The following is a 121,226-nucleotide window of genomic DNA, read 5'->3' on the forward strand; positions in this document are numbered from 1 at the left end:
ACTGTCAATAAAATTGTATAGGGTACAACGATATTTCGTAAACTATACATGGGCAAGTGTGAATGGGACCATCTGGAAATTTCAGACGCACCAATAACCGTGGTACACCAAAGCATCGGTGTCCGAATCCAAATTTTATACCGACACTTTTAACTGAACTAAAATTTCGGCCTTTCAACTTGTTCCTCCCCATTTGGTGGTTTTAAAAAACTTTCAACTTCTGAGGGTAGAAGTCTTGTGTATTTTCCGTTGATTTTTGCCCGAGTCCAAACTGGGGAAATATTGTTATAAGAATCGATCAGGCGAACGGCTTTTTTAATGTTTTTTCGACGTTTTATGACCCCTAGAATATGATAAAATAGGTCTTCCGTTTCTGTCTGTCTGTCGCCTGTCTCGATTTTATTAGACATATAATCTCCAAAACTACTGGACTGATTGTTATGAAATTTTGTATGCATAGATAGGTATATAGTGTGAATGATGGTAAAACGCTTACCAAAATTTTTCTGTTCAACTGCACCAGCGACTTGATGACATCATCTCAAAAGTTTACACAATAAATAATTAAATACAATTAAAATTTTATAAAATAACATACTTCTATACCTACTTGCGGTTTATGAATCCGTACTTGATTTTTTTACCTTAGGCGCTTCTTTTGGAGTTACTAAAGCAATTTGTTAATTAATTTCTTACTCACCTGTATAAGTAACCCTAAAAAACAAAAATATATCGTTAAAATACACATACCTCATATGGGCTCTAAAGCATACCTACTTAGATTTTATAACAAATACCCAGTGACTATTATCTGTTCAAAAATTAAAAGACCTCTCAACCGGCAACATAGTACGAAAACTCAACCGACAACATTATCTAGGGAATTTTGAATAAACAGTATTAATGATTGGAGCAAATTTTTAGGATGGCAATTCTGATTTATTGGTAGCCATGCTAGTACGTCAGTTTACAATTGTCAATTTTGACATGAGTACGCCTAACAAACGTGTTGATTAGTTGAAACAATAGCAGCTAATGCCTCGGTGTCAGAAATGTCACTTTGACAATCAGGTACGTGTCATCACAAAATTTTAAATATGTTGCCAACGTGACAAAAAAAATCACAAACATTGATGATCACTTGAAATTTATTGAATAAATGTTTTGATTTATCGTCCTTGTCGAAGTTTGTATAAATGAATAAGACCAGCGAACAGTAAGATAAATGTATATTGCTAGTAACAAGTGTTAGATAAATAAGAATGATAAGAATAGAATAGTATATGACCGTGCGGTCGAGAGAGATGACTGTTAGTTACGAATTGAGAATTGAGAATTGAATGTGTATGAATGAGTTAAGAATTAAGAATGAATCCTACCCTGTGTTCCAAGGTGGGGGTGGCGCTGGCTCCCACCCTTACGGGTGGGGAGGGGTGAAACAGGTCCCCGCCAGAGGCTCTAACAGTCCTTTTTGTTGTAGTATTTTATATTTGTTTTACAAACAGCTGGGCATAAAATTAAAAATCTCCAAAGACACAGACGCATATTATTTTGTATATTTTAAATAAGATTTATTGTGATGACGCCATCAACTCTCTGGAAAGGATGAACGAAAAATTTATTATATTAATTTATATATCTAGTCTAGTAAAATCGACAACAAACGATAGATAGATGGAAACGGAAGACCTGCTTTTTCATATTCGAAAAAGTATGAGACATTTAGATGGCCCCTATTACAATACTTACTTAGCTTAATGCGCGAAAAGCAAAAATCAAGCCCTCAAATACGAGAACATAATAAAATTCATGCAGAACTTTAGGTTTCACAAGAAATGACTACAACATTTATTTTTAGACAAATAGGTGTACCTACTTTTTTATTATTATTTGTGTTATATAATAAAACTAATTACCATCTATTTGAATATTAATATTAATCTTAAAAAATAAGAAATTACAGGCCTTGACTTTATTCAATCTTTTATTTTAAAAGACTGCTTTTACGCTTCCACTGAGGCGTTGTTACATACCTTTAAGTTAATTTCTAGTATATGTGAATTTTCTAATTAAAAAATAAATAAATTTGTCTAATTAGTCTCCAATAAGAAAATCTTTATGGTCCATACAGTGTCCATTACAGTTTTAATTTTTCTGAAATAGTATGTAACTTTGCAAGTCTATTTAAACATTGAAATCAATTGTAACAAAATGATTTAAGTTGGCTTTAAAACTATTTATTGTCTTCTAGGTTCCAGATTTAAATTTAATAATTCATTTTCTAAAAGAACTGCAACAATCGTTCAATTTCCATTTAAACATTAACAAAAAATCAATTGTTGTATAATAATTTTTACCACAATTTTTGTACTAGATTTAATGAGTGAAGATTAATTAGTTTATGCCTCAAACCTCCCGCCCTTAGGGCTCTACACATATCGGCGTAAAAAAATATTCCCATCTTTATAACCGCAAATTTTCATTTTTTTTTTGTTTGTTTATCGCTGCATTAAATACATAGAACGGTTTATTTACTGCTTTAAAATTTCAAAAAACAACAGTAAAATTTACATTTTTGCTGCTTAGATGTTTCATTCAGTCAACCCCACCCCGATTTTTTTTCGAAAAACCTACACATTGCGTAAAGTTAAACAAGGCCGGATTATTAACTCACAGTAAACAAGCAAAGTCTACTGCATATTTTGGTTGAGATATTTACGTCACAAAATTTTAAAATGGCGCCATCAATATTTTAGAGGGTATGAATGGTTTAAATATGATAATAATCGTTTAAAATTTTAAAGTGGTGAGCTGTGAAAATTAAAAATTGTCTAAATTAAATTGTCGGTTAAATTAATTTTTTTCCAATGCATTAAAATATTGTAATAATTATACTTTCAACTTCCAGAAGTAAATCTAATTGTGTAGAAAATAACATACTTTCTTGCATATTTTCCAACCTTATCTCCATATTTTAGTGCTATTATTATGTACATACCACAGTTCGCTAATTAGTTAAAATAAAGCAAAAATTTTTCCATTACCCTGCTTCGTATGCGAACACATGCAAATTAGCGGCCACTCTCATATACATAGATAAACGCCTGCCATCAACAAAATAATTTGGTCCGCATTGGAGTTTACACCGCTTTGTATCCGAGTTGGGGTTAGACTTGATAAATATTCCGATAAAGGGGTAATGTAGGGTTTAGATAAGTGCCTCCGGCAATATTCCTGCTTTATAATGTTGATGTAAACCCTCAGATACTACTCGGAAGAATTTCGGATCTTAAGAGACCCCGAACATAGGAAATTATCTGCTCTAATCCATCCTTTAAGCCTCCGTCACCTTCATCTGTATACAGGGCGATCGCATTCTTCCACTTCTAACCCGGAACTTGCACAAAGCCGCCAACGAAATGAAAGTTAGGGAGAACTCCGGATTGTTATTGGGGCCGGAGGCTTGTTTGCAAACTGAACTGCAGCCGCCGATTCGCATCACATGCGCTTCTGATTGATTTCCCTTGTTCGGAATTTCTTAGTGCTCATTACAAAGGCCCCTAGTCAATCGATAACACTGTAGAATGCAGGACTAAACTAATACAGAATGAGTGGAACTCAAGACAGTAACAGATTCACTTTCGTGTGGTTCGGTCTTGTTGTCATGGCTTGGTTTGGCTTCTTGTTCTTGTCGTTTATGCTTGTTTAGGCTAAACTTAAAGAAGTTTTGTTTAGAAAATTTTGTACATGCGTTATCGATAGCTTCAAAGATTATCTTTCAAGGGCGAAGGAGTTTTTTGGCGACTTGTTTAAGACAGGTAGAATATGAATATTTTGCCAGGTTAAGTTGAGGATGCTGTCATCACAATGATGGGGCATGAATAATTCTCTGCAAAATGTCCAAATTTGCATAATATGAACGAAACATTAAAAACGAGACGAATCTTTTTTGGAGTTTTTCTAACCCTAGACGACCGGTTAGCTATTACAAAAATTATACGACGTTATCTTCAAATTTATCTCTCGTGTTTTGTATTGGTTCTAAAGTTTGTTATTATCTTATTAATTCTGCTATCGGAATTAGTGACGATTGTAGAATGACTTTCGGTAAAAATATGGAAACATCTGGGAAAATTAGAATTATTATTAACATTTTTATTACATTGCACAATCCACATGCACCATCTGCCAGACAAGACAATACAACACGAGCACTAACGTGCTTTTTTTGCTTGTTGTTTCTCTTTAGCTTTGGCTTCCTGCTCTCGGATTTTCTCATTGTACTTATTCAGTCTAGCTCGCTCTTTCACCAAAGGTGTATTTTTGTAGAATTTCAAAAACTTCTTGTATTCTTTGTCGGTTATTGGATCTATCTTAAGTAGCGCTTCATATAGCTCTGATTGTTTTAAAGGATTATAGCTTAGCTGGATTAATCTCGCAGGGCAGAGAACTTTTTTAACGACTTCTTGTAATACCGGAAGAGGATAATATACGGTGAGTTTTGTTAAACAACTTAAGTCGATATTGCGATCGACACCATGGTAAGGCATGAGTAAGTCCCTCCAAAATAAGAGCACACTTCCGTAGTCCGGACGAGGCATCAGAATAATCTAAAAGTAACTAGACGGTAACTAGAATCACCAAAACTGGCATCTAACCCTTTCGAAAACTTTTTTCATTTTTCCTGGTTTTCCTAACCACGGAGCGCCAGTTATTCCAAAAACTAACACCCTATCTTCAGGCTTTATAGTCTTGATAATTCCCTTCTGGAGTTTTTTGCCAATTCGTTTTGGATCTAACTGCTTTTCAGCTTTTGGCACTTTTTTATAAAAAACTTTTTCCGCTCCATCCAGAAAAATAACAGATGGCTGCAGGACACGGGACATTTTATTGATTAAATGGATCAACATTTTCATGCCCTGAAAAAAAAACAAAGAAGTATTAATAATATTGCACCTAAAGATAAGAACTAACTTTCTTTCCAGGGTATTTTCCAGCTAAAATTTCCGGTGATAAATCGAACAACACACTCTGACTTTCAGTGAAGACGGCGTTAGCAAGGAGATGCTTTCCACTTTGTCTTGGCCCAGCTAACAGTACTGACCTGGGTTTCTTCATAGCTTCGGTACTCAAAGGTGCTATGCAATTTAGCTTCACAGCTTGTCGAACATCACCTAAAGTAGCCGGAGGGTCAAAACCCTGGTTACGCTTCTCACAATTATTATAGCTAAAATCTCCTTTGAATTCCGTTAGGTAGTGTTTTTCGTATGGGTGAATTATTCCGTTATTAACTAATTCTTGAAACAAATCTTCAGTGGTCCTGTTGGCAGTCATGTCTTTGTTTTTTTTCTTCTTACTTTTCGGTTTCTTCTTTTTTTTCTTCTTCTTCTTTTTGTACTTTTTCCCTTTTACCTTAGCTCGATCCTTTAATAGAGCCTCTTCTAACTGTTCTAACTCAAGTCTGAAAATGAAAGTAACTAGAATAACAAATCTAAACAATATAGTGTCTAAAGAACATGCCTCATCATATCATCGACTATCTTTCTTAGCTCCAACTGCATTTCGTAGCACTTTTCTTCATGAATTATGTCCATGTAAGTTTTTTCTTCGGGGTTATCTGCATCTTTTCTTTCGTCAAAAAATTCGTGATACTCTTCAAAGGCTTTTAGAAACGGATCTCTAGCTATAGTGGGTTCATACTCCAATTCAAAGTCCCAAGGCTTAAGCTTTTTATTCTTCTTCCTCAACATCTCTTTCTTCTTCTTTTCCTTTTCCTTCTTTTTTTGGTCCGCTTTCAATTTTTTCTGTTTCTCCTTTTCAGCTTTAAGTTTCTCTTTATCTCTACCCTTGTTTTTCCGCTTTTCTTTCCTTTTCCTTTCCACGTCGTCTATCCATTCCTTAGGAGTCATCGTCTCCCCACGAACCACCAAAACCGTACCACCTTTTTCTTCAGGTGGATAGTTGTCAAAATTTTTTACCTGGGTGTACCACTGCCAAAACCATTCTCTAATTTCGTCACCAATGTCCTCCATTAACCCCGGGCCAACCACTCTAAACACTCGAGCTCTCTCGTTCAAATTAGCTTCAATATACTCTTTTATTCTTTGATCTCGTATATCCCGACGTTTATGCAAATTCCGTTCTAAAGTTTCGAATTCTTCTTTGGATCTCCAACTGGGTTCGTACATTCCGATTAAAAACCGTCTTTCTTTTTCCTTTCTCTTGACAAGTTGGCGTGCGCAGTGTCCTCGCCACAACTTTTGAACTTGAAGGGCCGATTTTTCCTGATTTTCCGCATCGACTTCCTGAGGTTTTAAACCAAGACGGAGTTTCTTTTTATGTTCGTTTTCGTTATATTTTTCGTTAAAGTACAACCTAGCTTGTCTGCCACGTTCAGCAACTTGAATTAAATTCACAATTGAGGATATTTTCTCTTTCTTCTTTAGTGCTTCCATCTCTTCCACTGTTAAGACTTTAACTTCGGGAACGTATTTCTTTGGTCTTTTTCTGGAAGAAAATAGGAGGTTATGTGCGTTAAGCGTGCAATACGTACTTGGCTTCCACTTTAACTTCTTTTGGTTGTTCTGGAGTTGGTTCAGCAGCAGCTTCTTCTTTATTTGGTTTTTCTTCACCTTCTTTTACTTTTTCTTCACCTTCTTTTACTTCTTGTTCTTCTTCTGCAGGTGGCGATGGTGGAGGTGGTGGTTCGTAAATTCTTTCACCGTTCTGCAAAAAGTAGTTGGAAAAGTGTATAAAATATCAGTACCTACCTTAATTTTAGTCCACAGTTCTTCTACCGTGTAGTGTCGAAGATAATAGAGAATCGGATCTAAAATTTCTACATCTTGGGGTACTAATTTTAATTCGACCAACGCTCCGTCTATGTAGTGGTACTCTGATATATCAATGTTTCGTAATTCTTCGTTAAGTTCGTGTAGGCGTATAGTAGCGGCATCCATGATTTTTCTAACAACAATACGTTTTTGAGGCTGAAATTGATCATGCTCTAGACTAGAAAAAAAAAAAACAGAATTAGGATTAACCTGTGCCAATTGATCCAATATTGTGCCTAAGTCTTGCACCAACATGCAATACTTCGCGTATAATCCACCTACTTGGTGGCTTGCTATATTTCTATTTTTTAATTTCTGGTCGGTAGCAGCCACAAAAGCAGCATCTCGAGCTACTAAATCCTCGAGAACTTCCCGGGTGCCAGCCCACCATTTAGAATAATATTCGAACGACATTTTCGCTTTTACTAACAATTTACGTGACCATTTTACTTAATAAATTTCTCGAGTCAATCAACTAAATTTTTGACACTGACAAAATAGTCATTTTCGGTATCATGGCATCGTACTAAATTAGTACCTAAACACTTGGGTGAGCGAACTTTAAGGTAACCCACCGAATAAATAACATTTAAATCTCGCTGCTGCCTGCAGCACCTAGTGCCCAAAAAAAGGTCACAATTTTTCTTCCGCTGGCCACATTAAAAGAGTGTATGATGGTATTTTAATTCTTATTTTTTTTACGTGCTCCTTCATCCTACACTGTTGTACAGACATGTTGATCATGGAATTCCTCTGCGGGCCGTTCGAAACAATGGGTAGTCGGCCATGTTGACTACTCAAGAAGCCATATTTTGTCCTCCGGCAAGCCAAGTTGGACGCCCACGACATGTACCTGATCACAGAGATCAAGCCGCGCATTCCGGTATATTCACCGCGATCACTTGACCTATACAGGGCCGGACCCAAACAGTTTCTTGTGAGGCGGTTCGTACCAACATTCCGTATGGAAATAGTATGGGATGCTTAAAATTAAGCGACAACGTAGTTTTTGTTTCTCGGGAGTAATTTTTATTAGTCCTGGTGTTATTTTCTACTTCAAACTTGAAACCCAATCTCATTTGAAGTTGCACAGAATATTTTTTTAGTTTAACTATGACAAAATAAGCCCGTAATTTAGCGAAATTAAACAAATTAAAGCAAAACAGTATAATTAAAATTTATCCCAATAAAGGCGGTTTGACACGATGGTCATAACACTATCTTCTTCCTGAACTACTAGATATGGTAATTTTGAGAACCGCATAAAATAAAAGGCATCAGAAAAAATACTATATGGTTTTCGTAGTATAATAATACAGAAATTATGCAATTTTTAGCAATTTTAGACACTCCCACAAATTATTATATTTACGTTATGTGGCATCATTATAGTAAAATTAGTAGCAGCGGAAAATAGCCCTTCTTGCGTCTTGCCTTCGGCAGAAGATTTTGTAATAAATCAGGACCTTAAACTGTATTAACATCTTGACACCCCCGTGGCAGGTGCAGCTGCAATTTTTACAACTGTGGGTTTTACCTATAATAGATTCAGAGATTTTACGGAAGTCAATTTTTTTATTTTCACGTTTGTACCTTGGTATTTCACGTTTCTTGAAGATTTTAAAATTTAAAATCAATTAAAACAAAAAAGCCTGTTATTTTAGAACAATAAATTGGAGAATATAACGTTATTACAGTTTTATTTAATATCTTGAAAACCGTACAAAATGTCTTAGTTTTCATCAAGAACAAAATAATTCAAACTTTAAAAATATGCACTAATTTAAGACTTTAGGATTGTTAAATGAAGCCGATATATTACGTGTATTAGGTTTAAAATCTTAAAAACGACCAACGTCGACTTTTAACTACTACATCCGTTTTTTGAAGTTTTCAGATAGTTCTTTACCATTTATTCGTTTGTTGATTTAAATTAATAATAATGTTAAAGAGTAGAAAACCACACAATACATTTTAAATTATTGCTATGTCATTATGAAATTATAAATTTTATTGCATTTTATTTAACCCACGTTGAAATAATTATTTCATTAACAAATATAGTACTTACGTCATAAGAACAGAAAGCTGCGGCTGTCATACTCACAACAAAGACGAATTGATATAACCCGTATTTACTCCCGAGCTCTAACTAGAGAATGTAAATATATACCTCTAATCTCTAATTTCGTGTTTCCTTGACGTTTCACATCTCGTAAAACACTAAAATGCAGGTTTTTCTTTCCCTATAATTTTATCATAGATACACGTAATCCCCAAAATTTTTGAAGTCCCGTTACTTTGAAATTATAGGTGTTTTAAAATTATTGTGAAGGTCGAAAAATATCATGAAAATTTGTTTATTCATTTCCTCAAAAAAAAAATGTATGGTGATTTGAAAATATAAGTAAATTCACTTCAAAGTTATTCATATTTTACCTCTGTGTAATCCATGTTTCTTGATGTAAATTCGCTTGGACATTCTTGTAAAAAACAATTGTTTATCTGTACAAAACAACTAAGGTCACTAGACATGTATCATTTTTCAAGGTGTGGCCAATTCCCCATATGCAGGAATTACCGAGAGGAACCTAACTAATGTATAAGAAAAAGTAAGCATGTCAGCAGTAACTTTTGCATTCTTAGTGCGGCACTAATGACAATAATGACCCATACAAGGTAGGCAAGGAAGAATAATAGCGACATAAAACGCATCCTGTCAAAAAATTACCAAAATATATGTAAGAAAATAAAAGACAGGGATATATATCTATTTCATAAATTATTCTACCGTTCATTTACAACAATAAGATTCTGTAGCTTGCAACACACTACAAAAAAAACAACAGTGTTTGCAATATAATTCCAGAGTAGACAGGTTCTGTAAAATCGTAAAATCACATTTTTTACAGTGTATTCCCTTTATGTATAATTTTAGATTGTAAACTAATACCTAACGTGACATTTTTTGCAAGCTTAAGTAATCTATACTTATATAATAAAGCTGAAGCTTTTGTTTATTTGAACACGTTAATCTCAGAAACTACTGGTTCAAATTCAAAAAATCTTTTTGTGTTGGATAGTCCATGTATCATATCTACATATAGGCTATACAACATCACGCTACGATCATTAGGAGCGAAGTAGCAATGAAAAATTCGGAAAAACGGGAAAATTATTCCTCCTTTGACAGCTTCCGTTGCTTACGCTGCTTAAACGGTTAAAGTTACGTAAAAATCATGTATGACGAAATTGTTCCCCTCTAAAAGTTCTAAAGAAAAGTCCGCGACAGCATATGTCTATCTTTTAAGGTCGAGTCAGTATCACCTTTTTTACGGTAATGAAATTTGTTCTAAAATAATAATGCATTATGTATAAAATTCTCGTGTCACACTGTTTGTAACCGAACTTCTCCGAAATGGGTTGACCGATTTGTATGAAATTTCTTGTGTATATTCGGTAGGTCTCAGAATAGGTTGTAAAGTATTTTTTTAACCCCTAAGTGATAAGGGTGGCCCACCCTAAAAAAATTTTGTCTATTTTTTGGACAAAATTTTTTATTTTTATTTTTTTAAGAATTGGCATCAAAAAATACACATAACCCTAAATTTTCACCTTTTTACCACCAACCCTATTGTCTATATAATAAAAATCAATTGCTGTTCCTGTTAGTCTCGCTAAGACTCAAAAACGGCTTGACTGATTTGAAGAATTTTTTATATTACCGGGATGGTTTATAAATTAAAAAAATAAGGAAAACTTAAAAGAACAGTTAAAAAATAAAAAAATTCTAAAAATTTTGTATGGGAATCGCCCCTTCGAATTAAATTCAATAGTTGGCGTTTCTGACGGACCTGTCGTCTAACTGACGTGCCATACAAAACTAATTCTTCCGTGCAATTGTGAAAAGTATATTGCATTTCAAATCGTTCTTTGTTTTTTCGTAAAAAAAACGTCGTTTATTTTAAGAAAAGTCTTGATTAAAGTGAATTTAATTACACATTGCGAAAGTTTCTTATTAATTTTGATCTGCCATTCTATTTACCTATATTCACTTTGTTGGTTTCGACAAAACCTCAAACTTTACCGTTATTCGAGGATTTAATTTGAAGTTTTCAATATTTTAAAATTCTCAAGACAAAATTTACAGATTTGATTGACTGTGAAAATAATTCTGTGTCGTTTTATGAAATTCATTAAAATGCCGAGAAGACGACAAGCTCACATAGGTCCACGAAGTCAATCAAATGTGTGACGAACTACCTCAGGTGCAAACCGCAATGATTTATTTCATGGGTAATTCGGATATGGAAGTTGATCAGCGTTGTGCTCATAATCAACATAATCAAACATTGAAGCGAGACATTGGGTGGTATGAATAAAACTGAGTAGATACTCATATTCGAAGTACGAAATACCTACTTCATTATTACTCTTATATACCTGAGCATCTACTCTATGTACTGAGTACCTACTTGGAAACATTGTATCTCCTCGGACACAAATTGAACATCTACGCGTTTTGTGAGCATTTAATCTAAAAATGAGGATTGGCGTGGCAAATAACTGAGCTGTCTGTAAAGCAGCTTAGAAAACGAGTAGGATCGTGGTAAGAGTGAATTTTAACTAAACATGGCGACTTTCATGAACGTCGTCAAAAGGTGCATTCAGTTTGAAAAACACATTAGGAGCAGGAATATCGAAAACTTTTCAGGTAATTAACTTTTATTTATGCATAAATTGTGCAGTGCGTTTTTTATAACACTGGCCATAGAGACTCCCATCTCAAGGTGTCTACCCCATACTAACTTATATTTTGGTGACTCGACTTTTGCTTTGATGGTTGAACACTGTCACTGTTGTCCTTTTTTGTTGTATCAAAATGCTACTTGAGCATCAACTGTTACCTACTGAAGTATTAATATCATCTAGAAAATCTAGAAATATTTTGATTTGATATTCGAGTAGATACTTCGTATTTCGAGTATGAGCATCTACTGAGTTTTATTTATATCAACCATTGTCAAAAAATTGATCGAACGTTGTTTCGACAGAACTTCCTTCGCACCAAAAGTATAATGAAACATATTCAGCATTTTCGAGTTGAGTCTTTTCTTCACACAATTTTGTGATGACCTAATCAACATTTATGATCAACACGTATACCACCTTGGATTGGTGCAGTGTAATACTAAAAATAACTGTATTGTATTCCCAAAATTATCTGCGAAAATCGAGTGAACCATTCCATCAATTTTTTGGGGGCATTAAAGATTTATTGTTAACAATTTACCATGCTTACAATAACTTTAAAACGTCTGCAAGATCTCAAAGTATTCATTTTTGCAACTCTTGAGTTATTCACTAAAATAAATTGACTGATCCATATATTTTTTTGATCACTGTAAAAGCAAATCTAAAAAATATGAATGCAGTGATAAATTACGAAAATATACTGATGATATTTTCCACTTTTTAGATAGGATTTATTGGGCAAAATCTTGAGATGACGTCTTCAAGTTTTTGGGCTTGATAAATAGATATATTTTGATTGAAAACCTACCATGTCAAACAGTAACTTCAAAACCTCTGCAATATTTCAAAATTCAGTTTTGCAATTCTTGATTCAATCAATAAAATAAATTGACTCAGTGATTCATTTTTTTGAGACACCCCCTATAAGCAAAACCAAAAAATATTAATGGAATGCTAAATCACAAGTATAGTCTCATCCTATTTTAGACATTTTAGATAGAATTCATTTGGTAAAATTTTGGGCTGACGTCATCAATTTTTTGGAGGGGATAAGTAAATATATTTTGAATAAAAATTTATTATGCTTATCATATGTTTAAAACATCTGCAAGATTTCAAAGCATTCGATTTTGCAGATTCAAAATTAAATTGTAGGTGAAATGAAGTTTACGGGGTCAGCTAGTTGAATTATAAAATTTGAAAAAGGTGAGTTAAGAACATTGAGAGTAGTTTCATTTTAATATAAAAATAACGACAAAACAAACTTTCAGCAGCACAGTCGAGTGAGGCAATCTAACGGAATGGAACCTGTTCCCCAATAAAAATCATAAAGAAGTAGGTATAGATATATTTTATTTTTTTAGAAATCTCATATAATTAACTACATCTTACTTATGTTTTAGAAAAACGTATTTGCTCGTATGTAATTCATGATACAACCTCATAATTTATTCTGACTAGGAATTATTATTTCAGAAACAACTCATCTAATTTTCCTGTATTTCTGTAAACATAGAAATGTTATGTAAAATTATTATAATGATTCCAGAAAATTATTAGACGAGTCTTTTCTTTCAATTCGAGATAACATAAATTGGATCAGTTCTAATTAAAGAAATAAACCAAAAAACCAGGGGCGGCTGGTGTCAAGGGGCACAAGGGCACGTGCCCCCCCAAAATCATAACGTCTACAAACACACTAGACATAGGAAAATAGTAATTTTCAATATTTAAAAAATTATCCGGAAATTTGTGTCACAATTATCAAAACTATTATTTTTATCTTGCTCCATTTGTATAAAATGTAGGTATCAAAACTTACATCTAAATGGATATATGATATGTTATTGCTGATGAAGTGCTGATAAAAGCGGAAATGGAGACTCATTTAGACGTTTTATTTACACCGTTGCCATGGAAACCGAGCGTCTAGTCGCTGTATGTGGCTGGAATCGGGTCCTGTGACCACTAGCAGTAACTCAGTTGCGGAATTTCATTTTCATTCTGCGCGAGTGAAATTGTTTGATTTTAAATGAAAATAATGAATTCATTTAATAAAAGACGACGGTAAAATTGTAGTAAAAAATTTAGGGAGAACCACCCCCGATTTATTAATAAAAAAAGTGTTCATTGCAAAAGGAGATACTTTCATTGATATTTTTATAGACATAACGAGTATGGTAAATGTTTATGGATTTGTGGTTTTGAAAAAAATAATAAATTGTTTTGTTTTGTGTCTCCTCAGTAATAATTTCAAACCAAAGATATGTGGACAAGTACTTTTTTTACTTTAATTCAATGTATTTTTGTATTTATTTCCGTCACACAATTTCGTCTATTAATTGCTAATAACAGCCTATTTTATATCTGCATATTTAACTCATCAATCAAATTGTGTCCCTCCAATTCAAAAGGTCACAAGCCGCCACTGCAAAAAAGAGTTTCTAACTTAAATAAAATCACTAAAATATATTTTATATTTATATTTATACGGTTTAAAAAAACATACTTAATTTTGCAATGAAAATTTAATCTACGACATCGTAAGAAAAAAACTTTATTTATCTATAGGCAAGAAAATCCTAAAGCGACAAATTTACAGAAGCAGGATTAAGGCCCACATTTTTCAACACATTTTTTTTTTAATCTTGAGATTATAGACATTTCGACAAACGTCTAATCCTGTTCACTCAACGTTTCACAGATTGTAAAATACAGAATTGTCGGTTTCCCGTTACCGTCTGTCTGTCATCTGCCTACTTATTGGCAAATTTTAGATAGATATTCTTGGAAAATCCGCACTCGGCTGCACTGAAATTTTAGATAAACTTTAAGAAAGTTGAAATCATTTTTATTTAAGTATTACAACAGGAGAAGGTCTTGGCCAGGCAAACGGATTTATTGTTCCTATTGCGACGAACACTATATACTACAATAATGTTTATATTCTAAAATTTATACTAGATACCTACTCTTTTTCCTGCAATTTACTATCTCAAAACCTTTTCTGTTGTAAACAACTTAACTTCGACACAATAGGATAATTTTATGCGGGCCATATAATCTTATAGCTTCTGGACTACTATACTAGCATTACTGCCAATAATTCAGAATTGCCAAGACAAAAATTTGTTTCCATCACCCAGTATTTACGAATAGCCGTCTAATCCCCAAAAAGATCATATAGAACCCTTGGTGACCTAGCTAATAAAAACACTTCGACATTACAGTTTCATGAGTTTCATAGTCTAGCAGTACAGAGATAAGAAGATCTACTTTTGTAAAAGGTGTTTCCTATAGATCTATGAAAAAATAAAATAATTTCTCAACAAAGTGTTTTATTTTTTACAAGACTGCCGACATTAAAGTTAATTCACTCAATTTTTGTATTTGGTGCTTTATTAACAAAATGTTCGAAATTATGGTGTTTAAACAGATCCGGACATCATCCACAATTCGGATAATTATCCGCCAAATGGCTACTCTGACTATACGACAGGCAACAACTGTGTGTGGTGTTAACCCTTAAACTATATGCAAATCTTTCTGACCGCTGCGCGCAACTGTCCCTTACCTCCCAGGTAGTTTGTGCGCAATTGTCCGATGGGATTTATTTATTTATTTATAAAACTGTAGTCAAAACTTACAATTAACTTATTCAATGGCGTTCTTTAGATTAGGTAGTTATAGAATATTAAATTATTAATTATTTATCTCCTCCGATACAACTGATGACGTCATATTAAAGTTTTATTAATAAAATGTCACTTCAAATTCGCATGTTTAAAAAATTGAAAATTGTACTAATCATCTTAGTATTAGAAACTGCAGTAAACTGCTTTGAAATGATGGATAACTGCCTGGATGGTATGAATAAATTTAGTAATTACGTTTACCTTAACTGGAAAAAAAATTGTAGACATATAACAGAAAAATTCTGAAACCGGTCAAATATCTAACATGCATAGGGTATTAATCACGTGTAAAGACAAATTTGCTCTAGTTTTGATTGATTTATTGGAGACAGAATTTCATTGCTCATTCTCCAGAGTCGGCCTTTCAGCATTTCGAAGTATTACAAAAGGTGAACAAAGAACCAAACCCGAATCCCTCGACATCAAGGGCATATTCTAAATTTATGTTTTTTTCAGTATGGCAAAACTCTCCTAATCTCCTAATAACAATAATTTTCTCGCTCTAGTTGTTCGTGTTCGCTTGTGAGATTGTGCAGCGATATCGAGCGGGTGGATAGAGTTAAGATGTTTTTAATTGTCGGTTGTGGGTCCCTGTTGTGTTTAATTATAACGTGTTTGTGTGTAATTGTGGTCGGTGTGATAAATGCGGGGACTCCCCCTAGATCCGGCCCTGGAGCAAAACTATTCCTTCCCTATAAGTTATGAGGAGATGCACAGTACGGCGTACACCCACAGAGCACACAGCACGCCGAAGTAAATCAAAAGATGAAATTGCAGGTTTGTAATCACGGTCGCCTATGGCACGTAACTTGGTGAGCCAATCGCTGCGCCGGCATCTCGCGCTCGGCCAATGGCCGCCAGTCTTACCCCCGGCCTACTCCGACTAGCCAAAGGACTCTTCACTCTACTATCACACACACAGTGCCTGGAAACCTGCCTAAAACCAACAATCGACGATCAACTATGCGTTGATCCGACGGCCGGTCCGAGTGTGCTGTGACAGACAAACACGGCCAACGCGATCTGTGATACAGTTTTTATTGATAACGAATTGTTGATGTGATCGGGCGCATGCGTCCCTGCCGGTGATAACAAGCGCGACTTGTGGGTGTTTTTAACTCGTTCTGTGCACTGTTTTCTTGGATTATGGAATGATGTCACGGTTCTATCTCAACTCGAACTCATCGCTAGCGAATTATCAGCAATATGAAGTAAGTCTAGATGCGATTCGAATCTAGTGGGCTGCGTTCTTAAAACGTCACGTGACGAGCCAGACGTGCGTTCCTGATGGGTACTATACCCTATAATTAGTGGAAATGGTCGTCATACGCACTGACATTTCCTTTGCTGTAATCATAACTTTTTGGTTAGTCATTTTAATGGGTTGATGATGGGAGAAAAAATATTACTCATGTCGAGGGCAATTTTCTGATGGGATTAATTTTATGTAAAAATATGCTAATAAAAAAGGAAAAAATTGTATGTTCGGAGGTATGGATATAACCACCAAAGAACACCTGTTGTTGTCCGGTGAACGTTGTTGAGAGGCTGAAAGCTAATTATCTACATTCCACCCGACCTCATCAATTAAATATGAACCAGAACACATTCTACACGGTTATTGTTGCTCTTGTAAATGCCTATCATAACTACCAAATGCTACCTACCAACATCGTTATAATTTAGTTATGTTAGACGACAAAAAATTGCTTCTTATATCCTCTTAGACAGTGTACATTCTCTTCAACAATCGAGACGCCTGAACGAAATATATGTTCATCAGTAAGCAACTGTATACAAATACTGCTACATTGATGAATATATTTTTCAGCAAAATAATATTTTCACTTTGATTTCTATACATATAGGTACTAAATCATCTTAGACTAGATTCATACAAAAAGATCAAACTTAATGGTCAAATAATTTGAATAAACGAATTTGTAAAAAATCTCGGCGTAACATTAATTTAATAACTAGGAAGTTTCGAAAAATATGTGACACGTTAAATATCCGTATCCTATTTAAAATTTAAGGCAGTATATGTCTGTAATTCATTAATAAGTACCTACTATACAGAAAATCAGAGTCATACAGAAGAGGTAAACCGTAAAAGTATAGTAATAATTAATTTAAACTTTTAATTGTTCTTGATAGTAATTCTGCAATGTTGCTATATAATTATATGGTATTCTCATAAACAACATTATTATTATCATTATTTTCTGCAACCATTGTATAATGAATCTATCCATTCATGTGTAATTCGTGTAAGTTTAATATTTAATAATTAGGTACGTTAAAATTAGCAACAAAAGTGCCGCGTGTAAGGGGTTCCTAGAAATAACTTCATTATTGATAATATGTAGGTATGAGGTATGAGGTAATTTAATTTTATCAAACTCGTTAACATGCTGTACACATTTTTCGTGTTATTACAGTAGGTACTGCTGAAAAAAGCCAGGAACTGGTTTTAATATAATAGTGGTTGGTTCGTTTTTTCCTATTGTGTGGTCAAAGTGTGCGCTCGAATGTTACGAATATTTTACACCTATACCACTGCACTGGCCATCCGGTTTATATTCCCATAAATCCATAAATATGCATATTTTTTATTGATTAATACATTTTAAATATAATTTTTTAATTGAATTTTTGATTTAGATTACATTTTCTCACTTTATTTATGATCACTCTGAATTAGAACTGTCGAATTTAAATCAAACCGGTAACAGCTATTATGTAGTATATCAATATTATACGCAGGCAAATTTTGCTGAAGGCGAAAATTATAAAAACATCGAAATAGGATGAATTCCTGCAAGTTTTATGGGCGTTCGTGGTTATTTTTATGTATTCAGATTGGGCCTCTGCATCGGTGTTAATATAATAAGTTTGACGCTTTATGTAACAAAATTTTCAAAAAAATGTGCTTCTAAACTGTGGAATGTTCGCAATACTCATTTACGTAACTTTTTTTTTCTGTAAAAGAACTAGAAATAAAAAAAATTCTAGTTGCTTCTTTCATCATTACTTAGAAACAAAAAGATGTGAATAAATTAAGTAAAATTGATATGTTTCAGGATTTTACAAACTTTTTTACCATCAAATTATATGAAAACGAAATTTTATGTGGAGTATAAAATGTAAATTACAGCCACTTTGCACACATTAAGCTTTATACCAGAACTTAAAAAAGTGGAATCATCATACCTAGTTACTTGTACATATAATTTGCAATTTTTTTCAAATAAATAGCGCTTTGACATGTATCACCAGTAGTGTAGTTCGTCTCCTGAATAAATTATCATGTAAGTATGAGATAATTTGTGTATATAAATTTAAACAAAATTAAGGATAATCAACACAGTCATAAAACAAAGCATCAGGTACAATTATGTGACTTATTTAACAGTATTTAGATTAAAACTGTTTATAATCAAAAATTTTAGACGAAAATATAGCGATGAACAACAAAAACAAATTATATTGTCAATAACTGAGCCAATAACATCTACACTTTTTTATTTTTGATGTCGGAACCTGCAATTATAATGACGCCAGTCGCGTCGCGAATTGCTCATTGACCTGAAATCTGCAAGTCCCCAACATCACAAAAATGACGAAATCCCTGAATCTTTAATCGTAAAACACACTGTTCAAGTTAGTTATTAACACCCGTTATTACACTCAGTATTTTTGGTCATTTAGGTCAATTTTAACTACCGCTAACACAAAACAGGTATTTGTGTAAATGTGCAGCTGCAATTGAGACATTAATAACCCGAAAATGATATGATTCCATTACGAAAATATTCGATGACGTGATAGCAAAAAAATGATTTATTTAATAAACTGGCGTTGTTTTTTGTTTATTTTAGTGCTTTATCGACGTTCACTGAGTATGTATCTTTTTTGTAATAAATTAACTTTATCTTTAAAATATTTAATTACAGTGTATTGTGTAATGTCCACAAGTATACAACAGCTTACAGTTTCAACAATGTATCTGTCAACAATGAAATTTAAAATGGAAATCAAATCAAACATTATTGCAACCTCTTCGCCGGAGGCCACTACTCAGCTATAAATTCTTCATCATAAATATGATTTTAACACGTTTAACTTGTGTAAATCATTTTCTAATAAAATGTTGGACGTAAGGCACCCACATTCACAGAAGAATAATCTTTCGTAATTTGTTTATAAGTAATATCACTGCGTTGGACGACGTACATTAACTATACAGTGGGATTAATGGCAAATAGACTTAAGTAGCACACTGTTTTGAAATATAAGTGAATTTAAGTATGTCCATAAAAATAATTGATAATTTACGTTACACTCGTGGGTGAGTAACCATTCTATAAAAAAAAGACATGGAATGGCAAATTTAGAAACTTTTTTATACCTGATTCTGTTCTTTGCCAATCAGATAACAGAACAAGGCTTGATGGAAATTAAACATAAGGGCTAGGGGTATCTCACTCTATAGAGTGGAAATATTTTGAGAAGTACACACAGTGTCTCGTTTCGTGTTTCTTTGGTTTATGAGTAAGTATTTTTCGTACCACTTCTTTTCAGAAATCAAAGTAGAAAATTATATGTGAAAATTTTAGGATTTGTAGAAGCAATAGAGCTTAATTTTTCCCCACAAAACGTTATTTATATTAAATTATTGACCAACATAAAGCCAAGCTCACCAAGTGGTGGCCTGAACAGTGTAGATCTTATCACTTCTTATTTAAAGTGCGATAAAAACTAAACATTTCCAACCTCAGCCACCTGCTTTACTATTCGTGTTATTAGATTTACATAATTCATTATAAGTGATAATAAATTACGATTGCTCTATAGAAATTCAGTCAGAAAACGTTACAGATAGAGATCAAATCAAATATATAAATAAATAAGTAACATATTTTATGCACAGCTAATTTCATTAATCAAAATTCAGCTTTGAAAATTTATGTTTATTGCAGAATACTTTTCACTGTTAAAATATAACAAAGGAATTTTAAAAAAGGTCCACTGCAAGTGATAGTTGTTCATATGATGTGCCTAATAGATAATTAAAAAGTGATAAAGAAAAAGTTAAGACAATTTTTTTCCATTTTTAGGAACTATACTGTTTAAGTGCATAATTTACAAATTTTGATAATTTTTGTCTAATTGTAGTAGTTAGATTTAGACGGAATTTGTCACATTATAGATGATGCAGATACGAAAGAATCTACCTTTCTCTAAAAAATTTTGACATTAAACTACAATTCAAAAAATTTATAAACGTCAATTACTCCTCATTTGCGATTCTAATTCGCTTGCATTCCTATAATTTATATATCTTGATATATCACATAAGAAGTAGACTGCAAAATAAAGAGTAAAAACAGCACAGATACTGCAATTATTTTAATAATAAGTCCAGCGCTATGCAGTGTAAAATATCAATAAGCTACAGGGCAACAGGTGTGAATTAAAATTAAAACAGTATTTAAATTCGACCGATCAAGATACGACTATGTCCCGAGATCAAAGATTCGTCAAATAAACACTCAATTAATTAAATTACATAACATCGTCAATGTAGAAAATTTGTTCTTTAATAATTACCACATCAAGTCGGGTTTAATTGATATGAATCATTATAACGGTCGAACAAATGTGATTTTTATTCATGAATAAACGATAAGTCATTGCGTTCCGACTTATAAAAGGAACTGAAGTCGTACGAAAGTGGTCGTAATCACATGTTATCGTCGTTCACGTATCCATTTAGTTGATCTTAAAGCTACTGACGAGCCATTGAGACGACCCATATCATGTTTTATTCATGCCGTCGTGGACGCGGGTATTCGTTAAATATAGCCTGAAAATCCAGAGACAGTCCCATTGAATTTTTATGGTCCTGGACGGAGCCGGGAATCCTTCACCCAGTGCGTCACGGTCGAGGTGTAATTATCAAAACAACCCAGGCTTTCAAATTCCGACACCCTCAATCATTTTGCAATTTGTTATACCTAATTATTAAATAACTTGTTTCAGATTTTGTTTGATAAAATTTGCTGGGAAATTACAGTCATTTCGGGTCGACTAATAACTATCATTACACAAAATCCTCAAGAATTTACAAGACTGTTAAGCAAAATTTTCTGATTCCTATGAAATTCGGCGTGATTTATGGAGCTGAATGAGTATAATGGGTGTGATCAATGATCATACACACAGACAAATGAATGAAATTACAAATGCGGCGATAATTCATGAGGCATCAGACGGAATATAACAGCACCTCTGGTTAAAGGATAAGTCACTTTAGATAATATCTTGACTCGTTTCAAAATGCTATTAGACTGGGTACACACTGAAAGAGAAAGGATTTCAAAACACGATTTTTCAACTAAAATGTTAATTAATTTAATTATGACGGTGCGAATCGTTTGTAATTTCACGCACTGTTTACTAACTCACAATTCGCATAATTTTAGGCAAGATCTGCTATTAATGTGTTATTTTAATTGTTTTCCTTCACCTGAACCGTAATCATACGTGGATTGAAGTAGAATCTTTTTCCTTATAAGGAACAATCTTGATGTTGTAATAGCTTTGTCGGCATTATTACAATAATGTAATGAATTAATTATGATGATAATTACAAGCATGAGAACAGATTGCTACGTTATGCTAGTAATAGATACTTGCATGGTCGGTGTTAAACAGGAGCAAAAATTCCTAATCTTATTTGCATCCTAATTTACATAACATTATAATGTAATTTACACCCATGGAGTATATTTCGCTTTGCTATTTATACCACACAAATTTCTTCTTTTAGTAAGTGTTAGGTTTGACTTGGTTGAAATAGGGTAGAAACTGATCATAGTTTAACAATAGTGGAATGAAATAAATGGTAAATTTGTTTTGTGCTGTTTCCAAATCGTAGTCATAAAATTTGTAGTAGATGTAAATGACAGTGATCAAAATGACCCCTATCAGACTCAACTTTTCTTAAAATCCTGTTCGAAATACTTGTTTTCCTCTTATTAATAATATTACATAAAAAACATGGCTAAATGCCTTCCATTAAATCTGAATTTTTGAAAGACTGTGTCAATAAATCCTAGAAATTTTATGATTACTATATATTATCAGTTTTTTCGATGTAATTACTCACGAGTACTTTCTATATTCTAATAAACTTGTAAATTGTGGACGAGACAAGTTGCCACTGAAATTGAATTTGTGAAGTCTTTTTACAGTCGACCGCATAAATCTAAAAAAAAATTGGTTGGGGTTCTATAATTTAATGTATAAGAGTTTCTTTTTATCTGTATGGTATTCCTTGTCGATCGTTTTATTACAGTATAAATTTAACCACATAAATTACTTACACGTACTTACTATTCGGTTACAGCAACTTGTCAGTGACTTTTCGTTAATGTCATGTATCACCAGATAATTTTATTGAAATGAACGTAAACTCGTTAAGCCTGTTTCAGAAAACACTCTGTCTTCTTAGCCTCAAGTGCACCTTCAAGTCAGCACCAGTATTCTAATTTTTACCTTAATGTTACGGATTATTTTGTTAAAGTAGCAAAAGAATGTTGCAGTTTTTATCCCTTTTAAAGGGGATTCTTGAAGTTCATTGTGAACGATTTATTCCACAAATTATCAGAAAATAAAGAGACTTTAAAATTTCGAATATTACTAAAATGTTTGACATACAAATTATATGCGAAACAGTTAATTTAATTTTTGTGTAACATTTTCAAAAGAAGTTTAGGTAATAAATTTGTTTCCTTACGAAAAGTATCAAGAAGCAATATTTTTGATTGATCAAAGAAAATTATCTTTGACAAACTTTTAAAGTAATGTAATTGTTATTAGAGACAAAAACACATGATTGCAAGTGCGGCTCGGAAAACCAGTTAACCGTATGGTCATAAATTAATTTAAAATTAAACTTTGATAATAATTTCTTATATAAAAAATACCTATATCTGATTTCATATATACAAAACCAAATACGTAAAATGTTTACAGAAACCACAAAAAAGATGAGTACATGATGACGTTTGCTGATAATTATCTTAACATACGAGTATAATGAATTATTGTAGATCTTTTTTCTGTTTCTTAATCCAAATCATCTTTTCTGCAATAATAAATTTCACTTGAATTCACGTTAAAATACCTAACTAACAGGCTGTTGATAAAGAATTACTGTATTTAGCAAATTAGTTAAACAGCAGTTATTGAAATTTCTTAAAATGTCTGATATTTAAATTATAGGTGGATGGCCAAGGAAATAAAAAAAAGATGTTTTCATAAACTCCTAGTTAATGTCAAAAGATAAGCCGATTTAAAAAATATGTCTAATAGCAAACTTTCTGCAGGCTACGTTTCTGTCAATTTATTTCTTAGTAATTCAAATTTACATGAGCGATTACACAGCGATTATGTACAAAATAATTCCGGCGCAACTTGATTTTCTCAACATTGAATGGACTCTACTAGTTGACTGAATGCTTTGTCCTTGAAGATATTTTCTTCTAGATATTCCGCGATCGAGCTTTTTCTAGAGTACCCACCGCGACTTCAGCTTGCAGGTTCTTCCTTAGCGAAAGCCGCCCGGCCGCCATTACCGAGGATGAGTCACCCATCATCGGCGTACATACTAGAAAACCCTCGAGAAAACCCATAGCCGTTATACCGGGACGGCGTATGGGTTTATTAACAGTAATTACTCGATGGTACGTAATTAAGAAGAACTCGAAAAAATGGTTAAAAATCTACGAACCAAATTTTTGAAAATATTAAATTTCGAAATTGAAGAATTAACTTAGTAGCTGAGGTGAATCGTATTCTAGCAAATTGTTATTAAATTAAATTTATCGGTTTCTCTCTATTAAATGCCTGTTTACATTTATAAACGTAATACTGGTAGGAAAGCCCATAACTGTATCCTGTATGTAAAATCGGTTGGGTAATATATTAGCTTACCGAATTGTGAATTGTCAACATTTGTCAAGGAATTGAAAAGCAATAAATGTGCATTTTTAACATTTTCGGACAATACGTCGCCTAAATCCATCATTTTTCTAATTCTGTTCACAGAATTTTTTTGAATAAACAACAAAATGTAACTATGACACCGAAATATATCATGCAAACGTAACCAACCGAATTTATTTATTTTTTAATTAATTTTTGAATTATTAGATTAAAATAGGCAGAAACCGGTAAAATCTTGAACACACCACGGATGTAAACGACGGTGCCCTAACCGCCTTAAAATTCTCGCTAAACCCTCGGGTTTCAAACGGACGCATGCGGCGGTTATGGCACTCTTTATATCCTAGGTATGTTAATAGCTATAAACAAAACAGTCCATTAAAACAAATCAAAATTACGAAGTTAATTCTTCAATTTTGACGTTCAATATTCTTAAAGTAGTTTTGTGCAGGAATTTTTTAACCACTCTTTCGAGTTCTTTAAACGTATCTTCGAGCACATACGCCATTTTTTTCATCAACCTGTAAAGAGTAATAAAAGTACATTAAGAAATGACAATGAACAATTATATTTTTTTTCTCAGAGAAGCATTAATCCCTACTAATAGCAATTTGATGGATACTCCAAAATACCGTGTTTATTTTTTACGATGCGGCTTCGAGTAAGGTTCAGGTTCAAATTTAATTTTCAAGAAAAAAAATATTTTGTGCAAAGTAGTGAAACTGGAGTCGAAGGTTAGATATACCTATGTAAGTTATGAAGAAAATTCTAGGTCTGAACGTGCTGTTACAACATTTTATGTAAACTGAAAAAACTGAAAAACAGTTATTTTTAAAGAAGACTTAAAAGTGGCAACAATTACAAAAACAAATCTATCCCATATAGAATAGAACAGAAGCAGTGGCGTAACTAAAACCTGCCCCCCATGCCCGCCTTATATTAATTAAGAATAAAATAATTATTATAATAAGAGCTACTTACCCAAAATAATTTTCAGAACGTTTTAAGGAGACAAAATACATGTATATCAAATTTCAACTCTAAGTTCTTAATAGTCGAATTCTTTTGCTGTATGAACATAAACAGTCTAAGTTAAGCTTGTATTGATAATATATTTTTTTTCCATTGCTTATCTCCATGAAATTTAATGTTGCCCGTATCTGTGCGGACTGCATCTCTTTCGACCTTGTGGATGTGGGACTATTGACGGAATTTAAAAAAATCGTTTTCGTTCATTTTTGATTTGTTTTATTCTTCAAAGCGATAATGTAAAAATAAGACACGCTATACAGAGTGATGCATAAATGGCGCATTAACATTATTAAGTTTGCAAGTCTAAGTTCGAGAAAATTTATTTAAAAATTGCGTGTGACATTTATTTGACGTTCACTTATAAAAACAAAATATCAGTTTATTTAGATAACTCAAAAAAGTCGGATACACTGGTCAACAGCTAAGCTCTAACTTTTATTATAGCAGCTAATTATTATTTAATTAACAATTTTAAATGATATTATAAACGGCTAAACCCAAACTTAGCTCTCATTTAAAAGTAATCTACAATATTATCCTTTGAAAAATACAAAAATCGTACTATTAAGTAATAGGAAACTTTCTTTAAGGTGTATTTTTTTGTGATCAAATTGCTACAAACTTCTTGGGGAACAATAAGAAAACTACATTTAGTAAGTAGAAAACATGTTATCATCATATAAAAAAGATTAATATTAACATATTCTTAAAAGTGCATTTTATATATTCGCATCTTGATTTTTTCCCCAAAAATTATGACGACGTGAGTGACGGACATAGAGAACGCTTCCATCTGGGCATTTTGTGGATATAAAAACGTTACCAAGATCGATGGAACACCTAAATGCTCGCAGAATACTGCGGGACCATCAAGCGAGAGATCTCCAATGAAATCTATAGGAGGCAACCGAAAAAACGTCGGTCTTAGCTGTTTCTTTTGTTTTTTTCGTTTTTTAAACTACAATCGTTGTTTTTTTCTTAATTATAGTTGTTCTTTTGTTAATACATCACTTTTTGCCGTTAAAGATACAAAAATTAAATTGTTTTACCTGCTTTTTTGTTTTTAACATCAAATATGCATTTTTATTTTTAATTGAGCTAAGTTGTAAGGTTTATGCCCTTTGTTACAAACACAGAGACAAATTAAACGAAAACATTACAATTATGTCAAAGTTAGAGAGAAAAAATTGAATTTTGTTGACCAGTGATATTAGCCACTGTTGTCAGATTCATCCTGAACAATTTTTAAGGTTTTTGGTAGTATTATAAAGTGAAGAAAACTATGCATAAAGACATGATAGGGACTTAAAAAATTATTTTGTATAATAAAAGTTTGACCAAGTTCAAGTAGGTACTCAACACTGAATTAAATAAAATATGGTTAAAGATCTAAACGAAAATTTAAATTTTGAAGACCTGTATCTTCTACACCTGGGGCCAAGGATTTTTTAAAATATTTTATTTTTGCCCAATAAACATTCCTTAACAACGTGTCATAGAGTTTGTGCACCAATTTGGAACCGTCCTGTATAGAACGGAAAGTTTGTCAAATGTTCCTTGCTTGATTCTGCAAGAACAAAAAACTATTTTACTATAAATTAGGCTTGTTTTCAAACACATACACATTTGCCGCCAAATCTGAAATGTAATCTGAGAGTAAGAAATGACAATGCGGATTTTCAGCCGTCTTTTGCCGAAATCTAACTTCAACTGAAACTCCAATTTTGGGCCAAAACTGGTCGAAATCGATACCAAAAACTGAAATAATTTAAGTTGAAAATAATATATCTACCGTTTTAAAAACAGAGAAACGAATACCAAAATAATAAAAAAAAGGTTCCAGAAGATATACTTGAAAATATACTGATGAATATCATAGTAAATGTGATTAAACACTTTGCAATATCATAATAATTCTCTTTTTTTAATTGCATTTGTGTTGACAAATTTTGACAAATTAATTTTCGTGGAGTACCTATACATTGTACATTGTCTTACAATTAAACTTTATCGTCGTTTATCAATGTTCTCCCTTAAATGTTTCGTATTCAGTCTAGAATTTCGTTCATATATAATTGATGGTAAAGTACACCTACACATACACATACGTACAAAGTCTTAAATAAGATGTGTTATTTTGTTGTTAAAGATAGCAAAAAACCCAGCTTTAAGATAACTTATCTCCGCCAAAATGCGAGAAGGAATTTTTTCAATATATATTCATTCCTCCTTAATGCGGCCATAAAGGTGTTCGCAACATTCCGGACAGCTGTATATATGCATATTTTCTTATTTTATTTTTCATATTAATTTGTTGTGGATAAACATGATGAATTGACAAATTGGAGAAAATTTAATCACTACAATTACCAAAACCTATTTCATACTCACATCTATAATAAATTTTAAATACTTAATTTGTTTAAAACATTAAATATGTAAATGAATCTGATAATATTCTTTTTGACCCCGATTTCTTTGTATACATTCTAATAATTGTGTAATACATAATCACTAGTTTTTAACTTTAAGTTTATTCTAAACTATTGCATTGTCATTTAGAACGTTTTTATGCTGTCATCAACCAGAATCTGATAGATCTCAAAGTCACTAAAAATATTTACTACTTAACACTTAATTCTATACATCATTATACATATTCAGTGTCCCGACAGTCTGGTGGCAGAAGATTACAGATTTCCCGGAAATTCTTAAAAACATTCTTTGAAATATTCTGATAGAACTCAATCAATTTAAAATCACTTTCACATAGAGGCTGTTTCCTTTGAAAGAAACACACCAATTATTTTTTAAGTAATTTGCATTTTAAAAGAAGGTGACAAATTATTTTTACCAAAGTTTTTACCATTTTTTCTAAAATAAAATACTACTCTAGTCTGTAAGCTATAAATAGAATAATACATTGTATTAGAGCAGGATCAGGTTATCGGAACAACTGTATGCATTATCTTCTTACAGCACATATAGTTTTCTTTTGGTTTCATAAATCAATTCGCGTTAATTGTACGAAAAAAAAAAATTAACGTGTATATTTTGTAATTAGAATTTCTGGTATACTTTGTCCAGCGGTATTAACATAGTGTGGTTGAATTTAATCTTATTTATGTATTCTAACAATTACTGAAAATACAGCAATTTAAAAATACTGCTTAAGGTTGTTAGTACATTATATCAACGTCAGAAAAATCTTACAAATATACTACTACATAAAGAACAATAATGAAATTTGTATAATGACTGTGTTTTCCTGCGAATATGTTGAAATGCAGGTTTTTGCGCTGTTAACATGGCATACGCTAATGATCATTTATTTTCTTTCTTCTTTTACACACAGATCCGAAATAAGTATCTAACTGTAAAAAATACACAAATTGTACATAAGTAGCTTTTGACGGTTGTATAACAGTACAGTTTCGGACGGTCAGTGTTCTTCAGTTTAGAACGTGTTTTATAAAAATAGCAATAGTAATAATAACAATAAGAAGAAGAAGAAGAACCAGCCAGAAAACTTTTCGGTATGATCTTATTTAATGATGTAGAACAAAATATTAAATAAAACATTAAAAATATTGACAAGCGTTTCCGAAACATGCTTTGGTTAGATTTTTAAATAAATTGAGATGGTTATTTTACACAAAACCGCACCTCAAGATTATTAATAACAATGGCAGAAACAATTCCTTACTAACCGTTTTATTTATTTTGTGTCTATATGTAAAAATCATAGACATAAAGAAAAAAAATTGCTTGAGTGCAGGCACACAAACTAAACCGGGAAGTAATATGTAATAAATTACAGAGTGAGACAGCCCGCATCCTACCCACCTTACAGATCAAGATAATAATGTAGCTATCAACCGCAAGATGTCCATAGTAGCGGATGCTGCGTGTAGCACGACCTGATAATTTCAGTAAAACGCCTCTAGGTGGCGCATCATCACGACATCAGGATTAAAATAATCCGGTTCCTGAAAATCCTGAAACCAGATTTTACAACTGTAAATCTGGTAAGCTGCTCCGAGTTAAGGGAAACGAGTAAAATTTATTAACGCGCACAGTTATACTGGGTTAGGCTAATTTATTATAATGCTTAATGGCCCATAAAATTCGAAAAATATTTTTACGTCGTTTAAACCATGATTGATGACCAATAAGCTCATTTGTTAATTTAAAATTTCACAAATATAAAATGTATATTTTTATGTCTTATTCACATTCACAGTTAGTTTTCGTCGATATTTTGGAAATAAATTATTAAAGCACGACTCTAAATCGTGAACTAGTGGAATTACTGCATTTCGCAATTTATTACAGGTGCTTTGATACAAAATCTTTCACTCTACATACGTATGTAATGAAGTTGACATAGAATTATGCAAATTTAATAACAACACATCAACGTCATTCAGGTTTCTTCATCAAAATAGCTTTTCTCTTTTTTTTTTAGTTTGCGGTTGCTGCAACTAACGCTGGGAAATAACATATATAATTTGATAATAATAAATGAATAAATTTAATCTTTTTTCAAATATTGTAAAAATTTTAACGAGTACGTAATAGCGGCGTTCCAAGTTGTTCATGTGCAAATTTTTACATTCATTAAAAAATCCACATTTTTTGTCTTCTGTCACCGAGCCGTCGTACCACTTTTCGCGCCATTGAGACATCCTGTATAATTAATTAAAATATTCGTTGTCCATTCTAACCGTACACAAACATGCGCGTAATCGCGAGCCTTTTACTACGCAGTTCTCGTCTTATAGTGTCGAAAAATAGAGATCATTTTGCTACGACTCCTTCCGTGTATTGGTCAGATGTAAATTCGCGTGCAGAATTCGGGCTACAAAAGCTTTAATTAACTTTGACAGCGTTTCTACAACGTAATACTTATTATCAAAATAATTAGATGTGTTTCTGCGAAGTATACGGTTAAAATATCCGACGATAACTTTGTGTTGATAGTTGGCATATATAGAAAAAGTCGCTCGATAGTGTCTGATAGCTCCTCTTATGCATCTCTCTATTCAAGAGCTTATCGCGCCCAACCTTATGGATATTCCAATTTCCTAAAATGCTTCACTTTTCAGACTTGTACTAGATTTTTTTTACGGAGGCGATAACGAATGACGCTTTTTTCGCCCGAATCTTTACAGGGTTTGCTGTATTCAAAACTATGACGTTATTGCGGACATCCATCAAAAGAGTTAGTTCTGAAATTTTTTATGCGTTATGCTGTTTGAAACGTATTCTTTATTGTACAGTTATCTGCACTGATGTTGCACGACTTAAAATAGAGGATAATTTTTATGTTATATGTATATGATTTTACGAGTGCAAGCTATTAAGTTTCTTATGGCACGAACACACGCGACTCTAACTCGTTAATTTTTTTTACTTTGTTTAGATTTAGATTCCTTATTTAGGCAGTTGTAGTAATCATGTATTCAATTCCTGGGCACCTGCAGTGTGTTCGTCACGATATTTAAAGTTCATAAACTACTTTAATATGTTGAAAAAAAGTTATACAATTTATTATAATGTTAAATTAATAACAATAACTGTCTTTTATAACTAAATTGAGATAACAGTTCTCCAATCGGACATTTATTTGCTGCAAATGTTTTGTTTCTTTTCTAAGCGTCTTTAAGTTTTTACAGAATTTATGCTAAAAAATATAGATAGATATTTGTCAGCAAAAATTGTCTAAATTTTCTTAATTAAAACTTTTAGTGTCAGTCCCTACAATCAAATATATTCTGTATAAAAAATTAATTCTTAATTAACTGTTTTAATTACTGCGTAGTTAACTGTTTCATAAAATTATTTTGGAAACGAACACACCATTAAGCAATTCATGCTACTACGAACCTGAATTTCCCAAGAATTTTTTCTAGTAGTAGTATGAGATTAATCGAAGGAAAGACTTCAAACGATGCAATAAAATTAATCATTAAAATAAACTAGAGCAGTTTCGTTATTGGCATATTTACATATAAATGTGTTCAAATTTTGGAGAAAACACTATTTAATCTTATATTTACATGTAACTGTAAATTTCGAAAATGGTTTTTTAAAAATACATAATGCATTTTCTTCGTTATTGTTATCTAATAACGACGATTTTGTTTAAATAGGTAAATCTGGTATGAGATAAAGATAACTTATAATCTATTGATTTCTGAATAGCAAATCATAAGCATGTTTGCCAAACCGGTTAGAAGAAAATTTGTAGCTGAATAACTATTGTTAAAAAATGTTATTATATAGTTTGGATTTTTTTTTTGAAAAAGTCTGAATGCCTAGGGTAACATACATCTAAAATTTGAGAACAGTTGGTTTGGTCGTTCATGAAATTATCAGTCTAATAAATCTCGACACATAGACGGAAACGGAAGTCCTATTTTTTCATACTCTACGAATCATGTAACGCCAAGAAAACATAAAAGTCATCGAATGGGCCCTATTATTGGCAAAATGGAGCTTAGCAAAAATAAATCAAATAAACTGAACTTACCCTGTGCTGCAATTTTACAGTGTTCTAAAAATATTATTTTGGCGCCTCTTCCAATCACTTTCCATGCTCAACAAAGTTATAAAATTTTAGTTTTCTAATTTATCCGACAGTCCGACAACTGTCGCCACGGAAAAGTGACAGTTTTTCAATTTTCCCACTTATCTGTAGAACAGTACACATATTATAAATCATATAATGTCTATCGGGCAACTGGCTACTTTCATGTTTTCTCGACGTTTCATGACACCTAGAGTACGAAAAAAAATGGTCTCCCATTTTCATATCTATCATCTATGTCAATTTTTAATAGACAGATAAAAGTATTTTCCCGAAATATTAAAAATACCGTAAGTACTGTTATTATTAGTATTACACTGCACCTACTCAAACTGATATATGTGTCCATGCCAAAATGTAGTTGACGCCGTAACAAAAATTTGTTATGGAAACCTTACTTTCCGTCTGTCTGTCTGTCATCCATCCGTCGTCTGTGTCCATTTTTTAAGACAGCAAAACTCGGAAAACATTTGGACAATTTTATATCTATATTAAGAATATCGTGTAGATGGAAAAACGTTAACAAAATTTGTCTAATCATCTCTACCTATACTCTATGCTCATGGTTTATGAATCCGCCTTAATTTTTATCACAATTATATTACAAAAATGTTATTGTGCAGTATTTTCCACTGTACTTGTACTCTGCCCTATGTTAGTTCGAATCTCATCCTTACCGAATGTTTTTTTCAGTGTGCCTTCTATTGCCTATATTTTTTTATCAATGGGAATTATTACAAAATAAGTAAAATTTTGCAAAATCAAATTTTATAATTTTTCAAAAAAAAAACTGGATTTGTACTATTGTATGCAAGGGACGAAAGAACTTCAGTTTAAATAACTTCAGACCAATTTTGGGAAAAGGCGACAAACTCATCAATTTATTCTACTTTGGTGTTGTAGTCAATTAAACCTTCCAATCAATTTTTGCTTTTTTTCATGAATAAAATAAAATTACATTAAACTCGGAGAGTTTAAAATTCTCACGAACATTTTCTTGGTACCACAAAATACAACAATAAACACTGAAGCATATAGATTTTCTATACTTAATGGCTGAAACACTAAACAGATTAAAATTATTATTAAGCAAGAATATTGACAGAGAATAAAAATTAATACAAAATAAAAACAATTATGGGGAGTCGATTAAAATCATTATTGTTTTATTATGGGTATGTAAATTAGTATTTTCACTAGTTTACCCGCATATTTTGCATCACTAACAAAAACCATAAATAGTAATTCTAAATTCCTAATATTTTTATTATAATCATTTAACGCGACGTCATCGACTTTTTCAAGGAATAAAGCCATTAATATTAATATGTATAATAAGACCCTAATCACAACGTTGCTATTTTCTGAGAATTTCACGGACATCAAACGATCCGTTCTCGAGAGTAATTTTTGTTCATTAAGACACAAACACTAGGGCAAATCAGGTCAGATTTTTAAATTAAATTTTAGTTGATGTGTGAATTTTAAAACATTAACCTATAAGTTTTGGTAATATTTTAAAATACGATTGTATAAATTAATTGTTTAAAACAAACTACATAAGAAAAATGAAAAATAAAAATATTCTGTATCCAATAGTTCCAAGGATTCTTTGTGTGCTAAACTCTCGTTCTCGTCCGAAAGGTAAAAATATGTAAATGCATATTTCAAAACAAAGATTGTGGAGTTCTGTGCGTAAGAATTATTTATTTCAGTTTGATGACCTAGAATTATTGACTGTAAATATTTTCAGGTTATGTTCACATTGTGCCCACTAATTCAGAACAAGAGGATTTTAGTAAGAACGTATATTCAAATTAAGAACTCTGAAACTTAGTTTCCTAAAAATATTTTTTATTCAAAAATTACACTGTGTTTACTTACTTACTTCAACAAAAGCGTCTTCCTTATATTTTTAAATTTTAGTTATCAAAGAAAAAAGAAAACATACGCTTATTAATCACTTTAAGCGTGTGAATTCTAAGTGCAAGTACGTATTACCTTTTGGTTCATTTTAATTCAATGATTACAAAAATTACACATGTTAGTAACCCGTGATGGTTAAATATGGTAATCTTCATCTTTGTTTTACCATGACGAAATGTTTACAGTTAAACACGTAAATCCTAATAAATTATTATCAGCGGCAATAGTCTTACCAAATCACGTTAACGTTTTCACCTCGACGTGAATCGGATAGGTGGCATTCAAAATATTTATAATATTAGATTGTTTTAAAATTGTTCTTATCAATATGCAAAAAAAAACTTGGCAATTTTTTTCTGACTAAAATGTTCTTAAAAAATTAGTAGGATATTATTGTTTTTGTTTCTTCTCGTCGTGGATGGTAGACTATGAGAAATGTAGCTTGTTTTTCGGTCGCCAACTTGAAGACGTTTTTTTGGTCGATTTTTATTTCATTAGTGACCTGTCCCTTTCAGCAGATTTTATCTGAAAATATTTAACTAAAAAATATTATTATAATTATGTCGGTTGTAAAAAAAGTACTTATATTGTGTTCCTGGGTAATTCATTAAGTTTTGACCTGTTTTTTATGTTCGTTCACAACATTCATCTGTTTCTTCTGTCTATATATGTCTAATGGTGACCAATTTATCTGCGTTTTTGGAAAAAAAGAGAAGAAAATTTCCCAATGTATCGCGGTACGATTCCACGCGGTACTATAAGATTACCAGAAGTTTATCATGTTGCTAGAAGAAATATAAATGCTGTAAGGAGCACTAGTACGAAAATTGCTTCCAATTTTTTTCCTTTGAATGGTCAATTTAATGGTTTTCCCCTTAAGGAAAAAAATGTCTCGTTAGTACGCACCTTGACCTGGTACCTGTTATTTCGCCGCCACAACCACATACGCCAACCTTTCCGCATTGTTCCAACACGAAGACCGCTGATGGCCAACAAAAATCAGAACGCGGCTAAATACTTACATTATCCATTTAATTTCCTCCTTTTTGTGTGGTTCTAAGAAAGTACGAAACAATTTCCATCGGAATGTTTCTAGAGGGCAATTTCGTCTGAAACTATGTCTAATCTGTGTATAATTGTGCGTTGAACGTGTCCGCGGGGCCTCTGACCGGCAAAACGCTCTCATCTGTCCGCACTCTTCCTTTTTTCGGTGCGCGGAGTGTGTATGTGTCCAAGAAGCAGCGACAAGAAGAGGAAGAAGAAATCGAATATCAAGGCGCGGTCGGTTTTGATCAAACAACTATAGTTTATAAGTTATGCAGGGTGATCGCACGGTCAACAACCGGCCAAATCAGCGGAGGTGTCTTCGGATGACCCACATCTCGCCGGAGTTTTTGCCGCAGGTTTAACAGTACTGGACCCAACCTGCTGCCCAGTGCACGGACGCATTCCATGTGAAAACCGCGGTATTCGGAACGGAGACGTCACGTGACCGAAATGTACGTCAAGACGTTTTACTTTTTGTGAGGAGGCACGGTCGGGGGTCCATGCACTGGGGCCCTTTTTACATAACATTATCAAAATATATGTAATTTTCAGCCAATGTTCATCCAGTGATGGATTGACTATTCTAAATCCTTTTATTCAGTAATTATTTAAATTGGCTGAAATATATTCATGTACAATGTAACACTAAACTTGCTTGCAAGGAAACTCTGCAAATTTCATTACTTTTTAGTCCTAAGTGCTCCTATATAGATTAGTTTGACTTATCAAGGAGTTCAAATTATCAAAGTTCGACTGTAAATAAGTCCAAACGTTATCATTTTCTGACACATTCTGTGTTGTCAGTTTTGCAAGACCTGAAAAAATATCACTAAAAAACAGGCAAAACCGCATTTTTCGTTGAAGATGTAATAGATTTTTGAGACGACATCATCACTAAATATAAAAGAGAATAAATAAGAATACGTTTTAGATAAGGTTTTGTATGTTTACATCAACCTAATCACAACGTCTGAAAAATAAAATCCTTTACATGATCTCCAAAAGAAATTTATAATATTTTGTTTATTTTTTCGTGTATTTATTGCGAAAATTTTTGAACATTCTTTCGGAAATTCGTTGTTATCCTAATTACGGAGCTATGCTTAGTAAAACATCCTGTAATGGAATTTTAATTTTACTGTGCTCACTGAAGCGTTGACTATTGATTAGGCTGTTTTCGTTGATCGCATAAAAACTACTTGTTAAGTATTTACATTTAAAAAGTTAATTATCGGATTTATTATTTAAACTTCTTTATCTAGCGTCTTAAACTACGATTTAATCACACCACACTAAAGTACACATTTTTTTTTTATAAATTCTACTTCTATAGAAATAAGTGCTACTATTGAAAACTAGAACTTTGAAATTATAGAGTTAATTATGTTTTATGATTTTATGATGCTACAGTATGATTCTAGACGTTTCATTTCTTCTAGAGTTTCAGAAAGTACGTTTATTGTCGTTTGTTGCCGATTTTATAAAGCAGGTAATCCGCGAAACTACTGCACTGATTGCTGTGAAATTTTAGGTGTAATTTATCAATATTGTGTAGATACTAAAATGTTAACCAAAAATTTACTCACTCCTATAAAATTATGGCACACCAACATCTGTTTGAGACTTTGCTAACTTTTATCTCATCTCTGTTGGTTGTTATATTTCTGGAAGTACCTACTTCTGATTTTTAGAACAGAAACAAACAATATCTTAAAAATTATGTAATACAATGAGGATTATGACAGTCAGGGAAGAGAAAGAGTGTGCAAAGATAGGAGTGAATGTCGCTCTGTCGTCACGGGCCTACCCCGCAGGGAAAACGGTGTGATCATAAATATATTTAAACACTAAGTATACAGAGTGAGTCACTAAAGTGCAGTTCTCGATGTCTCATTACTTAGAAAAAAGTCGAAGGCCAAAGTTATAAAATTTCTTAGTACTCTAAAATTATTTTTAACCATACAGGGTGTTTTTCTTTTACTGGTAACACAAAACTTAGTTTGTTTAAATGAAATACACCATCTACTTTTAGATATTGCCATTAGCCCCTTCCTAGGCTTCATAACCATAATTTATTTTTGAAATTCCGTTGCGACATTGTCCGGTATTCCAATTCTGTTGAATTTTTTTAGCAATGGAAAGGTCGACAAAAAAATTCGCAACTGGGTTATTTTTAAAATCTATGCTACAATATTTTGTGGAAGGATAAATAAAAGTTACGCTCTTTCTCATGGTATCAATTAAATCAAATTTTAAAATACAGAATGTTTATAAAAAAATCTAAAAACTTACCTTACAATTTTCAAATACGGGTATTTCAATTTTTTGAAATATTTATGTATAACATATTTTATTATTATATCTTACTCTATTTTTCGTTCTCATTCTTCTGATATACCGATGTCTCTTTAAAAAGTACAAAACTGCAGCAATAAAAAACGGAATCAGATACAGTAATAAAATATAGGGTGTTCTATTAAAAACAAACTAAAATATCGCAATTTGAAATTGTAATAATCAAATATTGTTATAAACATTCTGTATATGACAGTATTATTTATCTCTCTACAAAATGTTTTAACCCAAATTTTAAAAATAACTCTGCTGCAATTTTTTTTTTATTTCTTCTACTGCAAAAAAAAATCAAGAAAATTGAAATAACGTTGCAACATAGCATCAAAGTTTCAAAAATGAACTGTGGTTGTAAAGCCTGAGAAGAGGTCAATCAAAATATCGCAAAATATATAGGGTATTAAATAAAAAAAACTAAGTTGTGTTGTGCCTTAAAAGCAGTACTCTGTATAGCTAAAAATAATTTTAAGCATAGTCCTGAAAAACCGCACAATTTTGGTTTTTACCTTTTTTTCTAATGAGATACTGAGGAACCTGCGTTTAGTGACTCACCCTATATATCCAGTAACATTGGTTTACGTAAAAAATTTAATGTCCCTAAACACAAATACATAGGGTGAGTCACTAAAAAATGCCAAAGACCAAAGTTGTACACTTCCTTGAGGACTATTTATACTATTATTTTTCCCTTTTTTTTATGCAGAGCGTTCTGTTTTTAAGGCATAACGCACAACATGGTTTTTTTAAACGAAACACTACATAACTTCACATATTTTAATTGACCTCTCTTTAGCCTTTGCAACCACAGAAATTCCGATGCGATGTTGCCACTTTATTCTAATTTTCTTGAATTTTTTTGACAATGGAAGGGTTCACAAAAAAAACGCAATAGGGTTACTTTCAAAGTCTGTCTTACTTTTTGGTATTCCCAATTTTCGATTTGTGGATTAATCAATTTTTCGATTTTTTAACTTCTCGAATTTTCGATTTTTCGGCTTTTAGATTTTTCGATTTTTCAATTTCTTGGTTTTTCGGCTTTTAGATTTTTAGTATTTCCGATTTCTCGATTTCTATATTTCTCAGTTTTTGCCATTCTTCAATTTTTCGATTTTTCAGGTTTCTGACTCTTCAATTTTCGGTTTTTCGATTTTTGGACTTTTCAATTTCTAGGTTTTTCAATTTTTCGATATATTCCAGTTTTGGGATTTTTCAATATTTCGATTCTTCAAATTTTCAATTTTCCGATTTTTTTGAGATATTGATTTTTCAATTTTTTTAATTTTGGGTTTTACGAATTCTCAGTCTTTCAATTCTTCAATTTTTGTTTTCTTGTTATTTTTTAAATCGTAGATTCGGTTTTTGAATTTTTTTATATTTCGATATTTCAATCTTCCGGTTTTTAGATTTTTGAAAATTTCGATTTTTTGTTTAAATTTTCAGTTTTACAAATTTGCAATTGTTCCATTTTTTTATTCAAAGGTTGAAAAATCGAATAAGTGGAAAAACCAATAATTGAAAAATAAAAGAATTCTAAAATTGTAAAATTGAAAAAGTGAAGCGTGTACTACAGAATGTTTATAAAAAATAACTACAATTTTCAAATATCGATATTTCAGTAGTTTCAAATGGAACATCTTGTATTTTTTTATTGTATCTTACTTTATTTTTTGTCCGCATTCTTCTAATATGTCGATTTTTTGAGTTTTCAATTTTTCGAGATCTTCATTTTTCAGTTTTTTAAATTTTGGATTTTTCGAATTCCCAGTCTTTCAGTTCCTCGATTTTTCTTTTCTTGTAATTTGTAGATTTTTTTGTTTTGATGTTTTAATTTGTCGATCATTTAGATTTTCGATTTTGGAAATTTTTTATTTCTCGATTTTTCAAACTTCCGATTTTTAGATTTATCGAAATTTCAGTTTTTTTTTATTGTTACAATTTTGCAATTTTTCCATTTTTTTGGTTCGAAAGATAAAATCGAAACACTAAAAAATCGGAAATATTGAAAAATAGGAAAAACTGGAAAAAAGAAAAACTGCAAAATCGAAAAATTTTAATATCAAAGAATATTAAAGAAACGCTAATTTGAAAAACTAAAAATCGAGAAACTTAAATAAAAAAATTAATGAATCGAAAAATTGGAAAGAAGAAAAAACGAATCGAATCGAAAAATTTGAAAACCCAAAAATTGTAAAGTTGAAAAACTGTAACAGTGACAGATCGAAAAATTGAAAAATTAAATATCGGGAAACTGAAAAATGAAAGACCGAAATTTAAAAATCGTATAAATGAAAAAGTTTAAACTCGAATAATTGAAAAATAAAAAAATTCTAAAATTGTAAAATTTTTTACTTTTTCAATTTTACAATTTTATAATTTTTTTATTTTTCAATTATTGAAAACTAGAACGATGTATAAAGGATACAATTTTCGGATATCTATATTTCAGTAGTTTCAAATGGAACACCCTGTATGTTATTATTACATATACAAATAATAAATAAATACATAGTGTTCTATTTGAAAAAACTAAAATTGAAAATTGTAATAATTAAAACATTTTTATAAACATTCTACATGAAAACTGAATCTCATTTATATGATAACAAAACGTGTATGTGCTCATCCTGTATATATAAAATAGTAAACTGATTAACTGACTAATAATTTGTGAAACAAATTATCTTAGAGAAGTACTAAGTATTTTTTAAGTAAATGTTATTTCGATATAAAATCTTTCATCCCCTATTTTACCTTATTAGGGGTGCAATTTCCAAAAACCCAGGAACAGGTAAATGTTAGTTTCTCACCATAAGCCTACATATTCAATTTCATGTTAATTGTTTCGAAAATTACCCGTCTCACAAATTTTCATTCCCTATTTAAATTTCCAAAAACGCTGAAACAGATAAGTGTTTAATTTCTAAAGCCTAAATATTCAATTTCAAGCTTTCACTTTGAAAATGTAGGAAATGTAAGACTTATTTTACCCCTTAAGAGAAAAAAATTCAAAAAATCCGGCCTTATTCCTTGTCTACATCACATTTTCTATTTTACCATTGTTACAAGTGTTTATTATTTTAGTCAACGTCGAACTGAACACCTCAATAACCTCATTAGTCTCTTTTTGGAGTGCCGCCTCCGGGAAATTTCCGGTATCCCTATAATCCAGTTCAATACCGGATTCAACCTTAACGCAACCAAAAATAACGAATTAAAATATACACAACACTAGATACAGCAAGACAAAATTTAATTGTATAATTATTTAATTAATAAGAAAAATAACAACAATAATTATCGCGTTTATTACTCTGTCAAAAACAAAAAAGCAATAAATCTATCGAACGAACACCGTGTCAAGAAAAATTCCGACAACCCGAAAATGATCGTTTTTCGGGACGGATTATGAAAAAAGACATGTAGTCCCACAAAAAAGGACCAACGTCATAAAGACGCACCTACACGACATGTCATATTAAACACACTTAGTTAAGACGGGTTTACAGTTAGACGTTTAATTGACGTCTTGTTTATAACTCTCACGGAGTGAATACGCTTGTGATGTCTTCAATGTGCGTTAGACTTATTATGTATATCGGCCACTCCTTGCTGATTCTTCGCGTTTTTTGACACACTTCATCTACATACATCATGTCATTCTTCTAATTGTCCGATCATCGATTGAATCAGTGCTCTGTCGGCGATTTGTGCCGATGTATGGACGTTAAGAATCAGATCATCCGTCTTGTGTTGGCGAACACTGCTTTCTTTACGTATTCTTTTTTGACACACGTTGACATTGTGAAAGCGAGCTTACTGACATGTGCTAAATCTTGCGTTAAATCGCCGGGGGGGCCTGGGAGCTTGCCAATTAGTTGCTACCCTGGGGGCGAAGATGAAAAGAAGGGGTGCCATGGAACATATTTTATGGGGTTATGAGAAAAAAGAGTTCTGGTAAACAGTGAAACGGTTTTCTAATAAAATAAAAAATTTTGTATTTATTTTTAAATCGGTAAAAATTAATAAACATTCTAAATAAATAAATAAAATCTATAATATATGGTTTCAAATAAGGTAGTAGAATTGCTTGTTTCTATTGGTACACCTTTTTTTTTGCTTAGCTAGTCGTAAAATTATGTGAAACTATTCCTCGTATCCAATAGCTCTAAATTAAGCTGAGATATAAACTTTCACAGTCCTATTATGTTTAAGTACCCTGTTATCCTTTTTTGATTTTATCTTTTTACTAATTCGTCAGAAACGTTCTGCGCGAATTATATGTTGGAAGATTCACATTTGTGTCAACTTTAACATTCTAACAAAATTAGAAATATCAAATACCGATCAAATATAATATTTACAGCGAAAGTCGTGAATACCAGCCAATTTGCTAGATATAAAGAAGACTTTATCCTCTACCTTAAATGGTGAGAACACTTTCCGGTTTACTTCAAGAATACAAGTCCTGATGTAACCTATTAATAAGGAATTAACGGTTACGAAATGTACATTGTTAATGCACATCTCCAGCTATTAATTGTTAGAATTTTGGAAGAAATGAAGCCGAAAATAACTTCCACAATTCGAAATCTACAAGTAATTTTAAAGAGGCGCTCCAAAAATGATTATTTTTTCCTGTGTTAAAAATTTAAATTTCTAAGAAGTCAAATAGGTGTTAGAATTATCCGATTTTACAAAGCGCTCTTTAGCGTAATTCTGCTATTAAATGCGTCAGTTTATCTAATTATTTCTGTTATAATTACGCCCATTTATCTTCCGTTAATGCCCACCAAATATGGAAGCTGTTACTCGAGTATTCTTTCATTCATAGTTTATTCGACTATAAGTTATCATAATGTGAAATCGCCTTCAAATACGCAGTGAATTAATTTAGCCGCTTTAATTTAAACTCAATTAATTTAATCTTTTTGAAAAATAACACGTGCATTTTATGTACGACTTTCATGTTCCGACAACTATACATAAAGTTTACAAACAGGTGTTGCTTTTGACGTTTTAAAATTATTAAGGAAGTTTGCTACCAATAAATTTCAAATCCGTAAATCATGTCGAGATTTTTAAAATTCTTAAGAATTTTTCTCATGGCTCTTAGCCGCGTTTAACGAAGCACAATTGAGGCGGTTAGCTAAAGAACACAATTTGACTAATGATACTGTTACAATTTAACCGGTGTTTTCTGAATAACTTGGCTCGAGATAAATCAACGAGGCGTGAAACGAAAACATCGCCTGGACACAGTGTAAAAATTTCTATAATTTACTAAATGCAAAGAATAAATCAAAACTAATTAACTAAAATACCTAACCCCGATGTGACTTAATCCGCACTTAAATTCCTAGACAAGTTTTATTAATTAAATTTGGCATAATTAAGCGTCGTATTGGTTCTGATGGAGAAAAAACTATATTAAGCTTGTAGATCTTGACAATGTAATTAATTAACAACGACGCAATAAAGTTGACCGTAAATTGGTTGGTATTTGGATTAATTAAATTTTTCAGGGAAAAATCGTTACTTTTGAATAATTTCCATTTTTTCGTTTCCTGTAACTGTTCCAGGTTTTTTCGCAATAGATATTGTTAAATTCTCGATTATTTGAGGAATTAGTTTTGTAAAAGCTGAACTGGACTAAAAATAACAGGTTTTACCAGACGCATTTTTATTTATTTTTCTACAAGAGTTTCACAGCTTGTAGAACACGAAAATGCAAGTCTCTTGTTTCTGCAGATCTATGTAATATTGCGACCTGTAGACGTCTAGTCTCCGAAATTGCTGAACTAGTATATATTTTTTACTTCACTGGTTATGGTAAAAAAGAAATAAAAGACGTAAAACTCGTTTCTGACAAACAGTTTGCCCTAGAATGTGCATTTTATTTTAAAAAATTAACACTAGTTACTTGTAAAATTCGTCATTCAACATAATCTCAAAAATTCGTGATAGAGTTGTTTGTCCTCTGATTTTTATTTTTTCGAATTTTTACATTCGTCGTATCAAAAGTAATGTGTATGATCCCTCTAAAAAGCTGATGGCCTCTCTGAAAAATTTAATTAAGAAAAGCAACCCACACTTATTTTTATTTTAAAATATAAACTTTATCATACAAACACAAAAGAAAATTTTAAGTACAATTTATCTACTTATTTATGAAAGTAAAATTGTTGAAGCACTGTGCTTTAAGAATGAGGCAAGTTTTCTCTAAATAACTTTAGAATAATTTTTTAGACCATTCGCTACCAAACAAATATAGACATGAAATATAATTTTTTTCTAGGGTTTTATAGACTTACATTGTAATTGATAGTAATACAATAAGTTTTAATAGAAAGATTTTTCCCTTAAATTTGGAACTTTATGCCTGTCTTTTATAAAAATTTACAAGGTAACTTAATGCCTTCATTTGGCATTAAAGAATGCTCAAGAATAAATATCACTATTCGAAACAAACTAATTCGATTTTAGATTGTTTTAGCCAAGCCGTATCTAATAAACCCGAAAACTGCCGACCGCGCTCAAGACGTGACTAATGAGCCCGAACGCATCGTCGGCTCGTGTTTAATGGGTCCAAAGCCACGAATTATAAAACTATGATTAAAAATGGTTTATTCCATTTAGCTACGATAAAGGAAGTTTTAGATACGAGAGTAGAAAGTAGCTATTTTTGTTACAAGTACCTACCTAAAATACAGCAGATAGATAATAGCATATGAGTCCGTAAAACATTTTAGGTACATGTAACAAACAACATTTTTTAGTTAAAGCTTCTAAAAACATTAGAATACTTAGTGAGCTTCGGATTTTAGTATAGTCCTATTTTTTTTTATTTACATAAAATGCAGAATCCAGAAAATATTACTGAAAACGCAAAGAAAATTATTTTAGATTTACTTCCATTGGAGTCTCGTCAAATTTATAAAAATGAATATGAATTCAATCGATGGAAAGAAATAAATAGCATCAGTTAGTTATTTTTGTTACAAGTACCTAAAATACAGTTTCTGCGGACGAGGCGTAGCCGAGTCTGAATAGCAGATGCGTCCACAAAAGTTTTTTAAGCATGTGTTAGAGAAACAATATTTTTTAGTTAAAGCTCCCAAAAACATTAACGATCAGTCCGAAAAAAATGTATTTTAGGTAATAATAATAAAAAATTATTATTATCATTATTATACAAGGCAGGATCATAAAATCGGTCAAATTGTGGATATTACATTTGCAAATAAAAGAAACTTACATTAGAAAAAAAGTGGCACTCGCCAAAAATTTTGGGAAAAGGAAGAATAACGGAAGAATTGAGAAAGACGCTTAAAAATAATAAAAAACGGCCAAAGTCTCTTGATATTTTATTTGTAAAAGAACTTATCTTGGGACCCCCTAAAATATTTTTCTTTTTTTATTCCTTTTTTAACGTCAAAGAATCTTGATGTTTTAAAATTTTAAAAAATCTCTGTAAGAATCTTGGGGGTCCGTAGGTTTTTATTTTAGGAACAAATTTAAAGAATCTCGTGGCTCCTGCTGTCTTATTTTTGAAAGAATTTTGGTGACCCCCATTTTTATATTTATTTTTTTTAACATGACTTTTAACGAATCTCAGCCGTCCATAGTGTTTCAATTTCGAAAAAGTCTGTAAAAATCTTGAGGGCCCTAGTGTTTTAAATTTTAAAGAATCTGGGGGATTCCTAGTGTTTCATTGTCATTTTTGAAAGACTGTAAAATTTTCAGAGACTTGGGTGTTTGGTTTTTGAAAAGATTCGTAAGAGTCATTAGGGCCGCTGGTGTTTTAAATTTTAAAGAATCGTAATTCATTTTTGAAAGAGTCAGTAAAAATCTTGGGGGTTGTCGGTGTTTTGAATTTTAAAGCATCTCGGGCGTCTATAGTGTTTCAATTCCGAAAAAGTCTGTAAAGTTCTTGATGGCCCCTGGTGTTTTATTTTAGAAAAAAAATTACAGAATCTCGGGGGCTACTAGTACGTGGTTTTTGAAAGAATTCAAAAGAATCTTGAGGGCCCCTGATGTTTTAAATTTTAAAGAAACTCAGGAGTTCTTAGTGTTTCATTTTCGGAAGAGTCTGTAAAAATCTTGGGGTCCCTAGTGTTTCGTATTTGAAAGACTGTACAAATCTCAGGGGCTCCTGGTGTTTGGTTTTTGAAATAATTCGTAAGGATCTTTAGACCCTGTGCTGTTGTAAATTTTAAAAAATCTTGGTAGTGGCTAGCGTTTCATTTTTGAAAGAGTCTGTAAAAATCTCGAGAGCTGCTGGTGTTTTAAATCTCGCGCGTCTCTAATGTCTCATTTTCCAAAGAGTCTATAAAAATCTTGGGAGCCCCTGGTGTTTTATTTTAGAAAAAATATTAAAAAATTTCGGGGCTCCTGGTGTTTCGTTTTTGTAAAAGTTTATAAGAATCTTGAGGGCCTCTGGTGTTTTAAATGTTAAACAATCTCGTGGGTTCCTAATGTTTCATTTTCGAAAGAGTCTATTAAAATTTTCGTCGCCTCTGGTGTTTGGTTTTTGAAATAATTCGTAAAAGTCTTTGGAGCCTCTGGTGTTTTAGATTTTAAAGAATCTTGGGGGTCCCTAGTGTTTCATTTTTGAAAGTCTGTAAAAACCTCGCGGGTTACTGGTGTTTTAAATTTTAAAGAATCTCTGGCGTTTCTAGTGTTTCATTTTCGAAAGCGTCTATAAAAATCTTGGGGGCCCCTGGTGTATTATTTTAGAAAATAAATTAAAGAATCGCGTAGGCTCCTGGTATTTCGTTTTTGAAAAAGTTTCTAAGGGTCCTGGTGCTTTATTTTAGAAAAATGTTAAAGTCCCTAAAATCGTTCTCTTAACGTAAAATAATAGTGAGGGCCCCTGGTGTTTTGTTTTGGAAAAAATTTAAATAACCTCTGGGGTTCCCGGTATTCTGTTTTTAAAAGAACCTAAGGGGTCTAAAACTTTTTTTTAAACGTAAAAGAACCTTGAGGGCCCCTCGTGTTCCGTTTGTGAAATAGTTTGTAAGAACCTTGGGGTCTCTATTTTCTTTTAGAAAAAAAAATTGAAGAATTTCAAGAACCCGTAAAGTGTTTTTTTAACGTCAAAGAATCTTGAGGGCCCCTAGTGCCCCAGTCCCCTAGTGTTTTGTTAAAAAAAAAATAAAGAATCTTGGGGGTTCCTGGTGTTTTTTTAAGAATTAGAAAAAAATTATTTTATACAGGGTTGTTCGATCTGTTTTGTAGTGAGGTAAAGTTTGTCTAGAATTATAAGAATTTTATGGACTCCCAAAGTTAATTCGTTTTACAGCCCTGTTGTCAATTTTATTGTACAGCTGATGAGCGGGGCGAACTCAGGTACAGTAAACTTCGGCTTTCTCCTGACAGGCTCTTTACTTGTACAATAGAATTGACGACATGGCTGTAAAACGAATTAACGTTGTGAGTCCATAAAATTCTGGACAAACTTTAAGGTAATTATGATTTTAATTATAAAAAAAGACCACTCAGACTGTCCCATGTCCGTCACACAAACAAAGCCTGTGCTGAACGATCATCGATGATCTGAAATCAGTTTTACAACTGAAAGCAGATCTGCCTCACGCTCAGGACACGAAACTGTAACTCGTCATGGTGGCTGCGTCAACTCCACATTTGAATGTGGAGTATGTGAAGATATACTACAGAAATGATCCTGTGAAGTATGATCTTGCGGAGTAGAGCTTTCACAGGGTGGTTATTCGCAGAGGGGCGTTAAGCACTTGGGAGTACAACTCTCCAGCGCCATCTTTTATTATATCGATAAGTAGTGTAACTGGCAAGGTGTTTGTAAACAAATAGAAACACATTTTTGATTTTCGAAAAATTATGTTGTTGATCAGAGTTTTTGATGATCACACTAAAAACTAGAACTTGGGAAGATCAATAACGTCAATTTTGTAAAAATTCCAAAAATACTGGCCAAATAAATCATGATCAATTTTTTTATTTGGCACAAAAATAATAACTTTACTGTCTAATTATTTGGAAAGATTATTTGGAAAATCTCTGTAACAAATTACTCATGCTCATTTTTTTTGGAATTTCCTAATGTGCAGACATAAACAGGTCACTGTTTCGTGCGATCGTAAGTATCTTTGTTGTGTGACACCGGTCCTGATGTTTCTAAACCCTACAGCAGATCAACAACTAAATTAAAATCACGGCAAAAATTTTGATGGACGATGAACTGGGTGCAATTAACATTCATACAGCTCCAATGACTCATGGTAAAGTACCTAAGCAAAATAAAGTTCGACGGACTCTCACTGACCAATTTTCATTTATATAACTAACTGTACGAATTTCTCCAAATATGTGCACATAAAAAAGTTTTAAATAACTAACAAATAATTTGGTGTCATTTTATAGCTATTTTTGTTTGCAAAGTATCAGTTTCGACGAAGCTTTAAAATTCTTGACCAACATATACAGCCAAACAAATTAAATGCCCTGTATCTAAAAATAACCATTTGCAACTTAATTAATTTCGTTGTGGTGTAAATAAAAAGTAGGCAAATTCTCTAGTAAGCTAAAAATAAAGCAAAAACTTGAAACAGAACCTACTGACGTGTGAAAGTCATCCGAAAAATGCAGCGTTGATTGAAATGAAATAAATATAGGAATTACCAATACCGTTACGATTCTTGTGATCACATTAAAAGAAAACATCATTAATCGAGTATTTTGTTAAATCAAGTGTGTAGATTGTAATTTTAACGCAGTGTAATTTCCATGAATTACAAATAAAAAGCTATGCAGCATTCCTGGAAATCTGATAATAAGAAAACTAAATAAGCTATTAGTTTTCATTAAAATGAAAGGCTATAATTCTGTTAACATTTAAAGACTAGAATTTTTTGATGATTATATCCTCAATTTATTAATGCAGTCGGCACTTATCTTTGGCTACTACATAGATTGATTTTTACTGATTATCTATCTATAATTAAGAACGTCTTGTGATTACGATCAAAGATTTAGTACATGGTCCAACAACCTGAACCTATCAATCTGAATATCTTGTAAGACGTAATGCAGGAAATGATGCGGCTGCTTTTATGCGCGAGATTTATTTGAGCTTAGTGATATGTGGAAATTTTTAAATTTCCAAATATCAAATTAAAGTTTAATAATTTTATCGTGTTTATACTTTGTTCGGTTTCGACTATAAAATCAAAAATTACGTAACGTGAGTATTTTGTAAGTGTAACATAGAATTATGTATTTACGTTAGGAAATCAACAGAAAGTAATTTATTTTCATTGAAAGATAAACTGCTTGTATACTGTAGGTAGGAATGTAGATATGCATTGACAAATGTAGATCATAAGTTTCGAAAGTCAGTCATTACAAGGCAATACTTAACGAACTAATAACAGTTTTTACGACTTCCTCTCTAAATTCTTACTAACTTTTTTAACAAACCTTCAGTAAAGTCAAAATTTTTTGCAAGATACTTTCTTACCTAGTATATTATGGTTATGGCATGTGGAATACAACAAAAAACCTGCAGACCATTTTTATTATTTATGGTTTCATTAATTTAAGTATTATAACAGACTACGGTACTTAGTTTTTTCGAAGATTAGTAGTTACTACGTAATATGACTCGTATAACAAACTAACTGTAACTGAAAAAAATGAGACGCAAACGATGCATTATAGGTGGCATTAATTAAAACTAATAACATGATAAAATTTAGCTACAACTGAAATGAATAATTACCCTTTAATACCCGCTCATGCACATTACTTAATGATCCTTGAAACAGTATCTCGAAATAATGGAATCTATAATATCGGCAATAATCATTTTAACCAATTCTGAATTGGCGAAGGATTCGAACGTGAATGAGGTCAATTCAGCTGTTGCACCCTAAAATTACCCGTCAAAATCGGAATTACCCGTAATTACTCGAAATGAGATATAAAATATTTGATTACAACATCCAGATCGCTAATGATCTGAAAATATATTTATAACATACACCTGCAATATTATTTGTGTATGACGCGGTCATTTTTCATGTCCGTTTCACGACAAGCAAAGAAATCTTAGCCAACATTTACTCCCCATAGAGTTTGACAACAATTCTATTATCGTTAACAAGCTTTTTATAAAAGTCCATAACATGTCTTGTAGCAAAAAGATCACGTGAACGTCACGATGGGAGCGGTAACTACACAACCAACAAAAAAAAGAAAATCTAGATCTCTTCCGCATAATCGCAACTACATTGTCTGACTCAATTTTGGCGCCAAAATTTTTGTTTTTGCGGTGGTCCAAATGACGTAATTATATTGTATCAGATAAAACAAAATCTATCATTACGTAATAATTACGCATAAATAAGGGCAATTTTAGAAATTTACATGTCGAATGTTTCTTCCGAGAAAATTTAATTTGACACCGTTAGCGGCTAATTACTGATAGAGATGGCGCTTGTGGTGTTTGGATGATGTAGAGAGAGACAGATTTCCGACCCAGGGAAAGGTATTTCAAGGTTGCCTCGAGCTACCTTAAAACTTGCAGGTGCAAAACAATGCAATTGACAGAAGGTGTTGCGATTCCACAATTATCGGATTAATCACGTTGCCATGATGATCCCGTGACGGTTACGAGTGGCGGCAATTTTAATTATAGCCAATACGTCGCCGACGTCACAGCTAAACGTTTTGTGCGGTGTTCGATCACGAGTCGGCCCACTTTCCTCTGAGTATCTTGTTATGTATTTATTTTGCTTGTGCATAAGTTGTAAAATTCCCTGAATAGTCTCTCTTTAGCTCATTCCTTGGGCACGATATTGATTAATATTTCATCTCTATTTTACTGTACGATGTTCTTCGTTCGTGTTGATTCGACTGGGCGCACCTTTTCTCTAATTGCAATGAAAATAAATTTACAACTTCTTCGCGCTATGAAGTCTCTTGTTTATTTAAATGATGATTTAATTTTTCCTTGCGTGCAAAATACAAACGTTCGTACCTGTTATATATGTTGTGGCAACTCACTTCCTCCTTTGTTAATTTACGATAATATCCAGCTCGACTACAAATTTATATGAAATATCAGACCTGCGGTTGGAATAAATTAAAAAAAAAAATACAAGATTAAAAAATTTTCACCACACGTTAAGTGCAATCGGATGTCAGATGTATCATTTTGTTCGTAAAAGGACCGACCGCAATTTTTATTACAAGCTTTATTAATCATTTCAGGCTTAGTTGTAATTACTGCAATCAAAATCATATTACCGACAATTTACGATCTTTATAGCCTTGGCACTGAAGCATGCTTGTGTTATTGTAGTGATAGAGAAAAAATCAAAGTGTTGCAACGCCCCGAAATAACCGGAACTAATAGTAAAAGCGAGAAATCATATTATGTCAAATTAAATTACTTGCATTGAAGACTTCTTCAGAACTCTTCATTGTTCTCCTGGAGTAAATAATGGAAGATGAAGCTGCTTTGACGCAGTCGAAGGTGAAAGAAAATAGAGTCAGAACGTTACGTAACGCTTTAATATCAAAATGATAAATGACTTTTGTGCGGCCGATTTTTTGCGAAAAATCCCAAATGAGTCAATCGTAATTATTACCATTTTATGAAACGCGGAGTGATTAATCTTCGTATGGTTCAAGGTGGAAAACTGATAAAAATCGGAAATGTCATTCCGTTTTCATATACTAATTATTACCAGAGAGTATTCAGGTCGTCTAAACCTCCATGGGCTACCAGTTATAATTGATGAATCTCGATTAGTTTTTTAATGATGATGATTTAAAATATGGTACGAATTCAAAACGAGTAAATACAGCAGTATGAACATCAACCTAGGTACGAATCGTTTTTTTCAATTACGAATTATACGAACAATTCTTGAGCTCAGATGAAAGTTAGTAATTATGGTGGAACAAAATTAGAAATAAATTGAAAACGAAAGCAAATTAATTTAATGACTAGGTTCCTTTTTCTGTATAATAGGTGTCAAAAAAAAGTCCACAAAATTACATCGAATCTTTCTATTTCGTCCTACACGCTACACCACAAAAACGACCACTGACAAAATGATTACAGTATTCCTTATTGGCAAACATTTAATATCACTTTGTGGAACAATTTTAGTAAAGTCGCACTAAATCCAAACAAACATTACGTAATCAAACCTGAACTCTTTTTACGACCGTTATCTTTGTCAAATTGATATTTTTCGAGACAGTTTTCTAATAATTTTATCGAGACTGTCCAGCCATAACAATTTAACACCAGTATAGCAAGTTTTAATCCTACATTTTACGGCGATATTCCGTGATAACGATCGAGACGAAACACATTTGTAAAAATAATAAAAAATGAAATCACTTTTCCATATCTTTTAGGCCTCGTGGATTAAAGTTTGCTATAATTTAATTTTAAATTCAAACTTCTTTAATCAGTTCGGATAGAAGACTTGTCATAAATCTAGATTTCGTCATTTATTATCAGCGAACCAACCAGTTTTGGGCGTAGTAAATATCTTACACTGGTGTTATTTGATTTGATTACATTGGCCAATAACTAACTGTATTTAAATAAAACACAGTAAGTCGGTAATCTGAGAATATAAAATTCGTAATTATATCAGAACAACATCATTAAAAGTTTATATAACACACAAAACACGTACTTAAACTTTAAAGCGAAATTCATTCGCCAATTTAAGCAGACCGATAATTGAATTTTTTTCACAAAAAGAAAACTCAAATTTTTTTTTGAGTCTTCGCATGTTACGTGATGAATGGCGCACTTTTTCTGAATTGCTTTCAGAACCAGTTGGACTAGGCTTTGGTTTAAAATTTAAGATTTGGCACCTGCCATCAATGGGATTAACAGAAGTTAGTGCAACACAGGTGCATCCGATTTACGGTTGTTTTTGCTTGACCTGGAATTTGAGATAACATCGCTGTCTTAATTAATAATTTTTATAGAGAAAACTATCCGTAAAGGCACGGTCATCGCTACAAAAATTAGTGATATATAGAATTTCATAGAACTTTCCACAAAAGAATTTTTCTAATAAGGAGTGCGTACGAAATATAGAATCCTCCGATAAACATGTCATACATAATACTTTTAAAATAATTTACTGTTGTTGTTAATAAAAAACACGGTTGTTAAGATACCGGTGGTTTAACGATGTCGACGTAGAAATGACGGTTTTTGTTGAACTAGAAAAATTAAAATGAAGTGAAATATTGAACACAATATATAAAATATTTGTACCTGAATGTTTGCCGAAAATCTATTAATGTCAATATCACTAGACCTTAACGACATGACACCGAACATGGTGTTGTATATTTTAAAGTATAATTCGATCGATCAAAATGTTAGTCAGTAAACATTTTTAGTTGTTGATAATTCAACTTAAGCTGTAATTTGAAAATATGTGATTCGGAAATGACTTCTGTCAAGATTATCTTGCACAGAACAAACTATTAAATGAAACAACACGTAAAAAAATTAGAACTACTTTTTTACTACAGACGAGTTCAAAACCGCCCTGATTTTTTTGTAGAGTTTTTATTGTACAATTTCCAGCTTCTATTATCCACGTACCACTCACTCTCGTATTATATCCCCATTAAAAGATCAAAAGGCACAACTTTTCTTAACTCCAGCACACTTAAGTCGATCTATGCATCAGTTATCTGACCTACCTTATTGTACATCCGCCTTCACGTCAACACTACCTTCAGTTTTGTTCACCATACATTAAATATACTTATTGATTTGGCAAGAAATTATTTCCTTGATGAACCTCTTAATATTCAGTTTATCTTAACTAATTCTAATAATCGCCTTCAGGTAGCTCGTGAATTTTTTTTTAATTGTCTTAATTATTACTTCAAAATAACATTCCAAGAAATTCGAATCTGCGCACACTTCTGTTTGGTTGTTTTTTCATTACAGCTGAAAAACTGAACGGAGTTCAGAAACTGGTTTCGATTGTTTTTTTTTTATGGATATCTTTACGGGTAATTGTTCATTTTGAATAATAAATTATTCGTATAATTTTATTCGTGGTGGTCTCCAAATAAACTCATTAGAAGTCATATGGTAATTTTTCAGGGTCAGTGAAATAAAGTTTCTTTGTATTTTGATGTTAAAAAAATACTTTTTACAATTAACTATTTTCCCATTTTCACTATACTCCTGGCAAGCAAAAGTGGCAGAGGAAAGTATGAACTTCTGTCAAATAATGTTTATTACCCTGCTATTTATAAATAAACTTGTAGAGGACTGAGATGAAGATGAGTCAAGCAAAGTGGTATTGAAGTATAGTTTGACCAGAACTCTTGTGGGGAGTTTGACTCAGGCATCTGTAACTGTAATGAAAATTTTCTGCCATCTGTATTACTCAAGACAAAGGTCGGGGAAGTAGACAAGTTTACAACAGTGGGTGGATTATGTGGTACTACTTAGTTTATGGCACTAATAAATCCATCTCGAAGGCTACTACCTCCTCCAAACCCTTGTCAACCCAAGGATCAGAGTCATATCTACTTAAATTATGCATGCTTATATTTTATATTACGTTTTCTGAAAATAGAATGTGATGTATTTTTTCTAACTTGTCCCTCTGCGTAAGCAGGTATGTAATTCCACTTTCGAATAATTCCCTGACAAACGATTATTTTCCTGAATACAGTCCTGCGTAAATTTCAAGCGATCGACTTCGATTCAAGGTCATGCCTCGTTACACTGGTACCTGGAGTGCCTTCATTCCTCGCCTTAACTACGATCCAAGTTGATAAGAACCCCTATTATGAACTTTGCACATATTTTAGCTATTCCTTTTTAAATTCCAATTTCAAAATCAATGCAAATAAAAACAAATGTGAAAATAAATGAGTAAGAAAGTAGACGTACAATAAATAGGTAAGGAAGGTAGACAACGACAGAATTTTATATCGTAAAAATTTACATTTATTATGTTATGATTTCTAATAATTTTTTTATTCCATAAATGCTAAATATTTAAAATAATTTTTAAGGTACTTCGCTTTCTAATCCAAAAGCATCATCTGTCACAGATTGATGAGGACATTTACTAGGAGCTTCTTCGAGCATTGGCGGCCCCAATGATACTAATCGATTATACAGAGTTCTATTAGTAGATATTTATAAAAACAGTGTTTAAAGAAAAACGTATGTGAATCATTAACCATGAAAAAAGTAATGCAGAACTGGAAATTTCGGATTGCTGAATGAAGTTCATGATGAAGAATTAATGGAGTTTCGAGGTTTAACATGAATTTATAAATTATTTTCTTGTTTACTTCCTAAGTGTATTCTTTTATGTTTTCTTGACGTTTCATGACCTCTAAAGTAAAAAAAAATAGTCTCTCGTTTCCGCCTGTGTGTGGTTTGTGCCGATTTTTATTACACGTAATCTCCGAAACTACTGGACCGATCGTTGTCAAACTTTGTATGTATATTAGGAATGTCATGTAGATGGTAAACCAAAATTTTTCTCAACATCCCCATCACCAATATGATGACATCCCCTCAAAAACGTTCATACAATAACAAATCTCTTTATTGATCACATCTTAAGTGCAGTACATCCCAGCATTTTAGTATTAGTATTACACGGCACGTGTCGGAATTAACATACTTTGCTGAAATAACAATGTTGATCGGAATATTTTCATGGGAAAGCTCATTTATACAGGCCTAGTTTATCAATGCATTCAAATTTTTGGAGCAATTGTTAATCCGTTTCTTATCATAAGTTGACATTGGGACACTTTAGCTCAAATATAAACAAGTGTGTTTTCGTAACATAATTCGTTGGAATCAGTGACAGCTATATGGATGGTTAAAGTGCGATACGTTTATGTATTCAGAAAAATAAGTTCTACGAAAATCTCTAAAAATATATATAGAGTGTCTTTAACAAAAGTATGATGTTGTAGACAACCAAAAAAAATAGGTATATCGTTTTTTTTTCATTTTTCAAAGAAGCGGAATTTGTTGGACTGTCCTTTAGGAGCCAGGGAACTCCTGTCGAAAAAAAAACATTAACAAAATTTAAACAAGAAGCGTCACTGTTACCAAATGAAGAAAACGATTTCTAGTGGGCAGGTTCACCAAAATGTGCAGTGTGTTTAGTAAAGCTGTATTGCACTGTTCTATCTTTATTTTATTGTAGGCATATATCGTATTTCTTAAAATGGACGTTTGTCATCACTTATTTCATACACACATTTTCACCATTCTAACCGTTCTAACTATAGAAAATCCAAGTTCTATTACAAAGACGTTTTGTTGTGACGTTGATTCAGCTAAGGTTTACAGACACACACGTACTTTATTATTTAATTACTAGAAAATGGAGCTTATCATTTACTTTATTTATTTTTCTTTACCTTTTCCCACATCCCATTTAATCGACTTCATAATTGTTATTTATGTTAGCCACAAGAAAAGAGAAAATCTACCTACGAGTGAAAATTTCACCTTATAAGCAAGCGAATTATACAGGTTAAAATAAGAAATGCGAAATGAGAAATTAGAAGTGCGAAATGAAATTTCAGAAATGAGAAATGAGCAATGGGAAATGGGAAACTCGGAATGAGAAACTAAAAATTCGAAATGAGAAAAATGGGAAACGAGCAATGAGAAATGAGAAACGGGATACGAGAAATGGGAAAATGGGAAATGCGACAAATTTACGTGCGACCAATTTTTCTGACATAAATGACAAATTTATTTATGTCAACATTCAACCTTTGATAAAATCAAGCGTCAAAGCACTCCAGCAAAATGGCTGAAGGTCACCAAAATTGACAAGCAAAAGATCAAAGGCACGGTCACGAGTGTCACTTCTTGTTCAAATTTTGTTAATCTTAACAATGCCATTTTAACCGTATTCAATTTTTTCAAGGCTACTATATATACACAATTTAATAACAACTTTACTTTGCTTCTAAAGCTCCAGAGAAATCAAGTGATTTCTGGAATAAGCAACAAAATAAGTTCGTTTAAGTAGGTACATGTAAGTGATTTCTGAGAGATTTCGTAATTTGGATGCTTGGAATAAAATCTTAAGGTGAATTCATAAAGCACAAGTGTAGACCCTATTATTTTATAAAAAATAAATAAAATTTACTGTGTAAAATTCCACCGCATGGTTGGTGGGAGTGATTAGACAAATTTTGGTTAGTGTTTTACCACTTTCACGATATTGTAGACACAAATATAAAATTATACGAGAATCGGTTTGATAGTTTTGAAGATTATCCGTCTTAATAAAATTCGACACAGAGACAGACGACGAACAGACGGAGAAGGGAGACCGATTTTTTCGTACTCTAGGCATCATGAAACGTCGAGAAAATATTAAAATATTCATTCACAGGTGGGTCTATTACAATACTTATACGTCAACTGAAAGAATAGATAAGTAAACTTCCTTAACATTCTGCAAACTATAAAACAATGCGAAAATTTTAAATTAAGATTCGTTAATGTGACGTTGCGTTCTTTAGTATAGTTAAAATAAATTGGTTTATTGTTGGATCGTATACAAGTGTTATCCATCCATCGAACGGCCACTTTCATGTTTTCTGGATCTTTTGGGTCTCCATTTCCATATGTCTGTTATCTGTCGTCTGTGTCGATATTGATTAGACAGACAGATAATCTGTTTAACTACTGAATTGGTTGTTATCAAATTTTAGAAGTATTTTAGAATATCCTCTAGATCGTAAAACGTTAACTAAAATTTGTCAGATCATCCCCACTCGCAATATGATAACGTGACTTCAAAGTTTGCATGGTAAATGCTATCTAAATTTTATAAAATAAGATACTCCAGTACTTGTAGTTTACTAATCAGCCTTGTTTTTTTTATCCTAACCATCACAAAGTCTTGACATCATGATGGTGACATCTTAAGAGAAATGCTTCTCATAAAACTAAACCACTTGGCACATATTTTTCATCATGAGTGATATGTTAGAATGTCTCTGTGCTGTCCTCTGTGTTGTAAACCGTCTTAATTACGTACTGTCGATTTTATTGTGGCAATAAAAACCTCCAACTTCTGTTGCCCAAATCCCACCATCCTCAACTCTCCTTTTCCCCCATTAGAATATCAAAGGGTATAATTTTTCGCAACCTGAACAAACACCAAGCGCAATCGCTTCATACGTGACGAAACAAATCCGCATCTCCAGATGCCACTTATCTTCAGTACTCTCTCCACGCAATCCAAAGCAAACTTAACCTCCTCATCAAATCGATCTATGCATCAGTTATCTCAACTAGCATAATTTCACACCCGCCCTTGCATCAACACCACATGCTTCGACCCGGAGTAATTTTCAATCATGCCAGCCATAGATTATATAACAAGTTGGCCGAGAATCGAACAGGTATCCGCGGGGCGGGGGCAGGGGGCCCCTCTCCCTCCCACTGCGATGGCCACTTGCTCGCGGCACTGCAAACGTCAGTCGCCCCGAGCCGTCTTGCTAGTCAACTTCTTGCCACAGGATGTGCCCGATCTAGTGCGCGTTGAATTTTTTTGGAAGATGGACAACCCCGACTCGCCGGACTCGCTGGCCAGCGACCAGCTGACCGTCGACCTGCTGAGCCCGCGCTCGAAGCGGCGCCGCGCCCACGACGCCGACGCCGACGGCCGCCGCACGCCCGACCTGGCCAAGAACAACAACAACGACGTGGGGTTCGTGCTGATGGACGGCGAGCACCACGAGAACGGCGACGACGACGACGAAGTAGGTATTGTGGGTCCGTTCCCCGGGGGATTGTGGGGTGCCGACCACAGGGTCGGGATTGGCGGCTTCTCCGGAGGCTACGATATAGGTGGGGCCTTGAAATTCCGCGGGCGCGCCGGCAACACCGCATACCCCGCGGGAGGGTTTCCTAGTTCACCTGGGGCGCCTACCTGCTCGGGTTCCTGTCGCGACCGAACGTTGAAGTCTCCGGGCGATCTGCGATTTGCGGCTTTTTTGACGGCGAACTACGAATTTTCTTGCGATGTTGGTCGGAAACCTGTTATGTGAAGGGCAAATTAACACGCCTCTGGTTTCAAATTAGAGGCTATTTATTGTTTTGATAGAACAGGTGAACGAACAGGTATTTTATTTAACCAACAAATAGTCGGGTTTTCATTTCGACGTTTCATTCGTGAAATGCGAGCTTATTTATACTCTCATGGTCACGGTGCAACCAGAGTTATTAAAATTAAAATTATGAAGACTTCAGTGTTGGATTTATAGTTTCGTAAGGTGTTTACAAATGCCAGATGCGAAGCTCAGGCCAGATTTCTTTTCAAATTATTACACTTCTACAGTTTTTTTAATAATGACAAATTGCTATGGAAATTTCAGAGATCAGCAAGAACTGTCCAAAAATTGTTCAGAGATCCCAAAATATTTATTGTAGTTGTATGATGTGCACAAATTTTTTCATTTAATTTTTTTTTTTTTTTGAATAATTATTACACATTGAAATATCTGTCGTCGTTTCATAAACCAAAATTTTAGGAGATTGCAGAACATAAGGAGATTTAAATCATAAAAAATAAGTAAGTATTAATATTCTAAATCATTTGTAATTTCTGGAAATTATTAACAATTCATTAGAAGAAAACAAATTGTTTCCATTTTGAAGAAACGTCTGATAAAACTGATTTTGAACTAGGTATTGTAAGTTTTTTATTTACATTATAAAGTTAACTGTCAGTTTCAATTTTTAATTTAGATTGTTATTAATTTGTTTTATACTCCCCGGACGTTCCACAACGTCCAGAGTATAAGAAAGTAGGCCTCCCTTTTTCATATGTTATCTGTATTTTCTGGCGATTTTATTAAACTGATAATTGCGAAACTTTTTCATTGATTTAAAAAAAATGTTTGATGTACTTTAGGGATACCGTAGAAATGGTAAAACGTCATTTCAAAATTTTGCAAAATACTGTTATCCCAATTTTATACAATAACGTATCTCCTTCTATACAGTTATAAAGATGTTTTTCGGGTTTGAACCGTGTGAAATTTAAGGAAGGTTTCTACGTTTCGCCCACTTTGTGAGGGGCATCTTCAGGAAGTAAAACCGAAAAGCGTCTTTATAATAATCCGGCCGTGAAAACCTCCGAAACCATACTTCTACACATGTGATTTATGAATCTGCCTTTAATTTTTACCTTAGTTATCAACCCAATGTTCTGTAATCTTGCACACGTTTTAAGATTATCGTAATCATAACATCTGTTTATCTCCAAAAATTTGATGACGTTATCTCAAAATTTTAAAACCGAAAAACGTCTTTGTAATATTAACTCTGGCTTGAGAACATCCGAATCTATACTTCTCCATCTGTGATTTATGAATGTGCCTTTAATTTTCACCTTAGATATCAAAATTTTTGAAAAAAAATCAAAATCGTACTTATAACATTTAAAAATTTAGTTTAGAAACTGCACCATCGAATGTTGCGTAATCTTGCACACGTTTAATAAGATTATCGTAAGCATAACATCTATTTCCCTCCTCCAAAAACTTGATGACGTCATCTCGAAATTTTGCTGGATAAATAATCGCACCTAAAATATGGAAAATAGTATGAGCGTACACGCTTAATATTTTTTAGAATTATGTACTTGTAAAGAATTTGGGGCAATCTTTCAATTTCCTCAGATTTAAAAAGTGTCATAAAGACTTGTTTTGCAAAAGTCTTATCATTACGTTAAAAAAAAAATAATAAAGTAAATAAAGTTTATTTAACGTCACTCTAAAAGTCTAAAAGTTAGGTGTGAAGTTATTAGCACCTAATTTTCCACATTTTGGGAATTAAAACGTCATCATAATTTTGTGCTGAATTTAAATAAGTAGTTAAATCTCTGTAAACTCTATTTTATTCAAAAACTCTTAAAAATAGAATTATAGTACTATGTCTGAGGATACACGCTTTAGCAAAGTTTGTGGAACTGTTAAAACATGTTTTTCAAATTAATTTATAAATTTATACAAGGTGAGTCACTAAGTGTACGACATTTGATATCTTGTTAATTATTATTACCGTACTCTAACATTATTTTTAACTATGCAGAGTGTTCTGTTTTTAAGAAATAATACACAACTTAGTTTTTTTTTTTTTAATGAAACACCCTATATATTTTTTCATAATTTGATTGACTCTCGTTAGGATTTACAGCCACAGTTTACTTTTAAAATGCCGTTGCGACGTTATTCCAATTTTCTTGAAATTTTTTGGCAATGGAAGGATTCCCAAAAACATGGCGATAGGGTTCTTTTAAAGTCTGTTTTACAATATATTGTGGAAGGATAAATAAAAATATGCACTTTGTTGCGGTATGTTTAATAAAATTTTAATATACAGAGTGTTTATAAAAAATTCTAAAACCTTACAATCTTCAAATATCTATATATGTATTTTCAAATGGAACACCGTGTATTTTATTACTGTTTATTACTTTATTTATCGACCTCATTCTTCAAATATATCGATGTAAATACTCAGCAAAATAGAATGAGATGCAGTAACAAAATATAGGGTGTTTTATTTGAAGAAACTGAAATATATCTTAATAATTAAAACATTTTTTATGAACACTCTGTATAAAAAATTTAATCTTATTATACTGTGATTTTTTTGCGAACCCCTTAAAAAATTTGAAGAAAATTGAAATAACGTGGCAATGTGGAATCGTAATTTCAAAATTAACTGAAGTTGTAAATCCTAAGAAGAGATAATTAAAATATCTAAAAACATATAGGGTGTTTCATTTAAAACACCTTAAAAACAGAATACTCTGTAGAGTTAAAAATAATTTTAATGCTCAAAAAACCATACAACTTTGGTCTGTGATTTTTTTCTAACTATTTCTAGTAATTAATAAGATATCGAGGACCATGTGCTTCGTGACTCACCCTGTATATCTGCGTTTAAATTATATTTCATTATCCCAAGGTTGATGAAAATATAAAATTTAGCTTAGAAACAACACAGTCAAATGTTCTGTAATTTGCACACGTTTTAAGATTATCATAAGCATAACATCTGTTCATCTCCTGCAAAAACTTGATGACATTATCTCGAAATTTAAAAGCCGAAAAACGTCTTTATAACAATAACTATTACACTCTGTATAAAAAAATTTAATCTTATACTGTGATTTTTTTTGTGAACCCTTCAACAAATTTCAAGAAAATTGGAATAACGTTGCAGGTGGAATATAAATATCTAATAAATTCAATTTCACAGCGCTCGTAAAGTCCGTTTTATCAGTAGGTATGCATACGAATATAATTTTTAATTGAATTACTGTGGCCGATAACTCATGGTTTAAAGTTAACAAAGCAAGGAAAGATTATGACAATATAATAAATCAAAATTTATTGTTCGATAAGAGACTTGGGCGAATAAAAGTTATTTGTATTTTGACACTACTGAAAATTTCATTCCACATTTAATAAGATTTTAATTAGACATTGTGGTCTCCAAACGTTACACTAATTGAACATCTACTATAAATATATAACTTGAGAAAGAGGAAGTCAATTTTGAAATCATTTGTAAATTTTGTAAACAAATACTAAGTTTCGATAAATAAAGAAAGGTTCGGAAGTTGGTACTGGACGAACAAGCTGTCTTTGTCTCCCCCACTGTACGTAAGGGGCGACCAGAAAGAAAACTCGTTCATCGCCAACTAAAGGACGTTTTTTATTTTACATTTTTTCGCTACGTTCTGTGTTTGAGACAAATTTACACATTTTGATGTTGACAAAAATTTTGGTTTTTTTCGGTTTATAAATTCCTTAGTTTCTTTATATACAACCTTGAATGTATAATGTATAAATTGGTTTTAAATTGTTAATACATTAAACAACATGTTTGTTTCAAGGTATAAGTTGTTTCAGGTTCTCTAAACAAATCATTATTGCTGTCATAATTATAAATGTGTTCACTTACTGCACTTTAGTTTTTGTTCTAAAATATTTAAAAATATTGAGGACATTTTTGACAAATTTGTACATCTGCTGATGAAACATGAAATAGTTTGAATTTTGAAACCTAAATTGTATCACTAAAAACGATAGATATGGTAGAAAACAAAAATTTGTCAAATATTCTGAAATATAATCGACGTTGGAAGCTTAAAATAGAAAGCCTTTTAGAGTGATCATCTAAGCTTCTTTTGGCCCTTGACTGATTGTTTGTGGCTATCGGTCGGGTTTAGGAAAGGATGCTTCGGTCGCCAGCGTGTCTTCTCCCATCTTTGTGTAGACCAATGGTCCAGTGCCCCAGCAATTAGGAATGGGGCGGAAATGGCGAAAATTTCGGGTCGAAACGTGTTTCTCGGCGTTCCTACCAGGTAGACAAGCATAAAACTTTATGCCGTTATTACGCCGTAAAGTCAGGTAAAAATGATGCTGTTATCTGGGATTACCAACGCCTGAGCTTCACAGACAATTCTGTGCCGAATACCTGCTTCACTGTCAACATTCGAATGTTATTGCCGTCATTTATTTATGCATATAATACGGTTGTCGACTTTTTTCCTTTAATTATGCGATTTGTTGATCTTAGCCGCTACATGCAAAGCCAGTTCAGGAATTTATGGCTAGATGGATGTGTGGTTCGTTATCGGTTGTGGACCATAAATAATTGATTTATCCTTCTTTTGACATAGACCCATAAAGTTCGTTTTTAACGCTTGTTGACTTAAGTTTTTTCTTTTACTGTTAAATCGCCATAAATAAAAACACAAATTTATGTAAGATCGATGATTGCTGCAAAAATTGCTTTACGGTTTTAAAGTTCATTTTTAATGATACGACTGGCACACGTTATTATGAAGAGCGGCTTCGTAAGGATGTGCAATTACAACGTAACGAGAAAACAAATATTTTTTAAATTATTTTTAAAGCGAAATATGTCATGTGTAATTAAATTTGATTAAATTATAATAAGTTAGCACGACTTGTTTGTACAGGAAACGAAATCATTACAATATGTGATTGGAATTTTCCATTTTATTTATTATAAATTCATCGCTTTTTTTAATTCCACGAAAGCCAATTTTAGAACTCACTGTGTGTAATTATGTGTTATGCAGAAAATCCTGTTTATCTAGATGCAAATACCTGGACAATTGGACATTTTAGAAATTTATTAAGCCTTCTTACTAACTTATGAACGAATATCGCGATTAAGTGAAAAAGATAAATTAGTGTAGGTCTGGTCGAAAAATGAAAATCACAATGTCATTGACAGAAAAATACAAATATTGAACTTTTCACTATTTACATGGTAAGGTATAGTATGGTTACTAGGCAAAATACCACTGATCAAGCAAGTTTAATGAATTAAATAAGTACCTATTTGTATTGTTAGTCACATGTTTAACATTTAACAAGTAAAACTTGAAGTGTAATATCCGATTACATTTTTGTATTCTTTATATTTTGGTTGATATTTTTTAGGATAAGAAAAAAGTAGCAAATTTTTAATGACCTAGAATATTTTATGTAAAATAGTAAAAGTTGTATTTGTTATCATTAAATTATTAAAATTATTTTATAGTCTTGGGGCTAAAAATTCCGGCGGTGATTAATTTTTAATATAAGGGGTTATTAATTCTTTCTTCAAAATTATGAATACATTAGAATTCGAAATTTTGATTGTGTGGACGTCGCCGGCGCACTCATTTCGGACACTGTCAAACCGTCAACAAAAGAACTGATTAACTTTTTTACCTAACATGATTAGTACCTACAGAGAAAATTAGGTGTGAACTATATAGGTAATTTTTAGACTAACGTGATTAATATCTTTTGTAACTGTAAATATATTTCATTTAATAGGTTTCCATATACGGAAATTCAAATGAGGTAACCATGTGGTTACATTTATCTTAAAATTAATTTCAACGAATTACATAGTTCCTGTGTTGTATAGTCATTAATAAGATTATTTTGACAAAGTGGCACACAAAGTATAATTTTTTCTAGAAAATTTAATTAGTGTGGCGTCTTATTACACTGCATCGTTCTTTACACACATCCAGGTTATTGATGATGATGGGAAACAACATAATGAAAGTTCGGATTTCGTCACTCTGGTACTTTAGAAACAAGAACACTGTGGCAACAAACAGTAACTTAAGAATTCCAGTAGTATGCGAATTACGAGGATCCGCCCATATGTTTTACTATAATCTGTTACACCTACGCCACTATTAACGTATAACTGTATTATCAATCTCCACGGTAATATACTCTTTATCAGCAGCTAGTACCGCTGATCTTTTAAAAGCCACGCATGAACTGTTTACTTTCGGTACTTTTACATGCTATAATAACAAACATCATTTAGTAATAAGAAATTTCGACGGTTTAATAGGTCTAAAAGACGTTGGGGCCATTTTTAGCATTATCTTTAATTATATGCAGTTTAAATGCGAAGCGCAAAATTCTTCTCACAGATATTCCAGGCTCTCTTTGGTATATTATAACTTGAGCTTTCTGATGGAAATTCCTTAGAGGATCAACAGATATATCTGATTTTAACAACCCTACCATAGAGGAGAACCTGCGTTTTGACTTTTAATTTTTCTTGGAAGAACTATACCAAAACGAACAAAATGAATTTAAATTTCTAACATATGGTATCTAGAAAGTGTCTGTAAATAATTACCATACCAAAGTGAACCTTGGCTTCCACTGCCTTGTCGGAAAAAGAAATGTAAAAAATTATAACATAATAAATTAATATGGCTAATGAGCTCATTATGTGGGAGAGTGGCAAACCAAATTTAAATTTCCAACCCTAAGTTTTGTGTGACTACAGATTTTTGACATAGTGTGTATTGATCCCACTTTTCTATTTTCATTATCAATTTTTATATTGTTTTCACAAATAAGTAACAATATTTTTATTGATTCGATAAAGACAATGATATACTGCAAAGTATGGAATTTCGCTCATTTAAATAAATAATAATAAATTACACAATTTTCACATCTAAAAACAAAAAGGTCACTGCTTTTATCATTATTTGCAATCAACTTTTCTCTATTCAACATTATAAGTACTTCCATGTTTGTTTGGTGACCTGTCAGTTACACGCTTCAAGCGTCAATTTAATTTTTTTATTTGGATTTTCTCATTATTATGGATATAGATACCATAATCTGCTTTACTTTTATCTGAATTAATCACTGCTTTTAAAATTTACCTTGAGCTAATAAGTACGTCTTTTAAATTTTTACCAGTAGCATCTGTTAACTCGTTCGTAAGTAAAAAATTGATTACTTTTTGATGTAATGTAAGACCAGTCTTTCTCGTCTGTCAACATCATTGACTAAGTTATTACCAAAGCGAAAAAAATTCGAAGCCAGATCAAAAAAATCGTGTTTATATATTTTAATTTTTATTCTTTTCATTGACCCTAGGGCATCCTTGCAATAAAATCCCTGCGTTTAGTAATACCAAAAGAAAGCACTGCAGGAGAGTGTGTAATTAAATGAACGTTAATTTTATGTGTTCTTAACGTTTTAAGCTCATATAAACTCGAAAACACAGAATACAGTTCGAAGTCATTTAAGTGTTTAACAACTTGTTTCTTTATGTTGAACACAAAATAGGTTCATCTTGCAGAAGCCGACAGAACATTTTGACGAAAGTGAAAATCATCAACCTTTCTTATAATTCCTATTTTGTAATAACGAACTTACCACAACTTCGGTGGGTTTATTCAAACAGTGACAATTACACTCTGAAGATTATTTTTATATCCACTAAAATTTTATGACGTGATTATGAGGAGTTGGAACGTTGTAAAAATGACCCGGCCGGTTAGCAAACCACCGTGTCTTTTTTAACATTACTCTTGGAAATTTTATATTCATTAACATACGAGTTTTAAATAAATGTCTTCCTGGCACAATGAAATTTTAAAAGCACGTCAAACTTTTTTCCACTTGTCTTAGAAAACTAGTTACATATTACCTAATAACTAAAATCACGGTACTTTGAATCGTGGAATACTAAATTTTGCAGCAAATTGGCGCAAATCTTGATAAATACAATAAACACATTTTATTGTCTAATCGCAAGCTAGAAAAGGATTGTGAACGCTCCTAGAATATGAAAAATTAGGTCTTCCGTTTCCGTCTGTTTGTTGCGACTTTATATGGCAGATAATCTTAGAAACTACTAGATTGATTGTTGTAATATTTTACATTTACTTAAAGAGTATCGTTCCAATGATCAAATGCAATCCAAAAATTGTCTGATCATCCCCACCAAAAATTTCACGTCATTTCAAAATTTTGCTAAATAAATCGTAAAAGATAAAACTCGTAGAATCAAATATTACAATTTTCTTAAAAAATTGAACCATACAGAGGACAGTTTTGTCTAAATAATCTTAGACTAATATATTTACACTTGAAGTATCAAAATTTTAAATTAAAGTAAACTACCAAGAGAGCAATAAAAAACACGATCAAAGACGGCCATGGAAGACTTTTCTTTGAAAGTTTCTGTTGAAAATACGTCGGTCAAAGGCCAACTTTCAGAAATCCATGGCTGCTTTTGCTCGTATTTTTTATTACTCTCTCGACATTATGTCATTGTACTATAGTATAAATTAATACACATTTTATGCAGTATGATAACGTCTAACCCATTAAAAGCTTTTCAGTTTCATTTTTTTTGCACTAAATTTTAACATATTGGACATTAGGATATATATTTTTTGTTCTACGTCAACCACTTTGCACAAAAACGAAGTAATATTTAAGCAGCTGCTTTTTTACTCATGATCCAGAAACCTTAAAAGCAAACATAAAAGTGATCATTTCTTGTCTAAGATCTTTTAGATAAATTTGACCTAAGCTATATGTATTATAAGAATTAAAACAATAAAAAATTGGTGGAAAGTTATTTCGGCAGAACCTTTCTCGTTCCTGAAGCAGAGTAGAACAAATCCAGATTTGTTTCAGGTGAGTTTTCCCATTACAAAATTTTGTGATGACCACAGTTAGGCACAGCCGAAGTGATGGGCAATCAACCAGACAGATATTAAAAACGACGGCGCGACATCAGGCGATAAATTTGGCTGGCCGACTGTGCAGTCTCAACCACGTCTCATCGTTTGATGCAAATCAGAGTTTGTCTAATCAATATCATCATGAAAATTGTGATGTTGAACAGTAATTTTTAATTTTTAAAGCATGTTAACATCTAGAAAAACTCGTATAACTGAGGAAAACCGAGAAAAATTAGTAATTGTTATTAAAAATTCCCGAAGTTGTAGGCCACGACTGCAATAGCGCTGGCGATCGGACGGCAATGAGCATCACTTCCGCAATGCCCAAGACTGGTGATGACGTTAACAATTTTTTGAGAAGGCATAAAGGAATAAATTTTGATTAACGATTTACCATGATTAAGATAACCTTAAAACATTTACAAGATTTCAGAGCATTCGGTTTTGCAGTTTCAAAGTTAAATTGCAAAATGTTATACGATTTTGATTTTTTTTTCCAAAAATCTGAATGTCTATGGTGAAATATCAACACGGGTTCATACATCACAAGTGAATGAGTATGTATCTTATTTTAAAAAATTAAAAAATATATTGTAAATTTTGGAGATGAAATCTAGTGTTATTTTTTCTAAAGTGTAAAGGAATCTCGTGAGCTCCTAATGCTATTTTTTTCTAAAACATCCGTAGTGTTATTTTCTTCTAAAATGTGAAAGAATGAGAAAGAAACTCGAAAGCCTCTAGTGTTATTTCTTCTAAAATGTGAAAGTATTTCGGACACCCCTAGTGTTATTTTGTTCAAAATCTCGGGGTCCCATAGTATTATATATTTTTTCTAAAATGCAAAAGAATGTCGGGCTCCCCTAGTTTTTTTTTTTTTTTCTATAATGTTAATAAATCTTAGTGGCCAATAATGTTATTTTCCTCTAAAATATACTAGAATCTCGAGATATAATGTATTTTTTAATGAGAAACTTAAGGAAACTCAAAAGTCCCTAGTGTTATTGTCTTCTAAAATCTGAAAGAATCTCGAAAGCCTCTAATGTTTTTTTTTTTTCTAAAATGTGAAAAAATCTCGGGGGCCCCTAGTGTTATTTTTTCTAAAATGTGAAAGAATCTCGAAAGCCTCTAGTGTTATTTCTTCAGAATTTGAAAGAATCTCGGGGTTCCCTAGTGTTATTTTCTTCTAAAATGTAAAAGAAGGTCGGGTGCCCATAGTGTTAATTTCTTCTAAAATCTGAAAGAATCCCGAATACCTCTAGTGTTATTTTTTCTAAAATGTGAAAGAATCTCGTGGGCCCCTAGTGTTTTTTTTCTTCTAAAATATGGAAGAATGCTAGAGTCCCCTAGTGCTACTTTTTCTAAAATGTGAAAGAATTTCGCAGACCTATAGTGTTATTTTCTTTTGAAATGTGTAAGAATAACGAGGGGCTCTAGAGTTATTTTCTTGTAAAATGTAAAAGAATCTAGGCGCCCCTAGTATTATTTTGTTCGATAAAGTGAAAGAATCTCTGGGTCCCATAGTGTTATTTTTTCTAAAATGTGAAAGAACGTCGGGGTGTTCTGGTGTTATTTTCTTCTAAAATGTGAAATAATTTCGGTGGCCATTAGTGTTATTTTCTTCTAAAATGTGAAAGAATCTCGAAAGCCTCTAGTGTTATTTCTTCCAAACTCTCTGGGGAGGCTAGTGTTTTTTTTTTTTCTAAAATGCCAAAGAATCTCGAATTATCCTAGTTTTTTCCATAAAACGTGAAAAAATTCGTGACCCCCCTAGTGTCATTTTGTGGCTAACAAAAATTATTTATCCATCTCCACCAAAACTTTGATGATGTTATCTAAAAATGTGCTGAGTTCTTTCTAAATAATTTCAGGCCAATTTTAGCATTTCAAATCTATTAGAAGAACAAAATAGAAAATAAAATATGTTTAGTAAAACCACGTTTCATTGAGCTTCTTTCTTGTTTTGTCAATTTACAATACAACATGTTCTAGTATATTAATTCTATGTGGTGGTGATGATTAGCAAATTTTGGTTATCGTTTTACCATCTACATGATATTCCTAATATCATACAAAATTTAACAAAAATCGGTCAAGTGGTTTCGCAGATTACGTACCTAATATGAGTCTACTCAGACGCCAGACACACAGACAGACAGACATTCATACAGACGGAAACGGGATATCACTTTTTTCGTACTCTACGAGTTATGAAACGTACAGAAAACATGAAAGTGGCAATGCGCCTAATATGCTCAGGAAGTAAAAATTGGTCAAAGGTTCAGAAAGAACTCCAGCTTATTTGAAAAATTATACAAATTGATTTTTTGCGAGATTTTATTTGTTATAACCATAAAAATATAGAAATAGCAGTACCTAATAGTGTAAGAAAAAAAGAAAGAGCCTTGAGACCGAATCGAACCTGCGACAATTAAATTGGCGTTTACTAAACAAAATTTGAGGTGACGTCATCAAATTGTTTGTGGTATTTTACCATTCACGCGTTACTCCTAAAATACGTATAAAATTTGACAACAATCGGTCCAATAGTTTTGGAGATTATCTGCCTAATAAAAATTACTACACACGACTACGGACGATAGGCAGACGCGAGACCTACTTTTTCGTACTCTAGGGGTCATGAAACGTCAAGAATGGACCTTACCACAATACTTCTTTAACTTACGCTCGGGAAGAAAAAATTTACCTGTGATTATCTGTCTAAATTCCACAATCTCATTTCGACAATTCGTTCTTCCAAATGTTATTTGATTTGTTGTTATCTAAACGCACACTTGAAATATTTGGGTTGAACTGATTGTGTGCGATCTTATAATTTAAATTAACGGAACCTTAATTAGCGTGCTAAACATACGTATTAAATTTCACAAGTGCCGAATTAATTAAATATTGACCAAGAAGACTTCAACATTAGAAGCCACAATTATTAAGTTAACTGTTTGTATGCAAAATATGTGTTTCCGCCTTAAGCTGTTTTAATTACTCTTTAACTTCTCTAAGAAAAGGTGATAAGACGTAGATAAAGAAACAAAAAGACTAATTAGAAAGACAAAAATAAAATTGTTCACTTTTTGAAACAGAAAGTCAATATTCACTATTTTCTGGACTCTACTTTACATAAAATTTGCTGGTAATTTAAGTAGGAATCTCTTTTGCTGATGTCGACTTATCTTAAATAACAGATATTGTGGTAAAGAATGTAATATAATCAATTTTGTGCCTAAAATTTCAAAATTAAAACTTTAATCTTAACTCTCTCCCTTCGAATTCTACACACGCATTTTCGCCAATAACATAACATATTGAATGAAATCATGACGACGATCCGATTAGCACCCGAAACAGTTCTGTCCAATTTCCGTTTTCTACGTTCGGCGTGAATGAATAACGGCGTCTAGTAGCAAATGCATGGTAGCAAGAGAGCAAGGGTTACCCGGAAGGCAGTATGCGGAGCACACGCCTCACGCATTGCCTGGAGCTGTTACTTAGGCACATCCTTGCAGCACTGCCCAGTCATCAGCCGCACGAGAGCAGCTACCGGCAAAGAGTACACCCCTGAAGGCCCCCGGGCATCTTTATAAAATGAAGCAATCAGCGTTTCTGCAACAACACGAACTTCCGGAATTCGAACCAGACCTGTCCTGCTATTAGCAAATTGCGAACGTAACTAATAAACAAACGCATGTTTCCGGTTTTTGCGCTGAGATTGAGATCTAACAAATGGAATGGTAGGATTTCGAGTCATAACTGATCGGTTTGTTGCGCACTGTGTGGTTTTGAATGGCATTAGGAAGGAATGTCTAAAGGTCGACTTACACGGATGGTGTATCGGAGAACTGCGTAGTAGGCGGGAGTTGACAGAACGGGACATGCGAAATTCGCACACGATTCGTGGACAAGTTGGTTTAACGCGGAGAAGATGCACAAGAGCACGGATTGTGGTTTATAGGAAGATACTGTGGTGGTTATTTCTCAGGGTTTGAGCTTTCGAATTGTTATCATTGGCGATGTGTTACCTACATTTGGTGAAAAAACAGGTTAAAAACAGGTTGTTGAGATACGAAATTGACATTGACCTCTTGTGACGTAAATGAACTTTGTATCACGCGAAAACCTTTAACGACCAACTTTTTTTCAAAAAAGATAGTTGAATTACGTAACTACTTTATATTCAGTCTGTGAATTTCAGCTGTAAAAGATTCGAAATTTTTATAACTGAAATAGGACACATATGTATTTTTGAATGATAATAATAGACACTACAATTAGATTTTTAAACGAAAATTTCTTATACTCGTATTAAAAAGCTGTTTATGAGGTGAAAATATGGTCTATATGTGTTAAAGTACTAATCCGCTTGAAAACTAGTAAAAAGAAATACAGTAAATATAAAATAAAATTAATACAAACTTACTTTACTGAGTTCTCTGTAAAAAATCAAGTAAAACTAAGTTACTTTTTAAAAGAACAGTGTATATTTTCAAATATTTTTTTTTAATTTGCGTTTAAAATGCTGTTTAATTAAAATAACTAATAGGTAGAAAAATATTAGCTATTATTTTATACAAAAAATTAACTTGTACCCGCAATGGACCCAGTATGCATCCCTGCGGCAACCCCCACCAGCATGAATTCAGTGAAGGGTTTTCAAATTTAACGGGCTATAACTCAAAACGGTTCAAAATTTCGTCTTGCGGCTTACACCATTCGATTCTCTGAAGTTTTTTTGATGGAACTAGTGAATCTTCACGTCAGATTATCTATCTGTTTAGTATCCAGAGGCGAATAAATCGAATAGTGACCAACCAAAAATCAAGAAAAAAATTCAGGAGTCCATGGAAACATTTTTTGAGACCAATTTTCAGAAAGATGGGAGTGCATGAAAGCCAAAGAGTTTGACATGCTCGAAGTGTTGAAATTTTCACGATAATTAAAAATAATATGCAAAAATCTGTCTTAAACTAAATTTCTAGACTCATTTTGCACCATGGAAGCCATTTTTGTCTTCAGTTGTTAGTGATCTCGCGTATTGATATGAATTCAATAAGCGGTTTTCAAATTTAACGGGCCATAACTCCAAAACGGTTCAAGACTTAGTCTTGGGGCTTATACCATTCGATACCATGAACCTTTCTGGTCGGATTGCTAAATTTTCAAGCCAGATTCTCAATCTGTTTAGTACCCAGAGACGAATTTATCGAATGGTGTCATTTTCAAAAAGAGTCGACCACTTAAAAATTAAGAAAAAAATTCAGGAGTCTATGCAGATATTTTTGAGCCCGAATTCTTGGTATGGAGATTCGAAATAGAATCTTCAAAAATTTGAGAATCGATGAAAGCGAGACAGTTTGACATGGTTGAAGTACTGAAATTTTCACCATTCATAGAAGTAAAATTTATCCGATCTGTTTGAAATAGTTTCTAAACTCATTCTACACCATAGAAGCTATGTTTATCTTCAGTTGTTAAATATTCCCCCGATTTCAAGTAATATCGCGTATTCAGCTGAAATCAATAAACGGGTTTCAAATTTAACGGGTCATAACACCAAAACGGTTCAAGACTTAGTCTTGGTGCTTATACCATTCGATATCATGAACCTTTGTGGTCGAATCGGTAAATCTTCAGGCCAGATTTTCGATCCATTTACTACCCACAGACAAATTTATCGAAGGGTGTCATTTTTGAAAGAGGGCCACTGAAAAATTGAGAAAAAAATTTAGGAGTCTATGGAGATATTTTTTGAGCCCGAATTATTGTTACGGAAGTAGGAAGGAGACCAATTTTCAGAAAGTTGATAACCTATGAAGGAGAGACAGTTTGACATAATCGAAGTACTGAAATTTTCACCATAAAATAAAATTTAAAGCAAAAGTTATCCGATTTCTTTGAAGTAGAGTTTCTAGACTCATTCTACACCATAGAAGCCATTTTTATCCTCAGTTGTTAAATATTCCTTCAATTTCGAGCGATATAACGTATTCATCTGGAAATCAATAAGCGGTTTTCAAATTTAACGGGCCATAACTCCAAAACGGTTCAAGAGTCAGTTTTGGGGCTTACGCCATTCGATACCGTGAACCTTTCTGGTCGAACCAGTAAATCTTCCGGCCAGAGACGGAAGTATCGCACAGTGTCATTTTCGAAAAAGTCGACCATTCAGAGATTAAGAAAAAAATTCATACGAATACATTTTTTGAACTCGGATTCTTGTTCCAGAGGTTCAAATTAATCAACAGACCAAGGTTCAGAAAAATGACAGTCCATTAAAAAGATAAAGTGATACAGCTTGCACAAGAGCTCATGAAAGAGAGGCAACTTGACATGTTCGAAATGCTGAAATTTTCACCAGAAAATTAGACGCAAAAATTAAATTGATCCGGTCTGCCTGAAATAGAGTTGCTGACCTAATTCTGCACCGTAGAAATCATTTCTGCTCTCAGTTTTGAAATATTCCATCGATTTCGAACGATATCGCGTTTTACTCCGAATTCCTAAAGTGTTTTTCGAATTTAACGGGCTATAACTCCAAAAGAGTTGAAGACTCTGCCTTGCGATTTATACTCTTCTATTCCTTGAAGCTTTTTATACCTTCCAGTTAAGCTTCAACCCGGGATCTAGGTTCGTTTTGTATCGAGAAACGGATATTTCGGACGGTGGCATTTTCGAAAACGTCGATCACTCAAAAATTAAGAAAAAATTCAAGAGCCTGCGGACACAGTTTTTTGGGTCCAGATTCTTGTTACGGACGTTCGAATTAATAACGATAGCAATTTTCAATAAGATGAGAGGTCATGACAGAAAGGCGGCTTGACATCGTCAAAATGCTGAAAGTTTCACCATAGAATAAGATCCAAAAATGAAATTTATCCGAACTGCCTCAAATAGAGTTTCTAAACTAATTCTGCACCGTAAAGTCCATATCTGCTCTCAGTTTTTAAATATTCCTCCGATTTCGGATGACATCGCGTTTTACTCCGAATTATTGATGTGTATTTCGAGTATAACGGGATATATACTAAACTCACTTAACATACACCTATATAGTAAAAATTTTATGATTTAAGCGGCTTAAGCCAAACCACCCTTATAAGTCAAACTGGCTATTGTATAACTTAAGTCAGTTGACATATACCTAGTAAAACTTGACAGCTCCATTATGGCAACAATGGACAGTAATAATCCTTGCGATTCGGGTCCATAAAGCTTACAATAGCCAGTTTGACTTATAAGGGTGGTTTGGTTTAAGCCATTTAAGTCAAAAGTTTTACTAGGTGTATGTGAATTGTGTTTAGTTTAAGTCCAAAAGGGTTTAAGAGTACCTTGTGATTTATACCCTTCGATTCCTTGAAACTTTATATATCTTCCAGTTAATCTTCAGCTCGGATTCTGGATTCATTTAGTGTCGAGAGACGGATATTTCGGACGGTGTCATTTTCGAAAAAGTCAATTAAGTCACTCAAATATTAAGCAAAAAATCAAGAACACAGAAGACATTTATTGAGCCCGAATTTTTGTTACGGAAGTTCAAATTAGTAGAGATAACAATTTGCAGAAAGATGAGAGCTCATGAAAGAAAGCTTCACATCGAAATGCTGAAATTTTCACCATAAAATAAGATTCAAAAACGAAATTGAACCGATCTGCCTGAAATAGAGTTTCTAAACTAATTGTGCACCGTAGAGTCCATTTCTACCTTCAATTTTAAATATTCCTCCGATTTCGGGCGATATCGCGTTTTACTCCGAATTCCTGAAGTATTTTTCGAGTTTAGCGGCATATAATTACAAAATTGTATTCTGCGTTGCGATTTATACCATTCGATTCCTTGAAGCTTTTTATACCTCCTAGTGAATCTTGAGCCCGGGTTCTCGATTCGTTTAGTATCCAGAGACGGATATTTTAGACGATATCATTATCGAAAGAGACGACCGTTCAAAAATTGAGAAAATATCCAATGCTGAAATTTTTACCATAAAGTTAGATGCAAAAATGAAATTTATCTGCCGAAAATAGAGTTTTATTTAGGGAATTAAATTGGAATTATTACATACAGATGCCAAATTTTATATAAGAACCGAGTCAATTTTTACCGCTGGCTTATAATAAGATCTGATGGTCGTTTTGACGCTCATCTGAAGATCTACCCTATAATCGAAGAAAGTCCCCTAGCGAGCCATGAAAAATATTTTTAAAATAATGATGTTGGCAACACCAACGCGTTCCTTATTTAGTTTGACAGTTAGGTGAAATAACTGTCAAATAAAGTGTCAAATATCAACATCATTATTTCAAAAATAAATTGCATGGCCCGCTGGAGTGCTTTTTTCGATCATATGGTATCATTCTCCACCGAACTCCAAGACTTTATATCAAATTATTCGCAATAACATTTATCAACCACTTATACTGACTATTTTTCTTTTTTTAACGCTGGTTTCCCACGAAACCTTTTTGTGTAATTATCGAACGCGCTCCTCACCACAGACTTCCGAGTGCGAAATTTCTGCGAACCATCTCCATCCACAGCCCGCCTGACCCACCACGTCTCGCGCTTATCTACAGTCTGTTTCCAGCTTTAGCAACCCGAAGGCAACAAATTGCCGCGCCAACCTCAGCCTCTTCCTGTCGGCGCTAATCCTAACCGCAAAACCAGCACAAGCTCATTAGAATCGAAGATTTTCCGTTTGAAGCATGATGTAGTATAAGTTCGCTTTGTGCCAAGTGGGGACACACACAACACAACGTGAGAGTCTTTGGTGAAGGGGGGACACGAGGATCAGGGCGTGCACTTGCCTGACGGCATTCCACTCTGCTCGAGGCGACCTGCCTCCAGTCTTGGCCTCTTGGCCCCCCCTTTGGCAGTGGCGACTCGTAAATTTATGCCGACTGCACCGGAATCGGAATTATTGATGACGACGGTGTGACGGTGGGTTTGAACACCTACACGTTGGGAGTTGGGACTGTTTGTTTAGTGACTTTTATTGGAATGAGTTATGCCTCCATTATTCCGGAATGGGATAAATGCCTTAATGCTGCTGCTGCTGTTTTATTTCCTGGTTTCATTTGGTCAGTGCGGATTATTGTAAAAGAATAGGGGAATTCAGTTGGAACTGTTACTGTGTGATTTAATGTACAGGGAGGGTTAAAATATTTTCCTCGTTAAAGATCTTATAGTTATCTCTAGTACTTAGTACAACTTATAAGGAAAAAGTTCAGTTTAAGTATAAAATACAGGTGGTGAGAAAGTAACGTATTGAAGGTAATAAAATCTTTATTATGTGAAACGATGATGATAAAAAGTGGTAACAGCTCTGTAAGATAAACTAATTTTAATGTTTATATCCACTAGTATGCGAACGATATGACATCATTCATGATTTTTTTTAAATAACAATTGCTTTCTTAATGTTCCAGGTTACTGGAATTCAGTTTTTTGTCCTCCAAATATGATAATAATGTTGACGATTTATTATTATTATTTATGGCTGTGCCAAGGAAATCAACTCAACTAATTTTAATGTAAAATGAAAATTATAGAGATCCAAAATTTCGAAAATTCGTACAGCCAGAACTTTAAGGGTCTTGTGTATTATATGGTTATATTATTTTGAATGTTAACAAGTTGCGGATCAAAATATGATTTTTCAATTCTCAATTTGAGTTGAGTTAACTCAATGGATTTAGGCTTCTTTTACTTTCCTGATCATCTCTTTCCAGTCTTTCCTCGTCTCCCCTATTTTTTCCAGTTGACGATCTCTAGTTCTTGCAATGCAACTACGCTTCAACTTCATCCATCCACTCTTTCCTTGGTCGACCTTTCTCTCTTTTCCCTTCTAATTTTCCTTCTAATAACTTTCTTTAGGCTTCGGCTGTTATTATCCAAAATGGATACCTACGTGCATTTTATAATGTACTGTCGTTTCCAAAAAAATTCGGGCAGATGACAAGGTTATCTCTGACTAAGCTTTTTTTTGATATCACGTTTGTTGGGGAATTTTTCTAATACTTTTGTGAAATTATGGTTCGAATAACCTCCAACATACTTACAGGATGGTTCATTAAACCCGTGCTTCTCTCGATATCTCATTAAATATAAAAAAGAGAAAAAAACTAAGATTAAAGCTGTACCATGCTTTGAGAAGATTATTTTCTACTATACAGAATGTTCTATTTAATTATTTTTTTTTACAGAAGACTCAATATATTTTTACGTGATCTGACTGACATATTTTATAAAAATTGTAAATATTTTTCAAATTCCGATGCTATGTTGCCACTTTAGTGTAATTTTTAACATCTGTGTTGAAATATTTTATGCATAGATACATAGATAAACAGTATTCATAACAAAATTATAACATATTACACTCTTTGAATATGGAATTTCAGTTTATTATTCTCTTATTCTTTTTCGAGAGTTGGTATGTCTCTTAAAAAAGTGAATATATTCGGAAATGTGGATTTTAGGTATATACAGCGTGTTATTGAAAGGTACGTACAAAATAAAATCGGCAATTGGTCTCGAAGAATGAGTGCTAAAAGTAAAAAGAGTTCAGGTAAAAGTGTTCACCTTTTAGAGATAAAAATTATTAAAATTTATGTCCAAATTCGTTGTACGCCTCTGATAAAAAGATCATCTTTCGTTTCTATAGCAACATTTTAGTCTTGACAAAAGTTTTATTGTTACAGTTGCTGGGATTTACTAAAATAAATTAATTTTACTTATCCTTCAGTAGCGTCTAAAAAGGTTGGATAAGGGTTAATTTTCCCCTTATCGTTTTGATGACACAAAATAAGTTTTTCCGACTTCTTAGACTTCACGAATAACTGTCAATTTTGTTGTACGTACCTTTCAATAACACCCTGTAGAAAATACTTAACAAAAAAGAACCTCACAACTTTCTTGATGGTTAACTTTTTTCTATGTCCAATAATAAATTATTATTGAGATATCGAGTGCCTCACGCTTAGTACCTCACTCTGTATATATGTAATAGAAAATCCATCATTTTTGAGATATTTGCACTCATTAGTTCTTAGTGGTAAATTATAAATTGATGATAACGGGTGTTCAATTGAAAAAGTTATCAAGTTGGCGTTACTTTTTGATAGAATGAACGTAGGGAAAAACGCATGTGTTTTATTAATCCATACTGTTGGTATAATCGACATTTCCGCCTTATAAGGTGTCATCGATTAAATTTTAGGTCAATTGTAGACATACGTCGCAATATTCACAAAAAATAAAGATCAACTTGATGACTTTTTCAATTGAGCACCCGATACATACAATACTGAACAAAAGTAAAGAAACAGCATGTGTCCAGTTAAGTTTTATTAATCGTGAATAATTACTGAAACAATTATGTGTGTGACACAATATTAAAAACCCTATCTACTCCTAGATAAAATTTCATCACAAGCTCCTTATATTGTGGATATTTCTTTCAAATTTTTTTAGCTCCTAAGAAGTATAGTAAAACCTCTATAATCCGAACCCACGATTATCCGAACATCCAGTAATCCGAACAGAGGCTAGTTGAAGTCGATGCCTCTTTAATCAGAACAAAAACTCTAGAATCCGAACTGAACTCGAAAACATACGCCTACTTGCAAAATGACGTAAGATCTTCTTTGTGCACATGTTGTATTGAATTTTTTGAGATTTTTAAAAATTGCGATATGTATTTCAATGCACTGAATTAATTAACTAATTCTGGAAAAAAGGTTAAAGTTATCGAAGAAATGAGGCCGGAAGTGACTTCTCCAGCCCGAAATCTACAAGAAAAAGTATTTAGTTAGATTTCGAAAATCGTCAAAAATGGGTCGAAATTTGCACGAGGGAAAATTTCATTTACGAAATAGTTGTCTAAAAATTCTGAAAAAATTCAGGGATATACATATATTCCGACGTGCTGATTCCAAAAATATAGCGAGTTTATGGTCACGGACCAACATTTTCGGAAGAATAGGTACGAAATGCGAATTTTTGAAAATTTCTAAGATTTCGATATTTCAACAGTCGATTCCGAAAAAACGGCTGGAGGAATCAAAGAAACCAGGCCGGAAGTGAGTTCTAGAACTCGAAATCTACAAGAAAATGTATTTAGTTAAGTTACGAAAATACCAAAAATTGACCGAAATTTGAAGAATGGGGGACCATTGGAAAAATTCCACTTTTAAACAAGTTGTCCAAAAATTCTGAAAAAATTCAGAGACGTAGATCTCGAGATGCTGATTGCAGAATTATAGCGTGTTCATGATCACGGAGCAATATTTCCGAAAGAATCGGTACGAATTGCGAATTTTTGAAAATTTCTAAAAATTTCGATGTTTCAACGGTCGATTCCGGAAAAACGGTTGCATTTATCTAAGAAACAGGGCCGAAAGTGAGTTCTAGAGCTCGAAATCTACAAGAAAATGTATTTAGTTAAGTTTAGAAAATGTCAAAAATTTACCAAAACTTGAAAAATTACACTTTAAAAAAAATTGTCCAAAAATTCAGAAAAAATTCGGGGACGTAGATCTCAACATGCTGATTCCAAAAATATAGCGTGTTGATGGTAACGGAGCAATATTTTCGGAAAATTCGGTGTGAAATTCGAATTTTTGGAAATGTTTAAAAATGCGATATTTCAATTGACGATTCTGGAAAAACAGTTTAAGTTCTCGATGAAATGACTTCTGCGGCCGAAAATCTACAAGAAAATGTAGTTAGTTAAATTTCGAAAATCGTCGAGAATGTGTCGAAATTTGCGTGATAGACATGGAAAATTTCATTTTTGAAAAAGTCATCTAAAAACTCTGAAAAAATTCAGGGATATAGTTCTCGACGTGTTGATTCCAAAAAGGTAGCGTCTTTATGGTCACGGAGTACCTAATATTGTTTAAGAATACTTTATTTTTGTTTGAAGAAATTAAGATTTATTTCTTGAAGTTTGTTTTCAGTAGTGTATGAAGTTGTTCTTCTATTCCCTTTCAGATTTTTGGAAAATTCGCTGATCCCAACAAATCGCTAATTCGAACACACCTTTTCCCCAATTAATTCGGATTATCGAGGTTCTACTGTATATGATTTTTTATGTTGCATCTAAAAAATAACATATTTTAGTAATTATTCACAATTAATAAAACTTAACTAGAAAAGTATATTATTTCTTTACTGTTACTCGATTATGTATATTTTTGCGGGTTATGTATATTTTTAGAAGAACTTTTCTTGTACTGATCTTGGATCATAGTCGTAGAGACGTAGCAAGGCATGAGTTGCAAAAACTGTAGTTAAACTAGCCCAGAATTTTTATATTCGACACATTGTTGTGTAATTTCTATTGAAAATGTTAGTTCTGCTACATTTTCTTTTTTTTTTTAGAAAATTTTGCTAGGCACTGTTACATTCATTATATTTTTCTGGTCAAACAAAACGTTCTTTGTTCAATTCTAATTGCATCATACAATAGCGACAAGGTGTAACTGAACAAAGAAATAACCGTTTGACGTAAGAGTGTCCAAGTGAAATTTAGCAACACGATACTGTTTTTCTAATACTAACTGGATTTCAACAAAATTTACTCGATAGTAGTTATGTTATGAGTCTGAAGAACCCCAAGGGATGATAATTTTGCAGTTACGTATTTCTAGAAGTGTCGACCCTAATTATCGCATTAAATGTAGCTCTAGCATTAAATTCTTAAAAAAGGTTTTTTGTTTTTTAAAAAATGTTACACCATCCGAAGACTTCAGTGGAGGACCAAAAAATTTTTCTTTGGTTCTTTTTTTCGTCACCATTTCACAAACATGCAAGCATTTATTTTTAAACAGAACTTTTCTTTCTAAGCCCTTGAAAAAATTGATAAATATTTACAAATATACGCGAGATACTCATAGTTCTGGTTCTAGAACAGTGAACAACAGCTAAATGACTTTTGATGTGTTTATTCAGACAGTTTATAGACATCTCAAAATCAATAATTCATAAAACCATTGACAGAACTTTTAAAGCTGAATTTTCATGTGCTGTGGATCACTTGACTAAAGAACAACAAAACTGTCCTTTCTTTTGTGTTGTCAAAGACTGTAAACACTTTTTAAATCTCACCCTCTCAATACTATTTTATTACCTACCTGTTATTTTCAGGAATGCGGTAGAAGCAATAAGTTTCAGGAGGGAAGATCGATAAAATATGAGGATTTTGTTATTTTTCAACATATTAACCCAGTAAGTAAAAATTCAGCTCAACTTGTATAAACAAACTAACCAAACACGTCATAAATTTGCAAAATTTCATTCTATTCTGATGATGATTTTTGTATAATATCTACTATTATAATATTCACTATTTCAGAACCAGAATTATACATTACAATAAATAAATTTAAAACAAAGAAGAATGTGTTAAAAATGCATGTTAACATTGTTTCAACACAATAATTTTTTAAATGATAAATTAACACATTTCTGCATGACTTGCTCGTCACACGGAGTCGGTGCAATCAGAGTTTAATTAAATCCTCGTAACATACGTTTACGACAACACAATCTTAAGTACACATAAACATCAAGGAGAAATTAACAGTAAATATTTAAATAATGTAAACATGGATGCATCTCAACAAAGTAGTACACATCATCACCCACAATAAATTTTGTTGTGATTTTTGCAATGACGCATACAAACCCATTACCTACTTAGAAGGACAAGTCATTTAAATTTTTGTAATAAATCATCCAGACAATTAATTTTTTTGAGATGCTGCTCTCAGTAGCCACCGAGCGGCCAAGAATTCTTTTCCTACTCATAAACCCGACAACGGTAAATCGATTAAACTGTCCCATCTGACAACCTAATTGATTATTTTCAAGTCGCCCGAACATTGTTTTAAGTACTGCTCACCGATTTACATTTTAGATTAAAAAAAATCACCAAATCGATCTCCGCATCTAATAACCCAGTGGCGGCGCAAAAGGCGACCTTTTGAGTCATGCTTCGACAATAATTTATTAAAATGTAACAATAATAATTAATGATGGTAGATTCTACTATCTATCAAATTAATGTGTGATAGAGCCCGGATCGAGGCAATCAAGCATCTATTTTTTATCGGTTGGTATTTATTATCTGGTCCTCACCGACAGCCTCCAAAGCTGCTTCCAGCGCTTTAGACGCGAATAAGTCAATAATTTTGGATAAATTGCAACGTGGGCCGAATTTTGCCGACAAGCACCTGCTAAAGTCAAAAACTTGGAATGGAATGTGGCGATTTTTGGTGTAGATACCACAATTTTTCTAGATTCTCCATAAATTAAAACCATTAAATCTTTAATATTTTTGGTAAGCTGAAAATGTATTTTGGGTTGCTTATTCGGTTTGGTTAGACCCTTTGTAATTTGCATTAAAAAAAAAAATATTTAGTTCTGGATTTCTTGAAAAATTACGTGATATCTCTTTTAACAGTCTGTTTTCCTGTGTGCAACTCCTCAATTTGTTTGAGGTCATTATTCATTCCAATCAGTCAAAGATGCAATCTAGCCGATAGTCCCCCCTTCTGTTTTCAGGCATATTAGGGCCATAACCGGGGGGCCACACGTGTTGTGGCCTCACGTGCCCTACCTTGACCGGCACCTGTTATTAGAACGTATCAAAGCAAACTTGAAGTTTAGTTCTTCTTCCAGATTGAAATTGCACACATCTCCAATGCTCTATAATTTGCTTTGACGATGATCTAATGCTTTCGAATTGTTTCTTAGCATCTAATCTGTTTTTTGCGCTTCTCCACCGCTTATTACCACGTCATTTAGCGTTCTCGTGATTGAAAATTGTTCCGAAAGGGGGTTACGGCAAATTCGGGACTTCGTTGGTGGTTCCGGTGACAAGAAATCCTTTTATTCAGTACTAAGTCGAGCGGAACTGAAAGAAGTGCTTCGTGCTAATACGATCTAAAAAATAAAGGAATTTGATTGAAATTTCGCAATTCTGTGAATTGTTTATTGCGTCAGTGGTTTGGAAGATAGGTCAGGTGGTTAGGTAAATGTTTTTCAAATGCAAAAACTGTAATAGCTGCGTAGCATGAGGTACCTCGCCCGAACACGAGATTGCGAACAATGAAACATTATTAGTATTTTAAATGCCATCAATCATTTTATCCAATTAAATATTTTTTTAGTGATTCGGTTACGAAGCGAACTTAATGTGGAAGAGATCTGAAAAATGTCGACTTTTTTAACTTGTCTACTGTAATTAGTTTATACATCTAACGTAGAATCATTATCTGTTGTTATTTAGAAGTTAATGTTGCAATGCAGGTTTAATGAAGCGATTAAAATTAAAATTAATTTAAAAATTACTATACGTACAAGTATAATAAAATATTTATCATAGAATAAATATTTTAATTAAATACAAGGACAGTTATTGTTAAGTCTTTGATTATTGACTTATTGAGTCTTGCTAGTTTTGGTTCGAAGTTTACAAGAATGTTTCAAATAATTCAATAATTGGTTAACTATCAAAATACACAAAATTCTCAGTTTTGTTTACTGTAATAAAATAAAAATGTTATTCACCAATCCGGTAAGTTTTAATTAAGTTGTCGTTATATCACAATAAATATTCTGTGTACAACTGACTATTTTACAGTCAGAGAATGGAAGCAACTAAAATTTGCTTTAAATTAACAAAAAAGCTTAATTTTTTACGAAAGTAATTTTGCTTTTAAAAAAGTTGCCAAAAGTTTTCAAAAAATTGTCGAATATAGATTTCGTCGTGCTGATTCCAAAAACAGCGTGTTTATGCTCCCCGTGCAAGATTTAAAAATATTCGGTTTGATTTTTTTTTTTCAAAAAATTGCAATTTTCAGTGGGCGATTTTGGAAAATAGTAGTGCTATCGAAGAAATTAATCCGAAATTAACTTCTGGAGATCAAAATCTAAAAAAGAAATTGACAAAAATTGACCTGACCTGACCTGACCTGACCTGACCTGACCAAAATTTGTTGAAAAATTTTCCTTCTGAAAAAGCTGCCAAAAAATATCCAGAAAATTCTGAAATTCAGATTTCGTGCTGCTGATTCCAAAAACAAAGTGTGTTTATGCTCCCGGTGCAAGATTTAAAAATATTCGGTTTGAAAAAATATTTTTTTAATCCAAAAAATTGCAACACATATATGTATCAGGGGACCATTTTAAACTAACTTCTAGAGGTCTAAATCTATTAAAAAATGTCTTTATTTAAGTTTGGAAAATTAGAGAAAATTGGCCAAAATTTTCATAGGATGGGGGTTATTGAAAAATTTGCTTTCGAAAAAGTTGCCAAAAAAATTTCCCAAAAATTTTTGGAAAAATGGTAGGAGCTATCGAAGAAATGTCGAAACCAACTTCTAGAGGTCGAAATTTATAAGAAAATGTCTTTAGTTAAATTTCCAAAATTATGGAAAATCGGCGAAATTATTCAAAAGCAAAAAAAATTTGCTTTTAAAAATGTTGCCAAAAAATTTCCTAAAAATTTTGGGATATAGATCTTGTGCTGATTCTAAAAACACAGCGTGTTTATGCTCCCGATGCAAGATTTAAAAATATTCAGTTTGATTTTTTTATCCAAAAAATTGCAATATGTATTTCAGTCAACAATTCTGGAAAAATGGTAAAGCTATCGAAAAAATGGGTCCGCAACTAACTTCTATCTAAAGAAAATCTAAAAGAAAAAGTCTTTCGTTAATTTCGAAAATTATCGAAAATGGACCGAAATTTTCAAGGGGAAATTAAAAAAAATTCTTTTGAAAAGATTGCCAAAACAATCCCAAAAAAATTTAAGGCACAGATTTCGTCGTACTGATTCCAGAAACTCGATTAAAGATTTAAAAATAATTTATTTGAATAAAAATTTTTTACATAAAAAAAAATGGCAATATATATTTCAGTGAGCAATTCTGGAAAAATGCTGGAGCTATTGCAGAAATCAGTCCGAAAATAACTTCTAGACGTCGAAATCTATAAGAAAATGTTTTAGTTAAATTTCAAAAATTGTCGAAATTTGGCCACAATTTTCATAAAAAAATTTTCTTTTGAAAAAATTGCTAAAAAATTCCCGAAAAATTCTGTAGTATAGATTTCATCGTATTGCTTCCAAAAAAAGTGTGTTTATGCTCTTGGTGCAAAATTAAAAAGTACTCCTATTTGGTTTGTTTTTTTTTTTATCCAAAAAATTGCACTATTTTAGATAACGATTTTGGAAAAATGATACAGCTGTCAAAAAAGTTTAAGTTTAAGAAATGAGTCCGAAACTAACTTCTGGAGGTAGAAATCTATAAAAAAATGTTTTAGTTAAATTTGTAAAATTGGCAAAAATTGGCCGAAATTTTCATTAGGAAGGGGAGTTATTGAAAAATTTGCTTTCGAAAAAGTTGCCAAATAATTTAGAAAAAGTCGAAATCTATAAGAAAATGTCTATTGTTAAATTTCCAAAATTATAGAAAATTGGCCAAAATGTTCAAAAGCAAAAAAATTTGCTTTTAGAAAGTTGCCAAAAAGATAATTCTGGGATATAGATTTCGCCGTGCTGATTCCAAAAACATAGCGTGTTTATGCTCCCGATGCAAGATTTAAAAATATTCGGTTGTTTTGTTTTTAATCCAAAAAACTGCAGTGAGCGATTATGGGAAAATTGTAGAGCTATCGAATAAATGACTCTGAAGCTAACTTCTGGAGATCAAAATCTAAAAGAAAAAGTCTTTGGTCAAATTTCGAAAATTGACAGAAATGTTCGACGGGGAGCGGGTATTGAAAAATTTTGGTTTTCAAAAAATTGCCATAAAAATTTTCAAAAATTTTAAGGAACAGATTTCGTCGTACTGACTCCAAAAACAGCGTGTTTTTGCTCAGGGTGCTAGATTTAAAAATATTCGGTTTGAAAATGTTTTCTTTAAATAAACAAAATAGCAATATTTTAGTGGGCGATTTTGGAAAAATGGTAGAAGCTATCGAAGAAATGAGTCCTAAAGTAACTTCTGGAAGTTGAAATCTATAAAAAAAGTTTTTGGTTAAATTTCGAAACTTTCGAAAATTGGACAAAATATTTTTTGTTTTCAAAAAGTTGACAAAAAAAAATCCCCGAAGATTTCGTCGTGCTGATAACTAAAACATAGTGTATTTATGCTCCCGGTGGAAAATTTTATAATATCGGGTTTGAATTTTTTTTTTATGCAAAATTGCAATATTTTAGTGGGCGATTTTGGAAAAATGGTAGAGCTATCGCAGAAATAAGTCGGAAACTAATGAGATCGAAATCTATAAGAAATCTATCTAATCAGAATCTATTAAAAAATGGTTTAGTTAAATTTCGAAAGTTGTCGAAATTTGGCCGCCATGGCTACTGAAAAAATTTTGCTTTGAAAAAAGTTGATAAAAAATTCCCAAAAAATTCTGGGATATAAATGTGGACCTTCCAAAAACATAGTGTGTTTATGCTCCCAGTGCAAGATTTAAAAATATTCGATTTGAAAATTTTTTTTTTGCAAAATATTGCAAGATTTCAGTGAGTGATTTTGGAAAAATAGTAGAGCTACAAAGAAGTTTAAGTTTAAGGATTGAGTCCGAAACTAACTTGATCTGGAGGTCGAAATCTATAAGAAAGCGCCTTTGGTTAAATTTCGAAAATTTGGAGGTAATGAAAAATTTCGCTTTTGAGAAAGTTACCAAAGAATTCAAAAAAAATCTGGAACAGATTTCGTCGTAATAATTCAAAATTAAAGCGTGTTTGTGCTCCAAAAAATTGTCAAATGTTTAAATAACCCCTTGAGAATTTTCTTGCGTAATTTAGATATTTAAAACTACGTGAATTTTTATCACATTCGAGCCATTTTGAGCATTTCGGAAAATTGTTTGAGTAATAAGTAGTTCAAAAGTGTGTGAAGCAAGTGTGTCACTGTATTATCAAATAAAGTAAATAATAATAAAATAATATATTTTTTCAAGTTTCATATTTGCCACGTTATGCTATAATTATTATTATAACCTAAAAAAGCCAATAAAAATTGAAGTGTAAAAAACATAATTTATTGTAGATTTTATGAAAGTGTTTTTCTACAATTAGCTACCAGAGTCCATGCCAAATCTAATAGAAAATCTTTACGACAATTTTTTAATTGATTATCTAATTCTAGGTTGACAGCATACAAGTGAAATTTTATAATTTCATAAAGCTGCAACCACTAATTACAAGGTGAAAGCCTGGGAAGCAGGAGTGTATTTACAAAAAACGTGGCCAATTTTTTTAAGCTTTACACTTAATTGTCAACAAATTGTATCAATTTAATCTTACAAATTTAATTCGTCTTCTGATTTTTGTAGTTGTGTAAAATCAAAAACTAAGTACCTAAGTACAAACATTTATAGTTAAAGAAAATTATCTAAATAAATGACGGCATCGTCTTCTGACTTTTGTAGTTGAGTAAAACCAAAACAAAACTAAGTACCTAAGTACAAATATTTAGAGTTAAAGAAAATTATCTAAATAAATGACGACATCAACATTTGAAAACACTCTTTAATTCATTTTCACCTTTTACAGTATTTTAACCTCGATTTAACCGGCAAGGTTTGTCGTTAAAATGAAAATCACATTAGGATATATCTATAACAAAGAATTTAATTAATTCGTAAAACAAGAAACCTATCTCAATGAAAAACAAATATTTGACGCATTAATTAGGAAATATTTATTTTTAGCCAATTATTTACTGTTGACTTAACTGTTAAACTTTGCCGGTTACAGCAAGTATTTTAACACATCGTAACGTATACACCTCTATTTTTATAACTAAACAACTCAATTGACATAAATCTAAATATCCTTCTAATCCCGCGTAGTTCTAGCATTACTCGCTCACCTACTCATCCCGAAACCACATAAATCAAGCGACAGTTTTACAAGAAACATTTTGTTTCTAATTAACTCATTACAAAGACGTGCCGTGAGTAATTACGCCAAACGCATACATAACCAAATCCATACGAATGAAAAAACTGATGACCAATTTCCTGTTCAAAAATTAATTCGACATGATTAAGCGCAGATTTCTCTAAAAGCGATACCCGAAGAACGGATTGTTTGAGTGTAACCTTCCGTAACGGTATCCGAAAGATACCTCAAAGAATTAATAACGTAAACAGCAATTAAAATAGTCGAATTTGACCATTACTAATATCACCGGAAGCGTTTAAAACGTGATCTGAGATAAATCTGTGCCGCTCAGAGCATCATTTATAAATTAATTATCCCGAAGCAGGATGAAATATTGCTTTGTACATAAAGGCGGTTAAAATGTATGAATGGTCAATAAATCTGCGTGCTATTTCCACCAGGTTTATCAGCAGGGTCGGGCCCACCTGGAGGCAGAGGGGCGGCGAAATTTAATTTAGTTTTTGTTTGGGCACTTTATAAAAATACTGCGACTGTTTGACAGTTTTTTGGTCTAATTTTTTGAGTTAGCTCGGCAAATACTGTATAGTAGGAAAATTATTGTAAGAGCATAATTTTTTATTAAGGTCAAAAATGTGGGTGGAAAAAGACGAAAAAATAATCGTTGTTGAAAGTGCCCTTGTTTAATTAGGTGTCATCGATAATGGGTTTTTGTGGCCAACGGCGGCAGATTCTGAATACGGCCCTGTTCATCGCCCGTTGGTGCAAAAAGTGGTCCGGAGCCGCGCTTGCGGACCCCCTCCAAATATTGTAATTAACCGGAAAAAGCTTTTTAGCCTCCAACCAATGGCAATAAAACGGAAATAACTTATTACAAACGCCAACTTGCCCACCTTACCGTAATTGCTAGAATGCGCACGCAATATTTTCACTGTCTCTACGAAATCAGATAAGAAAACTATGTTATAACTGTAATTAAATACGAATGCGTCGTTTTCATTCTTGTAGACTTGAAGGCTTTTTAATTAGTCTGTGCTTGTTAATGGTAATTGCGACATTCATAACAACTTAGCGATAATGCGAGTTTCTTTGCGTATTTTCTTTCGTGAACTCCCAGTTGGGGTCCTCCGGTTCTTCGTCTGGATTCGGCAGTGCTCGTGGCCACGTGTTTTCGCCCTGGGGCGGCCCTGCTAGTCACTATAACTCTACACTACTCCGTCACGACACTCCTCTATGACTCGAGGTGGTGATCCGTTGATTGAGTGACTTCTGTGGCTCAGAGAAGAGTGTTGTGTTTTGTGTGTGGTATCACTGCGGTGCGCCGGTGGTTTACGAAACGCTCGAAAACACTCGCTGTCCTGTAAGTGGATTTTTTCCGAATTTTTTAAATCGTGATTTTATGTTACACATAAATTATTGATGAACTTTATCGGATCATCTTAATGTTATTCATAACGTCATGTAGATTTCATCGGAGCTTTGAAAAAACGTATGAGTAAGTTTTCTAAGTGGAAATGATGTTTTGAAATGTAAATTCTGTTGATTATTCGACGAATACTAAAAACAGTGTTTTTCGAAGTGGCGGCATTCGAAGAATTTTAGTTTTTACGCAACGCACAAACGAACAACACAAAACTTTTTTGACGTTTATAATAGTGAATAGGGGCTAAAGTTTTGGTAAATTACACTAAAGCGCTTAACGGATACGGAAGTGTAAGCTGAGCTTTAGCTAATTCAGAAGTGGTATAAAAACAGAAACTCTGTTTTCTTTGGTAAATTTTGTTCTAGAAGTTGACGCTTAAAATTAAAAAATATTAAGATCAAATCTAACAGACTTGTGGGAAATACGCAGTGGCATATTTTACCTCAGTAAGAAAGCGATAACAGATGACAGCTTTGTTTCTGTGATACCAGATGCCACTATATGCTTTAAAAATTCTTTATGAATGTTAAACAGTTCACCACTGGATACTTGTTAGTGGTCAGGTGTTGAGGATGTTGTTAACCATCACGTAAACCGGTCAAATTTTTTCCTGATGCCAAAAAAAAGCGACGGGAATTTTATAAAAGCTTCAAAAGTGTCGGACAAAATCATTTTTTTATGTTAGTCCTTATAAAAAAAATTATATTGTTTTTATTTGGACACCCGATACATTTCCTGTAAATTTAAATGCATATCTAGATAGCCAATTTAATTCAATAAAGTAAGTTATTTCCACGTTCTTACATCTGATAGGCCTGTTCTTCTTTGTTTTTAATTTGTTACCTTGATATTATATCTAAGTTTTGTATTTTACAACGATACACAACTACAAGCAAAGTTAATATTGCATTTACAACGTCGAACAACAAATGTGAAAGTCAAGTCCTTTAAAAATTAAAAACAAAAAATAAAAATTCACTTCTATAGCCGACAGTGAATCATACATAAATACCTATTATATATATTGGGAATACCCGCATTATTATTAAATTGTGACGTACAACAAATCAAGATTCTCAACTTTAAAATGGGGAAACAAAAATTTAAACATAAGTGAAAATAATTAAAGATAAGAAAATATTAACACATAATTAACCTTCTGTACCAGTAATGAAGCTTGAAAGGAATTCGCCTAAATCAGGAACTATTGTCATAAATTATCCCTAATTTGAAAACCAAATTCCTCGCCATTGACTTACCATATCATCTGGGTTAATATGTCCACTTGTTATTTGATCCGGTAGTTAACAACCTTTCTAACTTACGTTCCAAAAAAAGAACGAATTAGTGCGTAGGTCTGCAGAACCGTTGTTGGATGATTATAGGTATAAATCGTACGTGTGGAAAATTCATACCAGTAATCATTTTTAATAAGAGATCAAGAAACACATATCTGGCGAATTGATAGGCAGTGGAAGCTCTTCTCATCAATACTCATTATAAGCTGCTCTGACAGATGACAGACATCCTGTGGAACGAATTTCCCGTAACAAAAAACGCTATACTGTTACCAGTTCACAAATTTTCTTTAAAAGAATTTGCAAACTAATGAAATAAAACTCCCTAATGGGTAGTAACGTCATTAAAGCGTCATTAATAAATACTTGAATGTAAATAATGGCTTTCGAGTGTAATTATAACGTTGTGTTCCTTGTGATGGCATCGATGAAAAATTTGTTGTATTTTATGGTTTGTCATGAGTAATAACAGTGTCATTACTCATCTATACTGTGTTTTTTAATGTAGAGAATGTCAGATTATTTTTATTTTTGTCCCATTCAAGTGCACTTTTTAGCACACGTAAATCTATCTACCTGTCTGTAGTTTCGAAATTGTAACAGATTTTAACTACCTTTTACATCCAGCAGCTGCATTGCATTCCGATCCATTAACAAGAAGACACAACAATCTCGTTAAATATGTAGCAGTTTACTCTACATTATCAATTCCGCATTTTATTGTATACCATTTTCTAGTAATTACAGATTCAAACTGGTCAATTATTGTGGATGTAGTATTTCCATCTGCCCCAGTAAATTGAAAACTATCATTGCCACTTTTTCGATTACCTTATAACAAGGATCACCTGCAGTCGCAAAATAATTATTATAATTTTATACGATCATCTCTAATAAATTATTCATCGCCTACCACTTCTACAATGTAAGATGATATTAAGATGTCATCAGTGACGGAGCTAGAGATATACATAATTTTATTTATAAGTGTAAAATTATTTATGTTCCTGAATCGATTGAAAGGAAGTAGTAATAATTTTATAAAGCTTAATAATGGTCATAATGTTGGAAGGCATGAATATGAATGAGTCAATGAATGGATAATTGGATAAATAGAATATCTATTATAATCGCAAATGTTAAGTTGAATTTTCCACCATAACAATACGCGGTATTGGTTGGTAATCGACTATTCCGCTGCGTGTCATATTATTTAAAGAACAGTAATCCGGATAAATATAACTTCTTCAAAGGAAAAAGTGTGAGCGGAACGAAGGAGTTCCAACGTGGACACTGACAGTGATACTGTTGATCCAACTTCAACGAAATAATAATAATTTTTCTCACTTTTTGGCAAATGTTATAATTTTCTCAAAGAACATAGGTGTCGCAGGAAAATTTTCCAAAAATTGAACATTTTTTCAATAAAGACTGAAACGATTATACTATAAAAATGTCACTTGAATCGTTATTTTTTCGTTGATCATTGTCATACCACTGTAGAAAAGGAACTATTTAGGTATAACCACATTTGCTCGAAAATTTTGTTTGTTAACCTCTATATTAGAAATCGGAAACTTTCCGGTGTCCGAATCCAAATTTTATATACTTTTAACTGAAGTCAAATTCCGACCTCTTAGGCCTCTGTCTAAATTTTTCCCGCGCTAGTTCAGGTCCCATACGCTCCTAATCATGCAATTCCGAGATTCTTTCAAACTACTTCTAAACAAAACAAAAGGGTTTCGGAGATTCTTTCAAACTACTTCAAATATAAAACAAAAGGGGTGCCCGAGATTCCTTCAAACTGCTTCAAAAACCAGACACAAGGGATGCGGAAGATTCTTACAAATTACGTTAAAAACAAAACAAAAGGGGTCCCCGAGATCCTAAAAACTACTTCAAAAAACCAAGCACAAAAGGTCCCCGAGATCCTTCAAACTACCTCAAAAACCAGGCATAAGGGGTCCCCGAGATTCTTTCAAACTGCATATTTCAAAAACAAAACAAAAGAGGTTCCCGAGCTCCTTCAAACTACTTCAAAAACGAGGCATACGAGGTCCTTGAGATTCTTTCAAACTACTTCAAAGACAAAACGCAAGGGATCTCCGACATTCTTTCAAATTACTTCAAAAACAAGACAGGAATTGTCCCCGAGATTCTTTCAAATTCAACCCCTGTAAACAGTTAAAAATATATCGGGTGCCTAATTAAAAATCTAGTCAAAAGGGCTGCCTCCTGTTTTATTGTTTTTTTTATGTCATATGTTGGTCATTGTGTTCGAGACAGTTGTCATTTCGATGTCTAATTCATTTTGTCTTGTTTTTCTTAATGTTCTTTTCACAACCAAAGACTTAAAATTTTATCAAATTAGTAAATGTTTGTAAGCAAAAATATCGATTTTGTCTGACAAGGAATGAAAAATTCATCGAAATGAGATGAGGGCGTGTGAGCGGGGCTTATGTTATGCCTTTTTTAATATATTTCTCTACGAAAATTTACCATTTTTACCATGTTTTACTTTTTTTGTTGTGGAAAGAAGATTACGAATGTTAAGAGAGAAACAAAAGTAAAAATATAAGCCCCGCCCACCCACCCCACCGCAATTGTGATGATTTTTTATTCGTCGTGAGCTAAGAGGCGGAGCTTAATTGCAAAATCCGTATTTCCCTACAAAATTTTACCATTTTGAACTTGTTTTCAGTTTCATGTTATAAAAAGAAAATTACGTAGGTATACTTAAAAAAAAGGCAAAATATAAACCCGACCCCTGCATAAAAAAATCATCACAGGTGGAATAGGGCGGGTGGGCGGGGCTTGCATTATGCCTTGTTTTTCTTGCTGTAGGTACGTAGTCTTCTTTTCGGAACCAAAAACTTAAAACTTTAGCAAAGTGGTAAATTTTTGTAAGCAAATATGGATTTTGCAATTACGTTCCGCCCCTCTGTCTGATAAGGAATTAAAAATTCATAGGAATTGAGATGAGGGCGGGTGGGCGGGGCTTATATTTTGCCCTTTTTTCAATATATTTCTCTTCAAAAACCATTCACAAGAGGTCAGTGAAATTCTTTCAAACTACTTCAAAAGCAAAACACAAGGGGTCCCCGAAATTCTTACAAACTATTTTAAAAACAGAGTGAAAGAGGTCCCTGAGATCCTTCAAACTACTTCAAAATACAAAACACAAGCGGTCCTCGAGGCTATTTCAATTACTTGATATCGGTTGTCTAATTAAAAGTCTGGTCAAGAGGACTGCTTGCTATTTTATTGTTTCATTCCGTATGTCACAGTGTTTGTCATTGTGTGTGAGATAGTTGCGTCCCAAAGTCTAACTCAGTTTATACGGTTATTAAACAACAGTCGATGTGACAAGCGGATCACAGTTTTCAAAATTCATTTCCGAAACGACATACGGAAAAAAACAAAAGCCTGTGACATCACACTCTTGATCAGATTGTTATTTAGACATCCGGTAGAAATAAATGTTTCAAAATTGCGAGTAGAAAATAAGATGGATCTATTTTTAAAATTCGTTGAAAAACATAGAATAACATGTTTTTAGTTTTGCATTTAAGTATTTTATAAATTCTACTCCTATAAGATAACTTCCTTATTATGCAGTACAGTAACTCTTCTTTGTAATTTTTTAGGAAATTCCTTGTTTAGTATTTAATAATGCAGTAGTTCACCCGTGAATTAATATCTGTTGACGCTGGTCGGAGTTTTTATAATTAAAATTTCGGTCGAGTTGAGATTACATCACTTCAAAGAAACTTACACAGGCCAACAAAATCATAATATTTTTTAAACGTAAGTAATAAAAATTAAACCGGTGTGTTACCACATGATTAATATTCTACATAAACCACACACACGAACAGTACGATTCTATTTCCCGATCAGATATATCTGCTATAGTATATCGTGGACTTAAAATTTTAGACCTATTTGAACTTTTCTTTTGATAAAAATGGAACTAACAGTATCAGTTTCTAAAACCTAAATGTTACCAAATTCATATTACTACGACATTTTACGAACACATTAACGTCTGACTGTCTGTTGTCCGTCTGTTAACGATTTTATTACCAAAACTACTGGATAGATCGCTAAGAATTTCTAGATGTACTGTAAAATTATCTTGTAGATGGTAAAATTCTAATCTATATACCAAAAATAAAACATAACTCATGTTTCTACAAATTAAGCGCCACTAATTTACATAGATGTTACAACAATAACAACTTAACAGGCAATAAAACCATGTTTTATTACGATTCAACTTCCTAATTTTGGTTTTTTCTCATTGTAGGAACGGTTGACAGCCGGAGGCCATGGTTCACTAGCTCTAAGCGGAAGTTCGCCCGGATACGGCGCGGGCGGCTCCGGAGCGCACCACCGCGGCTCCGGGGGCCTTCACCACAGCTCGGCCATGCAACACCAGCTGCCCCAACCGGACTTCCAGCCCCCGTACTTTCCGCCGCCGTTCCACCACCCACCTAGTCCGCCTCCTCAGCAGCACCTAGAGTACCTCACTGACCCCTACGGTGGTCTTTCCGGTCTTCACCACTACAACCAGTTGGGACTTCGGCCACGAGAGGGCGATCCCAACCACACACACGTGGTAAGTACCACTGTCGCACGAATCAAACCTATACTTTTTTTTCTCTTTGTTAAGGTAAACTATTATTAACACATGGATAAAATATGTTGCTTTTCGCGGTATTCAAAAACACATGTCCAACAATGTAGAAAAAATGTGTTCTTTGCATTAGTTTATCTGGACATTAATTTAAACTGGAATGCGAAGAGTGGAAACAATAAATTAGAACATTCCATCATGGGTGTGTTTAACTTGTGCATAAAATTGTTCTATATGTTTCACTCGGATAGAATATGTGGAAATGTTTGTTACGAAACCATCCTGACATGTTCAGATGCTTAGAGTTAATAAATTGTTGTAATTATTCAAATAAATTTCGTTTGGCGTGAAATCTTGTTGGGAATTTTTCGAGAGCATTTGAAAGGAAATCACTCGTAGGCGACTGATTGTTACTCAAGACTAACAAGTTAAGTGTCGTACGAGAAATATTTTTATTTTACGCTGTCAAAACAGAGTGACCAAAACGTGTTATGAAAATTAGACTGAAATTGAAGATAAATAATATTGATGCATAACTAAATAGTCGTGTTCCTATAGCCGATTTATTTTGACAAGTAGATAGAACATTATTTTTCTTGTCATTAAAATTTTGTTTTTAATTCTTAAAAATAAATCCAAAACTATAAGAGTAAATGGGACTTGTGTGGAAATTCTAGAAAAAATTTGTGGAATACATGTCTCAGTAACTTTATTCTTTATGTATTATAAACGATTATAATGACATAGTGGATAACAAAAAAAATTCTCTTATGAGTATTTTAGATTATTTCGACCATTTTACTTTAAACGAATACACGTCAGACGTGGGAACTATAATGTAGGTATATTGTTTTTGATAAAACAAATGAAAATTATTAACAAAAGTGTTAGTACATAGTAGTTATAACTTGATGAACTATTGAAATATATATATTTTTAAAATTATACTTCCAAAGATACATTTCAATTATAATAGCTTTCCTTAAAAAAAACAAGTTTATTAACCAAGTAATTTATTTTATAAGCGAATAAAAACAGATTTTATTTACGAGCGACAGTTTAATACACGAGCGTTTAGCCAAATGTCTAATTTCGGCGAGTGAATAAAATCTTCTCATTCTACTGTTAGAAAAAATTATATATAGAATATCTTAGCATGTTTTAATTTTTCAAGACAAGACGCGATTAGTCCGCTTCCGCGTGTTTATATGTTTTCTCTAATTACAACATTTACTAAAATCTTCGTACCATATTTCATAACTTTTACTCAATTTCATCCGCAATCGTGTACTGTGGCCTCTTCAGCTTCTTAAGTTTCAGAAACAAAAAATAATGAATCCCTCGTAGAATTGTCGTGCTCGATTTCGCCTCGGTCACACAGTCGGGGCTTAAAAGACCTATTCTCTATACGATGCAATTTAAAGTAAATTCATATGAAAACCACAAGAAAATTCGTCAAAAAGTGTCGTTTTCGTTCGTTAAACAGATAATTCAAGAAAATTTACGAAAGAACCTCTGGACTAACTTATTCCGAAAAACAATCCTTGTTCGTCACTGATTTTTCACCTAGATATTTAATTAAAAATCGCAAATAGTACACCACGCTTCCTTCGGCATTCCAGAGGGAAATATGCGAGGGGCGAAGAATCGAAAGGCGCGATTTAGCGCCGGAGTATAGGAAATTCAAATCGCCTTATCTGTCTGCTGGGGCTATCGAAGGGTGCTCGGATAACTGACATTCTCCGGCAAGTATTCAGTGTTGCAACTATGTCAAGACATCGCAAATATGTCAGGATTGTGCTCCTTCATCTCGGATCGATCCTGTCATAATAATATTTTGTCAACTTCTCTGTTGGAGCGTCGGCTCCTCACGCACTGCAAGAATCGCGAGAGAAGATGATTTTTCAGATCGTGCATCATCATTAAATTTCTTTCAGCGTGCATCGAGGTCTCTCTATTAAGTACCTCCGCCTCACTACTTCTCTTCGGCAGTTTACAGTTATCTAAATTGGGCTCATATTGTGTTTCTTCCTTATACCTACATGCCATTAATTTATTTCGTGTCATGTAATATCACCACCGTTTTAATTGCATAATACGTGCTTCTTAGAACATCATCAATTTTCTTCGCCGGATACTTCGAGAGAGATAGAATTTACATAAGGCTTCGAATGGAACATTTATGGCACAATTAAAAGCGTTTTGAGTTGCTATAAATTCGGTTTTATGGATAGTTATGGCTTGCTCATTGGGTGCCGATTAATATAAATGAAATTTATTCGAAAAATCGACACTCGCAGAGTGTTTCTCGTTTATATTAATCAGAGTCTACAAGCTTTAGCACTTCCGAAACCAGGAAATATGAAAAACGCAGGAAGAGCTACGATTAAGTAATTAATAAGTTGGATGGTTATTGTCTGGCCGTTTTTTTATAAAGTATGTGCGCGCTCGTTGAAAACAAAAGTTAAGAAGTACGTAAGTTTTGATTGACAACTTAAAAAAACACTTATAGAAAGATAAGTTCTTTAATCTCATAACAACTTTTCTTAACTGTGTCCCACTTAAACACTTTATTTACTTTTAAACCAGTTAGGTGTTGCATTTCGTTTCAACTTTCCTATACTATGTATGTATACAAACCTTATACCGCATACATCAGTTGGTTCTCGAAGTTAATATTTGTAATTTTCAAAAATTTATTGATGCTAACAACGTAAACTATTTCTGTCATTATTTTGATATTAATTTGATGGTTAATTTTTAATAATAAAAAACCGGTCACTAAGAATTTTCCATTCAAATCTATCACTCGAGTTGAATTATTGGTTGCCTAATTATCAAGAAGTTATCGGAATAAAGTTAGGTTATGATTGACATTTTTGACAAGCGCCGATCCATCATTACAACGAGGCGGCACAATTCGCGAAATTTCAAAGTCAATTTGATGTACGATCTTTTATGGTCACGTTGTACAAACAGCTTTTATCGGCATTAACATATATCAAACCTACTGTAAATGTCATATTATATGTTTGAATGCCAGGTTAACAGTATTGTTATCTCAGTTACAGAACGGAATTCGAAACTATTTAAAAAAATGTTTATGGGTTTCCATTGCATTCACTTTGTTTTTCTGCATTTTTTTAAATTAATATTTGGATCTGTCTCTCTCCAGCTTGATAATTCTTAGCTGATTAGTCATATAAAATAGGTATAAAAATAGTAGACGGCCAGACCTACACTCACCAAGTTAGTCATGGTGGTGTGTCCAAGATAAATTTTGTTTTATTTTTCAAGTCGTTTTAAATGGCTTGCCTGACAGATGAATTATAACAGAGAACTCGGGTTCTTTTTGGTTTAGCATTTTTTAGCAGTTGGGTTGTCATACTAAGATTCAATTTAGTAATATTCTTCAAAATTATGACGGATTCTGAGAAAAATGTAATGATGAAAAAGTTAAGTGGGAACATACATATATCAATACCTTTTTTTTTTATCCATTAACTTTACTGGTGCCTAAATTGTACACCATCACTTATGTTAATTAATTACCTTCCTAAATCGAAAGAGACGTTTATGTGATGTTCATGTCAATAAAAAAAAACTGTTTTTCTTTACCTTTACGAAGCTACAAGTCTCTGTAATCACTAATCAGTTAAAACTTCAACAAGGTTCTAAATTTTATAAAAGAAATTTATTTGTTATCGATATCATCGCTCAATTTTATAATTATCGACGTTTCATTATTCCTATAATATAAAAAAGTGAGTTGCTCGTTTCCATCTGTCTGTCATTTGAATATCGAACATTTTTAGAGGTTTTAAAAACAAATCCAACAAATAAATCCTACCTAAAATGGACAAAATAATATTTTTCTATACATGTGATTTATTAGTGATGAGGTTGTACAACAAAATTTTACAGTTTGTCATAGAAATTACAAAATCGATGCTCATCTCAAAATTTTGCGTAGTCAATCTGAGATAAAATGTTAAGAAAAGCATGGTCGTCTACATGTAATTTCTTCATGTGTTCCAATTTGAAGCATTGCTTTACGATTAAATCCAAAACGCCTTATCTCATTTGCCTGAAATTTGAAATAGTTGGAACAATAAAAGCTTTTGAATATATTTTAATTGTTCCATACTTTTTCCTATCCTGTATTATTTTCGTTTCGTTTTTTTTAATTGAAGTAAAAGTATTTAGTAAAATTTGTTCCTGCGATCTAATTAGTTAAACGGGTTTCAAATGAATTCAAAAAATTTTAAAATTTTCCACAAGAACTCATAAGTTAAAAATAAAGCTAGATCACTAATAAACAACAGATAAATAAGTATCGTGTGTTCAATTGAAAAAGTCATCAAGCTGGCCTTGATTTTTTGTAAACATTGTGAAGTATGTCTGTAATAAACCTAAAATTTAATCGATGACAGCTGACGAAGCGGAAATGTCAACTATACACAGTATGTGTTAATAAAACACATGCGTTTTTCGCTAAGTTTTCTTGTAGCAAAAATTAGACGAAAGGTATTTCGATAGAACTTCCCTCGCCCCTGAAGTACAATGAAACATATCCAGCTTATTCGAAAAGTAATAAAAATTTATTTTGCGAATTTTATTTTTTATAAGAACCTCTTTAAGTTAATATAAGATATGTTTGTAATGTTTCCTGATTTAATCAGTATAACCCATTCATTAATTTTTTTGAGCAACCCTGTATAAGCAATTCTAAAAACTATTAATACAATGATAAATCACAAGTAGATTAATCCTTTTTTACACACTTTAGATAGGATTTATTTGGCAAAATTTGGAGACAACATCATCATCTTTGGGGGGGAAACAAATATATTTTCATTAAAAATTTACCATGGTTTCAATTACTTTAAAAGGTCTGCAAAATTTTAGAGCATTCGATTCTGCAGATTTAAAAATTGTAATTTTTTTTGTTTTCTAAAAATGTGAATGTCTTGGATAAAAACTCAACACGAATTCATAAACTACACATGGAGGAGTATGTTATTTTTTATAATTTAAAATCCATTTAGTATGTACAGTTTTGAAGTGATGTCATAACATTGTTGGTGGGGATGAATTGCCAAATTTTGCTTAGCGTTTTACCAATACATGATATTCCTAATATAAAAAAAAAATAAAAAAATTAATAAATAAATAAATATATGCAAAAAAAAACTTGCTAAGCTAGGACTGAACAATATTAAGAGTAGTGAGTGCAACGAAGAAGCGGTGGGTGGGCGGGATTACTGCTTGCTCATAAACCTAGAAAAAATTTGAACTTACCCCACCTTTTTTCTCCATTTCACTTACTTATTTTCTTTAGTGTAAAATGGAAATTAAAAAATAACAGTATTGTATTCCCAAAATTTTTTAGGAAAATGGATATTTTATTGAATTAATCAAGAAAAAAATTCACGCATTCATTAATTTTTTGGAGCTACCTGTTTAAGCAAATCTAAAAAATATGAATGCAATGATAAATCAGAAGTAAAAACTCATCATGTTTTGCACATTTCGGGTAGATTTAGGAATTTAACTATGGAAATTTGCAATTTAACACCTTTAAATTTCACATATTTTTACAAGATTAATAGGAACAAAATCAGTTTTATCTAATGTAAGCACTAAGACCGCCCACCCACCCCGTAATTCCTCAGAGGATAGTAGTTGCTAGTACTTGGTTAATCTTATTTTGGCAGATGACATATCCCCTGAAAAAAATAGGGGCGGGTGGGCGGGCCTAGTACTTGCTCAGATAAGACTGATTTTGGCAAACGCCATACCCTCTGAGAACAAATATGCACGGAGTGATAAATCACAAAAACTAATCACAATTTGTACGTTTTGGGTAGAATTTATTCGGCAAAATTTTGAGATAACGTCATCAATTTTTTTGGGGGAATAAACAGATTTATTTTGATTAACAATTTACCATGCTTACAATGACTTTAAAACGTCTGCAAGATTTCAAAGCATTCGGTTTTGCAGATTCAAAATTAAATTGCAAAATATTGTGTTATATATCATTTTGATTTTTTTTCCAAAAAAAATCTGAACGTTTCGGCTAAAAACTCAACACGTAGTCATAAACTATATGTGTAGGAAAAGGGAGACCTAGTTCTTCGTACTCTAGGGGTCATGAAAGGTCGAGAAAACGTAACAGTACAGAGTCGGCCGATGGAAAAAGCGACGACACAAATGTAAACCTGCAGTATCTTGTACCTACTATTTTTCACAGCAAAAATTTAAGTTGACATTATGAAACTTTAGAGCTGATAAACAAAAAAAAATATTTGCAATTTACAATTTTTATATGTAATAATAAACTCATATAACGCAGAACCATGCTGTTTATAAAACGTAAAATTTCGAGACGACGTCATCAAGTTGTTGGTGGGGATAATCAAACAAAAGCAACCACAGCGTTATCTGTACGTTTCGCAGTGCCTAGAAATCTACAAACGTGCGTCCATCTCCTCCCGCCGCACAATCGCGCCGCCTCCGACCTTGGAATTTCCACAGCCGTGTTATCCGCTATCCAGCACTTCATCGCCATCAAACTTAATGGAATTAATGGGTTCCAGCGACGGCGTTAAATTTTAAACTGGCGCTCTAAAATTTCAAAGACACGTTTTATGTGCAAAATTTGACAACTATGAGTCCAGTAGTTTCGGAGATTATCTGTCTAATAAAAAACGACACAGACAGATGGAAACAGGAGACCACTTTCTTCGTACTCTAGGGGTCATAAAACGTCGAGAAAACTTGAAACTGGCAAATCGACCGATTGCCTCGATTGCCATACTATTTTAGCTTACGTTCGGGAAGTAAAAAGCAACGCCAACTTGATCACTTTTTCAGGTGAATACTATACACACATTTAAAATGCCCTGCTACTCAGGAAATTTTGGTCAAAGTTTTTTTATTATACTTAAGGCAAAAAATCACCAGAAAAGAAGATATGTATTAAAATAAAAAAGAAAGATAGGCAAAGTGGGATTTCCTTAACAAAATAGTGAAGCATATGATTGCATAACATATTATTAATATTTTTTAATTACCAAGTCACTGTTGATTAGTACCATCTAATCGAAAAAAGTCCTCTAGTAGGCCATACAATTTACTTTTAAAAGAATAAATTTCATGGCCAACTAGAGGACTTTTTGATCATGTGTTATTAATATAAAGTAAGAATAAATTATTAAGCCACAAACATTTCGTTAACAATCATGAGAATCGCAAGAATATCATAGAATTTCAGAAAAAATAGATCAGCCATTTTTAATTTAATCAATAAACAAATACTTCAAATCATTCAATTTTTAGGTATGTGATTAAAAAAACAAGATATCATCAAAACACAAAATTAGATCTAACAACATTCAACACATATTTATTTATTTATTAAATTTTTTTTTTGAAATGAAGTCACCAAATTTCTGAAACAGAAATTATATCTTTTGTAATTACTAATCATTAAAGCAATCTTAATGTCCTAGGAATATGTCAGAGGTGCTAGATCAACTGTAAAATTTCATTTTACACATATTATTTATATAATAACCCCTACATTATTAAAATATAGATGGACATTATGTATTTCAAAATTGTTGTCAACTCAGATGGCTGTGAAAATTCTAAACGACGTTTGCAATTATGGAATTATAATTATTTGTTGACATTTCAGTTGTCTTGTTAGAAACATATGTGTCAGTAAGTGCTGTAATGACATTATTATTAAACGAACTTCTTTCTTTGTGTTTTTTTTAAATCATAGCTTCAAAATGATAAAACTGGCATTTAGTTACTTTTTTATAAATCTGAAGCTGAATTTGTACAATCGTGGCCTACAACGTCGGTAACCATTTTGAAAAGTTGTTTAACTTGATACATCACAGATAAATTTAGAACGAGATTTATTTAACAAAATTTTGACCTGACGTAGTAGATAATCAAGTCGATACTATTGTAACATATGGTACTCTATATGATCGAAAAAAAGTTGTCTGGTCAACCATCAAAATTATTTTGAAAATGATTATGTTGGCAGTGCAGTTGTTTTTTTTTTTGATAGTTATTTGATCGTAAATGTCAAACTAATTAAAAACAACCAAAAACATGCTGATGTTGCCAACATAATTTTTTTAACATTAAATCTCAAATGTTGTTTTTTTGTTTTTGTTTGTGATTTTTTTGCCAGATTGGCATCATCTTTAAAATTTTGAGCACCAATCTAAGGCACCAATGCAGTATAGCTGCCATCTTCTTCTAGGTGCGTTCACGTCAAAATTGACAAATGTGTGAACTGGCATTGCTGCCAATAATTGAGAATTGCCAACCCAAAAATGTATTTACGTAAAAAAATTAATGCAATCAACCAACGTAAACTCTAAACAATGTTGTTACTGCAATATTTGTCCGTATCTGTGACACTGTTTAACAAAATTGTCAATTTTCAGAGTCAACTGGGCCATGGGGCCGGTTTTCCGTACAGTTCGGCGCCCGGTGGCGGCCGTCCCGACTACTCTGTAACGACCCCTCAACGACCCCACGATGACCCCCTGTCGCTCCACCAGGCCCTCGGGCAAGCAGTGGAAGAGGCCCAGGGTGGCATCGACGACAACACAGGCTTCATATCCGACTTACCTCTCTTAAAAAGTAAGCATCGCAAACCCGCCAATTATTGCACATTTAGAAAAGCCAATTTAAATTAAAAAGGGTGTCGGCTCTATTATTAACGTGACAGATGTGTGCCCGCCTTCAAACAAGCAAACGAGACCCCTCGTGGCGACTCCTTTCAACCTTTCACTCTAGTTGCTTTATTTTGTTGCAGGTATGAAAGGGGGCAAGGACCACGGCGGAGGCGCGATGGTGTCGCCCAGCGACGTCTTTTGTTCGGTTCCGGGACGCCTCTCCCTCCTCTCGTCAACCTCAAAGTACAAAGTAACCGTAGGTGAAGTGCAACGACGTCTGTCGCCGCCGGAGTGCCTCAACGCCTCGCTGCTCGGGGGCGTGCTGAGGAGGGCCAAAAGCAAGAACGGCGGCAGGATCCTTCGGGAGAAGCTCGAGAAGATCGGGCTGAATCTGCCGGCGGGGCGGCGGAAAGCCGCCAACGTCACGCTGTTGACCTCTCTCGTGGAGGGCGAGGCCATCCACCTGGCGCGGGACTTCGGATACGTCTGCGAGACGGAGTTTCCGGCGCGTCAGGTGGCAGAGTACCTGCTGCGGCAGCACGGGGAGACTCCGAGGAGGAAGGAGCTGCTCCAGGCCACGAAGCAGATCACCAAGGAGCTGATGGACCTGCTCAACCAGGACCGGTCGCCGCTGTGCAATACGAGGCCGCAAATTCTTCTGGACCCATCGATACAACGACATCTGACGCACTTTTCGCTCATAAGCCACGGGTTCGGGAGTCCTGCCATAGTGGCCGCTCTCACCGCCATTCAGAACTTTTTAAGTGAATCGTTGAAACATTTAGATAAAGTGTTTCCCAACCAAAACACGCAACAAGGACAGGCTATGTTAGTTACTTCGTCTCTTGACAAAGCCAAATTAGAGGACAAGAAGTGACCATTTAATAAACTTTTATGTGTTGTGATCTGAAGATTACGCTACAAATTACGCGATCTCGTGGATATAGCGTCGTCTCCTTTGTTTAAGACTTTGTTATAAGTATTATTGTAATTGTTTTTTATTGTAATTATGCTGATTGATATATGTAAATATATTTTTTTCAAACAGTGCCAATGCCGACGATGTATTCTATTACATATAGAAAATTTGGGTAAAGAATAAAACACAACTTAAACGATTATGTCTTTTTCATAACCTCCGTCGCATATACAATTCGTGATTAATACCCTTTACAAAATTACCACCAGTAACCATAGAATCTTTGACTTTTTTAACATTTGAAGTCCTAGATTTTTTTCTGTCTTCAAAGTTTGAACCAACCAATTAACAAGATTAGGGAAACCGCTTTATTAACATTCGTCAGTGTTAGTTACTTTTGCTACATATTGTTACGTTGATCGGTGAATAAAATCGGCGTGGGTTAAACTCAACAATTTATTTCTTACTAACTAGAATTTACACAACTAACTATTGCAGCGATTATAAAATAATTCCAGCGCAACTTCTCTTGACTCAACTAGCTGAATAACAATCGTTCCCGAAGGTGGACTCTATTTAAACAGCACGCGGCCCTTCTCGAAACGCCTACGTCACCGCTTCTAGACTTCTCCGGAACCCACGACTTCCGTTTCTGGGCCTATCTTTAGCGAACGCCGCTTCGACCAGTCGATGAGTCATACTACATACTACCCATAGGCGTCGTACCAGGGCGGCGTATGGTTTTATTTCGTAACAATATTTTACTAATCAACAAGAATTCACGTCAGTCTAAAGATTAAGAAAATCTTCTCAAACTTCTCTTAAATATTTCATTATTTACTTTTTCGTCTAGTTTATCCTTCTTTTCTTCATTTCTGTCTTCCTTGTCTCAAAGTAAATGCCATAAAATGGTTTAGCAAATATTCTACTATCTTTCTAACCCTTCGACATTTTTTTCAAAAAAAGTTGATTCTGATCACCAAGCTTCTTCCAGAATTAGTTCAACTTTTCTTTTTCCTGATCTCATTTTGGACTCAAAGATGTCTTCGTCTCGGCTTATAAATGATTCAGTAAACAGTACCAACTTTCAAGTAAAATTATAGTGAATTATTTTTTTACACCAAATGACCTCAACTACACTGCAATCTCATAATTGGTCAAAAAATATTCCAACATAGATAAAGATAAGTGTGTTCTTAAAAGTTCAGTATCTAGCGTCCTGGCACCAGACCACTTCAGCCTAAAAACTAATGACATTCTAATGAGTAGTTTCGGCCAACCTCCTTTATTGGTACACACAATCCACAAGAAACAGAATTCAAAAAGGTAACTAATTTGGGCAAAGAGAAAAAATTGTTTCAAAATACCACTTCAAAACTTCCAAACTTAACCAGTAACTGAACTTTTTGACAAATATTTTTAGTCAAGTGGTACCTTTTTCTTAAAGAAGATATTTTCATCAATCACCTCGCCCAAGCAAGACGTTTCAAATGTTAGTGTCTACAGTCTAGTTCAAAAAAAGTAACTATAGTCTATTTCAGAACTCCGTTCGCCTAAGCCATAAACTGGGGTGATTGTAAATCAACAATTATCACCCAGTAAGTAGGCTTTTACCGCGCTTCTTTTCGCAGGTAAGCGTTGAAACTAAGGCATATAGAGCAAACGAACTGAAGCAAGAAAACTAATGCACTTTCAGCACGATTTACTCAATGATTAAAGCAGTGATATAAAAAATGTCAAAGCACTGCATTTACATATACAAGAGAAACTGAAATAGTATTTTTGTTAAAGGTAACATATTTCTTTATTATTTACAATTAATAAAACAAAACGAATCGTTTGCTCCATTGTGGCAGTGATTTTTGAGAATTCGAAATACACTATACATATAATGGATCTGATACAGGGGATCGTTTCGTCCACAAATTCGATCTTTTCGTACAAAATCCCTTCAGTACAACAAGGTTTATTAAAATTAATATACTATGGAATAATAGTATATTAAAGAACGAGTTTCGTAAGGCAAATATTGAGGCACGAATCCAAGTTTATAGAACGAGCGGCGAAGCCGCGAGTTATATAAAGGATGAGTGCCTCAATGGCCTTATGAACGAGTTATTTATACTATTTTTTCTACCGCACACGTTTTTTCCCAAAATTTAATTAAAATTTGCATTTTTTTTAATCTGGGGACTTTTGTCGTGGTTGGTGATGGGTTGGTCTGACACTAACCACGAAATATTTGAGGTTCGAATTTTCACAACAACAATTGTAATTCAAATCAATTCGAGTTTTCGTAATTTAAAATTGGTTAAAATGTCTTGCGAAGAAGTTACGCGTCCGGAAACGTGGGAAATTTTAAGTTTAGATTTGCCACTGACATTCACCTGACATTTCTCGTCATTGCTACCAATCTTACCGATCTAAATTACACCAGATCTATTAAAGAACGCCTTTCCGCTATTAACGAACTGCTGTGACGTCATTTGCGTGCGTTAATAGCTCTATTAGAAAACCAAAAAACGTGGGCGGTAGAAAAAGTCTTTTCTCCTATCATTGTAATTAGAGAAAATTTTCAACATTTTCTAGCAATAGCAATTCATAGGACCTTTGTCCCTTTGAGGCAAGCAATCTTCAGTAAATTATCATTTATTGATGACTTCCATTAAAACAGAAGTCAATCTTCGCTGTTTGGTCGTCTCAAGTATACACTTATTGCAACTATAAGCTGAAGTCAAAGGAGGGATCAAATTTCCAAAAGAAAGAAGAAAGTTACTATAAAGAAGACTCTTTTTACTTCCTGAGCAAAAGCTAGGGAATTATTGTTAGAGAGACTATTTGACGAACGACTAATTTCAGGTTTTCTCGACGTTTCATAGTTACTAGAATAAGGAAAAGCATGTCCTCATTTCCACCTGCTTGTTGACTGCCGTCTGTCGTTCAAGCGCGGATACAGGATTTCGTTAGGGGGGGGGGGGGGGCAATTTTTGTGCGATTTTACCTATCTCCCAGAAATTCGTTCTAAACAAAAAAATTTATAAAATTTTAGCTAGTATACTCTTTTTCACATAACATGGGTGTCATTTGGTTGTTTTCGTTACACGTATAGTGTACGGTAGAACCTCGATAATCCAAATTAATTGGGAAAAAGGTGTGTTCGGATTAACGATTTGTTCGGATCAGCGATTTTCCCAAAAATCTGAAAGGGAATTTAATAACAACTTCATACACAGTTGAAAACAAACTTCAAGAAATAAACCTTAATTTCATTAAACAAAATTAAAGAATTCTTAAGTAACAATGGATAATAATAGATACATTCTAAAAAAATATTACTCCGTGACCAGAAACACGCTATCTTTTTGGAATCAACACGCCGGGATCTATACCCTGTATTTTTTCAGGATTTTTAGAAGATTTTTTTTTAAATTAAATTTTCCATTACGTATTACCTCCATTATGCAAATTTCGACCCATTCTCGACGATTTTCGAAATTTAACTAAATACATTTTCTTGTAGATTTTCGGCCTCAGAAGTCATTTCTGGCTTCATTTCTTCGATAACTTAAACCATTTTTCCAGATTCGTCCAGTTGAAATATCGAAATTTTTAAAAATTTCGAAAAATTCTAATTTCACACCGAATTTTCCGAAAATATTACTCGGTTACCATTAACATGCTATATTTTTGGAATCAACACGTTGGGATATACATATATCTCTTAAAATTTTGTCAGAATTTTTAGGAAATTTTTTCAAGAATGAAATTTTCCTCATGCAAATTTCGACCCATTTTCGAGGATTTTCGAAATTTAACTAAATACTTTTTCTTGTAGATTTCGGGCCTCATTTCTTCGATAACTTCAACCTTTTTTCCAGAAGCAAATAGTTCATTAATTCAGTGCATTGAAATATCGCAATTTTTAAAAATTTCAAAATATTCCATACAATATATGCAGAAAGATCTTGCGTCATTTTTGCAAGTAGGTGCGTGTTTCCAAGTTCAGTTCGGATTGCAGAGTTTTTGTTCGGATTAAAGAAGCATCGACTTCAAATAGCTTCTGTTCGGATTACTGGATGTTCGGATAATCGTGAATTCGGATTATAGAGGTTGTACTGTATTTACAAAATGAAATGCGATTTCAAAATTTTGAAATTGGTCAAAATAAAGTACCTCGGTCGTGTGTCGGGGGGGCAACGGGTGCAATTGCCCCCCCCCCCCTGGATCCGCGCCTGCTGTCGTTTGGCGTCTGCGGCCAATTTTATTAGTCAAATAATTTCCGAAAATACTGGACTGATTTTGATTTATGTAATCGTCCCCACCAAAATATCTGATAACATCATCTCAAAATTTAAACTATTGTCAAAAATTTAATACGGGGTCAAAATAGTCAAAAGTTTGTTTAAAAAAAGAAAACGTACTAATGGTTTCGGAACAAGGTTTTTGAAAAAATTTGGTTTGAAAATGAAATATTTTAAATATCTCGAAAATTGGCATTTTCCATTTTATCGATTCTGGAAAAAATGTTAGAATTTTCAAAGAAATGAAGCAGTAAATCACTTCTACAACTAGAAATTTACAAGGAAAATGCTTTTAGGTAATTTTTGAAGAGTTCCCGAAAAACAGTGAAAAACATCATATGAGGGAGTGTAGAAAAATTGAACCTGCTTATGACTTCAAACCAAAATTTTCAAAAAATTTGGTTTGAAACTGAATTCATTTTTCGGTTCATCGATTGGAAAAAATGGTAGAATTTTCGAAAAAATGAAGCCGAATAATTAAAAAAATTATAAGTACGTATGAAAAATTAAAATTTGAGATTTTCGAAAAATTGCCCAAAAATGCTCAAAAAATTCTGGGATATAGACCTCAACGAGGTGATTTGAAAATCATAATATGCTTATGGCTTCGGACCAAAATTTTCGAAATATTCGGTGTGAAAATGGATTTTTTTTAGTTTCTCAAAAATTGTGATTTTTAATTTCATCGCTTCTAGAAAAAATATTGGAGTTTTCGAAAAAGTGAAGCCGAAAATAACTTCTACAAGTCGAAATCTACAAGAAAATGGGTGCTATGAATAAAACGGAGTAGATGCTTATATTCGAAATATCTACTTGAGTATCAACTCAAAATGTTTCGAGTTTTTCAAGGTGATGCTAATATTTGGTACTAAGTACAAAGAGGATCTACTCTATGTACTTAGTCCCAAATATATAGACATCTGTTCAGCTATACATATAAGAGTAGATACTCGGTAATACTGAAGTAAGTAGGTACTTTGTACTTCGAGTATTAGCATCTACTCAGTTTTATTCATACCACCAATTTCCCTTTAGATAATTTTCGAAAAGTGTTCGAAAAACTGTCAAAAAATTTATACGGGGAAAAATTGAGATTTTTGAAAAGTTGCTTAAAAATCCTCATAAAATTTTGGGATATAATTCTCGACAAGCTGATTCGAAAAGCATAAGGTGTTTATGGTTTCGGACCAATATTTTCGAAAAATTCGATTTGCGAATGAATTTTTTTGTCTCGAAAATGGTCATGTAACTATTTTTTCATTTCTTAAAAAATGATTGGAATGTTCGAAGAAGTGAAGCTTAAAATAATTTGTACAGGTCGAAATGTACAAGAATATGTCTTTCGGTAATTTTTGAAGAGTGCCCGAAAAATGGTAAAAAAAAATCATATAGGACAGTATGAAAAATCGAAATTTTTGGAAAGTTACCCAAAACTCCTCAAACAATTCTGGAACATAGATCCTGACGCGCTTATTTAAAAAATATAACAAGATTTTCGAAAACTTAGTTTTGGAATTAAAGGTTTTGAAATTACCTAAAATATTTACTTTTTTTTATTTAATCGAATCTTGAAAAATTATTAGAAATTTCGAAGAAATGAAGCCAAATATAACTGCTACATCACATAATCTACAAGGCAACGTGCATGTTTTAACCAATCATAGGCTCATATTCCGCATTTTACTCCTTTGTTAAATCATGGCCGACTAGTATAAAGATTATGGCCTGTCCAAGAGGTACCATATGTGTTGCCATCTATTAATAATTACACTTAATAATTTAGCAAAATTTTAATTTGATTTGACATTATGAGACTTCAAAACGTGTAATGGTCATTTGTTTCGGTATGAATGCTTTTGTGCCTTTCAAAAAGTGTTAATAATTCTTTTGTCGTTTTTGAATTATTAATAGATGGCAGCACGTATGGTACCTTTGGACAGGCCATAATCCTTATACTAGTCGGCCATGGTTAAATAAATCAAGGACTAAATATTTAATTCGCTTTTCTATAAACCTGAGAGCTTTAAAAAGTTCCTTAAGATAATAACATCCAAAAAGTTCTGGGATATACCTAGATACCGATCTCGTCGAGCTGATTCAAAAAACATAACTAATCTATCGGATCTAGGTACACATATAATTTTAATAGGAAAATTCATTATAAATAAGTACTACCACTAAACAAAAAATCCACTGCCAAAATTTTACTCATCCATAAACTAAATTTCATTTTAGTAGTGACTCACTGCGTATCTTTCGCCCATATCTCAGTATACTTTGCGCAAGACTGCCTCTTTTATTCATTGTGAAACTGCATAATACTCGATTACAGTGAAATTGAGTCATGTGTCTCCAACAGTGAGGACTAAACAAACTCAAGTTAACCAGACGGACCGCCGAATGCGAAAATCATCAAGCTAAACATGTGATAAGAATCAGGCCATATTTGAGAGATACATCCAGCTGTTCTACGAAGGACTAGAAAATATACACATCTGACAGACAACGGTAAATGATGGCCCATTATTTTGACTGAAAAAACCCTTGCAGCCAAGATTTTAGTAGCAATTATTATTTCGTCTTTACACATGATGTACTAGCAAGCAGATATCAAATATCTTGGTACCCACTAAACCAAGAGCAAGTTTACAATATACAAAATTTTGCAAATGGATTGCGGATTATTTTTGCATATACGTTTATGCACAAATTAACTCTGGATGGTTTGTAACTTAGAATGTATTTTCGACTTTTGGAAAATGGAAATGCTACAAAAAAATGGAGAGATTAGTAAATAAATCTAGGAAAACATGAAACCACACAATAATCTTATCTTTACTTACATAATAGCTTGAAAAATTAAAAATAAAAATGTAACAAAAGCGCCCTCTACACATTTTCTCACTAAATAAACAACTTCTCCCAAGAGATACCTGCATAATTGATTACATAAATTCAATTCATTTAATATAAGTTAATTCGTTATTTAATACATTAACTACACATATTTAAGTAACGTGTAATTTTGCATTTTGTAACGACTAACTCTTCTCTAGATCTCTACTTTCCAGAATTCTTTTTATTCCATGAATAGATTTCGAACCACGGTTGTTTCAAACTTTTACTTCTCGCACATAAGATGGCGTGCATCTCAAACTCAAAATAAAATCACCTAACCTCACATCCAAGTTTACAAAATAATCATTTAAACTCTCAAGTCTGAGACAATGCCCCCTAAATCTGGAAAAGGCGCATCAAAAGGAGCCGCCAAGTCATCGAAAGGCGACGATTCAGCTTCTGGAGACAAATCAAAAGAGAAAAAAGGGGGCACCGCCGTAAAAGTAAGGCACATTTTGTGCGAAAAACAAGGTAAATGTCTCGAAGCCTTAGAAAAGTTGAAAGCTGGTCAAAAATTCCCCGAAGTGGCAGCGGCATACAGTGAAGATAAAGCGCGACAAGGGGGTGACTTGGGGTGGATGACCAGAGGTTCGATGGTGGGACCGTTTCAAGATGCTGCTTTTGCACTACCTACTTCGACAGTGAATAATCCCGTGTACACTGATCCCCCCATTAAGACTAAGTTTGGATACCACATTATTATGGTTGAAGGCAAGAAATAAAATATTTGCCGACATGATTGTATGTATAAATGAGCTACTTTATCAGATGTTAAAATAATGCCTTTTTTTATATGTGAAATATACATAACTGCAAATAAATAGACTGACGTTTTTAAATCCATTTTTCATAAATTTTATTAAGTAAATTATAGAGATCTGTTTGCTGGTGTTTTGTATCAAGTGCGGCAACTTTTCGATTTAACACAGAGAGCGCCACCTGTAATTAAACAAAAATGGCGTGCTTGGGTTAGGTATATAAGCAGTCAATTTTACAATTTATTAGTTTAATGACTCGAATAACGATAAATACAGTTAAATGAATTAAAACGTAGTGTTTATTATTGTAGCATTTAAGCGTAATCTGCAGAAATCATGGAAACCAACTATTTAACCGCAGACCATTTAGTTGGTTTTGACAAATATAAGGTGAGCTGTTTCACACAATTATAATTAAATTTGCAAGGAGTCATGCATGTCACTTTGGGGAAATTTACCGCGATATTTTAATGGATATGATGACTAAATCCATGCGAATAATGCGTCACAACACCCTTAATCTACTTCGCTTATCTTAAACTAAAAATATGTCTTTAAGTTTTTATTAAAAATGCTTCCGAAACGTGGTGTTAAAGCAGAAATCTCATGCTTAAAAAACTCTTATCAAATTAGATTTCCTAACCAATAGTTTATCAAGTCTTATCAGTGAACTATTTAGATGTGTGTAGCTTCACTTAATTAATCTTAATATATACATATGTATATATGTTAAACTACGTACAATTTTTAACATCACATTTATGTTTTTGTAAAAACAACAAATAACGAAAGGAAGTACTGATACGAAATGTACTTAACGTACCTATACAATCCGGTAATTAGTGTAATTTTTTTCATTCACTTTTTGGTGCCACTGTTTATGTATGTACGAATTATCTAAAATTACCTTCATTAAAATTAAAATACAATAAGCAAAATGGTTTTTGATAAGAAATTTGCATAGCATTAACATTTTTTTTTAAATAATGATAGATTATTTGAATTCCAACAAACAGGCCGTATCTTATGAATCCTGACATATCTTATGTTTCAATAAAAGTGGTACCTACATTGATTGGTAATAAATGATATTAATTTCAATCTTTAAATTAAACGGATCATTTATACAATATATTTTCCACTATTGTTATTTTCATTAACGTTAAGTCTTATTGTTCCATGATTGTGTAGGTGCCTGTCCACCTGTCATCCCCATATTCTTTGGCTTGAAACGTGAATTTTTGCAAGAAAAAGCTAATTCATCGTGCACTGCCGAATCACGTTGCATTGACAAAATTGGAGACTCATCGGAATTTTTCATAGTTGTAGCGATAAAAACACGATCAAAGATAGGGTTTTTGACAGTTTTTATCAAACTTTCATTGATGATAATTTGACAAGACGAAAACTCTATCAAAGACAAATCTTCAAAAATTCATGGCTGTCGTTGATCATTTTTTTTTTGCTATCTCGATAACCACCATTTAAAGTGTACACAAATTTACTATAACTAGCATAATCTTGTTAAATACATCTCGTGAAAGCAAAATTATTTCAATAAAGATTAAGTATTTCGCAAACTAGACACTAAATAGTTTTTTCTCTATTGTGATATTATCACCGTTGTAACTTTTACTGGAAGAGAAGTAATAAATTTTTAATAGTAACCATATTCTTAAAAACGATAATAAGTTCGGAGCCCTTGTTTTTAAAGAGACACGTTACACATACATAACAACACTCCAACAGCGATTGTGATACTGTCTTAAAGGTGCTTATTAATAGTAAATTATACGTTGTTTGTACGATTAAAACATAATTTTTAAAATGCTACATCATAATTATTGACGCAGAGATGTTCTGCGAACAGTGTCAATTTTTTGGGGGTTAAAATTTACTGACTTAATGACATATGGATCAATATATCAACGTATTAATCTTGATAGTTGACATTTTTAAAGTGCAGCCAACTCTGATTCCCTGCTTATTCGATTATGTGTGAAGCTGTGTGGTTAAAGTATGTCATAAAATTACATTTTAAAATTAGGAATTATATTTTTTTAATGGTGCATATATTTTTTCCGAAATCCATATCTACGCAATTTAAAAAATGCCATTATTGGAGATAAGTTTGTTATTGCTGATGTTTTTATCAGTTCCATTTAAATTTCGATGTTTGCTTAACTAATCTAACTTTTATTTTCTTATGTTTGTTTAACGGTGATTTAAGATTAGATTTTTTAATATAAAGCCAATAAAATAGAGTATCACTGTTGCATAAGCTGGATAATCTTCCTGATTGCTGCCTATTACATAATAAAGAGGAAAAATTAAGTATAGGCCATCTATGAAAATAGCGGTTTTATGATTTTGGCTTTCCCAAATCCCTCGATTGCTATCTAAGCTAGTGTCTTTAGCAGATAGATGCTATTTAAGAAGGACCCGCTACCTAAGTTTTAGGTGCTGTATGTAATTTGCTTGTAATAACGTGCATTATTCTTTGACAAGGGTGACGAAGAAGTCAGAGTTGTAAAACCACTATTTTCGAGGATGGCCTATACTAGTGTGGTGCCGTTGAAACTAGTGAGCGATTCGATACACAGTGTTTTACTAAAAGTAAAATTATTGCCGTAAACAGCCTTTTCCTTAAAAATCATAGACATGTTTTATCTTCTAGAGAATCGTATTAAATTATACAAGGCTATGAAAATCAATCGAAACAATGTTGGGATTTTCTACACAATTTATTACTGACGTGTAGATGAAATTATAATCTACTAACTTTGAAACAAAATCGAAACTGTGAAAACTCACTGCTTTTGTCCACGAAATAAATCGTGTCAAGTTTTCGAATCACTTGATTATATTGTTACCCTACGTAACTACGTAAAATTTCAAACCTTTTTTTATTAAAGTTCCCCTGTAATTGGGCCTCAGTGCCTGTTGGGGGACGTAATTAATAAAATAAAAAATAAAATAAAAAAAAATAAATATGTTAGCAATCTAATAAAAAAAAACTTAAAAACATTAATAGTCGCTCAGTACCATATGATCAAAAAGACAACTAGCAGGCCATGTAATGATTTATTTTTAAAATAAGGATATATATCAAGGGTCAAACAGCTGCAATGGCCTACGATGGGAGTTTTTTTTTCGTTCATATTGTATTATTATTAACGCATAATAAAATGATAGTGTTGAAATAGTGTAACACAAATTATAACACAAAAAACGATAAAGTTTGATAAAGTCACTCAGACGCGCCTAAGATGATAAATTTTGTTCTAGGAAGAAATTTCACACCTTTGGTTGAATCATTACTATGTTTAATTTTTGTTGTTGTAAAAGTTTAGGATGTGTACATTTTTAAAATGTGTGTATAGACTATGTTATATGGAATAAAATTCTAACTATTCAAATAAAGCAAATCTTAACGAAATAGGTTAGGAAAAACAAAAATGAATAATGAAAAAAAAAAGAATATTAATATAGTTCATGTGAAAAATGACGACTCCAGGGGATAAAGAAGTTCATGTTTCATCTGCAAATGGATATAAGCATTAATTCGAAATTAAGAACAGGATAATGTGAAGCACAACTAACAGATTCAACTAAGTACAAGGATAATATAATAAGAAAAAATACGTCGTTTTTATTGTATGTTGTACAAAACAAAAAGTTACCAAACCACAAGAAAATGTCTAATTAAAAAGTAAAATTTGTACACTTTCCTGCTTAAAATTAAAGAAATGTTTTCAGAGATCTATACTGTTCCTAACCAACAATAATTCTTTGTAAACTTTTTAACAAGAATTGATTATGTAAAAGTATGATAAGTATTGTCCAAGGATAATTTTATGTAAACAAAAGCAGTAAACTGTGAGAATAATTAATAAAGTGAGAAAGAAAAGAGACGTTGTCTTGCAAGAAATTTTTATAAGAATTTAAAGGTGGTTGTGAAAGAACGGCGTTTCTTCTTCACTTATTCAAGAAACAGTAACTTGGGGTTATAACGGGTGATCAAAAAGGTTTCAGATTAGAGTTGGCCATGGAAATATTAATATGACTTTTGCAGTTTAATCAAAGACATGACAAATATTTCCATTGCCAACTCTAATCTGAAAACTTTTTGATGAGCCCTTACATACTCGCAAGCATCTCCTTTGGACCGTCTATAGAGTCATTGCTAACCTTCGATTCGATTAGGACCCAAACGTGTATGTACATACATTACCGTTTAAAAATATGACCTATATATGAACTATCAAAACATTGTATGTTGATGTGTTATAAATATGTATAACACAGTTTTTATTTACCTCTCAAGATGATTTTTTTTTAAAAATCTGTATAACTACTACGCGGAGATTAAAGAATTAAAAAATAGACAAGTTTTAAAAACAAACAAAGGCATAATTTTTGTCTATTATGTTTTATCATTATTTCAAAAGCTTTATTATGATACAGCATTGAATTAAGAACTATGTATATTTTTATGTGATTGATAGCTACTCGACCTAACATACCAATTTTGATAACACACATGCTGCCTTTTGAGAGTTCATAAAAACTTCACTATCTAAAAAGTAAGTAGATGAGATTTTCTCAGATATTGCATTAAGTCGGTCAACAAATCGAAACAGAAGGTCAATTTTATAGCAAATCGATAAACGCTTTCTATAAATTCTGACAATCAGTTTTGGTAGATTCGATCGAGTAAGAAAAGAGCGTAATTTATATTTTATTTAAAAATAGTATGAACAAAAAATGGCAGTCAATAGTTGTTGAAAAAAAAATGAAATTATGAACTGATTGATTGTCTTAAACAGCATAAAAATGAAATTCATTATTCATTAACATAACCAACCGTAATCATCTTCGTAATAAAATATAAAAATACCTTAACTTGTTTACGTTATAACGTTTATAAAACTTAAGTATGTCATATCTATTAAAGTAAAATAATGGGCAAATATGAAACCCAGAGAAAACGAAATCACGTCTCGTTTCTAAACCGACGGATTCGCTTCAGTAATACCCATTTTATTCCTAATGTTGATTTATTTTTTTAAATTTCTGTAGAGTTAGTTATACATGACAGAATATAAACCTGCTTCGTAACGTGTAACATTGACGTTCATAAATACTGTGTAATTACGCGTTATTAAGCCAGGTATATTCGTCATTAAATAAAGTTCCAGTCAGTAAATGCGAAACAGTGTGATAAAATTCAGTCAAGTTTCACTCACTCAATCTCCACAAAACCGTCAAAACGTCCCTGAAAAATAAGATTTCATCAACCTATAAATTTATCTCAAAATCACATACAAATATTTGTTATCTAATATGGCACTGAGCGATGAGTAGCAAATTTAACACGTTGTTACCCATGTAAATATGCTGGAGTGTTTTTGGAACGCGGCCATTTCCAATCTATATATTTATAAATTTCTCTAAATCAATTTAAAAATCAAAAAATTGTAAACAAAATCACCATGTTCCGATTTCTGTTACAGTATAGTTGCAAAGATACGGGTCCCCTCAGCGTTTACGTTATGCACCCCTTTTGGAACTGGTTAGTCCAAGTATGTAAATCAGAAATCAGCCCTTCAAAGTCTAACTAAATGTTTTCCAGTTTTGTCCAAAATGGGTTGCCCCCAACTTGATGACCTTCTCAGGATTTTTGTTAGCCGTAGTTTCCTTTTTACTCTTCACGTGGAAAGATTACAGTTTTTATGCCTCCGACCCGGACCATCCCGAATACCCTTCGTTACAGAGATGGACGTACATAGCAGCTGCTATATTTTTATTTTTAGCGTATACTTTAGGTACAAAATTACAAATATAACGACGCAATACTGATTTTGCGTGTGTTTAGATGGTATTGATGGTAAGCAAGCTAGACGTACGGGCAGCAGCGGACCTTTGGGCGAATTGTTTGACCATGGTCTTGATTCTTACACAGCTGGATTAATCCCAGTCGCTACATATTCCATGTTCGGACGAGGCGCGAGATACAGCATCATTCCATTTAGATTTTTCTTCATATTGTGGAACATTATATTCAACTTTTATTTGTCCCATTGGGAAAAGTACAATACTGGTGTCTTATTCTTGCCTTGGGGGTACGATTTTTCGATGTGGTTCACCATCATAACGTTCACTATTTCAGGGGTTTGTACACAACTTGTTTATGTTTACGTTAGTTAGCTCGTGCTTTTAGGTTTTGGGGCATGAAATTTGGCAGTTTTTTTTACCAGGTGGAATCCCAGCAGGTCTCATGTTTGAAATTATTGTTTACAGCACGGCAATTTTCACCAACGTACCTGTAATCCTTTACAACGTTTACTTTTCGTATAAAACAAAGACTGGGTACATGAGGTCGTTCAGCGAAGCAGTAAGACCCCTCGTGCCAGTTACTTTGTTCTTTTTGATGACTTTATTTTGGATTTTATTGTCACCCAGTAACATTATAGAACGAGATCCTAGAGCGGTCTTCGTTATAGTCAGTACTATTTTTTCAAATATATGTGTAAGTATTTTTAGTGTGTGAAAACTAGCGGTTTACAGTTTGTATTTTTAGTGTCGATTGATTGTGGCACAGATGAGTAACACAAGATGTGACATTTTTAACTGGTTATTAGTTCCTACATCTATTTTTATTTTAGTTTCTATTTTGACAAACAATTCCTCTCTTGAGCTGTTTTTAACATACTCGTTGTGTGTTCTATCAACAACTGCTCACATACATTATGGTACCTATTTGGTAAGTGTTCTTTGTATTGTAGTACTTGACGAAAAATATGTTCTTCGATTTTAAGGTCCGTCAAATGTGCAACCACTTTAGGATCAACTGTTTTAGTATAAAGAAATCGTCAGATTGACTAGCTGTAGAAAATATCTAAATTCGTTTCAAGTGTTGTGTATGCATTTATTTATTTATTTTTGCAGCAACCCCACTTTGGTATCATCACAAATAGAAAATGTAATTATTAGAATTGAGGGCCACATTTTTAACAACGTACTTTCAAAATTTACAAAACTTTCACTTGAAAATGTGGCACTCGGCTTTATCCAAAGAATATTTAGTTTCACCATTAATTTTTAACTATTTATTGTGATTAGGATGATCAAAATACTCAGATATTGCCTGTACAATTTTACTTTTTTAATAAAGTTAACAAAGATCATATAGTGCCATTGTGATTCTTTTTATGATGTAAGACCATATCACTTGTAGAGAGCATTTTGTTAACTTTTTTTTGAAAATAAATAAAAATTATGTACATCAATTGGATTGGAGATATTCCCGTTTGATTTGTTTTCGTTCTTCTACAGGAAGTAGTGGTGGTATACAGGTGATTCATGCGTAATAATGTCTGACCAAGCCGAGGATGCAAACAAATATACAAAGACTAGAGAAAATTACAACCTCTTTAAAAAACCTACAGAATGGAAGTAGTTGATAATAATAACCTTCTTATTATCCAAAGAACAATAGCCATAGCAACACGTATCAGTCAAGTTCAGTGTGGAATCCTCAGGAACCAAATTATTGGCTCCTACTTTTGTAGAGAAAAGTTGAATGAGAATACTTATTTTCATTATTACTTGAAACGGACAATGCTTCTTCTGCGCATTATCATAGAAGGGTGCAGGAATACTTTGATGTGGTCTTCCTCAACACAGTTAAAAATTGTATTTGATTATCCCATAAGAGCCTGGAGCTTAATTTTATTTCTTTAAGATGAATATAAAATTTGCAACCCCATTTTGGTATTATCACAAATAGAAAGTACATTTATTAGAATTGAGGGCTACATTTTTAATAACATACATAAAGTCCCAGTCAGTGATAGGGTCCCAGTGGATGATCAAACGTCCAAAAATAACTGTACAGCAGAAATCCGTAAAATCTTTATTGAAATAGAAATGGCAGTCTCAATTTCACAGCTTCTCTTACGTAGATCACTA

General features: G+C 32.7%; 4 protein-coding genes and 1 non-coding gene across 7 annotated transcripts; 3 read left to right on the forward strand and 2 right to left on the reverse strand.

Annotated features, from left to right (window-relative positions):
* Positions 1 to 4,124: 4,124 nt before the first annotated feature.
* LOC135134228 (dynein regulatory complex protein 11-like) lies at positions 4,125 to 7,313 on the reverse strand. Of its 2 annotated transcripts, none has more exons than XM_064062857.1 (7): positions 7,044 to 7,313; positions 6,771 to 6,989; positions 6,554 to 6,726; positions 5,521 to 6,507; positions 4,975 to 5,461; positions 4,659 to 4,919; positions 4,125 to 4,610 (listed from the first exon to the last, which is right to left on the reverse strand). In XM_064062857.1, the coding sequence occupies exons 1-7, from the start codon at positions 7,245 to 7,247 to the stop codon at positions 4,215 to 4,217; spliced, it is 2,727 nt and encodes a 908-aa protein (XP_063918927.1). In that variant the 5' UTR covers positions 7,248 to 7,313; the 3' UTR covers positions 4,125 to 4,214. The 2 variants fall into 2 exon arrangements, with proteins under 2 accessions (XP_063918927.1, XP_063918928.1); XM_064062858.1 differs by having other exon boundaries at positions 6,771 to 6,966; positions 7,044 to 7,128.
* A 9,085-nt stretch (positions 7,314 to 16,398) lies between these two features.
* Positions 16,399 to 105,495, forward strand: Tfap-2 (Transcription factor AP-2). Of its 2 annotated transcripts, none has more exons than XM_064062714.1 (4): positions 16,399 to 16,494; positions 95,336 to 95,647; positions 104,143 to 104,341; positions 104,517 to 105,495. In XM_064062714.1, exons 1-4 carry the CDS (start codon positions 16,435 to 16,437, stop codon positions 105,251 to 105,253), a joined length of 1,308 nt encoding a protein of 435 aa, XP_063918784.1. In that variant the 5' UTR covers positions 16,399 to 16,434; the 3' UTR covers positions 105,254 to 105,495. The 2 variants fall into 2 exon arrangements, with proteins under 2 accessions (XP_063918784.1, XP_063918783.1); XM_064062713.1 differs by lacking the exon at positions 16,399 to 16,494 and adding an exon at positions 57,793 to 58,064.
* On the reverse strand, positions 46,740 to 46,949 carry LOC135134765 (small nucleolar RNA U3). Its single transcript, XR_010281378.1, has one exon. It is a non-coding gene; the product is annotated as a small nucleolar RNA U3 (small nucleolar RNA).
* A 7,248-nt stretch (positions 105,496 to 112,743) lies between the features above and the next one.
* On the forward strand, positions 112,744 to 113,317 carry LOC135134171 (peptidyl-prolyl cis-trans isomerase NIMA-interacting 4). The gene has a single exon (XM_064062790.1). It carries the CDS (start codon positions 112,824 to 112,826, stop codon positions 113,214 to 113,216), a length of 393 nt encoding a protein of 130 aa, XP_063918860.1. The 5' UTR covers positions 112,744 to 112,823; the 3' UTR covers positions 113,217 to 113,317.
* Positions 113,318 to 113,425: 108 nt separating this feature from the next.
* LOC135134170 (ethanolaminephosphotransferase 1-like) lies at positions 113,426 to 120,442 on the forward strand. The gene is made up of 7 exons (XM_064062789.1): positions 113,426 to 113,642; positions 118,769 to 118,837; positions 118,888 to 119,080; positions 119,131 to 119,426; positions 119,476 to 119,784; positions 119,836 to 120,018; positions 120,074 to 120,442. The coding sequence occupies exons 1-7, from the start codon at positions 113,589 to 113,591 to the stop codon at positions 120,134 to 120,136; spliced, it is 1,167 nt and encodes a 388-aa protein (XP_063918859.1). The 5' UTR covers positions 113,426 to 113,588; the 3' UTR covers positions 120,137 to 120,442.
* The last annotated feature ends 784 nt before the right edge of the window (positions 120,443 to 121,226 follow it).

Source organism: Zophobas morio, unplaced genomic scaffold (genome assembly GCF_036711695.1).
Source record: "Zophobas morio isolate AGI-343-1 ecotype UQ-CSIRO unplaced genomic scaffold, CSIRO_AGI_Zmor_V1 ptg000023l, whole genome shotgun sequence".
In the NCBI taxonomy this organism is placed as follows: domain Eukaryota; kingdom Metazoa; phylum Arthropoda; class Insecta; order Coleoptera; family Tenebrionidae; genus Zophobas; species Zophobas morio.

Coding starts and splice junctions, on each gene's coding strand:
- LOC135134228 (XM_064062857.1), bottom strand. CDS start 7,247: ATGTCGTTCGAATATTATTCTAAATGGTGGGCTGGCACCCGGGAAGTT. Junction 6,990..7,043: donor TATTGGATCAATTGGCACAG/GTTAATCCTAAT, acceptor GATCAATTTCAG/CCTCAAAAACGTATTGTTGT. Junction 6,508..6,553: donor GAAGTTAAAGTGGAAGCCAA/GTACGTATTGCA, acceptor ATTTTCTTCCAG/AAAAAGACCAAAGAAATACG.
- Tfap-2 (XM_064062713.1), top strand. CDS start 57,861: ATGGACAACCCCGACTCGCCGGACTCGCTGGCCAGCGACCAGCTGACC. Junction 58,065..95,335: donor ACGGCGACGACGACGACGAA/GTAGGTATTGTG, acceptor TTCTCATTGTAG/GAACGGTTGACAGCCGGAGG. Junction 95,648..104,142: donor ATCCCAACCACACACACGTG/GTAAGTACCACT, acceptor GTCAATTTTCAG/AGTCAACTGGGCCATGGGGC.
- LOC135134171 (XM_064062790.1), top strand. CDS start 112,824: ATGCCCCCTAAATCTGGAAAAGGCGCATCAAAAGGAGCCGCCAAGTCA.
- LOC135134170 (XM_064062789.1), top strand. CDS start 113,589: ATGGAAACCAACTATTTAACCGCAGACCATTTAGTTGGTTTTGACAAA. Junction 119,785..119,835: donor CTATTTTTTCAAATATATGT/GTAAGTATTTTT, acceptor TTGTATTTTTAG/TGTCGATTGATTGTGGCACA. Junction 120,019..120,073: donor TACATTATGGTACCTATTTG/GTAAGTGTTCTT, acceptor TTCGATTTTAAG/GTCCGTCAAATGTGCAACCA.